We start from the raw sequence: 125,643 nt of genomic DNA on the forward strand, positions 1-125,643 counted from the left end.
TGTAACTCTTCATGCCAATTTGGGTTTGGGGTGTTGAAGACAACATGTGTTGTTGTGGATACAGGGCCACAGGACATCCTGACATATCCATCTCCATTATTATTGCCCGGGTCAGGTCGAATACCTCTGGCATACACATTGTACACCCTCAGGCCACACTGGGCGACATTCAGACCGCACAAGATCAGCAGGAGGAGACAAAGTCTGGAGGCCATGACTTCATAGAAGGCTGTGGAAGAAGAAAAACAACTAGCTTAGTATTTTTATTGTTTTTAAAATTTATTATTTTATTTGTTTTTTAAACATTTCTTTTATTATATAGAAAGTGATTAAGTAGATAATGACGTCTATATCCTCTCAGACCACTGTTGAGATACATCTCTGTGATTCTGTCTGCAGCCAGACAGAATAAGTGACAGCAAGAGTATCTATAGCAGTAGCTCTACAAGTAGTACTTGTTATTGATACTGCTAGCTATGTTATTACACCGCGTTCCAAATTATTATGCAATTGCTGTTTTTCTCTGATTTTCCTAAATAATTGATGCAAATGACAGTCATCAACCATTGGAGTATAATTCAAATGTTACTCAACAAAACTGCCAATGAAAACAGTATGTTTTTCAAAAATAAAAACCTTAAAATGCACTGTTCCAAATTATCAATCACACAGAGTTTCAAAACATTTTATAGGTTGTAGAGAATTGAAAATGGTCATTTGTTGAATTTGCAGCATTACTAGATCAATTTTACTAAATATCAAAAGCTGTTTCAATCAAAAACATCTTAACAGATCAAGTTACATGTTAACATAGGACCCCTTATTTGATAGCAGTTTTTCAATTCTTGCATCCATGGAACTTGTGAGTTTTTGAAAAGTTTCTACTTGAATGTCTTTGCAGGATGTCAGAATAGCCTCCCAGAGCTGCTGTTTGGATGTGAACTGAACTTTCTCTCCTGGGGTGGCTGTAGCTCAGGTGGCAGAGCAGGACAGCCACTAATCAGAAGGTCGGTGGTTCGATCCCAGGCTGCCTCCTGGCTGCATGTGTGGCACTGTGTTAAAGGCAGAGACATGAAAATAGTATCCCCCCATTTTATTTGATGCTCAGAGACATTTTCTTTTAGTAAGGCCACTGCAATGTAAGTTTTACTGTTGCATAAGTTCCGCCAGCAGAGGGCGCTCGGTCCTGTACGCATCGGTAGCTGACGCTACACTAGAAGAAGTAGTGTCAGTGGCGAAGAGGCAGCGTACGGCCTGCGCGCCAAAGAGAACTGATTGTCTTATTTTTCTGTTTTTACAGCTTTCTGTAAAAATAAATATGTTGCACGGGAGATGAGTTGGCCCATCATTTCAGCAGTGTAACACATGCCAAATATCCTTGGGCAAGATACTAACCCCATGTTTGCCTACTGGTGGTGGTCAGAGGGCCCGGTGGCGCCAGTGTCCGGCAGCCTCGCCTCTGTCAGTGCGCCCCAGGGCAGCTGTGGCTACAATGTAGCTTGCCATCGCCAGTGTGTGAATGTGTGTGTGAATGACTGAATGTAGTGTGAAGCGCTTTGGGGTCCTTAGGGACTAGAAAAAGCGCTATACAAATGCAGGCCATTTTATGCCGATAGCAGCCAATGATGCAGAGGTGTTCCTTGTAGCATAAGATGGTGCATTGTCTTGCATGAAGGTGGGTTTTGTTGCAGAAGGCACAGTTCTTCTCTTTCTACCATGGAAGAGAGTGGTCAGTCAGAAACTCCACATACTTTGCAGAGGTCATTTTCACACCTTCATGGAGCCTAAAGGGGCTGACCAGGTCTCTCCCTGTGATTCTAGCTCAAAACATGACACCACCACCTTCTTCCTGACAACGCAGCCTTGCTGGGACATGGTGGCTGTCCACCAACCAACCACTGCATATCTGTTTGTTGCTTTGTAATGGCCTTTTAGCAGCTGCTCTCTTAATCTGGTGTATTTGTCTGGCAGAAACCTTCATCATTGTGCCTTTATCTGCACGAACCCATGTGTGCTCTGACTCAGCCACAAATCTCTTAATATTATGGATTGATTTCAGTGATCCAAAGAGCCCTGAGACACAATTCCATCCATGGGTTTAAATGACAAACAACTTATTTAATATTTATGACACTTAAACACAATTTGCATAATAATTTGGAACGCGGTGTGGTAGCAAAAATGCTGTAAAAATGCAAATTCAGCAGTAATCTGAGAACAAGATCGATTTAAAGAAACGAAAAATGTTCAAAGCTAGATGTGAAGGCTTACCTGTTTCTAGACACCTTGCTTCTGCACTGCTTGTCTCACGTTCCTTGTTTTTATAGACCAGCGGAGCACTTATCAGATGGATAAATAAATAAATTAAATATTTGCTGACATATGGCTTGCTCAGCCTCATCCTTAAACAATCGACAGATAAGGTTTGACCTTCAAAAAATGTAGTAACCTTGTATAAAAAAACAAATTATTGCCTATTGTCACTGATTTCCAGGAACATATAAATTCATATACAAAGAAACAGACACAGCTGCAGAGCACTCAGGCATTATACATCATAACTTCATAAACACAGACATAATCAAAAAGCTACAGGCCAAGGTCCAGCTGCATGGGCGTAAGAATAGAAATTCAGGTGTTGTGCGTAAAAAACAAAAGTTTACGGTCACTTTTATTTTAATTACAGTCTTCAGAGGCAATAAAACTAAGCCATTATATCAATAAACTCAAATTTATACCTGCACAGGCCCAATTATTGGTTCTTGGCTCTATTTCTGCCAGCACAAATAACAGGTCAGATCTGTTAGTGCCACGTAGACACTTTGGTATGACTGAGTAATTATTTATCTACAGGTCACCTCAGGTTGCTGAAAGTAATTTTGACTCTTAAATACTTATAGTACTGCAGGTCAGAAAATGGATATCAGTATGGTATCGGTCAGTGTCACCCGACACATTGATTCATAGGCGAATATCAGCCTCAGACTTGTCTGGTGATCCATCAGATGATGTGCTGGTGTTAGCTGGTGAAAAGACGTTATTAAATTATTCAGAAACACATCATCGTGTCACTCTGTACAGCATGCGAACAAGAAGAGCTATGGTTTCATAATAGACCTTGTTGGAGTCTGTTTCTGTTTCTGACCCCCTCCCCAGCCTGTTGAATGGTCGGGGAGGCTGTAGTGTTTTATTATAAGGACAAATCCTATGTGAGGGTTCTGTTTTCTTGTTTAGTAAACTTCCTGCCTTTCTGACCCTTTTGGTGAGCAGGAGGTCACACAAACGCACCCCCAAACACAAATACACATACTCACGTGCACCTACACACACACACACACACACACACACACACACACACACACACTCTCGCACATGCATATGCACACATACAGTACCTGACACAATAGGGGGGGGGGGGGGGGGGGGGGGGGTTTACAGTGGGTGTTTGTGTAAACTGTGTGTCATGGGAATAAAAGGCTGCAGGGGAAGCTGGTTCTTTGGACTCGTTTGACACCGAGGGCAGAGGACTGCTGTCGTCCGGCTCCCCTTGCTAGCAAGTAAAATCGATTGATTGCTGTTCGTCTTGCTTCGTTAACGGAAATCGTCCGTGACGCCTGATGAAAGCCCCGGTACTTAATTTGTGGCCAGGCCGGTGAGTTAGCGTCTGACCTCTCCTCGGGTTGGATGGCGATTGACGGGATCCAGAGACCTCCCTGTGAATGAGAAGCAACAGTAAGTAAAGAGAGAGGGCCTTATTCGTCACAGTGACCGCGCAGTTAAACGCAGGTACGGGAGCTACCTGGTTCTCCACCAGTTTTTTAAGGAGGTCTGGTTTTTCCGCCAGTTTTTCAAGGTTGCCTGGTTTCACCGCCAGTTTTCAAAGAGGTCTGGTTTCCTCGCCAGGTTTTCAAGGAGGTCTGGTTTTCTCGCCAGGTTTTCAAGGAGGTCTGGTTTCCTCGCCAGTTTTTCAAGGTCATCTCGTTTCTTCGCCAGTTTTCAAAGAGGTCTCTTTTCCCGCCAGTTTTTTAAGGAGGGGTTCTCCGCCATTAGGTACGTTGAGTTTTGAAGGATGGTTTTATCCACCAAAATTAGTTTTTTTTTCTTCACCGCTGAGGGCGTTGAGTGTTTGGTTTCTCCACCAATATGTAAGGAGGATAGAGCTCTCGTTGGTTACTCCGCTGTAAGGGAGATCATAGGCTGATTTTCTGTGTGTGTGGGCGCGTGTGAGTGAGTGCGAACCAGACGTGGTGTGTGTGGCTGAAAGTTGTCTTGTAATGGGGAATAAACTGGGTAAGTCTGCCTTGAAAGGGGATGGAATACATTGCAAAGTATTCACCGTGCAGCACGTAGTATGTAGATCACTGCAGGTCACCAACTACCCCAGTGGACACAAAAAAAAGAAAATAGTTGTGTTGTTGACAAAATGCAATGATAATATGAAGAGTGTTTGGTGTTTCTCAGCCTAAAACAACTACAAAAAACTACCTTCTGTTTTTAAGAAAGGAGAGTTCAAAAACCAGAGAGAGGAGATGTGCGTTGTTTAAGTAGTGATGAGAATGATGAAAATGTCACTTGCAGGTGAAGAGCAGACTTGGATCAATTTTCCACATGCAGCAGTTGGAGGAAAATTATAGGTTAAACATCATTAGGAAACACTCAGGCCGAGTTTTGGCTGAATTAACTTCCATGTGTTTGTCACCCTGAGAAAACAAGCTCCAAGAATCTCTCCCTGAACACAAGGAGTGCAGTTCCAGAACAACGACAATGATATCAAGAGCTCACGACAGGTCAAGAGACAGCAGTATCCTGAGCAGTCAGAGGTCCACCAGCAGCAGGAGCAGTTGTGCAAAACAGCATCAGCATGGAGAAAACACCATCATCGTGGATGGATGGATGAAAGGATGGATGGAGGGAGATATGCGTTTCCAACGAGCTGCAACTTCACTGTGTGTGAACGGAACTTTGAAAAGACTGCCTGAGTGGGGCATTTGCCACTTTTTTTGCCAGAGGGGCAAGCCGCACCTAGACCCAGGACATGTACAGTAACCCTTCTCTCTGGGGTGGAGGCAAGCGGACCACCTCCTTATCTGCAGTAGCAGGGAGGCCCCGCATCCCAGACCCCAGTCTGACGGCCAGCACCTCCTCCCAGCCCCCCAGCCCTGACGGCTAACAGAACCGGGGTGAGTGAAGACCTCAAACCTCCCTACGCCCGCTCATATGTAGTGTTGCTGTGTGCTGTTCTAAAGTGCATTTAAAACTCAGGAGAGCATGGTACTAGCTTCCTCTCAGAGAGCAGCACGGCTCTTCCCGAAAACACTTAGTGTCTAAATGCATTTAAAATTTAAAATTGAGGGTAGGGCACCAGCGCCAGAGGTGGGTTGGAGTACACCGACCATCCTCTGGATGCTGTAAAAAGTGCCCACCCCCAAGGCCCTATATGTATGTGTTATGTGAGAGTGTGAGTAATGTGGATGTCTAGGTTGCAGAATAAAATTGAGGCACAGGCGGCCAGAAGGGGACAGAGGGGAGTGCCTCCCCTGCACCCTGGTGACATACCTGCACCCCAAGCCCTGTGTGTATGGGTGGGTGTGGTAGAGCGGGAATAGGGAGGCAGCTGAGGATGGGGAGGGAAGAAAGGGAGGGGCAAGTGGCCAATTCCCTGGGGCCAGCTCCCCCGCTGACCCCAGTAGGCACCCCCACACTCTGGAACCCACCAGGGCAAGGGGGCCCAGGCCCATCCGGACCGGGGCCCGCAGCAGCAGCACCGCCCAGCCCCACAGAGTCCGGGGCAGCCCACCCGACTCCATCCCAGAGAAAACTGCACCCACCCCATCATCCAATCATCTCCCAAACTACAAAAAACAACTGTCTTGCATGGAGAATTGAAAAGTTTCTGGAGCACCGCAAAGAGGAAAGGTACACAAAATCACATACAAACTGAAAATGAATTAACCCTACATAGACACATAATGAAGCTCATGAAGACCAGATAGCATCTTAAGCATGTGATTCTGTTTGTCATCTTGTCCAAGTCACTTAGTAAGATGAAAAGTGATACATAGACTAGTGACTAATATCATAGTAGGAAAGATGATTGCATTATAGTGCGGGAAAACAGAATGCTGAGGATGGGTCTTGAATGAGTGAGCTGAGTGAGCTGACAAATTATTGAGTTTTTGTTTCTGAGGTGTGTGGAAGAAGTTTTAACATGGCACATATTTGATTACATGGGAAGAAACTGATTATGTGACAAGGCATCAGGGTTATGTTGTGCGTTGTTGTGTGTAGACTTGTAGTCAAGACCGCCTAAACCGAGACCAAGACAAGACCAAGACCAAGACAAGACCAAGCCGAGACAAAAAAGTCTTTAAACTGCAGCCAGATGCTGCTTCGTTTACGGGTGTCAGGCATGTTTATGTGCTTTTGCTTTCGCACAGCTCTCCTCACCCGTCTACTGTCTCACTCACGTACTGAGAGGACAGACGCACGCTCCACTTGACTGTCGCATCCATCACCCTCTCTGTTTTTCACATAATGATATTATCCTATATCCTCGCATGTGATTGGCCACAATATGGAGGGATTGGAGCATAGCCATAGCTGGACTGGCCATCGGGCATACCGGTCATTTGCCCGGTGGGCCAACTGTGGTTTTTTGTTTTTATGGGACGATGTTTTTTGTTTTGTTTTGTTTTGTTTTTCCGTAACGGTATAAACACTGAAAAGTGGTGGATTGGCCAGATGCTGGGAGATGTGTAAAAATAACTCAATTGTTTGGTGGTGGCTATGGCGGAGCTTCCACAGATTCAGTAACATTAGCAAGTGGTGGAGGCCAGCAGATGCAACACGCTGGCAGGTGGATGACAGAAAGGCAGGAGGAGCAGAGACCCGAGGCGGTGAACTGAACTTCAGGTAAGAAGTTATGACCTGCAGTCTATCTGGGTCAGATATAAACCAAGTTTAGGTGGAGTTTATTTTCGTTATGCTGACTTTTTACAGTCAGTTACAATAACCCGTACTGTGTACTAGCTAGCATGACAGAGTTTATATACTGCTGGGTGGGTGCTATGATGTTATTGATGTTGAACTTGTTTTATCTTATTTTATTTATAAGGTTAGTTATTAGAGTTTCCAACCGTCCCGTAAAAAACGGAATGGTCTCGTATTGGGGTGAAAAAGAACAGTTTGTCCCGTACTTCAGCTACAATGAAAAAGACACAAAGCTGGATATATATTCTGTGTCTTTGCTGCACAGCTGCCTCTTCTTCTCTCATTCTCTCTCCTCTCTCTCCTGTTTCTACTTCAATCATGAAACTGATCAATGATCAGCTGATCGGCTTTTCTCTCTTGTTTGTTTATCGCCCACTTTGCGCCAGAAACAGGAAACCAGCGGATGTCGTGCTAAACAACAGCAGCACGTTTAAGCTTGATCAGCTGTTGTTAGAATTTATTTAATATTAATTTCTAGCATCAGCTGAGGTTTGCTGGAGCCACAGCTGTAAAGCTGCTGGTCATGATATCGGTTTGGTTATCTGGTGAGAGGGAAACATGCAGATGAAACCAGGAGATGTCCTTACTGAATCATCAGAGCTGAACAGGTGATGGAGAAACAGGTTTACCTTTTCGGTGACATAAATGAGTTAAAGGGAAGTTATGAACTGTTTCTGAGAGACAAAACACCAGGATCCTTTTTTTATGTATCTGACAGCTGGTAACTGTGCAGGGGCGGGTCTAGCAAAGTTTTTAACAAATAATTATCTGAACCTTACAACAAACATTTTCATCTAATGTAAATTGTATAGAAATCCATTATTGTACATAGTAATTTTTTATAGGGTCCCATCATAATTTCTTCAGAAGTAGCTAAGTACTGTATATGATGCCAGTATTTTCCCACATTTTCTAGATACTGTACCAGTACTGTGTGTAAAATGCCATCAAAAAGTCAATTAAGTTTTATTCTTTCTCACCTGTATTTCTGTCTCCCTTCACTTTTTAAAGGTTGCCATGTTAGAAAAAATATTTTGCCCTGCCATGCTGTTTATTGATGTGGCAAATGAATGGTTTATGAATATATATATATAAATCTCATCAGTAATCAGTAATGATCATGTCTCACCTCTAGTCTTCTCTGTCTTAATTTCAGGTTTTCACCATGTGTTGTAGATAGTTCAGGAGGTTAACTCGACCAAGCAGTCTACTTTCGGGTACTGTTTAGAATACCAGAATAGGGAGGATGGTGTAGGTTTAAGTTTATTAGACTGATACATATATACCAAGAAGACAGTGTACATCACTGTGACAACAGCGTTTGTTTACATTTAAAGGCTTTATGATTTTTCCTGTAATACCTGGTGGGCTGGTCTCTAGTCAAAATGAAAAGATTTTTTGTTACAGTCCAGCCCTGAGCATAGCTGAGCCACAGTGTGAGAGCTGAGCAGCAAAAGGAAATTAATTGAGGGTAGAATTGACTGAAACATTAATAGGCTCTATTTTGAGTTTTGTTCAAAAAAGAATGATGTTACGCAGTGAGGGGCGGTGAGGGAAACATCAGACTTCACTCTATCTTAATTAAAGTAATTGTTTTATTATCTCTTGCCAACATCATACACATGCAGACAGCAACTTTTCAAAAATGGCCCCCAATCCATTTCCTGCTCCCTTTAAATACTCTAAAGACACACCTTCTTAATACAGACTGGCCTATAAAAGAGCTGCAATTGAGGCAGGCTTCCTCTTTACTGGGAAAACAAGATGGCCACCACAAAGGTAACCTGCAACACTTTGTTACTTAAATGCTTCCCCACATTTGACTTCATATAGGAAAAAAATATATATCACATATGCAGGACACCTTAAACTAGTTTTTTAATTAAGCAGTCAGGCAGAACAAAGTCGGGGCTGTATCAAACCACAGGGACTAAACCCCAATTCAACCAGACCCAGAACTGATCTGGAATTAAAACAGGACTACAACAGTTCAAAATCAGGACTACCGAGACCGGTCTTGAGACCAAGACCGGTCTTGAGACATCCAACTCTAGTTGTGTGGTGTGTGGCTGATGGATGAATGTTTGAGATGAAACTGGCTGATGATTTGTCTTTCGTTACAAAGTTAAACCTGCCAATTAGGTTTGGTATGATTTACCCTCCTGAGATGAAGAGCATGCTTCATGACTTAACTAGGCCTTCTTTATTCCTTTTTATTTTGTTACTTTCACAGTGCACTGAAAATTTTGTTTGTGTTGAAAACACGCAGTTCTTTGAATCTTTGGGCTGAAGGAAGGACAATACTCGGTGTATCAATGCTCAATCAACAATCATTTATTTCCATACAATTCAACAATAAGAGCATTACAACGTCCGGACGGGAGAGATGCTACCAGAGGGTCAGGCACATGTCTCAAAATGGTGACGGGTTGCTCAGCTTTTTATAGTCTCTAGTGGCCCCCAGCTAGTCGTAAAAGCCAAAACATCACATTTTTTCTCTGTTACAGCGCCTAAGTTATGACCTCGGCAGTTGTTTCTCTGCTTTCTGTAAGGTGGGGGTGTGGAATGTGGTCTGTCTATCTCCCCTGTCTTTAGACACAGAGTCTCCTGCTTACAACCTTCTCTTCATGATTCAACACTTAAGCATGTCAAGAAAGCAGTGTCACACATTCCCAGCAGATCAAGGATACAGAGTGATGCACATTTATCTAATGAACTAATATGTGAATATGTTCTGTTAACTCAAAAGTATAATGAGAACTAAACTACATACAGCTCACACACTCTATATTAAAGGGTATAATGTGATCTACAGCAGTATTCTAATTTAACTACTTTGATTACATATATAAGGTAACATATAATAACAGAATAATATCACAATACCCTCTTTTGATCTCTCATTAAAGAGATCACTAATAACAAGCACTTCAGCGTTGCAAGGTCCAGGTTTTCTTGATCCTGAGGCCCTCTGTCCCCCTTTAACGGGTGGACCATATGGGGGATGACCTCTGTGTTCACGCAGTTCAGATGCAAGCAAAGTTAGATTTACAACCATAACAGCAGTTACAGATGACACTCCCATCACTCCCCATTTTCCCACAGCTTTATTTTGGTGCTCCAGTTTTCCACTCCCATTTTAATGCCCCCTTATACCTTTCAAATGTACTTAGACTAGAACCTCTGTCTAAGGAGCTTTTAACCTTTATTTTTATTGCTGCAGCTACCAGTGTCTTCCAGTTGGGTGATTCTCAGCTTCTTTCTTCGACCTCCGGGGTTAGACCACCCTTTAGTCATTGCACAGTTCTGGGGATTATTCTGCCCTGATTTCAAACAAAGATCTGTGTATTTTGGGTTCACCGGCGTGTCCCCCTTTTTGCCAAGAGCCTCTCGAACCTCGTTGGTCTGGTGTTCCTGGTTTTCGCCAACCCCTTCATGGTTATTGCTGTGTCTGTGGGATCCATCTTCTCCAGGAGCCCAAAACGTCATGACACTTGACCCCCGTTGCTGTCTCGGCTGTCCCTACATCTGTCTCTGCTGTGAAGGGTCCTCACATCTCCGTGTCCCCGTCTGGTGTCTCTTCCTTTCTCTGCAAGAGACAGAAAACCAAAACACCTCTCTCCCTAGCCTTGATAATCTAATATTGTTATCCATTGTTCTTCTAATGATTCAAATTTGGTTTAAAATATTATGTTCAGGACTTATTCTAATCATAATCTATGTGTGTGTAAAAGAAATCAAAAATTAGTGAACCCTTTCTAAGTCTAACACATTATACGCTTAAGTTTTACCATAGCTAAATTATTAAACACAGAAATAACGTCATAAGATGTTCATAACACCATTGTTTGATGTTCGGACTCAACTCCCCCTTTTTGACACACTCCCATGTGTCAATTCATTGGAGCTAGACACTTAAAAGAGAAGGTTAGTGACATCATATCTGGTAACTGGTCCATCCAGAGCTGTAACATTTTGAAATGTACATACAACAAGCCAAACCACACCTTGGTCACACCAACCCTTTTCTGCCCCGAAGATGTCCAATGCCATCCTAGTATGGACTGTCAAAAGTGGCTTTAACGCTGACTATCCTGACAATCCATTTTATAACGTTTCCTGGTCAGATTTGCCAATCTCTGCACCAGGGTTTTAAACTTTTCGCCATTTCCATTAGTTGTTATTTTTATTTAGTTTCGACTCCAGATTTTAAATTTTTACCAGTTGTAATTAGTTTTTACCAATTCTTTGCTAGTTTAGTGTAGTTTTTATTTTCTGAAAATCCTTAGTTTCAATTTAGTTTTATTTGTGTTTTGCAAAAGTTAAGTGTAACAAAATCCCAGTTCCATCATATCAGTCATGCTCTTCTGGTTATCCTTGGGTGTTGAGACTAATAACTATTAACTCTTGCCGCACCGTGTGGTCCTAATTTTGGTTGGAGTGAATTGATAACCTTTTGAAGGCGATTGTTTCACACCTTTATTTAGATGTCCCAGTCCTGTTGTCTCGGGATGCATCACGCTGCCTTATCTGGGGTTAGCTGTTTTCTGGGGATGCGGGTTGAGTGGGTGAGCTCTTCAAGGAGGGGGAGTGTGCTCCCCCTGATGAGGTCTTCTAGGTAAGCTAGGTTAACCTTCTTGTGTGAGCTTTTCAAGTGCACTTTAAGGTTAGTGGGACTTTTAGTTTTATAAATGTCCCTCATGACCCCCTGATGACCCAGTATTTCATTTTTGCACACTGTAGTACACATTTTAGTTTTTGCTTGTAGCTCGCATACTCTACTTGCCACTCCTCTAAGTCCTGATGTTTCTTAGAGAGGGCAACAGTACCTTTAAAATTATATCACACGTGTGGGGGTGTGGCCTTGCCAATTGTTTTGCCCACCTTTTCAAAATGGCTGGCGTGCCCACAAGCACATTTCATGGAAAAAGAAAGGTAAGCTTGATATTTACATTTGAAATGTTTTGTTAAACTCAGATTTTTATTTTATTCTTTTTGCAAGTACCCCTCCTCGGTGGCGAGAAACTGTTGGTGTGGTCAAGTGGGTGCTCTGGAAACAAACGCTCAGGACAGAACAGTTATCAGTCATGTACTTCCTACAAATTTTGCATATGTTTTATTCCATATTGATCCTCTGAGTGTAATGGTACATTTTAATTTGAATTTATCCAAACTAAACACAATATTTTCTTTATTTACTTTGCTCTTGTTCTTTTTCAGTACCACATCCTATCAAATGTCCCTGTCGATTATATTCTACATTTAATAACTTACTATTTCAAGTGAGAACCTAAATCATGTGGACCAATGTTTATTATTGCATATCTCTATTCTGAATGTGGCCAGTCATTCATAGGTATTGTTCAATTTTGGCGATTTTCCTCTATAAAATTTAATTGACTTTTTACAGTGGCCTGCTATGGTTAATAATAACATATTCCAGTCATGAGTGGTATCAATAGTTATCTCCACTGTAGCATTTGGCATTCCCAATAATATAACATGATACCTTAATCAAAACACAGCTAATATAGCACAGTTTTCTTAATGCAAACATCAGTAACTCAAAATCAGCAACCACAGTGTTAAGTCTGCAGTTCATACTTATGTGAAGCTAGAGTCTCCTCCTCCAGTCTCTCTTATCCTCCTGCTCCTGAAAAAACAAAACAAAGCGAAGCATCCACCCTTCTCTTGTCGGCTGGGTGAATTGTTTATGAATTGTTTATTGGCATTTACTAATCCTAAAGTGGGTGCAGTCATTGTCTCAGTATCAAGTCAGTCAAAACTTTTAGTCGACAGTCCATCACAGTCCATTCGCATGCATACCTCCATACACATTCATACCAGATGTTGCTGATAATGGAGTCTCCCGCGCAACCTATTCGAGCCTCCATCACCAGCAAGATGACGTCATCATTTTAAAGGAAAACAATTCCTTGTTGTTTTTTGGGCCGGATTGACTCGGTGCAATCCTTTTAGATCAGTGTTCCCTATAAGTGAATTTCTCCCAAGCCAATTACAATCATGGAGAAGCACACTTTGCAACTGTTTACAGTAATAATATTTTATAGCGCTTTAAATTTCAATCTTTCAGGCCTGGTTCAAAGAGCTGATTGTTAAATCATAAACTCACAAAATATCAACATATCACCACCGGTGGATCACACCTCTCAGATGTTTTTTTCTCCAGTGCACTGTAACAAAAACGAAAACAGACATAACCAACAAAATACTACTAAAATAACACAAACTAGGGCCCGTTGCAGACATGTCCAAGCATAAAACTATCCCTCTCTCGCTTACGAGAAAGAACTCAAGCCAAAGCTCACTGATAAAATCAAGCTAGCGCTAAACAAAACCAAACAATCAACCAGAAATTCACAGGAACATTTTGCTTCCTGCCGGGACAATATTGTGTGGGAATGAGAACCTCAGGTGCCGTAACACCTTTTGTTCCTCCTTGAATTAAAACTCAATCACAGAAAATGCCGTACTCCGACCTAAAACTTACACTATTAATTCATCATTTTCACTCTGTGCCACTGTTCCTCATCAGGGCTGTGTGAAGCACAGCAAAGAATTCAGTCAAGGCCTTGAGCCATAAACAGACATCACGCACAGACATTGTTTTCATAACCAAACCATTTTAGAGCTTATTCCTAAAATCTACATAAATGCCTTCTAGGTGACATATAACACATTCTAAGTAATCAATGGCTCCTCATAAAAATTATGCATTGGGATGTTTGTGTGCAGCATTTTGCATATCAGCATAAGCAAAGCATTCTTCATTGCATCAGCGTGTGTGTGTGTGTGTATGTGGATCACTTCTCAGTGAATCAGCATTCCAATGTGTGTGTGTGTGTATATGTGTGTGTGTGTCATTTCTCACTCACTCAACGAGTGCACGTGTTCATGTGTGTATTTCACTTCATTCTGAATCTGTGTGTTTGGAGACGTGTGTGTGTGTGTGTGTGTGTGTGTGTGTGTGTGTGTGTGTGTGTGTGTGTGTGTGTGTGTGTGTGTGTGTGTGTGTGTGTGTGTGTTTGTTTCTCTTCATTCTGAGTCAGTGCATGTAGATGTGTGTGTTTGTGTGGGTGTTTGTGTTCATCACTTTCCTGTTCTGGTGTTCTGGGTAAACCACTGCCTGAAGCATGGCCTGGGGTCCTGCCCCCCCCTCCTTTTTCAGTTTGTTTGCGACCATTGCTGCTGCTGCTGCTCAAAATTCAGTCCGTCCTGGTTCTGACCCCAATTGGGGCAGTCCTTTCTCCAGTGTCGATGTTCACCGCAGGTGAAACCTGCATCTTCTTCTGTGTTTTTGTCCATTCTGAGGTGCCTTCTGTCCTCAGTTACTCCTCTTGTCTCGGTCACGCCCTTTTTCGCCACCCGATCATCCGTGTTGGTCCATCACTGTCCTGCACAGTGTGAATGCAAAGTTATCAAGGTCAGCATTCTTTCGCTCGGCCTTACTTGTCATTCGGGCTTGGCGGGCGTCTCGTCACAGCTCTGTCAGCTGACGCAGTCTGGGAATTTTCCCCCGTGTAGTGAAACGGGCCTTAGGTTTAGTGCTCTCCGTCTCGGCTGCATGAGATCACATTCCTGCAGGTCTGTTGACATTCTCAGGTCGTTGTTGTGGGTCCAGCTGTTGCAGCATTTGGTCAGTGTCACGTATGGGGGAGAGCAGGAGTCCAGTCAGCCTCGGCTTTCAGGGCCGGCAAAGCAGCCTGTAATTAAATATATATAGAAAAAACAAAAACAAAACAAAACAAAAACAAACGAAAAACAAAAACAAACGAACAGGAAAATGATGTTGTGTTGGCTGTGTTATTCAGAGGGGAGACAATGGGGCCAGGCCCTGTGTCAGCCTTCTCTCCCCCTTTTTTTGTTTTTTCTCTCCCGATATAATCAACTCCTAACCCACCAAGTTGACAGGACAACACCGGTATATGTTAAAATTCTTAAGATCATGTTTAAAAGCCCAAAAAAGGAACTTTCTTTCATTCAGTAATCACTTTTATTAATCAATCAACAGAAAACATGTCACAATTTGAATCTTTTAACCACTAAATTTGTTGTGTCTTGCCTGGTTGGTTAGACCAGTGTTCCTTTTTTTTTTTTCTTTTTTAGTTAAATTGTTGTCCTGCAACCCAGAGGGTTTCTTTGTCAGTAATGTATAGACTTCATCATTTAAGTATGTTAATTTTTCTTTAACCTTGCTGGAAAATCTTCACGTGTTCATGAGTGTAAGCTGTTTCTTCATTGCGTGTATGTGCATTTGTATAAAAGCAGGTTAATTTTATCTTTTCTCAAACTAGGCGTTACCTTAAAAGGAGCCTTTCTCTCAGATTTCTCTGCTTGTGTGTGTTTTTGTTTCACCTTTTTGTTGTGATGCTCCGGACGCCTTCCCAACCTCCACAAGTCCGTTGGCCCCAATTTTATGTGTTAAAACTTCTCTTAATTTCTCCTCTAATTCTCTCCTCGCTGCTGTCTTTTTCACAGCTGCTGATTCGTGCTGGGTGTGGTTCCCATTACCTATAATTTTGCTTCGGCCGCTGTGCTTGTGGGGGCAGTTGGTCCAGGTCCGCAGCTTCCTGTATTAACACACTAAGAGATTTATTTAATTTCATTTTCATCACTGTTAAACAGATAAGCAGGCAACCCGCCTACCTTGACAGCGTAAACTGTACGCCAGTCTCCCAACACATTCCTCTCTGTACTCCTCCATAATTCTCCACTGCACACCTCTTACTATCTCTCCTTTTTATTTTTATTACACCACAGAGTAATACACCCAATTATGCCCGTCTATCTCTATGTGGCTCCAAATTCCCTCTTTATTTTAATTTCACACTCGTCAGGGGACAGGCACACAACAATTTCAACCACTGAAACGAGGAATTCAACCTTTTTATATTTCTTTACTAATCTAGACTCAACGTTTGTTCGCAAAATGTGTCTTGTTCTAGTCCGGAATAAATGTGAACCCGTGATTACACGGCCGTTCCAGTGTTATATCCGTAGCTATGCGGGGGCCCTCACCTCCCCAAGTCACCACCTCGGCACCCGGACGCCGCCGGTCCTGGCCACGCGTCCACGGACAGGAGGGTCGCCACTCCTAGGGCAAATGTTCCACAGGTACACTAGGCATCAACCTTTGATCCTAAAATGTGTATTTGCTCTAATGTCCTCCTAATCAAACACATTAACCGTCACTGTCACTGTGTTCACGCTTCACACTCCACACAAAACACACTCAGAGCGCGCCTCACTCACACTCTCACTCAGTGCGCGCTTCACCCACAAGACAGCACCCAGAGCGCGCCTCGCAGCTTCACACACACTCTCTCACCCAGAGCGCGCTTTGACACTCACACACAACACTTTTCCTCAGCGGGAATTTTACACAGAAACCTCTGAGCTCAACTATTAGATCTTCTTAAAGCACACTGCACCATAGACCAAAATACCCTTTTCTCTGCGCTTATGACCGCCACAACGGAGCAAAGTCGCATCATAAAAGTGATGCTTGCATCCCCGAAGTTATACCTGACATCATAAACCAGGTGTTGCTATTTACTTAAATTTTTACTTTGTATTATGGCCGCAGCCCTTTATACTCGACTGACGCCACAAACCACCGTCAAAACCTCTATCAAATGTACTAAAATTAGCACCAACCACTACTGCACTTCACGGCCGCACCACCGGAACACGCCGTATCATAAACCAAACCTACGGACGTGTTTCGCTCTCGCGTTGCCAGCGTCCAACTGCACCGTGAAGCCAGCATCTGCTTGTCCTTAAATCAACTTCTATTTCATAGCCGGCAAAAGCCAGGACATCACTGACACCATAAACAAAATAAACAAACCTCGACTTCAATGTACTGAACTAATGGCCGTGTCTTCAGAAGAAATTCTAACGTATTATTGCTACAGAAGCCAGTATTAGACAAAATTAAATGTGGAAGGTAAAGTGGCTGCAACTAGCTCAACGTAGTATCTTATTAGTTTCTCGGTAGAAGCAGTTTACTGCAACTAGCTCAACGTAGTGTCTTATTAGTTTCTCGGTAGAAGCAGTTTATTTAACACACTGGAATTCAGCCTCAACTTATGTTGTTAGTATCTTGCGCCAAAAACCAGACACCGACAAATTTACTGTGAAAATACATGTGACTCAGTGAACAGATTAATTTGGAAAGCCCAATATGCACATTTGGTATTTATAATACAACAGGCTGTGCTTACCTTTTTATTTTTGGACCGGTCCTCTGTTCACCTCGCCTCACGATCTCACCAAAGGTCAAATCTACACCTCCTCAGCACACCAAAGATCCGGGTCACGGCACCAAGTTGTTGAAAACACGCAGTTCTTTGAATCTTTGGGCTGAAGGAAGGACAATACTCGGTGTATCAATGCTCAATCAACAATCATTTATTTCCATACAATTCAACAATAAGAGCATTACAACGTCCGGACGGGAGAGATGCTACCAGAGGGTCAGGCACATGTCTCAAAATGGTGACGGGTTGCTCAGCTTTTTATAGTCTCTAGTGGCCCCCAGCTAGTCGTAAAAGCCAAAACATCACATTTTTTCTCTGTTACAGCGCCTAAGTTATGACCTCGGCAGTTGTTTCTCTGCTTTCTGTAAGGTGGGGGTGTGGAATGTGGTCTATCTATCTCCCCTGTCTTTAGACACAGTCTCCTGCTTACAACCTTCTCTTCATGATTCAACACTTAAGCATGTCAAGAAAGCAGTGTCACACATTCCCAGCAGATCAAGGATACAGAGTGATGCACATTTATCTAATGAACTAATATGTGAATATGTTCTGTTAACTCAAAAGTATAATGAGAACTAAACTACATACAGCTCACACACTCTATATTAAAGGGTATAATGTGATCTACAGCAGTATTCTAATTTAACTACTTTGATTACATATATAAGGTAACATATAATAACAGAATAATATCACATTTGATAATCTCTGTCATTTATGCAGATCTGAACAATTTGAACCAGAAGAGCTACACAACGTGTTGTCAGGAACAATCGCAAAGTGAGTTTCTCCAAAATTATAATGGGCTCGGGAGAAAGTCACTTATTTGGGACAATCAGATAGCGAGTCCCTGTCTAAAAGGATTCATCGAGGTAATTCGATCTAAATTCTTTTTCTTATTGAAATACGTCATATTGCTGAGGGTGGAAACGAAATGCAACGATAGATTCCACTATCAGCAATGAATGAATGAATGAATGAATGAATGAATAAGCAATGAGTGAAAGAATAGGGAACTGACTGGACTGGTAAAAGCTGACAAGAGTTGACTGACTTGACTGATTTGACACCACTATGCAAGGTTAACCCCCACCCAGATGTGACAAAGGGGTGGATGTATGGATGTGTGTGTGTCTTTCGTTGCAGGAGCAGCAGGAGACCAGAGGAGGAAACTTTGGGTCACATGACAGAGTGTGAACTCTGCAAATTTAACCTTTTAGCTGTAATTTTTCTGGGTGTCTGTGAATTTACCAACAGTGTGTTATTCATGACCGAGGATTGCTCACAGCAAAAGTGTGTATACACCTGCGCAGCGCTAACATTTTACATAACAGAGGGTTAATCATGTGATCTATAGAGGACACACAATTGGTTAATATTTTTTTTTATACAGGATTTCTGGGTTTTTGTGTGACGGAAACTGTGTTTACAGGTTGTGTGTTGATTATGCTATAACACTCTGTTGTTGAAAAAATGGTGGATATTACAGGGGGAAATGTGAATACAGTGTGAGACATACTGCCTTTGAAACCAGTGTTACGTCTTTTTGCAGCAGATTGTTAACTTTATGGCCTTTTTACAGCACCTCTGAATTCTGGTGACCTAGGCCTGACCTCCAGGACGCTACTGCTAATATTTGTTTCTTTTTAAGAGTGCTTGTAAAGGATTCAGCACAAACAGACAAGTAACAATTGAACAGATGTGCAGTGATTACACAGTAGAATAGTTTAATATGGGTCTAGGTGCCGTTTCCCCCTCCAGGGGCGAGGGTACCTGGACCCGGGGTATAGAGTTTGTTTGGGGAGTGTGATTGTGTGTACAGTGTCCATGTATGTCTATCCCTACGTTGGGTCAGTGCTGAGTATTTATATATGTGTACATGAGGGTGGGAATGCATTTTTGTGTCTGTGTGTGCCTGTTTGTCTGTGTTTATATGTCAGGTCGGGTCTTACGCTCCACCTCTCTGGGAACTCCCAGGCCCTCCAAAGGCCTATCTCCCCTCACCACACTCCCTGCCGGTAACTGATGCCCTCAGGGGTCAGTGCGTTGGTGGTTCTTGGTGTCCGGGGCTGGGCGCTTAGATATGTACCAGCTCACTCCCGGTGACTACTTGGCGGGGCCTGGTGCCTGTTGCTCGGTCAGGCCTCTTCCGGGGAAAAGGGGGCCCTCGGGCCTCTGGGCCTGCGGCTCGGTTCACTCTAGCACAGCCTCTCTACATCCTCTATCAGACCATTAAATGGGGAAACCTTTTGAATACAAGCGCGCTGATCCACACAGGTGTGCACACGGGTGTTCACTGTCCATAAACATAAACTACACCTTTCTTGGCTGCTATTTCCAAGCACATTGTGCGCTGTCGGTCCTGCTTGCTACACAACAACATTCAATATTTAGTATTTACTGCTGTTTACACTTAGCTGGATTAACGTGATGGTGTTGTGTTTAGTATGTTGCTCTGTTTTTTTTGCTTGTTTTCTCTTCTTTTTCTCTCAACAGGTGATGCAGGAGATTTTTTTTCTCTTCTTTCTCTTTTTAAGTGCCCTTTCTCACTGTCCCTCTTCCCTTCTGTTTTTCTTTTCCTTCATCTTTCTTTCTCCCTTTCCTATCCCTCAGTCATGTCTGTCCCGTCTATAACAACTGAAAATAAAATAAAATAAATAATAACAACAAAGGTAGATCAAATAGACCAATACGTCAAGGCCGTGATGATCTATTTGGCAAAGTAAATCCATTGGGTATCCTTGTTGGTCTTCAGACAACAATTCTGATGGCTAAAGAACCACATGGGACAGGCAAAAAAAAAAAAAAAAATTTTGAATAGTTTAATATGGGGTCATTATCTGACCACTATTGAGCTCATAGTGCTGAAATGAGTAAGTGACAAACTTAAGGAAAGTCACTGATTATAATGTGGAATAAATTGGATGATTCATGATTTGGAGCAAATTATGGCAAAAAGTAGTGGGTTTAATGATTTAGAATAAACCTGCACATGATACTTGTCTCTGTGATGCTGAATACTTTATTGCTCTTATGAGCTACAGTTGTTTGCAAATGTGAAGTTTGTTTCAACTTACAGGTTTTGTCCTACAGGCAAGGAAACAGGCTCCAGGTGGAGCTGGGAGTTAAACAAGCTTAACATTTAACCACTGGCTAATGTTTTTCTTTGACACAGGGTTACAGGTTTGGAGTAGAGTTACGCCAAGGGAGAAACCCTGGGGAATTTTTCAGAGACAATGTGCAACATTCTTGTGCATGTCTAGTTGTGTGGAGTTGACACATGGCAAGGGCCATGTGGCAAAAGAGGGGTGTCAATTTTTAAATTGCAGGTACCATGAGAAGGAGTGACTGAAGAAGATCATCCACAAGATGAAAGCTGAGGTCAGGGGCCCGTTCTTCGTACCTCGCTAAGTAGGTTAGCTGGATTTGATTGTTGACGATTTCGCGTGATCTTGGATCGTTCGGTTCCCCGAAGCTCATCCGGGACTTGCTGTCATAGCAACAGAGCCGTAAGCGTAAACCTGCTGGGGAGCAGGTTTACTTTATGTAAACAGGATTAGATCGCGGCCACGCAGGTATGTCCGCTTCATTTATACGAAAGCAACAGCGATATTCCACCACTGTTTCACCATAAAGAAATAACATCAATGTAACTAAAGATAATGCAGTACTTGATCCTTTTATTGATTTCACACAGATACATACAGGTCATTTCCTAAAAAAGGGAAATGTACTATTAATATTCTATTACATGAATGTGATTATTACAGATGTAATTCATATTTCAGAGTAGTAATTGGAAATTACTTCGTGTAATCAAGATGGGAGACCACGGCTATAAAAGCGAAGGTGGATTTGGGAAGTCTGTCGCAGTCATATCCTGTCCGTATACGCGAGCAACCCATTGCGGAAGGTGCAAGATTGATAAGGAGAGTTTTCAGAATTCAGCGTATATTGCGGGACAGACAGGATCCTTTAGCTCAGCGCGACAGTGTGCTCATTGAGAGATATCGATTTTCCCGTGAGGGTATTATTCACTTAACCAACTTGTTGACGAGGGGGTGCAGGACCACCACCTGTCTTTTTTTTGCTCTTCCCTTTTCTTGGTTGCTGTTATAAACAAACAGATTATTTCACGGTCTCTTTCCAAGAGACGAAAAGCAATATAAGTGATAAATATTACCATTCTGTAGGATATTCTTATATTTCACTTTTACCTGTTCCCATGTTCTAGTGGGTCCTGTTGTGGCTCTAATGTGTAAGGGGATATAATATAACATAATATAATATAATGTAATATAACATAATATAACATAATGTAATATAATGTAATATAATATAATGTAATATAATATTGGATAATATAATGTAATATAATAAATTTTCCCTACCGCCTACTGGTGTTGGCCAGAGGGGCCGATGGAGCGATATGGCAGCCTGGCTTCTGTCAGTCTGCCCCAGGGCAGCTGTGGCTACAACTGTAGCTGCCTCCACCAGTGTGTGAATGTGAGAGTGACTGAATAGTGGCATTGTCATGCGCTTTGGGTGCCTTGGAAAGCGCTATATCAATCCACTCCATTATTATTGTTATTATTGAATTACTTACGAGTTAAATTTGTCAGCAACTTTCTGCCAGCCCTCTCTCCTTGCTTTTGCAGCCTTTGCAGTGTTCCCTTGCGTTCTGATTAAACTCTGAAACTCCTGAAATCCCTCACTCAAGAGTTCTTGCTCTGCTGCCGAAAAATACCGAGCGCGCTCCTTCGACATTTTCGCCGACCAATCAGAGGGTTGCCGATCAATGTTTTTACTATCGATGCGTAGCCCCTTTTACGACACCCAGTGATCTCACATTACTTCATCCAGCTGTACTAATCGTCAACAGCAGGTGTGTTCGGGGAACCGGATTAGCGAGCTCACGGTTAGCACGATGATTTGGTCTTGGATGTGTCATTTGATCTTGGATGTAGTAAGCGACGTACGAAGAATGGGCCCCAGGAGAGAGGCTTCAGGAGGATCAGTGAGGAGCAGAGATCATCTTCAGCACAGCAGACATCCCACAGAGACCTGTGCTACTGGGCTTCCAGAAGATCGTCATGAGGAGACTTTGAACAGCAAACAACCAGAAGTAGTGAAAGAGATTCGACGTTGAGGAAGCCAACTAGGGTGTACAACTTGCTCTACCCTAAATCTTCAGCGGTGTTGGAACAGGGAAGCAGAAGGATGAAGGGAGCATGCCAAGCTTCATTTGACGGCCCAAAAAGGAAGTTCAGCGAAGGAATTGTTGAATGGAATGGAACTCTGTGAACAGAACAGATGCCAGGAGACTGGGAAATTACTGACAGCACTTTCCCATGAAGATCACCTAAAGTGTGTCACTTTGCCATGCAGACTTTGATACTGTGCAGAGAGGGGCTTTTGTTTACATTTGCATCATGTACACTTTTTTAAACTGGCTGAAGTTTTGAGCCATGGGCGTGGACATGACTCAAAAAGGGGGAAGAAAATCATAAACAACTTGATCAAATTTCCTTTAAAAAAAATTCTGCAGTGACAACAGGGCATTAGAGGAGTCATAAATGCAGATAATCCACCAGTTGACTCTATCCCCCCACAGGAAGAATGCCTGCAGTGAGAAGATTTGGGGGTTTCACAGAGGCCATAAAAAGGAGTGTTGACCAGGCTAAAGCTTTGAAGATAGCTGGAAGCCTCATAGGCAAACAACACAACCAACTGGTGTGTTTGAATGTCTATTCTCCAGACATTTGGACTCTGATCATATGGACAATGATGCACTGAGAAATGCACCACAAAGCTGGAATTCGTTTGAAAATGTTGATTAGTGTTTTGACTGTTAAACTGGAGGTCACAAGGTCATTGCCAGCCCTTTGACTTGTGAGTTCTTTTCATGTACAAGTTCGTTTATGAAGGTCTTCAAATGATAAATCTTCAACACTTGTACCACCTGTTAACACTTGTGAAGCCACAGGGGACACATCCGGATTTAGGTTCTAAGCTACATCTTTAAGTTGCTTGAAGACGTTTCACCTCTCATCCGAGAAGCTTCTTCAGTTCTAGGGTTAAATGGTGGAGAGTCCCAGATTTAAACCCTGTGGGAGTACAGGGCGATCGTGGCTCAAGAGTTGGGAGTTTGCCTTGTAATTGGAAGGTTGCTGGTTCGAGCCCCGGCTTGGACAGTCTCGGTCGTTGTGTCCTTGGGCAAGACACTTCACCCGTTGCCTACTGGTAGTGGTCAGAGGTGGCGCCAGTGTCCGGCAGCCTCGCCTTTGTCAGTGCGCCCCAGGGTGGCTGTGGCTACAATGTAGCTTGCCATCACGTGTGTGTGTGTGTGTGTGTGTGTGTGTGTGTGTGTGTGTGTGTGTGTGTGTGTATGAATGGTTTACCATTTATCCCTCCAAAGAGGTACAAAAGGACCACCTGATGATCCTCTACCTAATCACATGAGCCAAGGCGTGAAAACTGGTGTGGGTCACAATCAGACAAGGTTTCGGGTGAGCTCACCCTATCGCCCCACCCTATCATGTGATTTCCTGAGGTCAGATGGCCCAGGATGTGAGTGTCTGTGCTGAATCCTTTACAAGCACTCTTAAAGAGAAACAAATATTAGCAGTAGCATCCTGGAGGTCAGGCCTATAGGTCACCAGATTCCAGAGGTGCTGTAAAAAGGCCATAAAGTTAACAATCTGCTGCTGTAATAGCATAATCAACACACAACCTGTAAACACACTTTCCATCACACAAAAACCCAGAAAAATTACAGTCAAAGGTTAAATCTGCAGAGTCTGATGGATGAATGTCTCAAAACATTCATCCATCAGCCACACACCACACCATACAACACACAACATAACCCTGTTGTCTTATCACATAATGAGTTTCTTCCCATGTAACCAAATGCGTGCCATGTTAAAACTTCTTCACACACCTCAGAAACTCAGCTCACTCATTCAAGACCCCTCATCAGCATTCTGTTTTCCCCCCATCTATAATGCAATCATCTTTCCTACTATAATATTAGTCCACTAGTCTATGTATCACTTTTCATCTTACTAAGTGACTTTGACAAGATGACAAACAGAATCACTTTTTTAACATCAGAAACACCTGCTGCTATTATACCGAAGAACAATTCAATAAAACTGTCAAGGCTGACTGCAAAATGTCCATAATCCACTTTAATAGTAGAAGTTTATATGCCAATTTTCACAAAATAAGAGAATATTTAAGCAAATTTGCACATCCATTGAGTGTGATTGCAGTATCTGAGACGTGGATTAATATGGAGAAAGGAGTGGACTTTGAAATAGACGGATATGAATTAAATTTTATGAACAGAAAGAATAAGAATGGTGGAGGTGTGGCTTTGTTTGTGGACAAAAATTTAAAATACAGGGTGGTGGAAAAAATGACGGTGGTGGTAGATAACATATTAGAGTGTGTAACAATAGAAGTTAGTATGGAAAAAAAGAAAAATGTCATTGTAAGTTGTATATATAGAACACCAGGTTCTAATATTGAAATATTTAAGGAGTGGGCAGATAAAACATTTATTAGGACAAATCAAAAAGTTATGTTCATTTGTGGGGATTTCAACATAGACCTATTAAATCCAAACAAACATAGCATGACAGATGAGTTTATTAATACAATGTATAGCATGGGACTCTGTCCAGTGATCACTAAACCCAGCAGGATTACAGCACAGTCGGCAACCTTAATAGACAATATATTTACTAATGAAATAGAAAACAGATCTATAAGTGGTCTCCTAATTAATGACATCAGTGATCATCTACCTGTTTTTGTAGTGTATAACAGCAATTACAGGAAGGTCAAACAGGAAAATACAACAAAATACAAACGAGTGAGAACAGAGGAGTCCATAAATGCATTTAAAAGTGATTTACTTAAGCAATCATGGGAGATGCTGTATAAGGAAAAAAATATTGATAAAGCTTATGAGATTTTTTTAGGAAAATTTAAACTGTTATATGATAGCCGTTGCCCAGTAAAGAAATATAGTAAAAAACAAAAATATGCAGCGTGCCCATGGATCACAAAAGGATTACAAAATGCATGTAAAAAGAAAAATACGTTATATAGAGAATTTATAACAAACAGAAGTACAGAAGCTGAAAATAAATACAAGAAATATAAAAATAAATTAACTAGTATTTTGAGGTCATGTAAAAAGGAATATTATGAGAAATTATTAAATATGAATAAAAATAATATTAATTACCGCCACCAAGGAGGCCGTGTTTTTGGTGGCGTTTGCATGCGTGCGTGTCCTTCTGTCTGTAAACACGATAACTGAAAATGTTTTGAATGAAGCAACAGAACACTGAACTTTACTCACTGTTGTCAGGCCTTAATTACAACATGAAATTTAACCTAGTTGTGTGATGCCACTGTGTTTGTGTTGGCAGTACATCTTACTCGCCCATCTCCAGGAGACCATCCCACCATAGAAACCATCCTTGAGAAAAAATAGCATAGTAACAGTAATAGAACAACACTGAAAAACTGTTCCTAATCGAAACATAACAAATCTGATCTGAAGTCACAGATTTTCACTTTAATAGAAAGCAATTTATTAATGTGGAAATCATTTCCATGATCATTTTAAGTTGATTTAAAGAATAATATTTATGGAGTGTTCAACAAAGTATTGAGTCTGGTTAACATAAAAGTTTAATGGATTCATAACAAGTTTCACATACTTGTCATCCTCTTATCTTCATCAGGGTGGGGGATCGTATCCCAGGTGTCACAGGGCCAGAGGCAGGCTACACCCTGGACACGTGGTCGCCAGTCTGTTGCAGGGCTAACATAGAGAGACAGACAAGCATTCATACATATGGGTAGAATTACCAAGTAAGCTATAGCTGCATGTCTCTAGATTTGAACTCCGGACCTTCATGCTGTGAGGTAACAGTGCTAACCGCAGCACCACCACGTCACATCAATCCATGCTTCAAAAAAGCAGGAAAGCTTTGATAACAAAGCTTGATACAGAATTCTTTTGATATTTTTGTCCTTGACAGGTTAACCACAATAAATAACAATAGCATACATGTGGTGTGTGTGTATGCTTTTCTGCCTCTTATAACCCCAGTGATTTTCCTGTGGTTTGAAAGCTCGTGTGGTCTTGGGAATTTGGTGAGTCCAGGCAACTAACCACTCTTGCTAGATTGAATCAGGTCATGTCAACAAGATTAAATTAATTTGTTGAATTTCATACAAGATTTAATTCACCATGGATCCATGAAATTATTTTGTTCAAATTACAAGTTAGACTCTAGTAAATGTAACAACCACCCAATTTCATTTTTTGAGTGCAGGTAAATGCACCATGCGTTTGTGTGTATAGAAAAACGTACATATTAACAGAACTCAAACCCTACACAGGTCACTAATCACCTGTTTTTTATTACCGGGTTCATTTCCAAAAGGGCCTTGAACACACCTCTGTATTTCTTATCTCCAGTAGAAAAGCATTATCCAAAATCATTAACCATTATCTCTTTAATCACTCTAGAGATATTTCAGCCATTACTTCCTGCTCTCCAAGACCATATATCTTCTCTGGAGCAGTGTTTCTGAAGCAAGCATCTGTAAAGTGCAGCCATCAGTTAGAGGCAGAGAGTCAGTGAGTGAGTGAGTGGGAGTGAACACAACTAATGGATTAAATGAGCAGTTGTGGGACGATCTAAAGATTCTACATGTCTTTAAAATGTTAAAATGATTATCTATGGATACATTCTCCAGGACTGTTAACAGGAATAGAGAATGTATGATTCACATGTGTGATTTGCTGTTTTTACAATTATTTATTTTTCTGATTTCCTGGTAGTCTGGAGAGGTTCAATCAATCTGGAGTAAAACGCTCTCTCACTGCCTTTTAACAATGCTACAGACATTACGAGCATGTGACTGTAAAAGCGCCTGACACTCATCTAAAGTTGTTAACCACTGTTCAAAATCTGCTTAATGTAGTAGTACAGAGCAATGTATTCTAGAGCAGGGGTGTCAAAACATAAGGCCCGGGGGGCCAAAATCGGCCTGCCAATGACTCCAATCTGGTTCACTGGATGGCTTTGGAAAAAATCAAGGAAGAGATACATATTGGACTTTTGACTGTGTTTGTTTTGTTTCTTCCTGATATAAACCTCCCTCATGGTCATTAATACTACACCAAAGTAATAAAGTAACAGATAGGCAGGTAAAATCTTCTTCTTTTTTTTATTTTTCACAACCTTAAAAAACAAAACAAAATCCCGTCTTTAAATTAAAAAAAAAAAACTTGCTCCTTTATAATCACCGGGCAGTCTGGGTACTTGGAGCTGCCAGAAGTTATTCTGTGATTTTACACATGTATTTCTTCTAGTTTAAGCCCAAAGAGTCGTGCTGACAGGTTTCTTTCATTTACGACAGCAGCATTTGTTTATCATGTAGTAAAACTGAGAGTTCCTGTTGAAGTTGTGCTTCGTTTTTTTGTACTGAGGGATTAAATGTGCAGTGAAACCTCTTTACACTGAGTGAAATTATTTCCTCACTCTTTAGTTTTTTGCCTCTTTGCTACCACCTGCTGGAATATTTGTGACTCATCCCATAAGGTGAAGCGTCACTAAGTTGAATCACTGAACTGCCTCAGCTTCTGCTACTTTGAAGTAAGATATCCTTGTTCATACCTCAAACCTACCTAAGCTGCTGTGTCAGAAAGGATTTGCTGGATCTCAGCACCAAACACAATAAACCTCAGCTTAAATAGTTTCTTCTTTATATCAAATATTTTTTTACCGTAAAACGTGTCACCTCAGTCTGTTTTAAAACTTCTAATTGTTAAAAACAGTGGATGGATGCTGTCAGGGTGAAGTGTTTCCTCACAGTCTACATTTTTGTCCCTTTTGTTCCGCCTACTGGAGTATTTGTCCAATGACAGGTTCTGTGAATGCAGCATGGAACCACAGTACAAGAACAAATCGGTTCAGTCTGGACTAACCCACAGAGAGCTTGTTGATGGCTTCTTCATTAAAACTGACCACAACCGTGATGTGTTCAAAGTCATTTAAATCATCTTACTTCCTTATTCTGATGCTCAGGCTGAACTTTAGCAGGTCGTCTACAGGCCTAAATGCACTGGGCTGTTTCTATGTGATTAGCTGATTAGGTATTCGTGTTTGGACAGCTGTAACTAATGAATGTTCGATGAGCCTATAAATCACTGAACACTGCAGTGATACTTGTTGACTGATCACGTGTGCAGGGAGACAGCACGGCCAGTAGGGCGCAGTAAAGGTCTGTGTTGTGGTGATGGGCGTCTACTTCAGTTAATCAGAGACTATACAAGATAAACATCCTTCTCCAGATAGTCCAGACTAAAAGCAAATCAAAGGCCCACAAATAGTCATTAATAGGAAACAACCTATATGCAACGGACAACCCTAATACTGCAAAAAGTACACAAGTGTGCATTAATTTTGTGAATGTCACTGATATAATACCCGGGCAGATCCACTTTTTCCTCTTTTTCCTTTTCTATGTATTAAACAGGCATTCAGCTGACCACCGAATGGCTTACTCATGAACAGTGACCATATAGGCACCTATTTCTATAGATTCAGGGTCAGAGTCACATTTTAAGAAGATTTTATGTTAAATATAAAATTCAGCCCGAAACCAGGGCTGAAGTGTGAAAAGGTCGCCAAAAGTTCGTGAGATATTTTCATGGCTAAGCTTCTGTGTACAAGCATGTAAAGCAGTTCTTATTTATTAGGGTGATTTTAATCATTATTTATTTCATTAGTCTTTAACATAACTTAAAATTCTGGTGTGTTTTGATGTAAAGAATGTTTGTATTTTACAAGAATAAAATGGGCAAGATGTGATGAGTGTTGTTTTGGATCGCTCTTTAAGTACTTTTTTTGTTCATATTCAGGACAATATGGAGAATGATCTTGTTCATCTATCTTATTCCCAGCCTGCAAAGCAAATTATGTCTTTAAGACCTTGCTAAACTCCTTTGTCCTCCCTTAGTTATGCCGTGAAAGGCCCAGGCTACTGGGGGCTTCCCATGATGCACTGTGTTGCTTTTTCACTCACTATGTGTTCATACACCACTCCCCTCACCCGAGCCGGTCATGGCAGATGGCCACCCATCCCTGAGCCTGGTTCTACTGGAGATTTCTTCATTTAAAAGGGAGTTTTGTCTTCTCACTGTCACCACGTGCTTGCTCATAGGGGGTCTTGTGATTGTTGGGGTTTCTCTCCATTATTGTGGGGCATATACCTCATAATATAAAGTGCCTTGAGGTGTTGTTGTGATGAAGTGCTTTTTAATTAAAATTGAATTCAATATTGCAAAGTGAATCCAAGAGAAAGTACGTGCAACTTCTTCACGCACCACTGCAGAGGATTATTTTATCTGATCTCTTTTCATCGCTGAGCTGACCACCAGGCCTCACTGTGTTTCTTTTAGCAGAGGAGGGGAAGTATTGGATGATGTCACTGCTACCTGTCTGAGTGAGTGAGTGATTAATCACCAGGGGGCTCACAGTGGGTGGAGAGGGCGAGGGGGATCGGATTGGAATGAGAGAGGGAGGGGCGCGAGACTGATCAATCTCCATGATTGGCAGGCGTGATCTGAGGACCTGCCTCCCCGGAGGATACTACATCAACCAAAGTCAGGCGGGAGGCATAAACATGCAAACAGGGGCACACACTTGGGAACCTCGCATAGACATAAGCGAACAGTTACACACAGCCAGCACGCGCTGACTTAAAAACATGCAAAAGTGCACACAAAGAGACTCAGGCACATACAAGCAAACTGCTGTAATCTCACAGACCCACCCATGATTATCATTTCTACCTCCAACTCCTCGCTGAGAAAGTGTCAAGGCTGTAAAAAATATTCCCAGGTACAGGCTGGATGATAACAACCTGACCGTGGGTGGATTTACTGCCATCACACACACACACACACACACACACACACACACACACACACACACACACACACACACACACACACACACTTTATGTCAGCAACACAGTCTGACTGTAGTTGCTCCATGTAGGTAGAAGGGAGTGGAATTGCTAAAGAGAACTCAAGGGAAACCATGTAAACTGCAATGCTGGATTTACCATCACCACATCTAAACACGTGCGCGGATAAAAATGATAGCCTCACACGTTTTTTAAATTTTATTTTAGAAAAGATACATTAAAATTTGCAACAACAATGACCCTCCCCCCTACACACTTTTCATCTCTCCTTCCTGTTGTAAACGCCCCTCCTCCTGCTGTTACAGTATCGCCTGATGTTTAGTGGCTTTAGTTTTCCTGTTTCAGAGACAGAGAGCAGCATCTGTCACTAGCTAGGACTGACACATGGAATCCCACCCAGAGCCCCGAGGCGAGAGCCTGCCACCTGAGAGCCCACCATCAGAGAGCCTCTCCCTGGGGGCCTGATGACCCCTTCCCCCGTTAGTCACTTTATCCAAACTCAGCACTTTTGATCCATCCTTGTCTCCTTTTTTCCGAGCTTGCTGAATTTCTTTATTGCCGCCTTTTCACTTGTTTCTGCTCATCAGTCACATTTTCACAGATATATATATATATTTGGCCAGAAACTTTAGAATTTTTCTGTTTTTCCAGTTAAGATGTAACACATGCCTCCCACTTAATTAAACCTGATGAGTTTAATAAAAAGCATGCTTACAGAGGCTCGCACAGTCTCCACGCTTTCCACCGCTCGAGCTCAACAAAGTCAAGGCTGCTTTTTATGTTTTAGCCAGTAGATTTGAGCTAATGTTGTATTTATTAAAGCAAATTTCTGTGCATCTCTACGCCTATTGCAGCACATCATAGAACACATGATGCTTTATGTTAGCAAATAAAGAAAGCATCATGCAAAAATGTAATCACCTGATGTGTAATATGGTTGTGTCATGCACACACCTAAATGCTAGTTCCACCATAAGATAACAATTATTTTAACTTTCTTTCCCCCCATAAACACGACATTTGACGACCTCACTGCTACACTTAACAACAAATTCTGACACCTCAATAAAGACGTAGTTTGACAACCGTTAGTACACGTTCCTGGTTTTTCCAAAGGAGACCACTCTCAGTAACTTCTGATACAAAGCCAATCATTTTTCTCTATAGGCCGGTCTAAAACATGACAGGTTTTCAATGGGTAAAGAGTTAAACTCGTTGAATTGTGCAAAGATAAAGCTGGTGGTGTGGATAAAATTGTTGCCTCACATCAAGAAGGCTCCTGTTTGAGTCAGCTGGAGCCTGGAAACTCGGGCTATCTTGCGAAGACATGCGTGTTAGATTAATTGGTACTTCTCAACTGGCCGTGAATGTGAGGTAGATAAAGTGCCTGAAGTGTATAGAATAAAGTGAAGTATGAATGTATGGTTAGAAAATGTGACTTGCAGTTAAAAGCACCTTGAGTCATCAGCAGAAACCGGAAATGCAGCAAATAAAAGTGAGCACCATACATGTCCTTTTAAGCACTATTACCACGAAGCTGGCTCACAATAAATTCTACTAACGAAAGAAAATAAACATAAAACAGGGCCAAGTATAAAGTATCAGAAAATGGAAATAGCCTGTGTCTATGAGCTGTACTCAAAGCTGCAATGATTCAATTACTGGATGTAATTATCTAGATTATATTCTAACTTTAGGGTTTCCCACAGCCTGAGAGCATATTTCAGATTGACTTATATTTCATGTGTTTGTTTTGAATTTTAGTCATATTTAATCAGCCTCAGTGTCGCTCCTCTTATGTGTGATATTTCCAGTTTCCCGTGGTTGAGCTGCACAGATGTTAGATGGTACACATAGTGTAGCATTTCCAGCTGTTTTCTCATTTTACTGGAGAAAAAAACAAAGCTAAAAGAAGAGTGAAAACTGGGCAAGCATCATGACCCTAAACACTTCTGTAATCCAAGAGATTGAGGCTAACATGGCTAAAATCTGAGTGCATCAAACAATCCAAAAAGATCCCATCTGAATGAATGCCCTTGTGTGCCTGCGCTTTCAAGTACGGGCACTTTAAATTTGTTAAGGGAAAAAAGAAAAAAAGGAAGATTCCCAGAATGATTTGAATTCCTTTTAGGCACTGACCTTCTGCCTGTGATGTCAGAAGGCCATATGCTCCCCACACACAATGAGCCAAGGATACAAACACATTCACGCACAGACAAAGTGGCTGCCTGGTTACATTGTAGCAGGAGCTGCCTGAAGGAGGTATTGTTAATGTTAACTATTGTGTCTTCCTCAGCAGGGATAACGGGGGTGTGTGTGTGTGTGTGTAGGGGGGAGGAGGGGACAATTGCTACTTCTGGGGTTGCTTCTGGGGGAGTGGAGGAGGATTTGGGGGGGTTGAAGGATGAGCAGGCAAGTAAAGAGCCAAACAGATTAAATGAATATAAACAGAAGACTGAACAGTGTGTCATTCAGAAGATGCTTTAAGGCAAATTTTGGACAATGAAGAAAATCTCCCCAAATATAAGACTTTTTATCAAGAGTGGTATATTTTTTAAAAAGCATCACAAATATTACAGTATATACTGTTGCGTATATGCTACTGTTTCAACTACACGATGTTCTCGCCCTCAGCACACCTTCTCTGACTGACTGTGGGGACTACCATCACACTCACGCCACGGTTTTGTTGGCGAGAAGAGGAAGTAAAAAGGATTCTCCTCTCAATGATCAGCTGCCATTACTGAAAGAGAAAATTGGATTTTCCTCAGGCTGCTTGCTGAAAGAGATTGGAATTTTTTGATTTGAGCTGGCCTCTAGTCTTCCAGCGTATGAAAACGGGAACTCCGTCTGCTCTGTAGTACTACCTCATATGCATACTTGAGTTATCATGGACTCCGAGCAAATCATACAAAATAATAGACCTCTTTTCTGGGTAGTATTATGTTTTAGAAAAGTGCACCGGAGTTTTCTTGGTTTTTGGACCGTCTTTATGAAACCACTGAAGCAAGAAACGCAGGATTTTAAACTATTTTAAATACGTATTTTAATCCGATTAAAGGCTGTACCTAAAAGATGGCTATAGCTAGCGTGACATCACACATAGAAACTTCCAGTCAATAGGCAAAACTTTTTATTCCACAACTAGTTTGCAAGTGGTGCACCACAAACGTCCAAGACGCTGACCTGTCTGCAAACACTTATTAACTAACCACATAATGGCAGTGAAACTTGAAAACGTGCAACCTTCGAGTGAAAGTTTTCCTCACGGCTCAAACCAACATACTTAAACAGGAGCAAACTTTTACTTTGAAGGGGAACTCTCTCCATTTCCGGTCTGTGTCATAGTCCGCACAGTTTCATTAGTACTCAACGAGCAGTTAAGCAACTCACTGTCTTTCATACAAACTACTAGTAATCGCAACAGCCTGATATTTACCAGAGCAATCCCAGGGAGCACCACATACCTGTTTTCAGCCAATTTCACCTAGCAACAGCAGCCAACCTCTCACAACCACTTGTCAATTAGTTGGAGAATATTTTCCAACTGACTAATGGCTACAAGGGATCACTGATTGGTCTGTAGGCCAGTATAATCCAGGTTTTTAGCAGCTGATTTCACAGCAGCTGCCAGCCACCTACAGCAGCGACCCCCAACCTTTTTTGTGCCACAGACTGTTTTATGCCCGACAATATTTTCAGAGGCAGGCCTTTAAGGTGTCGCAGATAAATACAACCAAATAAAACCAGTACCGGTACCAAAAAAAAAGAAGATTTATTCATAACACATGGGAAAAGACCCAGGGAAACAATTAAAAAATAACGCTAACGACCGATAAAAACCCTTACAAACATGAAATTCACACCCGAGCCGCAACTCTTGCCGCCCGGTACCAAACGAGTCACGGATGTGTACCGGTCCGTGGCCTAGGGGTTGGGGACCACTGACCTGCAGCAAGCACTCACAACCAGTCTCTGTGTGAGTGGGGACTTAAAATAAAGACAGTGTAAACTTCATGTGAGTAAAAATTGCAGTTATGAGACCTAGCAGAGAGCAGTTAGCCCCAAAGATTGCTGCTTGATCCCAGTGAGTACAATTCATACTTCAAAGAGGGCCATCCAAACTCATATAATCTGGAATGACCTTTCAGACTAATAAAATGATCCTGATGATGTTGTCAGGGTTAAAGCCAAGTTATTGAAGCCTGCAGATCTGCCAGTTCAGTGAGCAAACAGTTGCTCTATTCATCCAGCAGACACAGAGAAAAGTCTGCATGCATCTGAATCATTTATGTGAGCCTACAGCGTCTGTAGGCTCACATAAATGCATCGGTCAAAAGCATATGGGGAAAAGCCTATATTGTTTAGCTACATCTAGTAGTCCCTGACTTAATTTCCCTGCATTTGATTAAGAATGTACATTAGCTTTTTTGCTTTTAAGAAAAAGCAGGGACATCTGTAAAGGAGGTAACTGAAAGAGTAAAGGTGTGGCAGCTGCAGCGCTGTACAGCTAAGCTTTTAAGACTCAAGCAGTATCCACTGGTAATATACAAATATTGATTATTAAATAAAACATTTGTGCCACTTGGTTGCTGCTTACCTTACATCTGTAAATATGCTTCCATTGAACGACTGCTAAAAAAAGACTTGCAGAGCTCAAATAAATTAGGCGGAGAAGTACGAGAAAACACGGAGGAGATTGGTGTTGACAGTCGTGTTTTATTTGGAATCATCGCTGTGTGGGAAAACACAGCTGCAGGGCAAATAGGCATCACCATTCCTCTCCAAAATGCAATTAGTCCTAATTAGAAATGATTACGAGGAGTGGTTCCTTTCTTCTCTGCCCATCTTCCTCTGCTGTGTAGCCAGCTCTGGTTATAGTTTCTGACATAACCTGTGGAAAAATCTCACTTGATCTGGTGATCTAGAAAATGAGATTTCAAGTGTTGCTACACTGCTGTTTAGAAGAAAAAAAACACGACGTTTACTGCTTCCAGTTAATTGAAAAAGCAGTGAAGAAGGTATTTTTTTATCCATCCATCCATCCATCTTCATCCGCTTTATCCGGGGCCGGGTCGCGGGGGCAGCAGCCTAAGCAAAGAGGCCCAGACCTCCCTCTCCCCAGCCACCTCCTCCAGCTTATCCGGGGGAATACCAAGGCGTTCCCAGGCCAGCCGAGAGATATAATCTCTCCAGCGTGTCCTGGGTCTGCCCCAGGGCCTCCTCCCGGTGGGACATGCCTGGAACACCTCACCCAGGAGGCGCCCAGGGGGCATCCTTGTCAGACGCCTTCTCCCATCACTCGCGAACAAGACCCCGAGATACTTGAACTCCTCCACTTGGGGCAGGAACTCATCCCCGACCTGGAGTGGGCACTCCACCCTTTTCCGGCTGAGAACCATGGCCTCAGATTTGGAGGTGCTGATCCTCATTCCCGCTGCTTCACACTCGGCTGCGAACCGTTCCAGTGCGAGCTGGAGGCCCTCACCCGATGAAGCCAACAGAACCACATCATCTGCAAAAATCAGAGATGAGATTCTGAGGCCACCAAAGCGAAAGCCCTCCGCCACTTGGCTGCGCCTAGAAATCCTGTCCATAAAAATTATGAACAGAACCGGAGACAAAGGGCAGCCCTGGCGGAGCCCATCACCCACCGGGAACGAGTCCGACTTATTGCCGGCAATGCGAACCAAGCTCTTGCAACGGTTGTATAAGGATCGAATGGCCCGTAGCAATGGGCCAGACACCCCATATTCCCGCAACACCTCCCACAGGACACCCCGAGGGACACGGTCGAATGCCTTCTCCAAGTCCACAAAACACATGTAGACTGGTTGGGCAAACTCCCATGCACCCTCAAGTATCCTCGAGAGGATAAAGAGCTGGTCCAGTGTTCCGCGACCAGGACGAAAACCGCATTGTTCCTCCTGTATCCGAGGTTCGACTAGCGTAGGAACTCTCCTTTCCAGCACCCTGGCATAGACTTTCCCAGGGAGGCTGAGGAGTGTGATCCCCCTGTAGTTGGAACACACCCTCCGGTCCCCCTTCTTAAAAATGGGGACCACCACCCCGGTCTGCCAGTCCACAGGTACTGCCCCTGATCTCCACGCAACATTGCAGAGGCGTGTCAACCAGGACAGCCCTACAACGTCCAGAGCCTTCAGGAACTCGGGGCGGACCTCATCAACAACCAGGGGCTCTGCCACCAAGGAGTTGTTTAACTGCCTCAGTGACCTCGCCCCCGGAAATTGGCGGGTCATTCCCCTCATCCCCAGACTCTGCTTCCTCCTCGGAAGACGTGTCAGTGGGATTAAGGAGGTCCTCGAAGTATTCCTTCCACCGCCTGACAATTTTCTCAGTCGACGTCAGCAGCGCTCCGCCAGCACTATACACAGTGCAGGTAGAGCACCGCTTTCCCCTCCTGAGACGTCTCACGGTTTGCCAGAATCTCTTCGAGGTAGTCCGAAAGTCTTTTTCCATGGCCTCTCCGACATCCTCCCACACCCGAGTTTTTGCTTCAGCCACTGCCCGAGCCGCATTCCGCTTGGCCTGTCGATACCTGTCGGCTGCCTCCGGAGTCCCACAGGCTAACCAAGCCCGATAGGACTCCTTCTTCAGCCTGGTGGCTCCCTTCACCTCTGGTGTCCACCATTTGGTTCGGGGATTACCACCACGGCAGGCACCAACCACCTTGCGGCCGCAGCTCAATGCAGCAGCTTCGGCAATGTAGACGCTGAACATGGTCCATTCGGACTCAATGTCCCCAGTCTCCCTCGGAATGCTGTTGAAGCTCTGCCGGAGGTGTGCGTTGAAGATCTCGCGGACTGGGGCCTCTGCTAGACGTTCCCAGCACACCCTCACTACGCGTTTAGGTGCACCAGGTTTGTCCAGCGTCCTCCCCCGCCACCTGATCCAACTCACCACCAGGTGGTGATCAGTTGACAGCTCAGCCCCTCTCTTTACCCGAGTGTCCAGAACATATGGTCGCAGGTCTAGTGATACGATTACAAAATCGATCATCGACCTACGGTCTAGAGCGTCCTGGTGCCACGTGCACTTATGGACACTCTTATGTTCGAACAGGGTGTTCGTTATGGCCAAACTGTGATTAGCACAGAAGTCCAATAACAAAGCACCGCTTGGATTCCTCCCAATCACGCCCCTCCAGGTCTCGCTGTCGTTACCCACGTGAGCATTGAAGTCTCCCAGCAGGACAACAGAGTCTCCAGGTGGAGCACCCTCCAGCACCCACCCCCCCAGGGATTCTAAGGAGGCTGGGTACTCTGAACTGCCACTCGGCGCATATGCGCAGATGACAGTCAGGACCCGTTCCCCGACCCTAAGGCGCAGGGAACAAACCCTCTCGTCCACCGGGAAAAACCCCAACGTACCGGCAGCAAGCCGAGGGGATATTAGGATACCCACCCCAGCCCGCCGCCTCTCACCAGGGGCAACTCCAGACTGAGACAGAGTCCAGCCCCTCTCCAGGAGACTGGTTCCAGAGCCCAAGCCATGCGTAGAGGTGAGCCCGACTATATCTAGCCGGTACCTCTCAACTATGTGGTATTTTTTTATATTCGACAGATATTTTTGTTTGTTTTTTGTCCTGGCTTTTGTTTTGACAGCTCCTTATCAGGTTGTCAAGGTTACATCTTCCATTGTGTTCAAAAGCCAGATGAAGTGCTTGTCCCCGTCAGTGAGCGGAGCGCAGGTTCAGCTTCAGTTTTCAGGCTTTTCTCTGTAAGTTCTTCAATAAAATTGTACTTGTGTTGCAGTGTGCGTAGGCTAATTCAATAGTTAAAACTGTGTTTTCTTTAGCCTTGACAGCAGCTGAATGCATTGGGAAGGGGGGGACATGTAGGCTAAACAGAATTGCTGTCTCTCTGCATTTTCAACTTCAAGGCCAGTGATCCAGTCAGGTAGTCACGAGTCAGAACATCAGTTCTCACCACAAGATGTCTGAGTGCTGAAAACTATGTGGTGAGTCGCTGCAGAGAGGAAACAAACCAAAGGACACATACAAAAAGCTGCAGTGGCACAGAAATGATATATATGACGTGTCTAAGTTTAACATGAACTCATTTTACCCATTTACTGTACTCTGCAAAAGTCTCGATCCACCCTTCGTTTCTTTATGTTTTGTTAGAGAAATGGAAATGAGGGCATACAGAAGATGATTTGTGTGTTACCACAAAGCTGACAGAAAAGTTGGTTGAAAACAGCTGATAGAGCATTTAGCAGAAAAACATTATTGTGACCGTGATTCTAGGTCAGGAAAAACCACGTGTAGAAATAAATGAAAGAAATAAAAACAGCTGCTTTGCCGGAGTTGACATACACACACACTTGAGTCTCATTCTGAGTCTGAGGATCTCCAGCTGCTAGCTTTATGTTAGCATTATGAACTGTGTACAAGTCTGGCATATTGTGTTCACTGTAGCTTTTAGTTTTTCTATAATGTTCATAGTGACTGTTTACTCTTTGCCAACACTTGTGATTACTTTGGAATGCATTACAACCCTGGTCACAGTAGACTGTATGTAAAAGATGGACATAACCAACAAAGTGACATCAGCCATTCATTCTTAGATGATGGATTTTCAAGCCTCAGTATTAGTATTTAGGCTGGCACCATGTTCGTTTTTTTGAATCAGTATTTATGTTTACTTGTCTGCAGAGAAATGAAAGATTATTCAGCTTCTGTGTTGCCTGAAGCTCTAGAGGTTGCCACTTGATTGCAGTGCACTTGTATTATTGACATAAGCAACTGACACTGAGCATTTCTGCATCTTAAAACTGATCTATCTGGTATGGTATATTAAAACAAGGTTGAGTTACTAAAGTAACTGTACAAGTTTTAGTTTGATATCTCTTTATCTTTCCTCTGCCTTTCTACTCTTTCTTTTTTTCGCTGTACGCAAATTCAAATTTTTGTTTCAAATTTGCATTAACCAGCTGTTATTTGAGAAAACCAGGCATTCATGTGATGAACGGGCAAAACCGTGATGGGCATCGGAGCAGAAGGCCAGAAACGTTCAAAACAATCAGCTGTGTTGATTAGAACACAGAAAGAACTTCACACTCACACACATTGACAAATTCCTGACAACAGTTACGTAGCACAGACACAAAAACAGAAGGTGATTTATCAGCAAAAACACTCGCAGGCTATTAGCGTGTATTTGTTTACTTCACTTTGTGTGCATCTATGCGATATAATCTGTCCTCTTGTATTGACTGACTGGGTGTGCAAGATCGTGCGCATGCCAGTGTTTGTGGTTGTGTGTGTAGTTGTGAGTGTGAGCAACGTTTCAAGAATGCTCAGAATCACAGCCCTGCCAAATCAGTTATGCAATTGCATTGTTTTCTCTTCCTGTGAACTGCTATCACATCGCATCCCTGATTTCTCATTTTCTCTCCCCTCTCTCCCTTTCCTCGCTCGCTTGATGGATAATAATTTTTTTACCCGATCGCTCATTTCACCCAGTCCTGTCTACATTCCTCCCACCCTCCTGCTAACTCTTTATTTTGCACAGCATCTTCCCCCTCCATCCCCCCACTCCTTTTATACTCTTCTCCTGCAGACCCTTGTTCATTCCCTTGCTTTCTGGCACATCCCGTATACCCCACTCTCTTTGTAACACTCATGCCTTCTCGCGTTTTTTCTGTGTGCGTATCTTTCCCGGGGTACAGTCTGTGCTGACAGGCTGTTCCTCCAGAATTGATTTTGACCAAGAATGCAATAAAAGTCACTGAAGAAAGAAGAGGAGCAGCTGAGTAACAACTGCTTGTCAATCAGTGCGGATGGCTTGCAGGGAACAGACGAATGTAAGGAGCAGAGTTCATTTATCTGTCCACGCGTTACACCTGAGAGTACCTTTGGTATTTGTATTATAGCCTCACAAGGTTGTATGGATTTGCTGTCACCTCCATACCTTTTCTGTAACTGATAATCATTAGCTGTGCTGCCATGTGATTAAAATCAATTTCTCATTTGTTTACGCAAAGTTGCTGTTTTTTTACACACTGCTGTGGTTATATGGTGACGGGCATGAGACACAAACAAGATGTTGTGTAATTTACTCTGTCAGTTAGTGAAAATATGATGCTTCGATTTTCTAGTTGAAAGGAATTCATTCTCGCAATCACTGCTGGAAAGTCCACAAATACACAGGCCATGTGAGTGTACCAAATCCTCGTTCAATGTAACTGTAGGTATTCACAACTGAATGAGCAACCTAAAAATAAAGGTCATAAAATAAAATCTTAATGGGCCTTTATGGAGTTTAACACTCAGAAACTATTCAAGATGAATGTGGTGGTAGATTGATAAGGAATGATAGACACATTGAGCAGTGTGAACAGGCAGCCCTGGAATTATAATCAGATTTTGATCTAGCAGCTAAAATAGTCCCATAACCTGATGCAGAAATGCTAAAACTGCAAAAAGTGACTCAAGACTCACACACTCCCATAGCGTTAAAAATATTTCTATAACTCAGCCATTCATTCAAACTGCATTAATAAGGCTTAAGTTATCTATGATTAAAGCTGTGGCTGCACTGGCCAACCAATGATTGTGTATTTATATGTTTATGGCCCTAACACAAGCAGCTGGTGCTGCTAGCTGTCTGCTTTGAGTCTTTCAGCAGAGCCATTTCAAGCGTGTTTGTGGCATCCGTCTCTTCTGCAATGTTTTTAAATACATATTTTTCAAATAAATAAAACTGACTGCTGCGATATAAATTGCACTAAAGAAGTCTGTGAAATGCTTGCATAGCTTTAGTTCTATGTTAGAATCATCTGTATGTGCAATGTGCTTATGGATGCTAATTGCTAACCAGGCCAAGAAGTGTTAGTTGGCAAGTTAGCACCTTACCAAGTACAGTCAGAACTACATGAAAAAAATAGTGCTGTCAATGTTAATTTCGTTAAAATGACGTTAATGCCATAACTGGATTAATGCGGCAAATCTCCATTAGCGAGTTAGCTCGGATCGCCCCGTGCATGGGACTGCACGGCGTCAACGTGTTAGCGCGGTTAGCTCGTTAACTCTGACAACACTAAAAAGAAATTTAAAAATTAAAAAAAAAAAAAAGGCTAAAAAGTTAAACACGGAAATCTGGTTGTTCAGTCTGACGTCACTAGCCGTGTCTGGGTCTAAACTCCGCTGCAGGTCCATATATCAAACGATCACTATGGGATTACTGAGAGTTGAAAAACTGTCTAGAGTCTTTCATCTTTAATAAAATGATCAGCGTTCTGCTCTACCAGGTGTAACAATTGAGTTTAACATCCAGGCATCCATGAAAACGGAATTTATGACAATTAACGGAGTTAGAAGTTAGCAGGAAGTTAGCTCGCTAGCTTCTATCTAAATACAATATAGCATGTCCTGACTGCGGGGTTTTGGAAACAAATGAAAACGTACAGCTCTGTTATCACTTCCAACATAAATGAAGACAGAAAACTAAACAGCAGTGACGTTTGTAGGGTTACTGAAGTTTGGCTAGCTAGTATATAATGATGTGCTACGTGACCGCTAGCGACACAGCTATGTTAGCATAATATAAACAAGCTAACTTTTTTTCCACTCGATAAAAGTTAAAGTGAGTGTTCTCAGTGGTCAGGAACAAATGTAATCGCATGGCAGGATGCTGTAAAAGGACCAAACTTCAGCCAGGAGAACAACTGAGATAATCCATCCACAATACGAGGTTAGTCATTCATATACTGCTGCATGGGCTGGGCTGTAGTTACAGCCTAAGGTTTTAAAAAGTTTAAATAAATGATTAGCGGTAATAAAAGCCGAGGGAGGTCAACAGTGATCACTGACTGTTTTAGGAGCTTTTTGAGATTAAATAGAAGAAAATACATAACATTAAACATGTTAACAACACAAAAGCCATATTAAACGCAGACTACTTTAGGCCCAGAAGTAGGATTTGTCACGTCATCACTTAACGACCGGATAGGAAATCTGCACAATGCCAAAAGGGCTGCTTCTCCCTTTAGCAGTCTGTAGCCCACTTTAGCATTCACACTTAGCCACCTGGCTTACAGTTAGGCCAGTTGAGCAAACAGACTTTCATCAGATATGAAAAGCCAATTTAAATATTGCATCATTACTTTTATTATTATCATTATTATTATTATTACATAACCATGCCAGAATATTGTTTGATCTGTAGTTTTAGTTAGATTGTTGCTAGCCACAGTGACTTCATAATATATCAAGCATAAAATATTTCTAGGTGCTTAAAAATTACATGTCGCAAAACTGAACTGACAACATGCTTTTGTAAAGTGTTACACATTAGATAAACTGCAAATGAGTAATTTTAGCTCATTGGTAGGTGGTTGCTGGACACATATAGTAAATAAGAACCTTCAGTGGTCTAAGATGTATCTGCATGCCAGGTTTGGTTCCTCAGCTCCTCATCCTCCTCCTGTAGGAGGAGTTCACAGACAATCAGAAAAATTGTGCATTAAAGTATTAACCCTGGAGAACCCATGGGGTCAGATCCAACACCATTGGTTTACTAGGGAAACCATGGGGTCAAATTTGACCCAATGGGTTCTCCAGGGTTAAAGATTTGAGAAGATTTTCTGTATATACACTTTATGGACATATGTCTCTGTAGTTCAATGTAATGAGCATCTGGACCAAAAGGCAATCCACTCACTCTGTATTGTGTGTGTTTCAGCAGGAGGTCAACACCATCCAGTGGGTAGCAGCTGTCACTTTTCCTCTCCTGTCTCACAGATTACATGAAGTGAATTTGCGGACGCCACAGACACACTGATGGTTGGAATCCAGACTAGGTGCTCACTGATCAGTCTGGAAAGAGTCGAGTGCAGTGGGGGTGGTTACAGAAATGACGGGAAGGGTGACCCAAGAAAGGGGGGTGGTGGTGACTTGTTTTCCCGTCTCTATGCTCACATTCCTGGCCATCATTCGCTATCCAACTCCATTTCATTTTTTTCACTTGGGTGTTTTTCTTTTACTTTTCTTTCTGCGATACAATAAATCCTTCCACTGACATAATTATCTGTTCCATAAATAATCGTATTCATGACAGAAGATGACTTGATTGGTGTATTTAGTAAAGAACCCAAACCAATGTGTTATTTTCTGATACATCATTGCCAACTGCTAGGAAACTGAGTATATTGCAGCAAACGTATCCATGTGTAAATCTAATAAGTTCAAATAACACAAGTTTATTTAAGGTAGCCTACGCTGATTTATTCACATCCCACTAATATTCTACTAAAGAAATTTTCTCGCTCTCTTTGCATATTAAGTGTCATCGTTTTAATAATCTGCATATTCTGTATGATAAACTCATATCGTTTGCTGCTGCTCCAGCAACCCCATGGGGATCGTTGCGGCTTTATTTAATCCAATTTAATCTAATGATTAGATACAACCAAATCACATTGAAATAATACCCTGTTCTATGCACAGTATGCCATAACAAAAGCTGCAGGGAGCGTTTGAAGAAAAAGAATCAGATGTATATGCACTAGTTATGTGCATGAAGACTTACGGGAGGCGATGCAATGGGTAACTTCACTATTCTTTATGAGTCCACAGTACATAGATGTAATACTTCATTAGAAGTCAATGCAGAAGGCCCGCCCACCTGTTGTTTAAATTTATGAGTGCAAGGGGAAGCCAGAAAGATGGCTTTAGGGGGGAGAGGCTAAAATGACGTTTTTAGGTGGTGGGTACTCGATAACAGTGGAAGTTTCCTCATTGTTTACTTTAATGTTTAATAACCTGATTTTATTTTCTTCAGGAACTGTCTTAAAAAAAACACTGTTTTTGAGCACTTTCCAAAGCTGTTAATACAATAATTCTCCAACACAAATTACTCCAAAGTGTAGATTTGTCTCTTCCCTGCTGACGCAAGCCATAGGCACTGATCCCGAATCAGTGGCCGTGCAGGCTTTAGATAGCTTTGGGCTCAAAAACAGCTTGGTTATGCACAAGAAAACATGCTGTTTTATATTAATATGTAAAGTGCATCGCAACACTATGAGTGTCCCTATTTTGGGAGAAGATAGCACTTAATTGGGACCTCGTGAGTAATAACATTTCAGTAATCCTATGAGACTGTCTATATGTATCAGTAAGATCAGTGCGCATCACAAACTACCCCTCCTATTTTCATGCAAAAAGCTTCACAGATCCATAGGGGAACTGGTGCAAATGAGTGTTTTCCCACTGAGCCTCACCACAACACATCCATGTAGGGATCTGCCTTTTCCCCAAATCAAATTTACATACTGCGATTAAATGTTGTCTTTGAATAAGACAATTTCTTGTACATGTAAATGATGAGAACCACAGGGACTCCTTAAACTCACTTACTTATTTTATCTAAAAAGACATTTCTTTGTACACTTTAAGGAGCGGGTTCTTGCTCTTATTCACGTTTGATGATTAATTCAAAGAGGGGAGGCAGATTAAACATTTCAAAGTAGGAAACAAGGCAGAGGGCAGAGAGGAATGAGATGAAAGCGGCAAGAGAAGGAGATATCAGGGCTAAGAGAGAGAGAGAGAAAGTGATGCAGATGGGGAAAACTGAGAGATTGCGGCCTCTGTTTCTCCAGTCTGTTAGTACTGCGTCTTTGTAGGGAATCTTCTGGGAAAACGGAGATATAACCCTCTAAAGTCTCCCGGCTTCATGTAGGGTCAAAATCTTTTGATCAGAGGTGACTGGGAATAAAAGGATGAAGGAGGTCATAGTGAAAAGTAGGCAGGAAGAACTGAAGACAGATAAATAGAGGATGAGTGACGGAAGATGGGGTTTGAGATAAAAAAAAAAAAGAAAAATGAGGAGGGTGGTGTCTGCTGTGTTTGATGGGATGATGAGGTGGACAGACTTGGATTTCACGCTGTCTGCTTCAAGCTGGAGGGGCAGCTGAAGAGGGGCAGTTATGGGAAGGATGTTCTTCAGTCATCGTGCTAAAGAGAGAGTGTGCGGGATGGTTTACTCCAAAATGGCACTAGCGAGTTGGTTTCATATGGCAAGAAAAACAAGTGTCAGCAGTTGTCCGTGTGTGTGTGTGTGTGTGACGCTCTCAGAGGGGGGGCTTTACATCATAAGCTTGATATTGATTACACAGACTGTCAGATGCATGGTCGACACCAGATACTGCAGCCATATGTCCACATGAAGGAAGTGCACACTCAGACGCACACACACACACACACACACACACACACACACACACACACACACACACACACACACACACACACACACATCAATAACTGCTTGCCCTTCACTGTTGCTGAACTTGCCCATCCATATTATAGCCCTTTATTTTTTTAACCAGTGGATCTTTTTTACATCCCAACACATGAATCAAGATTTCATACAGCCATACGATCTTACGTTGTGATTCACACGGTGTCGTGATCTCACATAGCAGCTGTACAGCATCTGCTCTGGCACAGTGCACTGACAGGCCGGTTGGTAACCAAGTCAAAGCCAGAAGTAAAAAAGGAGAAGGAGAGTTTTTCTCAAAAAGTCTGAAAGCCAAGGAAGCTGTGACTTTAAAAGTGTTCTGTTACTTTAACCATACTGTAAAATTGGACAAACAGCTTTTGCCTCGAAAACAGTAACATCAAAATTGGAGAGCAAAATTATGCTAGCTTTTTTGTTTTTCCACAGTACCAAAGTAATGAAAATACTTAATTTAAAGTTAAATTCAGAGCAGCTGGTTGTGCGACCAACAGGAAGTTGCAGAGTGCCCTCTGGTGGACAAACTATGCAGCTTCAACACTCATAACACTGAAGGGTGTTTCCTTTCTCTCTTCTGTACTATTTACATTTTCATTTATTAGCAAGACTGAATTGGATGGATGGATGGATGGATGGATGGATGGATGGATGGATGTGTTTACTTGGTTTAAATCTGACCCCCAGAATTTAGAACAAATGCATAAATACACAACAACAAAAAACATTTAGAACCAGAGGTATTAGTTAGGGGGGTAAAAAAAACAACCCAAAGCTGCTGTGACATTATTCAGTGAGGCAACAAAACCACCGACAGTGACTCCCAAAATATGATGATGAATTATGAGTTGATACACCACTGAATGATTTGTGGTTCACGAAAGTAAACACGCACAGTATCTCCTTCACCCCTCAGTTCTATAACCATGGAGAAGAGAAGAGATGGAAAAGGGTTATCACAAAGTGCCTTGTGAGCCAAATCTTTCAAGCAGTGTTGTTGCTAATTTGTTGTCAGTCATAGGAAGTGTTACTGACCGTCAGGTTTTCAGTCAGACATGAAAAGAACACTGAAATATACATGAGTCCTTGAAATCATCACAGATTTCAACGTGCAGAAAGCTTTGAACATAAGCTCAGTGAAACACTAAGAGCTGGGGGGTTACAAATCCACCCCCCATCCAACAGCTGGAGCCTATCCCAGCTGCCATATAGGGCAAAAGGTGGGGAACACCCTGGCCAAACAAACAATTACACAGCTGTTTATTAACTGCAATAAACCACACGATCAGCTGCCACCTGTTACTTCCAAAGAGAAACAGACACCTTAGCAAAGGACCGTCAACCTGTTCGACTCCAACTTCCATGAGCCAAGCAAACAAACAAAAGAGGAGGAAACAGCAGCCTAAATCGTGCTTGTGTGTGTTTACGTGTGTGTGTTCACTCAGCAGGCAATAGCATTTAAAAATTCTAAAGCTATGCAAAATGCCTGAGAGCCTCACTGCACTACACTCCAGCATATGGTGTTTTCTCTGTTTTCTTTTACACATGATGCAGAAAATCAACCCTTAAAGCTCTCCTTCCCACGCACATGCAAATGCTTGTGCATGTGCACGGACACAAATAAACACGCTCTTATTACGTGTGCGTAATTATTGCAAAAGCAGCGCGCTGTCACCTTACGAAATCTGTGTCATAACACTCAGCTCGCACTCTCGCTTTTGCGCTCCGGGCTGTTATTTTTCAGTGTGCTGCACCTTTAAACGGCGGGCGTGGCTCTCCTACTACGACCCGCCTCTTATGCAGAATAGCCAAGAGTCCTTCCCCCGGATCATATAGTGCAGCAGTCTGCAAAGAAAGTGACCACAGCCGAAGCCTATCCAGCCCTCTGAGCGGTGGGACCGCGACCAAACGGACTCGTTCACCCTCGGTGACTGTTTACCACCTGAGAGAGACACCGAGCGCAGCAGCAGAGGGAGGGAGGGACGCTCAATTTGGGAGCAGATTGCTTGTAAAGGAATCACTGTGGCTGCTTTTTCTGTGTTTTTTTTTTTCTTAGTGGTGTAATTACGCACAGCGGATCCATGAAGACGCAGACAGGTTTTTCACTTTGGGCACCAGGTAAAAAAAAACTCCTCACAGCTGACACCCAAACGCACACGTGGATGGTTTAGATAATAAGTGAACCGCTTAAAGTTATTTTAATTTTATTCGGAGAGGGGTGTGTACTGGGGGTTTGACGAATGGAAAAGCCGCATCTCCAGCGCGCCCGCTGCTTAATTAACTGATCGGCTTTTTAGACGCAGCTGAATTCCTTGAGCTTGATAAGGAGTCGAGCCGAGGAGGAGCCAAATAAAGTGCTTTACGCGCGGCTCTCCGGTCTGAGCAGCCTCACCGGGAGTACCGGGGCTGCTACCTGCTGCCTGTCTGTCCAATTAATCTATTTTCAGTCCCATTTTAATCGCCTTGTTTTCTGCTGAGCAGTCAGCGGAACACCCCCGCCCCCTCCCTTCAGTATCCTACTACTAAAACAGTGTTATGTAATGAGACAGTTGTGAAACTTTGAACTTCTCAACAGCTGCAGCAAGACTGGTGTTCTGGTTTTGGTTTGTTTTTGTTGTTTAAACCTTGCGGCATGTGAGCGGAGAATCTTTATGCCTGAAAGTCAGTGTCTTCACCTCCACTACCACTCTCTCCAAATACTGTCTTATGAAGTCTTTACCGATTTGCAAACAAGGTTCTAGTGATTTAAGTCATCTGTTACACCTTCTTTTTTTTTAAGGTGGTGGTTTATTTCCTCAAAGGCAGGTCGCTGTTTACGAGGATAAACTGCATCATTATCTAACAGGCAGCGATGCATGAAAATAGATGCATTATGCATTTACCACAGGGTCGGACCCCCCGCCCCCCCAATAAATAAACAAATGATTAAAAACAAAATACGCACAGCGGTGTTATTATTTCTGATGCGAATGAGGCTCAGTTCTGATCCAGCTGTCGGCTCTGTGTGTGTGTCTCAGCAGACAGCGGGAACAGGGAGTGATTCACCCCGCTGCCTCCAGCCACCCATGCCGGGCATTAGCTCCACCGCGCCTCGTTATGAAAACTGGGACATGGACCACCTCGACCACTACCAACATTATTTCTACGACGACCACGACCCGGACGAGGATTTCTTCAAGTCCACTGCGCCCAGCGAGGACATATGGAAGAAATTCGAGCTTGTGCCGACCCCGCCCATGTCCCCTATCCGGGCGGTGGAAGGGTCGGGCAGGGTCGGACTGCTCTACCCGTCTCTCGGAGACAAGCTGGAGTGGGTGTCCCAGTTCTTGGGGCAGGAGGATGAGCAGCAGCATCAGCAGGATGTGCCGTGCAAGCTGGCTACGACCGGCGACTCGTTCGGGAACCTAAACTCTATCATAATCCAGGACTGCATGTGGAGCGGCTTCTCGGCCGGACAGCAGCTGGAGAGAGTTGTAGGGGAGCGGTACTCTGCCTGTCCCGGGACCGGAGTGGCCGCTAAAGTCGCAGCCGGGTCCGCTGTCACCTCCCCCGGGAGGGTGCAGAGTGGCCCCGGTGACACTGTTGCCCTCGGCGGCTTGGCTGCGGACTGCGTGGACCCCACCGCGGTTCTCACGTTCCCGATAACAGGCGGATGCAAGAAACAAGTGTCTTCTGGTTCCGAATCACAGAGCGACTCTTCAGGTCAGTAACAGGTGAAGCGCACTGATGTACAGCGTGAATGGTAGCTCTTTCTCTGTGCAGTTGTGTGTCACAGTGACGTTGAACAGGTAGTTCAGTGGCCATAGTTACTTGTTCTGTTTCCACCACATCCCTGTCACGCACACACACACACACACACACACACACACACACACACACACACACACACACACACACACACACACACAGTACTTAACACACTGGAACTTCCAGACCCGCCCAGTCATGTTTTATTTAAGTCTCCTTCATTTGTTTGCTTGGATCAGTGACTTTTAGGTATTTTGTTTTTGAACTTAGTCATTTTTATTACATTTTTATTGCTTTGGTCAGCCATCTTGGCAGTAATGGCTGGCATGGCACATGATGGTGACTGCATTGCGTTACCTTTGGTGCATGCAACACATGCTTGAAGCCCAGAGAGCGACACACCCATCCAAACATCTGCTGCTTGGCAGGGATCCAGCAGACCAGCTGCTACTTCTCCCTGCTCCTCTCCTCCAGTCTGACTTATGATAACAATATCCTCTCTGCCGGCTCTCCCTGACCTCAAATTTGACATGAATTCAATAAAGAACACTTATTATTGGAACTTTATGTAACTGGGAGGGATTGAGAAGCCCCCCCCCCCCCCACACACACACACACACACACACACACCTTAGTTATTCTGTCTCGCCTAAATTTTCCCTGAGACAAGACCTACTTTTTCCCAATTTTGTATATTTTTTTTTTTTCCCCACTCCCCCGAACCCATATGATCGAGTCTGGTATGTGGGCTGCCATGTGATGTCGAGCTCGGAGCGTGTGTGGAATGCCACAAAGGGAACTTGTTGCTGCATTCCTCCGCTCAACAGGCTCCGGCGCCAATTGTGTTGGGGGGTGTATTTGGGCCGAGCCAGCCCGGGCTGTGAATAGGAGCAGTGGGGGATTAGCCCGTTCAGGAGGGTTCAGGCTGGGCCTGCACAGTCCTTTTTTTTTTTTTTTTTTTTTTTTTTTTTTTTTTGACAGTGTTGAGCATTTCATGGAGAGACAGGAGCTCTGAGAGGAGGAGAATGAGCCAGCCCGGGAAACAGATGTGTGTTTAAGCTTCAGTAAAGAGCTATTATAGGGTTACTCTGGAGAGTCCGTCCTGTATGCTTTTGTAATATGAGACTTGAGACTTGCTTTTCACATGAGTGCTGCTGAGGATAATAGCTGGGGTCGCCTTACTCCCAGCTTTGTGTCTGTCCCCTCTTCTTGCTGTGATCTTAGTTACTTAAGAGTGTGTTTTAATCTATAAGAGTGCTGAAAGTCTCCTGGGAGTCTACGTTGGGGCAGGGATAGCTCAGTAGGTAAAGTGGTCGCCCCATGATCGGAAGGTCGGCGGTTCGAATCCACTTAACGGCTACCCTGAGGTACCCCTGAGCAAGGTACCGTCCCTACACACTGCTCCCCGGGCGCCTGCTTAGTGGGCTGCCCACTGCTTCACTGAGTGAATGGGTCAAATGCAGACAAAAACAAGTAATTTCCCCATGGGGATCAATAAAGTATCCATTATTATTATTATTATTATTATTATTATTACTCGATTTGCGGGAATGGAGTCAAAATTTTTATTTTATTTTATTTATTTATTTCTTTTAAACCCTGTTTCCACTCTAGTAAATAGAGGAACAAATGGGTTTCGCAGCGCTGGATATTAGTCGGCTCATTTTAACAAGTTGAAGAAGCACCTGAGTGCTTCACAGCCTAACCTGTCTCTCCCTCTCATGCTCACTCTGTGCACATGAATGAAGAGGGGGAATTTCCACTCAGGGAGCTGAACTAATGCAGTGATGATTCAGAGCCTTGGTGAGAGTGTGTGAGTGAGGGAGATCATGCAGGTTTCGCGAGGCTCTGTGAATATCTTTTTCGCAGAAGCATTTAATTGGCCTGAGGAGGCGGGAGGCTAGAGCGAGCGTGTCAGTCAGGCTGCTCACCTCAGCTGGCATTTTAAGTCTTAAACGCTTCACTCTGTGTCTTTCTTCTCTTTGGACACACATTTATCTAGTTTCTTACCTTTTTATTTTCCCCTTCAGATGATGATGATGACAAAGATGAGGATGAAGAGGAGATTGATGTGGTCACGGTGGAGCACAAGCAGCAGCGTAAACCTCGCCGACTGGTCAACACCCGCAAGCCAGTGACCATCACAGTACGAGCTGACCCCTTCGACCCCGGCATGAAGCGTTTCCACATCTCAATCCACCAACAGCAGCACAACTACGCCGCTCCCTCCCCGGACACTCTGCCGACAGCACCCGAGCCGCCGCGGAAGAGGGTTCGGCAGGAGAACGCATCGGCTCAGGTGACGCCGCCGCCTCCCCAGAACTCTAGTTCCCACCAGCCCCGGCCCGGCCACGCACCAGTGAATTTGGACAGCAGAAACCCTCACATGACCGTGGCCAGGTCGGAGTCACCTAACCTCAGCGCCTCCTCTCCTACCTCCTCCGCCTCGCCGTCATCTCCTTCATCCTCCTCATCTCACCCCCAGAGATCCCCTTCAAAGCCCCCCTCCTTCTTGCACCTCTCCAGCCCGCAGTCGTCCGACTGCGAGGACACCGACAAGCGCAAGGCGCACAACTTTCTCGAGCGCAAGCGGCGGAACGACCTGCGCTCACGTTTTCTGTCGTTGCGGGACGAGATCCCGGGCTTGGCGGACTGCCCCAAGACTCCCAAGGTGGCCATCCTGACCCGAGCCACTGAGTACCTGCAGCAGCTGCACGCCAGCGACCGGCAGAAGGCTCAGGAGAGGAAGCAGCTGAAAGCCCGGCAGCTGCAGCTGCTGCAGAGGCTGGCGCAGCTTAAGCGCTCCTGAATCTGACCCGGCACCTCACACGTACACTCACAGGACTGAATGGGACTCTGTGAGGATGAAAAAACACTAATGTTCACTTGGAATAGTGCGGGTGGATTTCATTTTTTTTTTTCCTTTTCTTTTGTTTGTTTTGTGGTTTGCACATTAGCTTCTGAGTGACTGACGAGGCCACAAGCAGTCATGACAGCAAGCTTAGGGACTGGTGATCACACGGGGGTATCCGTGGATTGGTGTATGCGTGGGCTTTCAGTTTTAGGTTTGTCCAGCCCCCCCCCCCCCCCCCCCCCCCCCCCCCCCCAGCCCACACTGTCGCTTGTTACGGCCTGCCGCGTTTGTTTGACGAAACTGCCGCGACTGTGTCGTTAACTGCTGCACCACCTCCTCGATTATGACAAACTCTTGTTGCGCTTGCACAGCTGCGACATCCCCCCCTGAAATGTCTTTGTGTACTTTCCATCACATGGCCTCCAAGTTCTTGATATCCAACATGTTGACCCTTTGCTTTTCTTTTTATCTGTCATTGTCCTCAAATCTCTTTCCCTTTCTTGTTTTCTTCACACTACTTCTAACCTCTGGCCAGCCAGAGACGCGGAGCAGTGTTATCATGTCCGTCTCGAGCAGATGAAGTCCCGACTCCTCTGCCTGCAGGTTCCAGATTGCAGCTTTCGGTGTCTTACCCCTCAATCGTCAGACGTTTCAAAAGCATCGGCTTTGCCCTTCTGTTTCGTTGCGTTATTTGGAGAAGATACAAATTTAGCAAAAATCCCAAGAATGTTCCCGCCTGTCTTTTCGTATTGTGCCATGGAGACCAGCCAGAAGATGAATGTCAGCATCCCTTAGTTAACTAAGAGAATCTTTTAGGACCTGATTTGAAATCTTTGTCCCCCCCCCTCAAAAAATGCCTGTAGATGAAGCCCACTGAGGTTCAGCTGTATGTTTTTTCATCTTGCTGTCTCATGAAGTCTTTTTTTTTTTTTCCTGTTTTTTGCATTGATGTAATGCCTTTAGAAGCCTTTCAGTGTATGTAGACTGTCCAGTTGGATGTTATGTATATAGTACACTTCCTGTACAGTCCCTTCCAAACCAAAACCAGAGCTGTCTACTATACTCGCCCTAGTTGGTTTTTTGTTTTTTGGCTCAAGCTTGCTGGCTTTTCAGAGACAACTCAAAGCTTCTATTTTTGTTAATAAAATGATTATTAAAAGGAAAAAAAAGTAAAAATAAAACACTTTGAACGTTGATCACACTAGTCACTTTGTCACAATGTTTTTCATTTGTTACTGTTTTCAGAGCCTCCTTGTTTTCATACTTGTGTGTTTCTGGGGTTTCTTCATTTGTTTAAATAATAAATCAGACCAGTCAGAAGTTTTTATACTATATTTTCCTACCAAGTTGTGTTTCAGTGTGAGCTAATGACTGTTTTTTGGTTAATCGCAGTGGACTGGGCTTTATTGGTGGTTTATGTGCTGAAAGTTGTGTATCTTGATTGGATACCCCACCACAAACAATTCAATCACTATAGCTGTAACGCTCTTAGATCTAGTGCAGGTGTTATGGATGGTGTGTGGACTTAAGAGGATCTACTGATGAAACTTTCGGCTGTGTGTAGCCTTGATGTCGATGCTTTCTGCTTTTTCTTTTTCTTTTTTGTGCAAGCCTGGTGGTGCCTGTTGTCCTGTAAGCCATGCAATAGGACACTGTAGCCCCGGATCGAGTACTGTAAACGATGAGTTTCATTTCCAGCTTCACTCGCTCTCAGGAAAATCCATGTAGACTGCAGCTTTCGTATCATGGCTGTAGACTGTGCTTTTGGAAGGGGGGGTAACCTGTTATTATGCTGTTTGTAACAACCTCAGGAGCCACCACAGATGGGAGAAAGTGAGCTTTAAGAGCAGGAGATGAATGGATTTGGTTGAAGAATTGTGTGCTTTCCCCCCCCGCTTCCTCCTTAATGCTCATTAATTCAGCACAAACCACCAGTAAACCCAGTCAGGTTTTTCCCCCAGCAGGGTACACCCATGACAGTGGTTTACATAGTAGTAGTTGTTGTTGTTGTTTTTGTTTCGTTTGTTTGTTTGTTTGCTTGTCTCCCCCCCCCCCCTTGTGTGATGGTCACTGGTTTCTGCTGTAGCACAGTCATAGTAGCAGTGAATTCGTTTTTTTTTTTTGTTTGTTTTTTTTTTTGGTTTTTTTTTGGGACCTTGTCTCAGCACTTTTCTTTTTCCTGTACCTCATAAGCCTCAGTGTATGAAGAGTAAGTCAGAAAAGTAAATAAATTCCATGGTTTGACTTCATAAATCAATCATTTGTCTCTCTTTCTTGAGTATATCACAGAAATCAGACAATCAACAGCAGAAACGGGAAACCTATTTGCCAGTCAGTGTTGTTGCACTGACGTATGCGCACGCAGTAGCGCTTCACAACATAGTCAGCTGGGAAAAAAAAAAACCTGAATGGCCATGGGGAGGTCTTATCAGCAGGAAAAGCTGCAAAATTTGAGAAAAATAGAATTAAAAGTCCAAAATTTATGACATCCTTCACATTTTCCAAAGCTGTCTAGTGGGCCAATTCTGGCCCTCAGGCCTTGTATTTGACACCCTTTCTTTAAAGTTTTATTCTGGGGGTAAAGCTGTAAAATTTTTGAAAAGCTTTTCCTTTTGTGAGGTACAAACAGCATTGCAGTTTTCATAATTTTGGACTTCTACACCACCACAACAGGCTTAAAATGAAACAAGGATTCAATTAAAGTGCAGATTTGCACTTAAGCAGAGATAAAAGATCCTAGGGTAATTTGTGAACCCACAATATGAGCTCGACATGTGCAGCATCCAATTCTATTACACACAGACACTGTGAATGAGTGAACACAATCCCCCCACTCCTCATCCAGTGTTTCTTCTATGCGGTCTCCAGGGTAACTCTTGGTAGCATCTTCACCATGGCAATAAACATCTTTGCTCACTACTGCAGAGCGCTGGCAGTTTCCATAGAAACAGTGCCAACTATGCGGTTAAATGTATCTGCAAAAAGCATCGCACGGGTACCCTGAATGTAGCAACGAGCGATCTGATTGGTGCAAAAATACAGCATCAAAGCCATCTACCGTTATGATAACTTGGTTGCTGGTTAATTCGGAACTGGACGGAACCGGTTACTGTCAGTAAAACCGTTTAATCCAGTCAATTTAATTTATACCAGCGACAAGACTGAACCAGTATAGTAGTAGTAATAATAATAATAATAATAATGTTACAGCAGTAACGGCTCCCCGTTGCTCGGCAACAGAACCCTCCTCCTGTCTCCTGTGCTCACAGCGCATGCGCGCGGTCGTCAGCTGGGCGCCGATGACGCAGCATCATGGCGGCTTCCACTCTGAGCGTGCAGGGTGCTCTGCGGAGAGCAATGGTCCCGTCTTTAGTAGTGATTTTGGGAGCTACCGGCACCGGCAAGTCTAAGCTAGCGATCGAGATCGGAAAACGGCTTCAGGGGGAAATAATCAGCGCCGACTCCATGCAGGTAGGAACACGAGGGAATGCGCAGGGAGTCCTTGACATGGCAGCCATTATGCTTTACATGACCCTCCGGTTGTTGAAATATTTGGAGAAAGGGAGAGCAAAACGTGAAAATAAATAAATAAATAAGGTAGATCCGAATTCAGAGAAGCAGCACGTCATGTAAGGTGGTGCTGACTAATAGAGAAGACGTAGAAGGCCAGATCAGTGCGCCAGATAGCAGACAATAGGAAAATAAAACGTCAAGACGTAAAATATGAAACTTCGTCAGACGGTCATTATAGCATAGTCTAACAGATGTAACGCTTACCTTAGAGGTCTTCGAGCAGCGGAGGGGTAAGTGTTTCAAAATTTGTCTGATCTGCTTTAGCTTTGGTTTGTAGCACCCACAGACTGTATATAAAAGATGGACGCAACCACCTTGATGTTGGTTTCTGGTTGCATTTTAAAACATCAGTGTTGGTACTTTGGCCCTTTTTGGAGGCAAACTTGACCGTATTTATTCTTCTATGGCTGAAGTGCACTGTCATCAGCTAAAGCTAGCAAGCGTAGTTAGCATAAACTGTGCAGGTGCAAACACAAAAACCTGCTAATTCAAGCTTATTAGCAGGCATTTCACCAAAGCTAGGTGCAAATCTGTCAGTTCTTTTCTGCCTCACATACCTCCTCTGAAGTTGCTCTGAAAGTTGAGATTGTCTACAGAGAAACCAAAAGTTTCTTCATAGCCACTGTCACAATTTTGTAGCTGAATTTGAGAATGAGTTGGTTTTGGAGCCAACTTTAGATCATTAGAGGAGCTGTAGTTTTCTGAGGTTAGCTCTTGGTTGTTGGATGGTATTATTCAGTAACATAAAATACATATACATATGGATCTCTGTATTATCAAGCATGAAAAATACATATAGGAAGTGCTTAATAGATGTCAGGACTTCACTCAACTATCACCATTTTTAGTGAGGTGTTCATTTTTACTCATTTATTTGCAATAAATAAGTAAAAATAAAAATCATACTTGTGTAGCAGTGAAGACTATGGTAGAGAAAGACTTGTCAGAGTGATATCTTTGGTTGGAACCTGTGCAGTGTTGCACAGCGTAAGCATGAATATAGATGAGTCACACCTGCAAGCCAAATCTGGCCAAATTTCTGACCAGGCACCAGAAAGTTTTGTCCCTCCTTGCTGCAGCAGCAACTTTACTGCACCTTCAAGCTAACAAGCTAGCTATCAGAGGATAACATCAAAAATGAAAAATGCTAATGGAGGCAGTCAACCTTAAGAGAGTTGGGAGACAGAGTAGTTTGTTTCATCATTTGGAATACACACCAGCACCCATAAAAAGTTATTGGTGTAGCTAAGGAGTGAGGAGTTTAAAGCGGAACTTGTACAAAGTGTGTCATTTGAAGTGGAGACGATAGGTTAAGGTAACACTTAAATATCATCTGGTTATTTACTGAATTCATTTTAATCTGATGTGACCTCAATATAGACTAATCAATGTTACGTCATTATAACTAAAAAAAGTAAAAACAAATATTATTTATAAGAGCAGAGCTACAGATTAAAAATGTCCAAGGCGAAGCGGTCAAAAGTCTGGCTGTACTTCACAGCAAAATATGCAAACTCAGCAGCCTGCAACAAGTGCTTTAAGCTGATACTGTGATACTGTCAAAGGAGGTAACACCTCAAATCTGATGAGACACCTGGCTACGCATAGCGTTTTTTTTAAAAGCCGAGAAATGCACCATATTTGATAGCTTGCTGTGAGACCTCACACCAAGCACATCTACTGCGGGTGTGGTCCCTGTTATCGGACCCAGAGTTAGCAACATCCCCCAAGAACCCGAAGAGTACAGTCCTGGCCCCTAGTCCTGCTAGTGTAGCAGAAATGATGACGGATGATGATGGCAGCAGCAGCCGTTCTTCTCTGCGTGAGTAGCTTAATGTTGTTCGTGTGTAATTTACGTTGAGTAGGCTAACCACGTTATTACATTAACGCATGTAAGGTGAACTAGCAAACACCGTCGTAGTTACATGCGGCTGTCTTCTTGTTTGATGGCAGATACTCCCTTCACCCTGGCCAAAAAGGCTAAAATGACCAAAGAAAAAGTGGAAAACAGTTAAACATGAGCGGTTTTTGGACAAAGTTTGTGTTTTTTCCATTGTTTAAGCACTGCTTCCAGCCAAGAGTGATGCCATATATGCCCCATAGCTGCAGAAAAGGCTAACATTGTTATCTTTTTACAAAAAACAGCTGAACATGAGAGGTTTTTGGACCAATTTTGTGTTCTCCATTCTTTAAGCACCGGTTTGAGCACCGTTTAAGCACCGGCACCGTTTCAAAAGTACCGGTTTGGCACCGGTATCAGATAAAACCTAAACGATACTAGAGATGGCACGATACCACTTTTTTATGTCCGATACCGATACCGATATCATAAATTTGGATATCTGCCGATACCGATATGAATCCGATATAGTGTTTTTTAATCAACAAAACTGTTTTTTAAATATCTTGCTGCATTTTGTATAAGTTCATACTCAAGTTTAAAACAACTACACTAAAGCTATTCTGTTATACCTGTATGCAAAAAAAAAAATTTTCATAGTTCAGCAATACTGATCAATCTAATAAACTTAAACCTACACCATCCTCCCTATTCAGGTATTTTAAAGAGTACTTAGCATAAATATTAAGCAACCTAACTAATAGGGTTCCAACTCCCAGCAACAACAAAAATAAATAAATAAAAAATAGGGAACCACCCCTCACGCTCCACCTCATGATGCTTAATCGACGTAATCAACCTTAATTTGATGCAGTGTGAAAAAAAATGCACAGAAATCAATTATTTTTCAAGAAATATTAAATAGATTCAACATCTTTCTTCAACAAAATTGCAGACTGCACAGATGGTACCTTCCCAAAGGAAAAAGTACTATAGCTTACTAGGGTATATATATTAGACTTAATAGTTACTATATACAGTAATTGACTTCTATTCATTTTACATCAAATTAAAACTTTGGGTGTCAGATAATTATTTATTAAAAGCTAGACATTTTAAATGAGAATAAGAAAGAAAAGTATATCTTTGTGCCCCCTTTTCCCTGTTAATGCCCTATCGGCCCCCCTGGCTAAACTTTGCTAGATCCGCCCCTGCACAGTTACCAGCGTCAGCTACGTAGAAAACGATCCTCGAGTAGAAAGTAATAATAAATAAATTCTAACAACAGCTTATCAAGCTTAAATGTGCTGCTGTTGTTCAGCCGCTGGTTTCCTCTTTCTGGTGCAAAGTGGGCCAAAAGCAAACTAGAGACACGGACTCGCGACAGAAAAGCCGATCAGCTGATCGTTAAGCAGTTTCACCATTGAAGTAGCAGCAGGAGAGGCAGTCGCTTGTTAAGCTTAACGCAGGAATGCTTTACAAACATTCAGAGATGGACTTACACACTTGCTTTACTTCTCTCGGGATAACTTTGTCGGAGATGAAATGCCGGGTTGCTAGCGAAGCTCCACATGCTATCCAGACCACCGACAGGTCCCGCATGCCACAGCCGCTCTATCACGTGATGCATACTGCTCCGACGTGCTAACGTTCTGAGGTGAGTTACGGCGTGTTGCAAGTTTTGTGAGGTGCTTTCGTTATATTTAATGGATCGGATTACATTTTTTTTATTTTTCTCCGATATCCGATCCAGTAATTTAGGTCAGTATCGGACCGATACCGATACGTAATATCGGATCGGTCCATCTCTAAACGATACCCAGCCCTACATAACAGTCAGATAAGTCAAAATTTACTCAGCTCATTCTTCTTGCTTCCTCCACTTCCGTACCATTGATTCATTAATGTTGAATTCTCTCGCAGCTGCTCTATTCCCGTGTGGTTGCAGTATGTTAATAACTAACCTTGTAATGTGGATGGATTACAGTGGGGCAAAAAAGTATTTAGTCAGCCACCGATTGTGCAAGTTCCCCCACCTAAAATGATGACAGAGGTCAGTAATTTGCACCAGAGGTACACTTCAACTGTGAGAGACAGAATGTGAAAAAAAAAATCCATGAATCCACATGGTAGGATTTGTGAAGAATTTATTCGTAAATCAGGGTGGAAAATAAGTATTTGGTCAATAACAAAAATACAACTCAATACTTTGCAACATAACCTTTGTTGGCAATAACAGAGGTCAAACGTTTACTATAGGTCTTTACCAGGTTTGCACACACAGTAGCTGGTATTTTGGCCCATTCCTCCATGCAGATCTTCTCGAGAGCAGTGATGTTTTGGGGCTGTCGCCGAGCAACACGGACTTTCAACTCCCGCCACAGATTTTCTATGGGGTTGAGGTCTGGAGACTGGCTAGGCCACTCCAGTACTTTCAAATGCTTCTTACGGAGCCACTCCTTTGTTGCCCGGGCGGTGTGTTTTGGATCATTGTCATGTTGGAAGACCCAGCCTCGTTTCATCTTCAAAGTTCTCACTGATGGAAGGAGGTTTTGGCTCAAAATCTCACGATACATGGCCCCATTCATTCTGTCCTTAACACGGATCAGTCGTCCTGTCCCCTTGGCAGAAAAACAGCCCCATAGCATGATGTTTCCACCCCCATGCTTCACAGTAGGTATGGTGTTCTTGGGATGCAACTCAGTATTCTTCTTCCTCCAAACACGACGAGTTGAGTTTATACCAAAAAGTTCTACTTTGGTTTCATCTGACCACATGACATTCTCCCAATCCTCTGCCAGAGAGCACATGGATGATACAGCAAACTTCAGACGGGCCTGGACATGCACTGGCTTCAGCAGCGGAACACGTCTGGCACTGCGGGATTTGATTCCCTGCCGTTGTAGTGTGTTACTGATGGTGACCTTTGTTACTTTGGTCCCAGCTCTCTGCAGGTCATTCACCAGGTCCCCCCGTGTGGTTCTGGGATCTTTGCTCACCGTTCTCATGATCATTTTGACCCCATGGGATGAGATCTTGCGTGGAGCCCCAGATCGAGGGAGATTATCAGTGGTCTTGTATGTCTTCCATTTTCTGATGATTGCTCCCACAGTTGATTTTTTCACACCAAGCTGCTTGCCTATTGTAGATTCACTCTTCCCAGTCTGGTGCAGGTCTACAATACTTTTCCTGGTGTCCTTCGAAAGCTCTTTGGTCTTGGCCATGGCGGAGTTTGGAGTCTGACTGTTTGAGGCTGTGGACAGGTGTCTTTTATACAGATGATGAGTTCAAACAGGTGCCATTCATACAGGTAACGAGTGGGGGACAGAAAAGCTTCTTACAGAAGACGTTACAGGTCTGTGAGAGCCAGAGATTTTCCTTGTTTGAGGTGACCAAATACTTATTTTCCACCCTAATTTACGAATAAATTCTTTACAAATCCTACCATGTGGATTCATGGATTTTTTTTTCACATTCTGTCTCTCACAATTGAAGTGTACCTCTGGTGCAAACTACTGACCTCTGTCATCATTTTAAGTGGGGGAACTTGCACAATCGGTGGCTGACTAAATACTTTTTTGCCCCACTGTATCTCAGTTGTTCTCCTGACTGAAGTTTGGGCCATTTACAGCATCCTGCCATGCGATTGCATTTGTCCATAACCCTCGGGAACCGTCACGGTACAGCTTCCTAGCTTACCCAAGTTCTACTAAAACATTTTTTGACAGATTTTTGAGCGCCGTGTACCACATAAAATCGGTTTGAGGTCAGTAAGTACAACCAGAATGCGAATTTGCCTTATAATCTAGTGCACCAGATTATAAGGCGCACTGTTGATTTTTGAGAAAATTAAAGGGTGATATTGCAAGTTTATTATTTTCTAGTGATTTTGAAGTTTGTTTAATCTTAAGGTTGAATGGAGATTTGTAGAAATGAGTGCAAGGACACAATTAAAGAGTGACTGTTATTCTTTTACATCAGGAAATGCTCCACACACACTATGAGTGGCTGTCGTGTTCAGGCTTATATGTCCAGGTGGCAGCCTACTTGCAGAACTGTAATCGCATTGCATGCATTTTATTGACTTGGTGGCGTCGTGGAAAAGCAGCTGTTTTTGCTGACTGCTTTAACCTTTATGTGGACTGCATTGTACGTGAGTAGACTGAGCCGGATTTGCATTTTCAGGAAAATTGAAGCGTGTCAGAAAGTTGTTTTATGCCAACCTCTGATTCAGTTAGTCATCCATCCATTTTCTTAATTGCTTATCAGGGTCGTAGGGAAGGAGGGGACTGGACCCTATCCCAGCTGTCATAGGGCGAGAGGCGAGGCACTCCCTGGAAAGGTCACCAGTCTGTTGCAGTGCTGGTGTGAGTCTCATGAGTTTGCCAGCCTTTCTCCAACGTGGCTTTAAGACTGTTGTTCTGTTGGTGTCTTTCATGGTTAATACAGTCAGTATCACAGCATTGTATACTACACAGATATACCTGTTCACTCGAGTTGTTAAACTTCAAGCAGAGTAAAGGTTTGGTGGAGGTAGGGGTCAGGTAGAGGTTACAGGCTGTGTCAGTTTTAGGGAAATGAATGTAAATGAGTGCAATGTTCTCTGCAGCGATGGAGGCACACCTCTTTGTGCGTGTCTCTGTGTCAAAGCAGTGACATTTAAAATCTCTCACACTTGTGTCATCCCCTCACCTCTCTCTCAGCCCCACCCTGCCGTTTGGTTCCCAGGCTCTGTTACCACAGCAACCAGAAAGGCACATTCACTTCTCACAGAGAAAGCTGGGTGCTGGTTTGAGTCTGGTTCATGTTATAGAACAGAAATGCACAGAGGGGGGAAAAAAAATCCAGCTATCCACAGATGCCGGTGTCCTGCGGGGCTTTCTCTTATTTGGTAACTAATCACATCTTCCATCACCTTCCTTCCCCAACCCCCGTCTACCTGCTTCTTGATGTGCATTGTCCTTGAGAGCGTCTGTCCCTGTGGGGAGTTGCCTCTTCCAGCAGTCACCTGGTATTGGGCAAACTGGGTTACACTAATAACATTTCAGCCCAGAATATCTCGGCAACCAGCGGCCCTGGTTGGAGAGAAATTGTGGCCTAGTTACAGCACGGCAGCCCCGTCCGCAGCCTCCTTACAGTATCTGGCCTTGTTGCCTCCTGTCAGTGTGTGTGACAGCGAGAGAAAGCCGGAGAGACACGCAGACACGGAGCGAGTGAGAAAGTGGCTGCTTATGTGAGAATGGGGCTGTGTATAGGCTAGAGCTGGCCTGTGTTGTCTTTGGGATAGGAAACAGTCTGGGCTTGTTTGGGAGAAAGCAGCATTGTGCTGAGCTGGTGCATATTCAGCGCCGTGCTACGCCGGGCCCGGCAGCTGAGAGTGAATGGGCACGCTGTGGCCACTGGGAAGTGCCTATTGTCCCGTGGAGAATCGGTTCCCACACTCCCTAACACTCCTATTGTGTTCCTTCACCCCCCCTCTCCTTCCCTCCCGACCACAGCCCCGGCCCCCAGCCCACAGTTCATTGGACATGCAGGGGGATATTATTCACTCATTAAACGAACATGCTATCCATGGCAAACGCACAAGTGGCTCGCTGTACTGTCACTGAATGAGGCTCTGACGAGCAGCGTAAACCCTCGGTTCCCAAAGTGGGGTCCAGGGACCAGCAGAGGTCCTTCAGTAAGAGCATTTGGAATTGGAACAACTGATTTTAAGTTTCACAGCCTTCATTGTTCCTGTCATCGCACCGGGTGTCTGCAAGTCTGAGCTGTGTTAAATAGGCAGTTATTTAAAGCTCCTGATGGTGCACAGAGAGAGAACCTCAGGTGCACATGTTCACTATTAGATTATTCCGGAACTGGGTTAGTAGTTGCATTACAGCATATCTTTAGCTAAATTTAACTGGACTTGATGCCCTTTTGCGTTTAATTTTCTGTAATTCCTTTTCTTGTACTGGTTGCAGAGATTATATTGTACCATTTTTCTCCTTTTCCTTTTCTCTCCAATTTACAGGTTTCATTGACCTTTGATTCAAGTAAAGGTTCAATTAAAAAGGTCTTTGGGGGGGACTTAAGTTTGGCTGTTTTAATTTGATCATTGATCCACTGTGGCAAGGGGATGTGTATGTGTGCACACATGGTTTCCTAAATTAAATTTGAAAAAAAAAAAAAGCTCTTTATAACAGAACCTTTATCTGCAAATTCTTTATTTATCAGGTAATTTGTGATAAATAAATGGTGATGCAGTGCTGGCTGGTAGTCTTTATTCTTCTCTGCAGTGCCAGGTGAGCTTTTGTTCAGCCACACATGAACCAGTTCCCCAGGTGATGTTATGTCTGGTTCCACTTGCATGTCCTCCAGTTGGAGCAAGTCTCCAGAACTGAAGTCGTCAGTAGCTGCAGTACAAAGCAGTGGAGCTGGAGCTCGTCCCACATTGAGACGATACACTCTCAATACAGCGGATTGTTCACTAGTAAATTTGTCACGAATGGCGTCCTTCTCTCTGACTGGGGGAAAATGGAAAATAAAAATGCATAAATGAGCAGCCAGAGTGACAGATCCACTCAGGCTGCTGTTACTGGTGACACAAACGGCAAATCTTTGATCAGTTGTACATTCTCGGGAGGCTGCTGAAGGATGCGACTTAACGGAGGTGGTCATGGGGGAAAACTGTCACACAAAGATTCTCTTTGAGGGAGGGATGACTCCCAAATAAATCCGAAGCACCGTTTGACCAGATTTAAGTCCTGAACTCAGATTTCATTGAGAATTTTTGGACTCAGCTGGCATCAGTTTGAGTTGAAAAAGGCAGCCTGCAGTTTGATGTTTTGTCAAGGTTTTTCGAATCTCATTGTTTTGTGTGTTCTCATTGTTCTGTGATTTGTGGATGTTTGTGTGTACAGCTGTTTAAGGGGATTGAACCGAAGGCCTTTGTTCCTTTGTGGGGTTGACTGGTTCCAACTTAACAGCAGCCTCCTTGTAAATAGTGGCGTCCACAGATGGTTGAGTAGCAGATTGTCGCCAACTGCCCTTGATTCCTTCGAATACACATCCAGGCAGCGTCGTGCTCCGAGTAAGAGTTTAGGTAATAATGTTGCTCTAGTCTTCGGTGTATGAATGAGATTGTGAAAAGGCAGACTGTGCAGACGTTTCCCTCTAGAGAGGAGAGATGTGTTCACGCACTGCCGCCGCGCTGATTGGACATGATGCAGAATTTGGTTGGCTCAGACGAGCTTTTGATGAGCTGCGACAGACGGACATTTGTTAATCAAGCATCACCTTGAGAGAGAGGATGATTTGTCAGGGCATCGCTTACTTACTGACAGTGCTTTGCAAGACATTATTGTTAATAACAAACTGTTGAAAGGTACTCTGTGGATCCCTCACTTTATTTGCCACTGCCCATATTTTCAGTTGTGATTCAGGTTTGTGATATCTGATAGTTTGGGCTTCTTGTACAACAAACACATGGGATATTTTGTTTTCCCAAGAAAATTTCAGGACATCAGCAAATTTTAAGAGACATCTGAGACATAAGTGGAAAATTGTGGATGAGCGTGTCTGTAAAGACCCAACAAGGATCCAAACTAAGAAACGTATGAGCCTGTTGTGTTGTTTTTGCAGACACATGCAGATAGTAGGGAAACAGGTCAAGACAGTTTCAAAAGACTGGTGGCAGGTAGAGCAGCTCGTTGTTGTCATAAAGCTGTAGTTAAGTGCTGTCTTTGTTGGGTATTAAGAGTTGTCCACTCAGGAAGCAGAAGTCCGGATGGATGCAGTGAATGAGGGCATGCGGATGGTTGTTGTTCCAAAAGAAGATGGTAGGGTTAGGGCGCGATGGAGGCAGATGATCTGCTGTAGCAGCCCCTGAAGCTAGTAGCTGACAGAAGTATTGGTAGTAGTAGAAGAAGACCACCTAAGTACAAACATGCAAAACCAGCAATACAGTTTTGTTAATACTTCAAATTCAAAGTTTGTGCACATCTTGCGATATTTTCTCATGCTTTTGTTTATTTCCCACTTTTTTGTGCCAAGGAGACCAAGAACTCCACTCAATTAAAAAAAAAAAAAAAACGAAACAAAAGTTATAATGACCGACCTGTTTGAAAGGCTTTCGGCTCTTCGTCACACGCTAGCAAAATGGAACAGATGACGCAATAGTTAAATGCCAAGCCCTGCACACGGGTAAATATGAAGATCAGTCAGCAGCGGTTGCATCCGCTCAGATTAGATCAGATTGTTTTTTGTTTGTGTGAACAGATTTTTCTCGCTTACTCACAGTCGCACGTTGAATGGATTTACTAACAACATATTCATCTCCAGGAACAGCGTAAAAGCACAGCGCTGGACTGTGTGAAAGGCGTGCCTCGCAGGGGTGGGGATGGGGTCGATTTACAACAGGTCGTGCACATGCGCGCCGTATATCTTGTGACCCTTCGCTTTATTCGCGTCTGAAAGAAGGTGCCGCTGTGTTTCTCTTAAGGACTGCATGAGCGGCGAATGGGTGGATGATTTGTCAGGCTTACTCATCTGCTGCCGAATGCGAAAAATGGGCCCGAGCAGCGGGAAAGCTGCCTTGTGTCATCGTGGCTCTTATACTCCTATGAAAGTGGAGGAGGAGAGGGGGGGGGGGTCTTTTGTAGTGAAAAACACCAAAGGGCTTATTTGCCTTTTTAAGTTGTAAATTTAGAACGTGATGGTTGTGTCGCTGTGATTTCACTCCTGTGAGGCAGCTTGCTCGTTCACAGGCTATGCTTATTACCGGCCAGAGCTTGTTACACTCACACACACGCTACACATGCATGCTACGCACAGAGGCATGGTGCTTGTCTACACATCAGACACATCCTACACTCTTATATCCCTCTAATTCTCAAGCAGTCATCCCTTCCTCCCCCTCCTTCGCTCTCATTGTGCGTGTCTCTCTCTGTGTGTCTGCCGAGCCTGTGACCTGTCTGGGCTTTGACAGATCGGTGTGCATTGGAACTTAGGCAATGCTTCCTCCCACATCCAGTTTATTATGTACCTTTAGAAGTAATCTAAGCCAGTGTAGCAGAGCTCTAGAAAAACAACACAAAACTGACAAACTCCTATTTTGTGTGTCTCTGTGTGTGTGTAAGTGAATTGCAGTCTGCGGGTGTGGTGATGCGGTCAGGCACAGTCAGGCAGCATGGGAGAGGAGGATAGCAGGATGGAGGAAGAGGAAGAGAGGGGGCGGTGGGGCTACGCCATGAATGATTTATTAGTCTGGCATTACTGGGCCATTCCCCACAGAGAGACAGAGGAGAGGAAGATGGAGGGATAAATTGTTGAAGGATGGTGCCTTGAGGGGAAGGAAGGAATGAAGGGGTAGAAAGAGAATGGGCAGTATTCATTTGTGAGCGTAACCGAGGAAAGGATTCCTGGAGACAGAGCTTACAGTCTATGTGCCGGAGCATGTGCCGCGGCCTCGGGGAGGCTGAACCGTGCCATTATCGACAGCTTCCCTCTGACCACGCTGTTGGTTTTTGATCAAAGCTTTCGGTATTTTAGTATTAAATGTTTAGCACGCTGTCGCTTTGCTGTTTGAGCGCTGCAGTGTGATTTAAATCATCATCGTGGGCTCGCTGAAATCGGAGCTCATGAAATACAAACTGCAGCACAAACACAGATTAGATCTGCGTTTGATTTGCAAAAACACTCGTGTGTTACTAAATAACATGTGTTGATCAGACGGTGTCCAATAGAGCAGGGCGATATGGCCAAAAATATTTATCACGATATATATTTGAAAATTTGCGATAACGATATAACTGACGATATAATTGATGCGAGACAAAATACAACTCCACAACATTACTAGCGCAAAAAGACAACCTTCCATTTATTTTCACGTAAACAAGAAGCTGGTTTTTATGTACATTAAAGCTTTATAAAAATGTAACAGTGCAAATGCAAATTCCTTGCTGAAAGTTTAACCCAAAGGCATTTCCAGTAGAAATGGGCTGACATATCCTGAGCATAACCATGTATAATATCCACTGAAGTTAAAAAGAGGTGCTTTGCAACATTAAACTGCAGTGTGCAGTACGCATTTTTCGGACCATAAGGTACACGGGATTGTAAGGCACATTAAGCGAAACAAAGCAGTCAGATAAATCAAACTTTATTAAACTCATTCTTCTTGCTTCCTCCACTTCTGTACCATTGATTAATTAATGTTGAATTCTCTGGCAGCTGAGCTATTCCCATGTTGTTGCAGTATATTAATGACTAACCTCGTATTGTGGATGGATTATCTCAGTTGTTCTCCTGACTGAAGTTTGGTCCGTTTACAGCATCCTGCCATGCGATTGCATTTGTCTCTAACCATGAGGAACCTTCACGTTAACTTTTATAAGTGGAAAAGTGTTACGGTGTGTTCACACCGAACGCGATGGACGCGAATAAAACGCCCCAAACGCCCCTAATTTGACGCGTGTACATTCGCGTCTCAACGCGTGTCCAAGAAAAATCCATCGCGCGTCAAAATATGATATTTTGACGCGCGTGAACCGGAAATGTGGGAGGAATGTGGGAGGGAGTTGTGCCAGACCTGGTTTTGCAAGATGGCAGCTATCGAGCTAGCGCTTGAAGAGAGAGTCTCCCTTCTCTATGTACTGTGGAGAGCAGAGCAGCAGCGTAAAAGACGTTCTCGCCATACCTGGGTCCATCAGGTCCTCCAGAGGCATGAGCAGTTTGGTGAGTTTCACCACTTGCTCCAGGAGCTGCGCCTGGATGACGGCCGATTCCAGCGCTATCACCGTCGGCCAGTTTGAGGACCTGCTTTCCCTCGTCGGTCCCAGCATTGCCCGCCTAGACACCAACTACAGACGCTCAATCCCACCTGCAGAGCGCCTGTCCGTCTGCCTGAGGTTAGTAAAACTATTTAATACGGTAGTCCTTTATTGATATCTGTGCTAATATGCTAATCCATCCAGTTATACACTGCTAACATGGATGTGCTATGCTAACAGTGAATGCTGTCGGTGTTTACTGAAAGCAAACTGTGGTACAAAGACGACTCTTTATAATATTTCTAGTGATACTCAGAAGGTCTCATCAAGTCCCGATTTAATTCGATTTATGCTGTTATCAGTGTTTGAATGATAGCATGGCTGTGGTGTCACATCAATGTATGCGCTCGGTGTTTGCTGATATCAAACTGTAGCATTAGGACCACTGAGTTAACCTTTGTAGTGATACTCACTCCTTTTTATTTAGACCTGGTTTAATTCTGGGATAGTTGAATATTTGTATATAATCCCTGCAGCTGTCAGACTCTATAGCAGGGGTCACAGCCTTTATTAAAACAGAGTTAGATAAAACTGTGAACAGTTTGGTTCATCTCTAGTTACATGGTTCTATCTTGATAAGCTGTCTTATCACAGATTAATTTTTCAAAAATATTAATGATTTAAGCAAGGAAAGGGCTACATGTCAACACACAACTCTTTATTTCTATTAATGTTTTACTTCATTCCTACCTGATTGACATGTTTAGGAATTATGAGTGATTGGCTCACTGTAGTTGTGAAAGTTGCTACCAATCAAATTATGATATGTTAAAGTTAAAACAAAACACAGCTGTTTTAGATATGATCTAATATACATTTTGTAATTATCCTTATAATTACAAAAGGTTTTATGTAAGATTCATGTTTTGTGATTTAAATCTGACATCACAAAAGTATTTTGGAATTTGAATAATGTATTTTGTAACTGCAGCACACATAATACTAATTTTGAACAATTTTGTCCAGGTTCCTTGTCACCGGGGACTCCTTCAGGACCATCGCGTTCAGTTTCAGAGTCGGTGTGTCCACGGTGAGCCAGATCACCCCCCAGGCAGCGACGTCCATCTGGGACTGTCTAGTGGACGACTTCATGGCTGTGCCTTCACCTGGAGACTGGCGCTCCATCACAGAGGGATTCCAGGAGCGCTGGAACTTTCCTCTGTGCTGTGCAGCTCTGGATGGGAAGCACATCCAGACAAAGGCACCCCATATATCATATAGGAGACACACACATTGATATACACTAAATATTCATTTCATTTCTTTTTTGTGGTGCCCAAATTGATGCACCTGCTTGATTTTGTTTAAACAATTATTGCACACTTTCTGTAAATCCAGTAAACTTCTTTTCACTTCTCAAATATCACTGTGTGTGTCTCCTGTATGATATTTAACTGACATTTTTTATTGTAACAACCAACGATTTATACAGGAAAATAATGTCTATTAACAAGGTTGCCCAAACTTCTGCATCCCACTGTATCAGTATATTTTGTCATTAGTATAATATGAAATAAATTCTACATGTGTCAAGTTGTGTGCCAACATTTGCTGTGTAGAACTGAGACATTAGTCATTATAAACATTTATTTAAAATAATATTAAAAGTCTCAAACAGAAAAACATTAAACATAAATATATAAAATATAAGAATTTACAGAGAGACAGGAATAAAAAGGACCAGCTGCTCTCCAGAGCAGGAACAAGGCTGAGGAGGAAATGCTCCATTGGAGACTGGTGTGGCCTCTTCAGGGACTCCAGGATGGCCAGCTCCACCGCCGATGGACCGTCCTGGGACCCGTCCCTCATCTGCCTCGGAGCCGTCCTCCTCTGTGGGCCTGTAAAACAGCACAAAACACAAAGAAATGAGAAGGCTGCTACTAGATTTTAATTTCAACATTGAAAAAAAAAAAACAATAACAGGATATAATCAGATTGGTTGTAGATATTTAGTAAAGGTGATCACAAGGGAATCCCACCGACTAAAAAGGTATCAGTGCTTGCTGTACATATCTGTGGGTGCAGCAGCAGGAGCTCAGGGACTGGGGATGCTCTGCTGCAGAATCAGTTGGTTCTATCAATACAGTATTAAATGTTAACAGGTTGGATATAATAATCGTAGAGTAGACAGTGGTCCCTCATTTATTGCAGGGGTTCTCAGAATAACTAGCCCCTGGTCACAGTTCTCACAATTGATTCTCAAAGTGCAAACCTTTGTAGATTGCAAAACGTAAAAGTATTATTATGCCGCGGTTTGTCTTCATCTGCCCGCCACTTTCGTGCGCCTTTTTCCCTCACGGTGCAGGTGTGTATTTCCGAATGAGGCTCATAGTTATGGGTGTTTTTGTGCTGTTTTTTCTATTGGACGCGATGGTTATCAAAACCAAACGTGATAAATTTGGCAAGCGCAGGAGATTTGTCAATCAGGCTGCAGAATGCAATGCTGTACTGTGCAATAAAAAAATCAGCGAAAAAGCAAAGCAGTGACGGATGAACAGCGGGACCACTGTGTGCTGTTTATTAATAAACAATAAAATATATTCCTAAATGATAACATGCATAAAAGCAGAACGGTATTTGTACGTCAGTGGGAAAATAGCGGTGGCTTGCTAGCTTTTGTGCGGCTTCCCCGGGTCAGTGAAAACTTTCAAAAGAGAAATGAATGAACTTACCAGGTTGCCCGATCTCTTCACATATCTTCCTCCAAGCTCGGTCCTTTTTATTCCTGTCTCGGTACTGAAAGCAGCTGGTGTTGTACAGCTCCGAGTTGTTTGCTACCGCATTGATTAGCCTTCCCCTCCATTGAAGTATGAAAGGCTTTGGCTGGATCTGCCCCTTTGACCTAGGTAACAGCCACGTCACCAGGCTCCTGATTGGTTGTCGCGGCGCGATTTGACGCTGGAGTTCAGATTTTTCCAACTCGAGCGGTAGACGCGAAACGCGCGTATGCACAAAGTGCAACACAAAAACTCACGCGCGTGGTTTTATTCGCGCGTCAAACGCGCCAGACGCGCTACACTGACGCGCGTTTCACGCGTTTTGGCGTTTTCGCGACGCAAATCTGCTTCCGAATTTTCGCGGGACCCGCAATCGCGCGTCATCGCGCCTTTCCATTGACTTTACATGTAAACCTGACGCTCTATTCGCGTCCATCGCGTTCGGTGTGAACACACCGTAAGTGTTCGTCCTCCAGCTTCACTGTTTATGTTATGCTAACATAGCTGTGTCGCTAGCGATCACGTAGCACATCATTATATACCAGCTAGCCCAACTTCAGTAACCCTACAAACGTCACTGCTGTTTAGTTTCCTGTCTTCATTTATGTTGGAAGTGATAGCAGAGCTGTACGTTTGAATTTTTTCAGAAATCTCTCAGTCAGAACATGCTATATCATGCTTAGGTAACTAGCGAAACTAGCGAGCTAACTTCCGCTAGCTTCCTGCTAACTTCTAACTCCGTTAAATGTAATAACTTTTGTTTTCATGGATGCCTGGAAGTTAAACTTTATAGTTACACCTGGTAAAGCAGCAATGCTGATCGTTTTATTAAAGATCAAAGAATTTAGACAGTTTTCAACTCTCAGTGATGCTGCAGTGTTGTTTGACCTGAAGTCAAATATACGGAGTTTGGGACCCAGATTACTCCCAGATTTAAGAGCATCTTAGTCCGACAAACACGACAATAACAACGGCCGCTTGCATGTTCTGCAAAAAAATGTGCTTTGTTGTGTATCTGACAGACAAACACCAAACCAGTTCCACATCATGGAAGTTGCACCATTTTTACAAACCAACAATCGGCCATGTGCGTATGAAAACAAAGGCACTGCGCATGCGCGTTTTACTCCCATTCTATCACGATATTTCATTTTCCTATCGTTGCCTAACATTATACCGGTATTACCGTGAACGGTATAATATGGCCCAGCCCTAGTGTCCAATAGTTTTTTGTTTTTTTTTTTAAGCAACATATGGTATTGATGTGACGAGTTATCATTTTCTTTTTTTGTAAAATGTAACATTTATAAGCCTCTCACTGGGACTATGAGCATGAACGTGCATCACTTAAATGTCATTTAGACTTTTGCGAACTTTAATTATAGCCTAAGGATTATGAGATTACACCAATCAGCCACAACATTAAAATCCACGCCTACCTTGCACAGTAGTGCAGGTCCCCTTAATGTGCCTAGAAGAGATCTGGACTCATGGTAGTACCCTGTGGGTTGTGGGGTGGGGCATGTTGGTCATATTCTTTCAGCCGTTCTTGGACATGTTTTTTTTTTGACTGGACTTTACTTTGTTTTGGAGCCAGGTGCAGAATAAAATACATCTTCTATTACTTAAAACTTCTGTTTAATTGAAAACGGGATGAAAATAACAGATTAAAAGTTTAAACTGAGAAGTTTGACTGCTGTTTGAAAAATATGTGCTTGCTTTGAATTCAGTGGTAGCAACATAGTTCAGAAAATTTGGAACCGGGCAGCAAATTGTTGCAGAAACAGTGCAATGGTTAAAAACTGCTTGTGTCATCTCACAACTAGGATTGGATATGAAAACATACAAATTGCATTATTGGTGTCTTTCAGGCAGTTTGGTAGTTTAGTTGTGACACACACATATGGCGCTGTCAATTAACAGCATTTACCATAAATCCAAAGCACATCCATACAGGGGATGATGATGATTTGAGTGACGAGCTCTTTGCCCTCTACTGCGTCAGGCTTTTGAATTTTATGGTCTGTTATCTCTGGTATGTCTGGCTTTTAAAGGATTTTTTTACATTGAGACTACATCCGGGAAATTTTAAGCAGCGCGTTGTATGGAACAGCTGTGATTGGCACATCATCAGATAGTAATTTAAGGTGCGATTCATATGCTTTTGCTTTGTGGAGTATACAGTTTCTGTATCTGTGGCTCGCATTCACCAGATAAAAGCCGCGGGCCTCTCAACTTGCGCAGCTCCAGTCATTGTTAGTGGGAGATGGACATGCCTTTATAACAGAGACAGCTACAGCATCCTATAAGCAAAAAGTAAGCGTAGCTTTCAGCAACAAATCAGATTGTGGCCACAAGAAGGAAAGGAGAGAGACCGATTTACTTTGGTACATTAACTTATGTCTGTATTTAGCTTCTCCTGATGGAATGCCACAGGTCAAGCCTAACATTAACTGGCATAATGTTAGCTTATGATCCTCTGCTCTTGTTGTTTATTCAGCGCTTGTCTGTTGTTAGGAGACGGGAGGGTCACATGTTTAATGTGCTGACAATATGTAAGTGCAACATTATCTTGATGTTCATGCCCATTTGTTAGAGCCTTAACTTCATTTCAGGAGATGAGGTTTGAGATGAGGAGGAAGAGGATGACGTTTTATCCAGATGCTGGTTGTGCTCTCTCAGGTTTTCACTTCTTTGGTGAAAGATGATAAAACATAGCTATTATCTTTCATATCCAGAATGTGAAGCTGCAGATACAAATTTGTACTATGGTGGTACATAGTGTGTCATACATAGTATGTCATGCCTTTGTGACATACTTTGTATGTGGCCACTCTCTACATAAAACATGATTGGTGGAACAGTGATGTTCATCTCGGCCACTGTATTCAATACAGCAGGCAACATGACAGCTTCCACAAACTGGGGCTCAATCCTGAGTATTTAAATGGATCAATTCTTTATATTTATGAGTAATTACAGAAGCAGGGTTTGATGTCCAGTGCGGCACATTGCTTTTTGATTGCTCTCACTCGCCAGTCAGCAGTCTGGAGTGTTTTCATGTAAGCTTTTTTAGTATTGTTTTATGCTTGCCTCAAACTTTAAGTGAGGTGCTTCCAAAAAAAAGAGAAAAAGAGTGAGCGGAGTCGGGCCATGCTGCACAGTGAAAATTAGACTTGTAACTACCAAGATGAGCTTTATCCATCATTTGCTCCTAAATGGACTCATCTAATTTAGATTAATTCCTGCCACAGAAACAAATTCAGTGGATCCGAGTTGTGCGTTCCCGGGAAATTTGGAAAATGTCTGTATTTTCATTTTTCCGGCAGCTATCATTACAGAGTGAAATTCTGAGAGCACATTATTGAAATGCCAATACTTTACAGTCATTACATCGGTCCAACAGTAGTTTGAAAGGTCTGTTTCATTTCCCTTCACCCTTTTCTTGCTCTTTGTGTGTCTTATTTTGTGTCTCACCGAGTGATTGTGTGTGTTTCTTTATTCTTTCCTCACCCTTCTCTGTTTTCTTTTTGCCCTCTTTCATTTGCCCGTGCGCCTCCCCTTTGCCTTTATGTGGCAGAGGAACAGCTGTCTCGTGCAGGGCATAAGGTTGGCCAGGCAGTCCGGCTGCAGGCTCCGCAGAGCTCGAACACTGAGCTCATTGTCTCACATACAAGCTCGCACACACACTCCCCTGTCCTACTCACACACAAGCCACATGCTCACATCCATTTAAAAGCGAGGCAGGAAGGAGTAGGCAGCTGAACCCACATTAGCTGGGTTTCCATTGAAGTGCATCAGCGTGAATTATGACATCTGAAATTGGAAAAAGCTGAAAGTGAGGAGTGCAATATGTGAAACATTTCATCAGCAACTTCTCAGAAAATGCCCTTTACAGTGTGTGCGGGGTGATCTAACACTGGGATGGTTTGGAGTAAAAATCACAGTGATCTCTTTATAAGTAGCTGTAAAGTGTGCATGTGGTCGTTTCTATGAAGATGCTGGACTTCAGTTTAAAACTCCAAAGAGGATTTTCTGGTGTGGTCTTCAGCTGGTGTGAGATGTGACCAGCATTAGCTGCAGGCAAACAATTTGCTCACCTCAAATCTATCCTTTACCTTTTGTCAGCCTTTTGTTTCTCTAACAGCGGCCTCTTCTTTTCTCTCTCCAAGCCAGCTGAGAAAGGAATTTTTTTTCTCCCCACATCATTTCAGATGCTTTCTTAAAGAAGGCGCCCGATTGTGCTAGTCACCCAATCTCAATTTTATTGTGACATCTTCTTCCAGTTTCCTCCAGAAGACGTGTAAACACGATTAGGCGTGTTGATTTTTATCTTTGATTCCTTTATGACTCTGAGCTTGAGCATCGCTCCAATTTGTAGTTCATTTCCACCGCCTCGACTGGAAGTCTTAATTTATTTCTGATTTTATTTCCTCTCATTTGCAGATCCCCCTCAAATTGTTTTTCCTTCTGTTCATATCTTCCATTCAAGCAGTTCTTTTCTCTTTTTTCTTGTTTACACTTCTACACGTCTGCCAGCTCTTGCTCTCTGGGTGTCTTTGTCCTCTTTAAGGCGAAATTAGAATCATCACCTGCTTTTGAATGAATGAATGGCACAAACTCACTTCATACATACATATATATTCATTCATATATATCTATATATATATATATATATATATTAGGGGTGCAACGATACACAAAATTCACGGTTTGGTTCGGTTCGATACTTTGGTGTCACAGCTCGATATTTTTTCGATACAAAAAATGTTCATGCTTTTTTAATTTGTCATTTATTAAAATTATAAATATATATTTTAACTCAAAAGTACAGTTTTTAAATTTAGTGTTGCTGAAACAAAGTAATAAAAAAATAAATCTATCTGATCGAGAAATCACTCATCTTTGGAAAAGAGAGTTTATTACAGAGAAATGGCTCTTTCCAAAATAAAAGCTATACTATACGCTTCTTCTGGGCTATATTCTCAGCAGCATATTAAACATATCAGGTCCCCATAAGGAGAATCATGTGCTAACGGCTGTCTAAATGACTCGGGTAAAGTTTGTAGCATGCATGCTTGTTGTTTTTGTCTGCTTCCACTTGTCTTTGCACTAGGATGATGTTGGCAATGTGCAGCCATATTCATTTTGTTCCCACTAGTGCTGTCAGCGTTAATCTGAAATGACGTTAACGCCACAACACGGCAAATCTCCGTTAACGAGCTACCGCCGATCGCCCCGTGCGTGGGGCTGGACGGCCAACACGTTAACGAGCTAACTGCGCTAACGCAGTAGTTCCCACCCATGTAATTGAGCATTGCGTGGCACATCCAACATACTGTTTTACCTTTGTCCATGACGCGCTTACCTTCAGGGTCATACTTCACATGAAGACCAAAATAGTTCCAAAGGCCAGATCTGAATGAGGGTGGGGGAGGTTCAATTTGCCATGTTGCAACGAGCTTAACTTCTGTCTTGCTAGCTTGGGCTGCGCTCAGTGGATCTGCACTCACAGTGCAGCCTAGGCGGAGTAGTCGAACGCAGATCCACTGAGCGCTCAACACAGACAGCATCGTCAGAATAAAAGTTGATAAAATAAATTAAACTTTGTATTGTATTGTGATGTTAGTTAAAGCAGGGGGGGATGCTAAATTGACCATACAGAGCTGTTTCAAAGTTGTCTTTGGTTTTTTCACCATGTGACTAACAAAGTTGTGTTAATATGCTAGGTGGGGTGGCTCAAAATGAGACACACAGCCATCCCTGTATGTCTTTCTCTATAATTCTATCTACTATACACACAGAGAAATACCAGCTGTCTCTCTGAGCATCTATCAGTCTTTCTTTCACCATTCATGCTGCCATCCTTCTAACCATCATCCTGTCTCCTCTCGGTACAATCTGTGTGAGAGTGTCTGTCAGAGACAGAGCAGGAAGGCTGCTGGTAGATAATGTGTGCAAATTTGTGAGGGAGCATCCTGTTCTCTGTAACAAGTACACAGCGCTGTTCTGTCTCCTCTTCTGCCCGTTCATCTCCTTTCATCTCTCTAAAGCTGTTGTCCTTCCAAAAAAAGAGAAACCCCTTTAAATCTTCATCCTCCTTGATTTGCTCTTCATATCCTTCATCCATCTATCCATCCATCCTTCCATCCGTTCTTGCATCCAACTCTCGCTTGGCTGAGGGTGGTGTCGTGCAGAGAAGCCGTAAATAATTTATCTGCCTTGGTTGTTCTGCCCTGCACTGCTCCCCTCTTTTGGATGAAGAACATTTTGAGAGGTACACGCAATCCACACAGGCTCTGACAGAGGATTTGATCAATAGCCTGCACAGCTCTATTGATTAACACGTGTAGTGTATGTCAAATTATAAACAGTTGTATTTTGTTGCTGACTTTGAATGCTACAGGAATACAAAAAGATGCTTAGTAGCAATGTCAGGCAGGTTTCAAGAGGATGTGGGCAAGGCGTGCACCACAAAATACTTCCTAAAAAGAAAAACAACTTTGAGATATTACAAAACAGCAATCTTTGGTTTGTGCTGACTTAATCATTCTGAGCTTAATCTGACTGGGTGAAAATCACAATATAAGACGAGTAGATTTGGAATATTTTACCCCAAATTAATGCAGAACGATTGGAAGCAGCATCATGCAATAAGCTAGTTATTGAGACACGCTCATGAATACAGCTTACAGATGCAGTTAAATGGAAACAGAAACAGCCCCAAAACTCTAAAAATTGCAAAGGTAAGGAAGTTAGAATGTAGTTGTTTCACTTCTTTATTTCTACCTTATTTAATGAGTGTGTCCAGTTACAAGAACTCGAGAACATTTGTAATGTGTAGGGTTTTTTGTTTTTTTTAACTTGTTTACACTTTGCCTGATTCTTGCTTGGTTCCCTCTGGTGGGCAAACTGTGGCGTGCCAACACTCAAAACTTGGATTGGGGGTGTTTCTCCCATCTCTTCTTTACTTTTTAAATTTTGGTTTATCGGTTGTTATAAATCCAGACACTGATACATCGGAAAACGGCTAATATGTATTTGGGGCGACCGTGGCTCAGGGGGGGTTGGGAATCGCATCTGTAACCGGAAGGTCGCCGGTTCGATCCCTGGGCTCTCTGTCCTGGTCGTCGTACTGGTGTTGGCCAGAGGGGCCGATGGCGCGATATGGCAGCCTCGCTTCTGTCAGTCTGCCCCAGGGCAGCTGTGGCTACAACTGTAGCTGCCTCCACCAGTGTGTGATTGTGAGAGTGAATGAATAGTGGTATTGTAAAGCGCTTTGGGTGCCTTGAAAAGCGCTATATAAATCCAATCCATTATTATTATTATTATTATTATTATTATTATTATTATTATTATTATTATTATTATTATTATTATCATTATTATAATATTGTCTCACCAATAAATCGGTGTGGTTATCAGGAAGGAATAGCTTTGGGGAAAAATGGTATTCCGACCCTATAGCAGATTTCCAAAGACTTTAAGATGTGGTTGCCTAACACACATTGGAGATGTTCAGATACTCAGAGTTGGCTTTGCCTTTACGTTGCCACACGTTGGTATACCAGTAGTGGTGTATATGTCTGCTGATGATGAACAGTACATATATGGCAAACAAGCTTTCACGTAAGACAGAGGCAGTGGTGGCTAATATCATTCCTCCCACACGCCATCACCACTTTATCATATAAATACAGCCCTGAGGCCACGTTCTGCACAGCATCTGTGTGTAGTCTACTGTCATCTATTCAGAGTATGTGATTGTAGCTCAGAAAGTGAATCCCCCTGAAGATGCCAGGAAAACTTTGTGAAACCCTTTCAAGTCAAAAATTACCAGTGGACCTAAATCCTGTCCACATAAAACCAGAAGGCTGAGTTCAAAAAATATATATATAAATAAAATCTTGGTGAAACACACTATTATTCAGTATTTCAGCATAGGAAAATGCAGCCTTTAATCAAAGCAGACAGCCAGCTATTAAGACTAAAGCACCCTCCCAAATGGACACACAAGTGTTATTTGTTTAGCATGAATGGACAAATGGATAAAGTCACTCTTTACGTTCACTTGGGAGCAGTTTTTTCCTGCCGTGAAAAATGATGAACGTTACAAAACCAAAGATTCGCTGTTGAACGAGTCGGAGTAGTAAGAAAAAGAGAAAAGAGAAGAAAAGATGAGACAGCTCAGAAGTATAGGAAACTTATGTGAAAAGTCAATGTATCTTTCAAGAGTTCATCAATCATCCATACACCAGCCTATGCATTCTTTATTCCTTTTTCTTCTCTTTCCCCTCTGCTTTAGAGGGAATATCTGCCCTGATCACCCCAAGTTTACCTTCCAGTGGCAGTCAAGGAGTACTCTTTGTCCCACCAAGCACTCCTGAATGCAATTTGTGGTCCATCTGCGTTCAGGTTTTTGTTGGGACAGCGTGCAGAAAGGGGGTTTTCACCCTCCACAAACGTGCTACCGTGTAGTCGTCCAAAATTCCAACCACATGTTGTTGGATGCAGATGGCCTATGCATTGGTTGAATGCTGGTTGTGTGATAAGTAGGTCGTAATAAAGAAGGGGCGTGCCAGCGGCATTCATCGGGGACCAGAGAAGCATTAAAAAAATCATCAAATATCAAAAATGAAAAGCAAAAACAGTGGCCGCAGTAGACGCTTTATTGTTTTTGACATTCGGTTTAACTTTAGCTGTTTGTAAGCTAGACCGGTTGTCAGATGTTTTTGCCACTGCCCCAATCTGACAACAAATACTCGCTGCAGGTAGATGCCGAATGCCTTCCCCGTAATTCTACTCAAGCGTAAAGGAGGTCATGTACGCCCACTGTGAATGACCATCATTCAACAGAGATTGTCGAGCACCAGCTATCACCCACCTATAGCGCAGTCTTGAGATTCCTTTCCAGGTGCATGAAGATAATGGTGGGGTGTGTGATGGTGAGGTTGGGCAGCGTTAGCGTTTAACACCTTGGCCCCCAGGACGACCTCCAAGGAGACAACCACACTAGGGGTTAAGTACCTGGGACTTCAGGTTCCATCAGTTGTTTTGGAGCTCAAGAAACTCCTTGGATAATAAGAGGTTAAACATCTTCTCTAACCTGAAGGTTGCTCTTTTCAAGGACTCAGACTACCATGACCTAGATGACTGAGAACCTAAATGGACATTAGCTCAATTGAAAACCCATTAAAATGACATTTTTAACTGTGTCTGGGCTTGCAGCACAGTCAGCCAGGACAGGACAAATTTCCTTCACTTAAAGTAATTCCCCAAGAAAACTTTAAAATGTTAAATACTATTAGACCTGACAACTCTCTAACGAACAGCAAACCAAACTGCATCATTCAGGAGCTCCAACTCTGCTGAACGATAAATATCATGAGTTACTTTTCTTTCAGGGCATTTTATGACTTGATCCGGTTGTAATGATCTCTTGATCTTTTGTCTCTTTTTTGTGTCTGATTATTACCGAGCTTAATGATACACTCCAATTTCCCTCCCACTTGTGCAATGGATGAATTCAAGTTTCTTTGTTTCCTTATTCTGTGATCCAGAAAATATTAGATATTATGTCATCAAATGACTTCTGTAACTGAACTGTAATTGCAAATGGGGGGAAATAATTGGTTTGTACAAACACATGTGAAGGTGAACATATTCAGTGCAAATTAAAAACATCTCAGTTCATGTAAAAAGTAACTGCAGATGGAGTGCACATGAACACCGAAAGGGAGCGCATCAGCTTTTGATGTGTGTGATCATCTCAGACATTTTAATGCTGGAGAAAACGACTTTGAAGTTTAAAAGGCTGAACACAGCTTCTAACAAGAGAAGCCTAGCAAGAAATGTGCTCTGTATCCCAAGATATCCCTTTCTAAAACTCTCAACTCTGTTCGAGTGTGAAAATCATGACGGACAACTGTGTGACACCCAGCTGTCACATTCCAAGAGGGAGCTCCATCGCTGGGTGATGTAAAGCTGACGGGAGATGCGTGTCATAATTTGCAGGGATGGCCAGAGCAATTTGACATGGAAGACGGACAGCACTCATCCTTCCTTTCCCTTAATAGCTCTGTGACCAGCTTCTGACATTGAAAGACACACGCACAGTCTCATACTAGCCCAGATTTCAATCCCCGACCCTATTTGTTTTATAGAAGCTATTTTTGCTGTGTTGCCCTGGGTTTTATAATTTCTCAGATTGAGAACATTCAATAAACATGCGGTCTTACAGCACATAATATAGCCTGAAATACTGTTTTCAGCATGCTCTATGTAACTTTTACATAACACACCCTTTTATTGTAAATGTCTGACTAGATTGTAAAGTAACTTTAAAAAAAAGAGAAACCTTTCCAGACTCTCACTGTGACTTCTGACACCCTGTGGACTAATTTCTGTGGGAGAGACTTTGGCTGTGGTGATGTGGTGCTTTTCAGTGCTTTGCCTCATTGCCTTTCTCCTGCTCCTTAAGTCAGCTGTGACCAATGCTAGCAAATGTTAGCTTTGAAATGGAGTCCACTAATTACCAACTGGTACCCAATGCAGACCATAACACAAACTCCAAATTAGGAGAAGACCCCCCCCACCAAACACTTATGCGTCATGTACTATTTTGCTAATTATGTTAGCGGGCAAGCAGGCTAAAGTTAGCCAGCTAGTTGCTGCATTGGTTATCAAGCAATTTCTTAGCATTAGGAGTTATTACCTAGGGTTTTTAAACATAATACTACTCTGTAATTACGTGAAACTATTCGACCATATTCAAAAATAGTCTTTCACCCCAAGCTACCCTCAAATGTCTTTTTTGCACTAGGTCAGATATAAAATCAGAGTTACATTTATTGCTCAACAAGGATGCTGTCAGCTGGCTAGCTGTAACTTAGCTAGACAGCAAGTATCTGAAATGGGTACCTTCATGAAGAACAAAAGTATGTTTTCTATCTAATGAATGTAGAAAAGTTTGTCTTTTTATAGAGTCGTTGTCTCCAACAATGAAAGCAAACTTGGTAGCAAAGTGGTTTACAGCAGCGGTCCCCAACCTTTTTTTGCACCACGGACCAGTTTATGTCCAACAATATTTTCACAGACCGGCCTTTAGGGTGTCGCTGATAAATACAACAAAATAAAACCAGTACCGGTACCCAAAAAAAGAAGCTTTATTCATAGGGGCAATCGTGGCTCAAGAGTTGGGAGTTCGCCTTGTAATCGGAAGGTTGCCAGTTCGAGCCCTGGCTTGGACAGTCTCGGTCGTTGTGTCCTTGGGCAAGACACTTCACCCGTTGCCTACTGGTGGTGGTCAGAGGGCCCGGTGGCGCCAGTGTCCGGCAGCCTCGCCTCTGTCAGTGCGCCCCAGGGTGGCTGTGGCTACAATGTAGCTTGCCATCACCAGTGTGTGAATGTGTGTGTGAATGGGTGGATGACTGGATGTGTAAAGCGCTTTGGGGTCCTTAGGCACTAGTAAAGCACTATATAAATACAGGCCATTTACCATTTACCATAACGCACGAAAAGACCCAGAGAAACAGAGTTAACGATAAAAACAATAAAAAATAATGATATAAACAGATAAAACCCCGTAAACCCTACATTTCACACCCGAGCCTCAACTCTCGTGGCCCAGTACCAAATGACTCATTGACTGGTACCGGTCCATGGCCCGGGGGTTGGGGACTGCTGGTATACAGTGCTTTGTTTTGGTCGCAGGCAGATTACCCTATTTGATCGTAGTTTCCATGGGGGATTACTTGTCTGCAAACGGAGACTGTTCCCTTCAGAGTACAAGGTTGTTCCTTTTGAATGACTTTGGCTGCATTCTCAGTTTCCAGTTTGTGTTGCACTTTTTCAAGCTTTACTGAGGGTAGGTTAGTAGTCAGTGTTTGTGGAGATGTTGGTGTCTTACATGCAAACTGCAGGTGATCGCAGCAGTCTGATAGTAACTAAAGCTATCGCAAGGAGGTTTTTGGTACAACCTATTTCACCTAAGAACCTCCAGCAACCACCAGCCAACTGGTCAGGGAACACACATTTTTCCCTCAAGACCGGTGGTTGTATGTGCATGAGCAATGTGCACATGACGCTAAACAAGAAACCTCAATCATGCTAATTATGTTGCAGAACTAATTATCTTCCAGGAATTTTAACTTCCCCTTTTGAATTATCCTGTAATAGCTCCTGTAATGGTTTTTGTAATGGCTAATTATTTATATTTTTATTTTATGTGGTAGTTTTTCCTGCCTGTTGATTCCTTTCTTTGTGTGCCTTCAGGTGTACCAGGGCCTGGACATTGTCACTAATAAGGTGACAGCTGAGGAGCGCAACCAATGCACACATCACATGATCGGCTTTGTGGACCCATTAGTGAGCACCTACACGGTGGTAGACTTCAGGAACAAAGCGGTGGCACTGATATCCTTTTTGGAGCCATGTGAAAGCATGGGAGCAGTGTTTTCCATAACACCTCTTACCGCATGTTACAACAATGCCCCACCCCAATTATCAAGTACCGGTAGTAACTGCAGAGAAAGAACTGATTTCACTCTTAGTAATTGATTTTTGTAAGTGTGCACGCATCCTTGTTTTGTCATTGTGTCTTGCTGCAGATGTTGCAGTGAAGATGAAAAGCGAGAGATCTCTAGAGACTGTATTTATAGAGGAGTCTCTGTGGTAAATCTACACACGGTCTGGGCAGTCACACCCTCCTGCAGACACTGGCCGTCACACAGATGTGGAGAGAGGAGGCGATAACTAGAGAGAGGGTATTAATAGATCAGGATGGGGTGCACGCACACACACAGACACTCGCTTTTCTCTCTCTCACCCTCACCAGCGCAGCGAGGGGATGCGGTAGCTCCAAGAATAGGCTCAGTGCACCGCGAGCCTGCTGGTGGGAAAGAGGGAGAAACGGGAAGAGATGAATACAGATTAGTAGAGCTGGAGGATTTTAACTGAAAATCAGGAAAAAGAGGAAGGAGTGTGCAAGATGGTTAAGACGCCTAATGGGTGTAATGACTCTTCATCAGCCATCAAGCCTTCTCTCTACATGCCGTTCACATAAACTCTCTCCTTCTGGACCTCCTCCTCTGTGGCTCTGTTTGCTCAGTTTTCCATCCCTCTTTCTGTTTTCTCCTCCCTTAATTTTCCTCGCTGTTTGCCGGCAGTCGCCCTCACTCCTCTGCAAGTGATGAGTGACGATGGCTGATGGGCCTTTATCTTGTTTGGTCGGGTATTTATTTAATCATCCCAGAGTGGAGAAAGTAGGCGACCAGAGGGAGGGAGGAGGGGAGAGAAGGCAAGGTGCAAGATGAGAGAAGATGCGACAGAAAAAGAGGGAGAAGGAATAAGGTGTGGCACACAGGCTCTGTCTGTGTGACCTGCAGGTTTTTTTGAAAGGGGACCTGTTATGCTTTTCTATTTTACAATTACAATTACAAAAGAGGTGGGACGAATTTAAATAAAAACAGAATGCAATGATCCTCTTCGCCTCAGTCCATTTTAAACAAGCTTTGCCCCAAAGAAGATGATGATGGTGCAGGATCATGTTCACATGCGGTTTCTTCTTTGCACGATGGAGCTTTAACCTGCAGTTGTGGATAGCACAGTGAGCTGTGTTCACAGTGACAGTGAGTCACTGAGCCTATGCAGTGATTTCCAGGACAGATTCATGCCGATTTTTTTTTACGCAGCATCACCTGAAGGCCTGCAGATCACAGGCATCCAATGTATTTATTTATTTAGTTAGTTTGGCCTTGACCCTTGCTCACAGAGACTTCTCCAGATTCTCATAATGTTTTGATGATTTTGTGCAAGGTAAATGAGATATACAATGTCACAATTTTACATTGAGGATTATTATTCTGAAATTATTCCACAATTTGTAAATAATCTTGTTACTTCTGCCTCTCTAAAACAGTCATTTTACACCCAATCATGTTACGGACCTGTTGCCAATTAACCTCTTACGTTCCAAAGTATTCCTCCAGCCTTTTGTTGCCCAAGTGGTGGAAATTAAAGGAGACACTATAATTCTGATTAAGCTGAACTAAATTGCTAATATTAAGTTTACACCTCTGACATTTGTTTCAAAGCTGTCTACTTTTTGGTCTTTCAAAAGTTTCAGGTTGCCCAGGTGGAAGCATTTCTATTGCTTATATTTTCTCCACAACAGTCTGAAATACATTCGGCAGACCATAAATAGTCTTAAGCCGGGGGTCAGGAGGTGTAATGGGTCATGACATGAGAGGCCTACTGGGGTAAGAAAGACCAGAATCAAAGTTCTGCAACACAGATTTTAAATTCTTTCCGAGACATAACCATATTTTTTGCTTTTTTTTTTTTCCTTATTGGAAAGCTCCACATCTTTAGGCTGAGGACATTTATTCAAATGACACAGTACAAGAAGTTTAAAGCTGACATAGCCAGATTTCACACTCCAGATGTCAGGAGAATCGTCCAGGCCTGGAGCGTGCAGGAGACAGGAAACCTGAGCCCAGTTGCTTTCTCTGAATTTACTGGACTATTACCTGCACTGTTCCTTCATGGGGGCAATTGGACATCAAATTGGGCACGACCTTTGTACTCAGGAGCTGGCTGATTTAAGAGTATTTTGTGTTGAGCTAAGACACCAGATTGTTTGATTCTCACATAAACCTCCTCTGAATAATGGCTACAAATGTTCAGAGTCAAAATAGCAACATAGATACAAGTCAGGTTTTTATTCAGATTTGTTGTCAATATTAACCATAAAAATCAGTGCTGTCAATAGATTAAAAAAAATTAACTACTATCGCACAATTTTCTGTAATTAATCGCAATTATTTGATCAATAGCCTGACTGCAATTACATTTTTTCAACTTTATATTTAAGCTTGTAACTGACATTTATGCAATATAATGAAGTAAATGCAGAAACAACACAGAGGATGTATGCTTAAATTCAAAGAGAATTTCAATAGTTTTCTTCAGTCTTTTAGCACAGGTTCTCTCCTCTGAAATACAACTTTTTAGAAAGTTTAAGTATTCACTAATATATAATATATATTAGTGCTCTCAAACAATTAAAATGTTTAATCAAATTCATCACAGGGTTACTGTGGATTAATTTTGATTAATCACGATTAAATATCATTCATTTTTATTCTACATTAATCATTTTGCATGAGCAAACAGACTGGAGAAAAAAGGGAAAATATACGCACTTAACATGAATGTTCAAGATTTTCAATAAACATGTTAACAAAAAACTCTGTAGACATTTATCCTCTCTCTCCGTCACTCTTGGAGAGGCACTTCATGTCCTTGAAACAAGGAACCAAATCTATGTAAAGCTCGTGTTCTCAACTACATTAACAGGTCTGCAGTTTGGTGCAATCCACTTGGTAACTGTGTCAGTCAATATGTCCGAGGTAGACTAATGAGCCCCCGAAGCTCCGTGAGTGGTTTGTCGCAAGCTGGGTGACACGTTAGCCAAAGTGCTAGCAGCATCCCCGACTAACGTGTGCTTCGCGTTAATGTGATATTTTAAGCTGGAAGTGTTCGGTAAAAAGAAAATTCCTTCTTGCACAATGTGCATAATACTTTATGTCGGTCGACTGTTCCGTCTTGTTAGTCTGTTAATACTCAAATTTCCCATCGAGGGGGCCAGTGTGCGTTTATCATCTACCAGACCCTGTGCACGAGAAAATGCTAATTTCCTGGTTTGAGACCGGATGTGGGGTTGTGCATTTCCGGTAGCTTTACTTTGCAGTCAATCGCTACTGCGAAGATTTACTCCAAAATCATGTCCAAAACTCGAAAACAGAAAGATTGCGTTAAGTTACAAAGAGCAGAAGGTGGGAACACTCACTGCTGTTGTGTCATGAAAAAAATCTAATGATCAATTTTGACGTTTAAAGAGTTTAGATCGATCAGTTGATTACGTCACTCAACACAAGCAGAACTGCATTACTGCAGCAGAAGACACATCGTCCACATTCAGAAGCACATCTCTGTATAGTGACTGGTCTTATGATTTAAACAGGCAAATGTTCAGCATTCAAACTACAGGTGAAGAATAGTCAAACCAGATGTTTCCCGTTAAGTCGATATCAGCTAGTCAAGTACACACCTACACAACATGTTAACAAACCGTGAAAAAAAGCCACACAAAAAATGAATCATTGCTGGTAAGGGTTTCTATACATTAGTATTTACGAAGGGTATGTTGTGACTTACCTTCAAAATTACAGTGGTCCCTCGCTATAATGCGGTTCACCTTTCACCTCGCTGTTTCGCGTTTTTTTTTTAGTGCAAGTTTGCATGCTTATTTTTTTTTTATGTCACATTGTGTCCTGTGTCCTGATCGCTGCAGACAATCTCCTCCGTGACGTCTCTCCTGTACAGTACAGAATCGCTGCATCGATCGCTAGCAGTGTGACTCTGAAGTGCAGTGCTGTATGTCCACGATGTCCACGAAACGTTTTGCACCGTCAAAAAATAAAATTGGCTACTTGATTTCACCTATCGCTGGTTATTTTTAGAACATAACACCCACAATAAACGAGGGACAGCTGTTTACAGATACTGAGAAATATAACATTTGAATCCCTTTTCTCTTTTGCTCGGAGGTGCGGGGGAAAAAATATCGACAAGTCGATGAACATCATTTACAGATATATTGGGTAAATGCCCAAGACATCTATAGAAATGTAAATCGCCGCTTGATTCATTCATTTGCTAAACTTGTTTTGGACCGTAAACCAGGCGCGAATAGGACACCGGAAACAAAGCTCCCCACAGGAGTTTCCGCACCGGAAGTAGCATATGCTAACGTGCACATAGTCTATTGAGCTGACTTTTTTTTTTTTTTTTTTTATTAGTAAAATTAACATACAGACAAAATGCACCATATATTACACATTTAGAGAATAAACATTCCTTACATATTAGCAACTTTCATACATAGTGAAAAGAAAATATAAAGATGGGGTCACTTAATTTAACAGAATATTAACTCACTAAATCAAAATCTTCCACAAAGAAAACAAAAAAAGCAGCCTTTTTCTTTTTAACTAAAGTCAGAGATTTAACCAACAGGTTTAAGTCGTTTTTCCAGTACGCTAGCGTTGGTTTGGTCTTAAAAAAACGACATTTATTTATAAATTGCTTGCACAAGATTAATAACACATTAACACCATAATTAGCTTTCTTTTCTTTCAAAAACACTCCAAACATTATCATATTTAAGGTAAATGGGGTAATTTGAATCCCACTGGAATAAAGCCAGGTATGAAAATCCAACCAAAATATTTGTATGAAATTGCACAAAAAGAATAGATGGTCCAAATCCTCCTCTTCTGTTTCACAAAATACACAATTACCAGTTTCTATTTTGAATCTATCACCAAGGAGTCTATTTGTCGGGTAAATTTTATTCAAAATTTTAAATTGGACTTCTTTCCCTTTAGAAGGGATAGGGAAGGTGATATAATCAGTTCTTATTTTTTCAATTTCTTCCCTTTGGAAATCTTTTAATATGTAATTACGTCTACTATTGAGCTGACTGGTTCAGCTGCCCGTCACTACCAGATCAACTGCTCATTTGCGCATGTTCGAAGGTAACTCTACTTGGACAAACTGCCCGAAATGCGTTGACGGAAACATTTCAGGGATTTTGAGCCATTCTGCACTCCAGATGCGTTAATTGTGTTATTATTATTATTTTTTAAAATCACGTTAATCGTGATGATGGCGTAATCTGTGATAACGCGTTAATATTTGGCAGCACAAATAAAAATACAAACAAATTTCATGTATCCATCCATTAAGTCCAATAATATTTGAGTGTTTTGAAATACTACTGATGCTGTTAACTTCAACAGTAGCATAAAGGGAAAACCCAGAATTCCTGAAATACTGGTTCATAAAGTTTTCATTAGGAATATGATGTATTCACTCTTTCTACCTCAATTAAACAATAATGATATTTTTAATTACTTTAGATTGTACATGAATGCACAACAATGTCCTGGAATTGTTAAGCCATGCAAAATACGCTGGGATAAACTTCTTCCTTGACACATTCCAACATAGATGACATGCACAAGAGGAACAAACTGCCAATCATTGTTGGAGGAACAAACTATTACATTGAGTCTCTGCTGTGGAAAGTCCTGTTGGACACTGGCGTAAGTGTCATAGATGCTCAACTTGAATACACCGCTCTCTGTCCTTTCTGTCTTTTGTACTGTTAATCTCTTAAATGTATAAATGTCTTATTATCTTTACCCATTTTACTTTTGATAACAACATTAAGCCAGAGTGCTTAAGCTTTCGCAGCTTGAAGATAATGTAATATTTCACTTTAGTTTCATTTCTTCATGCTGCATAGTCATTTACTGTTAATAAAACTGCCACGGGTGCTTTTTCTCATCTTAATCTCTGTTTTCATTGCACATTACTTCTGACTCTAGGCACCGCTCTAAACGGACCTTGTAATGTGTTAAAGATTTGGAAGCAGGAGCTTAATGGCAGTGTTCGAGGGCAGGTTTTGCAAATACAACTTGTCTCGCAGCAGGAGAACGAGGAGCCGGGGGACGGAGGGGATGGGTCTCCGAACAGGAAGCTCGAGCTCGAGAAACTGGGAGGAGCTGAGTTGCATAAACGACTGGCCGAGGTGGACCCCGATATGGCTGCCATGTTGCACCCAAATGACAAGCGCAAGATAGCCAGGTGATACAGCTGGTGAAGGGTAATCTGTCAGTTTTAGTGATGTGGATGTTGTGTTGGGGCATGTGTTGTGCTCCATGATGTGTAGCATGCACTCTGGCCTCAGGTTAAGTTACCCAGTTCTTTAATATGAGCTGGTAAGGATGATCTTTTCCTCTTAACCTGAGCACACAGCCACAAGTTTGGTTTCGATTTAAATCTCAACAGGTCGAGAGTTTTGGTGTGTTGGTTTTTGAAGCTCACTTTGAAAGTATCCTGGTGAGAAAAGGATTGAGAGATTGTTTGTTCTTCATAATTATTTGTATTTTTTCTTGTTTTATGTCTTCATTTTTCTGAAGGATATGCCCCTGGTGCAGCAATAATGAACATTCTCACCACTTTTAAATTGTATTCTTCATTTGACCGGATTGTTATGTAATTTCAGTTTACCCTCCCAGGCCTTATAAACAAGGAGTTCAATAAAACTTCATAGTACATGTGGATTTCAAGTGTTTGATTTGAACTTAAAACTTACACAGGAGTCTGCAAATCCACAAAGAGACGGGGATTCCACATAGCCGCTTGCTGGAGGAGCAGAGGGGGCAGGAAGGCGGTGATGGTCTTGGGGGGCCGCTAAGGTACAAAGACCCCTGCATCTTCTGGCTGCATGCTGACATGGAGGGTAAGGAGGGAGACTTGTAGATGTGCTCTTTGTGTGGGGGAATAAAACAAGCTTTGAAATGTGGAAAGTGTCTTTATTTCCATGCTACATTTGTCATATCTACTTCTTTCTGTCCTTCAGCTCTAGACAAGCGGCTGGATGCTCGTGTAGAAGATATGTTGTCTGCAGGAGTGATACAGGAGCTTAGAGACTTCCACATCCGATACAATCGACAGAAAATCCAGGACAACAGGTAAGGAAATAAGGTGAGGTGTCCGCTCACCTGAATGAACGCAACCAACCAGATCCTGTTCATCCTGATGGTTTTTTAGGTTATTTGTTTGTTTTTTTCTCCTGTCAAAGAAATATGCTGTTCTAGATAAAGCCCACAGTGTTTAGACTTTGTTCTTGTGGGACTAATATTATTCTAGAATGTCCAGTAATTATTAATAATAAGGGATAAGCCTATTTATGTCTGACGCTACCAGGGGAGTCTAGTATTTTCTGCTAATTATTTTAGTGCCTCCAAGAATTTTAATTCCATGCTGAAGATAACTCTATAATTGTATTCTTGGATTGTACTAGAAGAATTTTTATGATTAACAGCTCAAAATAATCCTTTTTTTATACAAGCTTTGGATTGGTTCCTTTCTCACTTGCCCCCTTTTCCCCTTTTGTGATTGGCTACCTCTCACAAACAGAAAGTTATAGATTGGTGGGGCTTCTGTTCCCACAGCTAGTGCTACAGATGTCCATAATCCTGAGATGACTATATTAATGATATGTGCTCTCATTGACATCATAATTCAATAACCATCTTCAATAAGTTAAACTCAACTGGCCCTATACAAAAATATGTTTTCTTGAAATTAGGTTAAAACAACATTCTCTGTCAGAAACAATGCCATCTGATAAACAAAAATTAATGTGGAGTAGAGTGTAGAATTCTCGAGCGATCTGTTAATATTAGCGCAGGTTAGCTAGGTTTCAGTGTAAGCTCATTTGATGCTAACTTTAGCTGAGGCTTGTTAAGAGGTAGAAAACAAAATATGTTACCATATTTGGAAAAGATGGTAAAATGGTAGTGCATGGGAGTCAACACTACAAGGGGTTGCTAGTTTACAGTATACTGTAAATTAAAAGTTAGCTTGCAGCTAGCACTGTTAAATCAATTGAGATGTTAATTTTGGGAGGGGAAAAAGGAAATTAAATTATGAAACTGAAAATTAAGAGTTTTCATTTTTTTAAGCCTTTCATAGTTTTCACCATTTTGTTTAGTACAGCTTGTGCATCATTAGCTAACACTAGTATTAGCTAGGTAGCTCATGGCTTGCTCCAGGCTAGCTCCGGGCTATAAGTCAGAGCTGATAGAAAATTAGCATACTAGTTGGCCAAGTTATAAAAACATCAGATTCTAAGGACAGCAGTTTTTGACATTTGGCTTTATTTTTTTCTTTGGAGTTGTGCTTCTGTTTTTTTTTTTGTTTCTTTTTTGGGGGGGATTGCCTTGCAGTGTTCTCAGGTAAAAGCACTAACCTTGCTTAATTGACAAGACAGATTCTTCAGGGTTTATTTTTATGTTCAGCAACACTTTCTTTGGCAGCAACTATTCCCCACTATCTCTACCAGGACATTTTTAGATTTAGCTCTAGCAGCTACCTACTCACCATATGCTGCAATACACAAGATAACCTGCATTTTATTTATTGTATTCAGTTTCCATATGGTATTCGGATTTTTTATATATTGTTTCCAAGTAGGCAGGTAAAAAACGATTCATGCTATTCTGAGATTTAACATTCGTTGTCTTTATTTTGTATCTACATCACTACATTACATTTTTGTTAACTTTGTCTTTCCATGTCCTGTGTGTGACATGAAATGTGAAGACCAAAAAGAAAGAGAGATGTGAACACTGCTGTGTGTCTCTGTTGGCAGTCGATATTGATAGTGTATGATGGGGTGTGGCTGCAGGGAGTTGATGCACTGGTGGAACGTTGCCCAGGAACCTTCCGGTTCCCCTCCCTTTCGTTTATTTCATCACCCTATCTCACCTCCCTCGTCCTCCTCCCTGTCCCTCCATCTCTGCCTCTATTGCCCTCTGAGCAATCTGATCATCCATGCACTTTACCCCCCCCCCCCCCTCTCTCTCTCTTTCTGTCTGTCTTTCTCTGCTTTGCCCTCATGTCTCCATCCCCAGCTGGCTGCTGTGGCCAGACATCAAGGTCAGATCTCCACCCCCTTCCCTGCCTCCCTCTCTTCCTCTGTCTTTCTTTTCCTCCCTCCATTGACTCTACATTTCCTGTGCTCAGACGCTATTCTCAAATTTCTGTCTCTGCCTGTCTAGCCAGATTTATTTTTGTTATTTCCTCTTGTTGTTTCTCTTACAAGCCTAGAAATTAGGGACCTGAAATAATCCTTTTTATTCTAATATTTGCTGTGCAGTGTATTTGAGGAAGAGAATTAGATAAAAGCAATTTTGTGTGTGTGTGTGTGTGTGTGTGTGTGTGTGTGTGTGTGTGTGTGTTTTATTATAAAGATATCTTATTTGCATTTCAATGTAGAAACCTTACCTGCAAATAACAAGTAAAAGGACACAAAGTGCAAAATGTTATTATTCAGTTATTAGTTCTGATATCTGGTACAAATATGGGTGGATACTCAGTTAAGCACTTCTTACATCTTCAGACATCAGCTAGTGAAGGTGAAAATTCCCATAACAGGTAGTCGCCAAAGTAGGATGCTCTTTCGCTATGTGGATTTGCTAGAATCTAAGCCCAGACTGCACATATGGAGCATTTCTAAGCAATAATCAGACATTTGTTTCATACTTGGCAACTCCGTCATCACTTCGTATCAAGAATTTGTCCTGCAGTGAAGAATAAAGCTCCACTCCACTTGTTTGCACTTCTTGATTATGTATTGAAGCTGGAGGGATGTCTCAGGGAATGTTTTCTATTTTCTATAGGATTTCTGATTAGGGCTGCTCAATTAATCGAATTTTAATCACGATTACGATCTGGGCTTTCAACGATCATTAAAAATGACTGAGCCGATTATTAGCCCCTCCCTAATTTATCCGCGACACCTTAAAGGCCGGTCCGTGAAAATATTGTCGGGCATAAACCGGTCCGTGGCGCAAAAAAGGTTGGAGACCGCTGATTAAGAGGACCCGAGGGAAGCTCGGAAAGCTAAGCAGAAGTTATTTGGAGAGTGACTGCCGTTGGTTGAAAAGAGAGTTTAAAAAAAAAAAACTTCAGTGGTGTTGCACACTATTTTATATTATTTTTTTAAAGTCATTGTTAACCCTTTAAAGCCGGTCAGAGCTGCATGCTCCGTTTTGCGTAACTATTGTTAAATCCCTGTAGAACCTGAACCGTGTAAGCTAGCGCAATAATTTGTTTTGCATATGAAACCGGAGGAGTTGTACTTACATCTTATGCCATCAGCTTGTCCTCGGTCACGGTTTCGTTCCACATATAGCTTTGCAAAAATTGCATAAAAAGCGCTTGCAGGAACAAAAACATAATATTCCAGAAACACGCTTTGCCGTTCCTATCAGCTGTTCGTAACACTTCCCACAGTGAAATGATGCACATGCTGTTTTCTTTGCAAATCTGCATCATAGGATTGTTTTTTGTTTTTCCTGCAGTATATAAAAATTGCTGTATCTCCAAAATAAAACTATGAAGACACTCAAAATAAATTTCCTGTTGTTGTAAACTATTTTTTGCAACTTTATTGTATTTAAAGTTTTGAGGGATAAGCCTCTTAAATTTCTCCAAGTAGAAATATATGTAAACAAAACAAAAGCGATTTTCAATTTTTTTTGTAGTTTATTGCACTTTTTTGCAATTTATGTAATTACTATGGACTTAATGCATACATATTATTAAAATATGGGCTATAACAGTTGTATTGATGTATAGCAACTTGAAATGCTCCCACAAATGGCACTACAGCATGTAAAAAAATAATATAAGCTCTGGTGGACTTGGTTCTATGGTAGGTCTTAAAGGGTTAAATAAATATCGTCAAATAATCGTGATCTCAATTTCAGTGAAAATAATCGTGATTATCATTTTTGCCATAATCGAGCAGCCCTATTTCTGATTATCACAAAAACAAGGTCATAAAAGTTTGACACGTCACTGTTTTGTTCAGACAGGCACAAATTCATCCCCTCACACTTGGCGATGGTGGGAATGAAGAACGCCCTTTTAACAGGAATCGGTCTCACAGAGGAACGATTTTTAGTGCTGACTGCAGTCACAAGAAGTAAGATTGTAGCGTTACAAACGCTACAATCGGCGGCCTATTTTGTACTGCTTTACAAAAGCTAAAGTATTTCCGGTCAGTTTCAGGCTGCCTTGTCTAAATAAAGGAAAACTGGAAAATAATCAGATGAGAATGTATTTTACAGATATTGTCACAGCAGTTATTCTGCTACTGCTAGCACCTGGAAAAGCCTGATTTAGCCTTGAACTGGCTGCAGTGCTCAAATTGGGGTGGTGTGCTCTGACATTTACTAAAATGCTCCGTCTGGCAAGTTCACCAGAGGATTCTGCCCCAGCCTTGTGTCAGCCCTGGTCACCATACTGGATTTTTAGTAGCCATGGGTCCCTCCGTCTGCTCGTGTCATTCTGTCACTTTCTCTCTTGAAGGGCTTCACATCTGTTCGCTAAGAGTTTAGGAAGCGACAGAGAGATGGAGGAGGAAAGGATGAAATGAGTCACCAGCGAGTGTATAAATATCAAGTTGAAGGCCGAAAGCTTTTATGTTGATGGATAATGTTTCCTCCTCTCCTCTCCTCTCAGTCAAGACTATCAACATGGGATTTTCCAGTCGATCGGTTTTAAGGAGTTTCACGACTACCTGACGGCTCCGGAAAGCAGCACCCAGCAGGAGAAAGACTCTCTACGAGACAAAGGTTAGAGAAACACCTGATCAAAGTCACTCAGATGGAGTTGGATGCACTGGCTGGTGGACTGCTGATCAACCACAACAATCAGGTTTTGTTTTTTGTTTGTTTTTTTTGTCCTCCCTTCATTTTGTGCTTCATCTAACGACCAGCTTGTTTTCCACTCACTCAGGTATAGAAGCTTTGAAGATAGCTACAAGGCGTTACGCCCGCAAACAGAATAAATGGGTCCGCAACCGCTTCCTCAGACGTGAGTACCATTCACCCATGCAGTGAGTGTGTGAGTCGGGTGTGGGGGGTGTATTGGTGCTGCAGACAGATCCTTAGCAATCAGCACTCTGTAACAAGATGAGATTCGTGCACTCTATTAGAGACACAATAAGCCTCTCAGCCCACTGTACTGTGTTCCTGGGTACAGAGATAGCGTGTGCGTGCGCCACCTTTTTAAAGCTTTTGTTTCAGTTATTGTTATTGCCCCTTCCAGGCAAACAGAGACATGTTTGCGACCTGTTTTAAAGTCTTTCGGCTCCTCATCATACAGTTTTTGAACGTTTAGTAAGCTGAAAATTTATGCGACACAGCAGAGAAACCTGAGTGAACGTTAATTAATTCCACCTCAGTTGCCATTGTTGCCTGATCGGGATATTCGACTGATATGCTGGTATATTCATAACAATTTTAATGCAAAAAGGCAAAATTAATGTTAATGTTCATCACAGTTCATCACAGTCTTCCCTCCCCAAGGAGCTGTTTTGTGGTTCCTTTCAAACAGCTGTAGAAAGGCTGACACCACTCTGACGTGTTTCACAAATAAATCACATGTAAGCACAATCAACTCATTGATTTCTGTTTTAAAAAACAAAAGCCTCGATGGAAACCATAAACTGTGGCTTCAGTTTCCTTATTTGGTGAACATCTAAATCCAAGTTTTATTTTTGCAAAATGATTTTACGGTTTGAAAACATCCCGTGTAGCTCAGCAGGGAAAACCACAGCATTCATTTAATCACTGGGACAAAGTTAGATTTGATTTTATACAGCATGTGCGCACTACTGTGACGTAGTGATTGGATAATGTTTCAAGATCCATCCCCAGCGCACACCTGCAGCTAAGACCTGTGAAAGCTTCAACCCCCTGTGCTTCCAAATGCATAGAAATGAACTTCAGTGTTTGGTTACCTGCCAGAGCAGCTGCCACTGCAGAACGGACAAGACTGCCCACCGCAGCCAAAATCAACCTGAGATTGGAAAGTGGTGATTTGCCACCGTGAGTCAGTTTAAAGTGTAGAGAGTGCGTAAGAGCAGAGTGTGTAGTGCGTCTCTCTTCCCTTGAAAAGGAAACCTGGTCCCACCGGCAGCATGCCCTGCAGTAACCCTGCCTCCTAATCCTGTTAGGCCCAAGTGGCTTAAGGCCACGCCAGGCCCTAAACCTCAATACCCCTCTTTCTGACCGCCTGCCTACCCGCTGCACACGCCATATGGACTACATCACATGTGTGCACGCGTCTGTCTGTGTTGCAGCTATAATCATAGAAACATGCAGTAATCTGTCTAAGATTGTCTACTTGTGTTCACGTGTGTGCTTTTAAGTGTGTCCTGCCTTTAGACAATCCATATAACACTGCCCCCCTCTTACACACACACACACACACACACACACACACACACACACACACACACACACACACACACACAGACCCTGCTTAGACTGTGCTCTGTCTGCTGCATCAGGCCTGAAAATGCAGGTGGCAGCAGAGGAGATTAGCTCTCCTCAAAGACCTCAACCTCCCATCCAATGAAGTCTCAGAGGAAATACTTTTGCTTTGTTAAATTTGTGGATGTTATGATCAGAACTTTGTTGGTATTTTTTTTTTTTTTAATTTATGGACCATGATCGTTTTTATTCACTGGATTAGAGAAATATAAACCAGAGCAAGAACAGCGTCAATCAGGCAAACATCTCTTTGAGTCAGACCAAGAGTAGCTATAAAAAGTAGTCCCTTGGAAATATGTGCAGCAGTAGTCTACTGTAGCATTTACTGAGGACTGCATTTTTGCTTGCTTTATTTATTTATTCTTTTTGTTTCAAAGAGTTGAGTGTACAAGTTACAGCAGATAACAAGAACTTTCTAAAGTTTTTAAAGTATAAAGATATTGGTCTCAATTTTAAGGGTGACTAGACAAACGGATATACTAAGAAAGTATCTTTGTTGTGAAGATAAACCATCCCTGGCGTCGTGTTTCTTCTGGTAATACACACAAATTTACCAGGAAGTCCATTTGAAGAAACACATCAGTCATTTGAAGGATTTTTGCTGCGAATACCAAAACACTGCACAGTTAAGTTATCACAAGGAAGAATTTGAAGGACAGCCTTTTTGACAGGCACCAGATAAATGGCTTGAAGAAGGCCTTCGTGTTACTAGATAAGAATGTACAAGCTCATATTTAATTACCCAATGCACCAGCCTTGTAGGGTGGCTTTGCTGCAAAAGCTGAGTCATGAGGGACTGTGTTGCCGGATGACCTTCTCTGTTTGTGTGGTTCTGGAAACATGTTGTTCTTGCTGTTGACTCCATTGACGTTGTTTTTGTCGGTGTCTGTGCAGAGATGGTAAAGTGTTTCATTGTTACAGATCAGGACAGAATTATTTGGCGAGATTTACAGTTCCACACGCACTGAAGCGTCCTCACTGCATAATACTTCCAGCACCGTGTTTCACTAAGGGGGGTGGTGTTCTTTGGGTTGATTGCCTTCTTTCTGTAAACATAAGCAGCGTCTAGTTCTAGTTTCGTCTCATCTGACCAAAGGATGTGCAATATTCCAGTATTGCATAATCTTTCTCCAGGCTGCCTTAGCTATTTCAGTCTGGCTTGAAGGTGTCGCTTCTGAGAAGGGAAGTTTTTCTTCTTCTGTAGCCTCACAGTCCATTCCTGTGCTGGCTTCTAGTGACTGTCTTTTTTGAGACTACAATTCCCAGCTAGATTAAGTCATTCACTTGTGTTTGGCATTGGTTCTGGAGTCTTTAGGCATATCTCTCACTAGTTTCCTTTCCAGATTCTTTGAAATCTTTCACTTCCTGCCTCTCCTAGGCTTGTTCTGTCCTGTGTGGCTCACTTTGAATTTCTTGATGATACTTTGACTCCTGTTCCTGACACGTGGAAACGCTGTAATAATGTTTTGTATATGTCCTACTTTTTGAGCATCACTTCTTCTTTTTCTAAAGCCCAAAAATGCCAAAAAGTCTATTTTTGGCACGATGCTTTCCCAAGTGACAGTTCAAAGACATGCTGAAGTTTTTAGACTGTTTAAATTGTAAAATAACTCTTAGTTTTAACTTGATTTTACACACTTTGAGCATTACAAAGGTAACGCGCATCAGCTTTTGTTTACAGCTGGAGTTTTTGTATCATTGGGATCCAGTCAATTCTCAGTGTCAGTAACTAGCAGAATACTGTTGGCTGTAGGGCAGCGGGGCGTTTATTGTAAAATCTGACCCAGTTCCTTTGAAAATAAATCAATCTACAGGCTGTTGGAGCCAACCAAGAGAGTTGGGGAAGGTCTGAGTTAGTCACATCTGCTCAGATAGTAAAAACACACATATTAGATTAATTAAAGATTTGCCCAAGGACAGCCCTGTAATGCTACCCCTGGTTGGGGGATGCCCCTAACCAAAGTTTTGCTCTCATCCACCTTTCTGTTCTGCATCATCTCCGTTGACCTCTCTGTCTTGCTCTGACTGCTGACCTCCTTTTCTGTTTCGCCCGAGTCCCACACATGCCCGCACAGATGCCGGCAGGCCTCAGCTGAGCAGGCTAATCTCTTGAAGCGTTACAGAGCTGCTGGGAATGTGCCCCGACCACACAAACACGGGCAACAGGGTCGCTGGGGTCTGCGCAGACCAACCCAGGCATGCAGAAACTAGTGGGTCAAAGGGAAAGACAAATTGAAAACGACAGAGCCTCAGTCAGGCTAACAATGAAGTAGATTAAAGAAGCTAGAACATAATCTGAATGCTGACTTTATATGTAGGCTGAATCACATGCCTCGAAGGCACAAGTTTAACCCAGTTTTACGGTTCACGTTTAGTAGCAAATGTCAGAGCGAGAGTTCGTGGGCGTTCAGTGCTTTAAATACTTCTCAGCAGGATACGTGGTTGTTGATGGACTCAGCTCTGGTTGCTGTGAGGATTTAAGCACCAGGTCAGCCAGCTTAGAAGAAATCAAGCTTAATTTGACTTGCCTTTATTTGGGGCTGTGTGTGGGTGTACACCTATAGTGTGTGCGTGGCGAGGGGGGTGGAGTTAATTAGTTGATTTAATTACCCTTAAACTACATAGTAATCTGAGGTTATATTCCTTTTATCAGGTGCTGAATCTAATGCAGATGAGGCAGCTCCCTCTGTTTAGTAAAACTCCCACAAGGCAGGCATACAAGTGCAAACAGCACCTTGTAACCAGGTTACGCAGGTGTAGTTTGACCAAGGCCTCGTGAGCGTTAAGTAACAGGGGGATAGGTGTCTTTCAGTCCCAGGAGTAAATGAGCGAGTGAAGGATGGATGGAGGGCGACTGAGAGGAATGGCACATGGACGGCTGGGTTGGTTAAAGAAGGGAGAGTAATTTGATCCAGCTGAGGCAACAGGTGTGGGGTGAGTTTACACCCTTGTCCACTAGCAAGTGTGAAACCTTCATGAACTCTTTCTCTCTCTCTCACACACACACGCGCGCACACACACACACACACACACACAAATAAATAAATGCAATCTCATACCATGGATAAAAACAAGACTGTGTTGTTGTTGCCAAAGAGACCTCTCTGTGACCTCCGCTCAGCAGACAGGCAAGATATGTTTAGGTGGAAACGTCAAACGCTGACGAGAAATCTAAAATCTTATTTTGCTGAGGTGAGGTGGGGAAGAGATGGTGTAATAAGAAAAAGACTCGTCTCTACTCCTCAGAACAAATATAACTGGCTTGTCATAGAGGATTCAACCGCTACGCCGCAGTGGCTCATACAAATGCCACAGGGTACATGTGAATCAGGAGAGACAGTCATTCATTACAAAACACATCTGCCATTGTGAAAAACATAGAGTGACTTATAGTTGTGTCTGTAAGTATTTGGACATTGCCAGGTTTTTGGGGTTTTTTTTGTAATTTTGCCTCCTTTATGGGGTTTAATGGTTTATGAATTCCATCCATTTGTATTCACAGTCCCATTGTCTGAGCCTCAAAACTATCTGGGCAGTTCACTGTCTATGTCAGGGGTGTCCAGCTCCAGGCCTCAAGGGCCGGTGTCCTGCAGGTTTTAGATGTGTCCTTGATCCAACACAGCTGGTTTAAATGGCTAAGTGACCTCCTCAACATGTCCTGAAGTTCTCCAGAGGCCTGGTAATGAACTGATCATTTGATTCAGGTGTGCTGACCCAGGGTGATATCGAAAACCTGCAGGTAACCAGCCCTTGAGGCTTGGACTTCCCCACTCCTGGTCTATGAACTGTGAGAGCAGTAATGCTGACCCAAAATAGTTTGCCCATTTAAAAAAAAAAAAAAAAAAGTAGGTGAAGGATGCTAAAGTCTTCCGTATAAACAATTGGTGCCACTTGTTGTTTTTTTCCACTTACGAGAAGTTGATCTCTTGTTTATGCAAAGTCCAGGAACTGCTAGCCTGCACTCTTAGCTTATCTTCACACTTCACCGCTAATTAAAGCAAAGCGACTTCCGCTGCACTTTTCGGTTAATGCGGCAGCTTCTCTCGCACACTTTAATTTCTGTGGAGTGTGAGGCTGCTGTTTGCTGTTGAGCGATGTGTCAAAGAACTTTTAGGAAGATCCAACTGCATTTACAGATTTGCTTGCCACGCTTCTCCTCTCTTCTCTTTGAAACGCACTACTGTACTTTGCACTTGGACTCTGAGGTGTGTCCAGTGTTGGTGAACGGCCTGAATGATTCGGTGTAGTTTGATGATCAGTTTCAGCTTTGTGAATCTACATGACGTGTTCATCCTGCTGCAGGCTTTAATTCTTATGATAGTTACAGCCAGAATATCAACCAGAAATCTGGGGAAAAAAACACATTACGTAAAAGTTATAAATTAATTTGCGTGTCACTGAGTGGAAAAAAACCCCAAGCAAAACACGACTCAGTATTTGGTGTTTTTGGTGCTGTGGTCCCAACTGCCTGCAGGTCATTAACAAGGTTCTCCCGTGTAGTGTTGGGCTGATCCACCATGTTTCTCATGATCATTTGTAACCGATTGATCAATATGATTGTAGTCAGTCTGTGGTAGCCAGAAATGTGGGGACCTAATACTTCTTTAGAGAATGTTTATCTCTTTAAGAGTGTGCAAATAAGCTGCATTAATCACCAGTATACTGCGCTCTCATTGGTAGCGGTTTCAACTGCTCACCTTGAGGCTGAGATAAAGTTTTTCTCAAAATCTGCTTACTTCTCATCACTAATAGATTATGTTCTGCTCCTACTTTCTGTGATCTGAGGTTACCATGTCACTGTGAATGCTTCCTGTGTGAGGATGCAGCTTAATGTATAAAGAGCTTAGATTTTAGATTCCCTCATTCCACAAAAAATCCCCAGAAATAAAGTCCACTCTTTACAGATCCCTACCTCCCAAAGGAAACTTGAACCAGCCGTACTCAACCTGCTTCAGAAATTCGATCACAAACAACAGTTAAACGACGGAGCTGAGTGAGACGAGAAGTGGAAGAGGAACTTTAGGAAAGGGGAAGGAGGCTGTTGAGTCAATAGCGGCAGCTGCGGTGTTCCAGTGTGGGTGGCAGCCAAAGAAGCACAGCTGGGCCAGGGGACATCGCGCTGAGGCTGGTAGCGGAGCTTTTATAGCAAAGCACACACAGCCGCACATCCTCACTCAGCAAACACAAGGATAACACAGCAAATGACTTCTCGCCCGCTTGTTGCAACAGGTGGACGACTGTTTCAACACGCGCGCACACACCCGGCGCTGGCAGGCAGCTGCCCAGCGACAGATTCTGCTCCTTATTGTTGGCAAGGCCATCTCCCCTGTGCACTCGAAAGGCAGCGCTCACGCTTTGTGTTTTCTCCAAGTGTGCGTGCGCGCGCCCACACCGACCACCCCGCCCTTTGTCCCTTCGGCATTTCTTATCAACTCTCATTCGAGATGTTGCGGATTAGCGGGGTTAAATTTCACCAGATCCCAAATGAGAATCATTGTGGAGCATCTGGCAGCCCACCGTACAGTATCTCCCCTTTTATTTACCACCGCTCCACTCTGCCCAGGGGGGAGGTTAGCGACTGCAGAAGGGAATTGTAGGAGGGTGCTGAGAGAGATAAAAACACAAAGTAAGGAAACAGATAGTGTCAACAGGAGGGCGCAGAATGCCCACTGCTGAGGTGAAGTAAATATTAGAGAACCTGAAGGCGAGATCGCCAACTCTGCATCTGGTGCAGGTACGCCAGGTGACACTTGCTGCCGCCGCCACCTGCCTGGTATTGTGCCGCCAACACAAAAGACTTACCTCCACACTCACATGCAGGAACCATGCAAATAGAATCAGAGGCTTTGATTAACAGTAACTGCTGTTTGACAACACACAGACAAGCCCAACTGAGTTGAGGACAAAGTTTTGAGGATAAGTGGTGCACACAGATAAGAGGAGGGGAAAAAACACATGCTGTGAAGCCAAATGATGCAGGTGCAGGGTGAGATTCTGCTATTAAGGAGCCTTTTGTTTGTTTTTGCATTTGAACCTTGTGTCAGATTAATTTAAGCACAGCTGGTCTCAGCATGAAAGAATAAAATATGTCACGTGTTTAAATCGCTGACTGCAGATTAAGCCTACAATATGCAAATTTCACCCAGTGGCAGTTGAACTGCAGTTTGTACCAAGAGTGAATTGTAAGTGTAGAGCTGCCGGGTGTGGCTGTATGGGGACTCATTGTTCCCACACACACACACACACACACACACACACACACACACACACACACACACACACACACACACACACACACACACACACACACACACACACACACACACACACACACACACACAGCGCCACAGTCAGTCCTCTGACAAAGTCAACACTGTTAGTCATACAGTCAGGACTCTGTGTCTCTCTGTGATAATGGAGGCCCAGACGGCTCCCAGTGGAGTTCAGTCTATAGGATGTCTGCTGCCCTCAAGTCCACAGTTGACTTTGTGTAGAAAGGATTAAGACATAATTGAGTTGGCAAACAGCGCTTTATAGGTTAATGGGATTCGCTTACCTGAGAGTGTGAGCTTAACACACATATATTCTAATCAGACTTTGAGTTACCAAAGTTGGAAAACCAGAACAACCCCAGATTCACGCGTTCTGTAGATTGTCCAGTTTGCCTAATTTAGAATGAGTTTTTCTAACCTCTAACTAACTGGGGACATAATGGAGTGGCTACAGAGATGATGTGTTATATATTATTCCTTTGTGTTTAAGGTGTCGACAGTCTAACGTTTATTTTTTTTAAATTGCATTCAATGTAAAAATTATATGCATTGCATGCAGAAGTATGCAATGTGGTTTTGTTGTGTTTTGATGGAAAAAAGGGAAACGGCTGCAGTGACTGTGACCTGCAAACATGCAGGGTAATGCAGTATATGAGGCAAAATCAGAGGTTGCCAGTGGTTGAGGTGAAAAGCAAACATTGTCCAAAGAAGTGTTGAGAGAGAGCTCCAGAAAGCCTGGAGAACCATTTCCTCGAAACCACTTTAAACAATTACACGAATGTCTGGCTCCTTGGAAGCAGATTTTTTTTATTTATTTATTTTTAATGGAAGGATTTTGCACAGTACTGTACATTTGACCCATTCATTAACATTTACCGCCATCCACCATGTTTTTCTGTAAGCTTGGCAACTTATAGACAAAAATGTTCTCCGGCTTTCCGACTTGTCGTTCCGGGCATTTTCGCAAATTTTCCCTCTCAGCCAACCGAACCGAACATGAAGGCGCAAAAGCACAACCAAATCCCCGAGCTGTAAGCTGTCGAGTTGTATTCTGGGTAATGTAGGCTCCAGTTTTTAGCATGAAGAAGGTTTGAAATAAGGTTCTGCTGCACCTGCACGTTTGTTCAGTCATGGTTGCTGCTGTCTCATCTGGAGTCAGGTTGGTTTCTTTTCGCTGCGTCGTGTCTGAGTACAGCCTCAGAGTTTGCGCTTCTCTCGTGCATTCAGACCGCAGTCGTAACCTTGATTCCTTGAAAAGATAACCATCTAGCTAGCTTTGAATGTCATTTAAAACCCTGTCTGTTTGTATTTTCTAACCATCTGGAGGAAAAACTCTTTAGTACAATAAAAGGAAAAAGTGAAGACAACTTGTGTGACAATGTGTCGTAGTGTGCACTGAAAGAGTCAAAAAATGGAGCTCAGACTCTTTTTCTTTTTTTCTGTTTTCCTGCTCATTTATTTAATCATTAAAAAGTTGCATCTGTTAGAAGTCACTCTCTGCAAGTTGCACCGATCTAAATTTCCACGGTACGCCTTGAAGGGCAGCGGCTCTGGATGCAGGCGAGCGCTGGGATAGACAGAGACAGGAGCGGGGCAAGGTCTGGTGCTGCCGTTGCGTTCCCGAGGCCTGGCCCGGAGACTGCTGACTGATGCAAAATAGAAACACGGGGGTGGAAGAGTTTGAGGGTGAGACAGTGAGTGAAAGCTGAAGCGAGACTGATGGCGGGAGAGAAAGAGAGACGGCGCACAAGACACGAGGGTGGGAGGAAGGAGGGGGGAGACATTATCGAGCCAGTGTGAGTCAGCAGGTTGATGGAGCTTCAGGGTGCGGCTCCAGCACATCGCCGCTCCTGTGCGTTACCCAGTTTGAACTGGCCTGTCTCAGCCGTTGTAGTTTGCAGACAGACCCTCCGGAGCTTCATTGTTTTATTTATATATTTATTTATTTATTTATTTGTGTACAATGAGCACTGTCACTGTCAGAGGTCTGAAAGTTTTTTTGTCAAGGCTTTTTTTCCCCTCCACCTGTTTATTAAAAATAAATCGTTGGAAACACTGAATCCAATATCAAATCAAGTCCTCGTTGTCCTTGTCAAATGTATAAGTGTGTGTTTTTGACCTTTCTGTGTGTATGTGTGTACAGGACCAGGGGACAACATCCCTGCAGTGTATGGCCTGGATGTGACGGACGTGTCACGGTGGGAGGAGACTGTGCTGGACCCTGCACTGCAGATACTGGACAGCCTCAGTAAGGTGGGGCCTCAGCAGTCTAAAGTGGCAGCTTCCTGTTGGCTGCTTTCATCTGGTGCTGTGGAATCTTTCTCTTTTACTTCAGTTCCTTTCACTACTCTTTATCATTCTTTATCTTTTCATTGCGTACTTTGTGGTTTTACATTTCCTTCCTTTCATCCTTTTGCCATTAGTGTGTTCCTCTCCTTGTTTGCTCTTATTTATTCCTCCTTTTGAGCATATGCCCTTCTTCCTTGGATTTGCCTTATTTGGGCTTTTTTTGTCCCATTTTTATTAATTTTTCCTTTCTGCGATTTCCTAATTCTTTTTTGTCCTTCAGTTGTCAAAGGGCGATGGCGTGTTGTTGCCACACCGCCAGGCGGGTGGTGTGGACACCCGAGTTTGTGAATAATATAATTTGAGAACGAGGCAACGTAGAATTTTAAAATTGACATCACGGATGAAACTATTAAAAATGTTTGAATCTCAGTGACCTTTTTTGTTCCCTAAAAGTTTGTTTTAGCACATCATAAATATTTTTTTCAGATTTAAAACCTTAAAAAAACCAGACTTTTTTCGCTCCACTTCTCAGCATGAGGAGCCAGCTATTGCACCAGTCAGAGCGCAGGGGGCGGAGCAGAGAAACAAGCGGAGCCACCACACGTGTGACCTGTGTGACAAAGTGATCATCGGTGACCTGGAGTGGACAGGTGAGGCATAAGCATGTGGGGGGGGAAAAAAGCTGAATGTGAATATAGACGTTTGCTAACGATACTAACATGTTCATCAAAGCACCGAGGACAAGCAAACTGAGAAGTACTAAAGAAGTCGTACCATGTTATGTATTTGACTGTTTAGCGCTGCCTTAAGATTCTGTGGAGATTCATGCCCAGTGCCAAAAACAGATTTCTTTTCTCTACATGCTCACCTGATCACCTCTGGGCCCTGTTGCACCAAGTCTTGTGACTTGGCCTCTTGGTGACTTGGTCTGTTTCTCTGTCTGTCTTGCTAAATATATCCAAGGCGTGTCGTTTATCCTCTGTACCCGCAGCTCACCTGAAATCCAAGAAGCATCACTATCATGTGAGGAAGAAGAGGAAGTGCGATCCATCCTGTGACCAGTCGCAGAGGACCAGCGCACCTTCCGACTCTGCAGCAGAGACTCTTTTAAAAGACTCTTGTGATACTGTTGCTCCGGGCAGCGGTGATCAGGACTCTTCTGGGACGACACATGAGGAAGTACCAGTGACTCTTTAAAAAGCCTGCACTGACTCTGATCCACATCCATCTTCACTCAGGTCTCCATCCAGTACTTATATGATTAATTCCTGGTTTCCATAGGATCGAATTTATTTATTAATTCCTGAATTCCAACAAAAAATCCCTCCTTCATAGATGCTGAAGCCCTCGAGCTTCAGGTTCTTGCAGCATTTTTTTTTCTTTTTCTTTCCAGTAGCAACACAGACCGAAGTGAATGAAGTACGTGATTTATGGCGTGTGCAGGCAAAGAATAAAAAAAACAAATCATAATTTATTTTTTAACACTGCCTGAAAATCTAATGTAAATTTTAAGAGAGGTTTATTTTTCTATTTTTTAAGACTGTGCTGTATATACCACTGCTATGGACTCTCTAGTTTGTCAGCATTTCAGGCTTCAGGACAGATTGTTAGTATTAGGCCTGGTCACCTTTATTTCAAATAAACTCCCAAAGTTTTCTCAGCTCATGCTCCGAACCTGTAATCTTGTGACATAAAATATTTTATTATTAAACATATTTTTATTAAACTGGAAAACAAAAGTCTCTTTTTGGAATTTCCCAAAACTTTATAGAGAATTCAAATGAAATGAGCACTCAGAGCGCGCACTAACAATGAAGGTCAAGGTCAAATGCTTAGCCAACATAGATACTGTTGTCTGCTGAGGCCTAGTGTATTGTTGTGAAGTTGGTAAATGATCCATAAAAAAGATTGTGGGTAATATGAAGTTTTTGCTGATTTACTGAACAGCTCGTGCTGGTTTTGGGGTCTACCATCACGCAAAACTTGAAGATGATATCTTGAAAACTGTGGATGCTACACCGTTACAGACAAACAGAACTAATTACATACACATTTAGGGGGCGAAATCGGGGGGACATGGACTTAACGCTATAGCATTGACAGTAAAGACAGCTGTGGACCTCCAGCCTCCACCCACTGTGGAAGACAGAGCCAAGCTGCAGCAGACTCGGGTCTTTTAGGAGACTGCAGCCATGCAGAGACCCTGATGGACTGCCAACCAACTCACACGTCACCCCATGTGGTCAGGTGAGAGACCCTCGATGACATAACGAGTCCTTCCCCAGGTTTACCTGACGATAACTTCTTTAGGTGATCGGACGCTCTCCTTCTCTCATCTTGGCTCGAGTTTGGACTTTTGGGAAAGAAGCATTTGGATCCCAATTATGTTGTTTTCATAATCCTAGGAAGTCTAAATTGTATTTATCCAAGTGACGGTGCTTTTATGCCACTCAAACGAGAAGTAGAAAGCACAAAATTGGATTTCAGGGGTCTCTCGATGTGACAGCAGCAGTTTAACCTTGGTCTCATTGAGCTCTCATTGGCCTGCTGACACAGCACTGAGCTTGGTCCTTTGTTTGCCGGCTGCCACCTCATTTTACACTCATGAAATATGTTGTTTCTGGTCTTTTGTTCACTAGTCACCTGATTGGCGTGGTTTATCTCCTGAGTGGAGCCCAGCCGAGCTCATTTCAGCCCTGACGACTGTGTAAACCACCAGCAGGTCAGGCTGTGAGAGGAGTGTGTTTTCACAGCGGTGATTGCAGGTCTTTGTTTATCCGGCAGCGTGCCGTACCGCTTTCAACCCGAGGCGTGTCTTCCCCCCGCTGTAAAGCCACAATACCTGGCATCGCTCCAGAGGCTTTCTTTGGCAGTGCTTTTCCGTCTCCTCACCTTGCTCCTGCGTTAACGCTCTCTGTCTTTAAGTTTTCAGTTGCGGTCTTACAGTCTGAGGAATTACAGAGTTTAGTTCACAGGCTCCCAGAAGTTGACCTCATCCACATGGCTAAAAATATTTCCAGCAGCATAATAGCTGGAAGTGTGCGTCTGTCTGCGTGAGTTGTGTTCCACATTCTCTCTCTTTCCAAACTGGGTCAGGCCTCCAGCTTACTGGGGTATTACCATACAGTACGGGAGTCACAGTGATAGCAAAGGTCACTGTACGGCTCGTGTCTGGTTTTTATAACCACTCCTCTGTTTGGATGGTTTGTTTTTCTTTCCTTCTGTTGTCCATTTCGAATCAGCTACGGCTCTATTTTTTTCCACTGCAGTACTTTTTTCATCTTGGTGATCTCTGTAATGACAAAAACCAACGAGAGGGATCTTTGAATGAGGAAAAAGCGTTACTGTCAGGCATCCAACGTGCTGTTGAATGCCTCGCATTTTCTTTAGTAATTTTACACATGGTGTGTAGTTATCTTGAGTGGCTCAGCGAGTCTGGCTTGGCACCTCCAAGCACCACTGAATCACCTCACATTTAAGAGCCAAGCTTGCGCAATTCGGTGACATAAAGCACCTTGACTGGAATGCCAGTATCCACAGTCACAAGGCTAATTAGCGATGTGCACACTGTGAAGCAACGTGTCATCGATGCACGCACTGAATGAATAAAGCTTTGAAACAGGCTGGGGTGGTGTACTGCAGCTGCAGCTGCCACCCTTCTTCTAAATCTACCCTATGTATGTGCATGTGCATGTGTTTGCATGCATAGCTGCATCAGTTAGTGAGCCATACAATGATTCTCCCAGTTTCAGCACTTTTCTGCTTCTCCCTCTCTCTGTCCAGTCCTCACCATAGCCAGTCAGTATTTTTAAATGCTCTGAGCACATACCGCCCCATACATGAGGCCCAGTATAGGGGAACTGTACATGCGGTAGCCTAAAGATGTCCATTGGTCTGGCCTGTTCACCTTGGGGCCTTGGCCTTTAGTACTCCATATACTGCCTCCTGCGTGGGCTGTAAATCAACAGTATAAACCAGACTTCACACAACCTCACGCATTGGTAGCCTGACTCTCCAGAGCAGAGCTGATATTAGCCTGCCTGACAGCTCAACAGAAAGAGATTCTAAACAGTTTACCAAAGGTGGAGGCTAAGTATGTTTCCATGCTAGTTGTTCATAAGCACCTGCAATTGGCCACCTCGAATAATACCCATGAAAACATTTTGATTGGTCTACTTTTCTTTCAAGCAGTAAGTGCATTTTTACCGCTGAGGTACTGTTAATTTCAGTTTCTAGACCAACCAAACTCTTCGATTAAGGTGCACTCCATCTGTACTGTTAAGACACTGAAAGGAGGCTGCTGACCATTTAAAGGAGGGAAAGACAAGGCTAGGAAACTTTAAATACAATGTTTGGGTTTCTTCAAGGCCTCTCTCCACTAATTGGAGTCATTTAAGTCATTGAACTGGACTTCTCAACCGTGTTTTTGCTGCTAGTGCCTTTTAGAGCATTATTACTGGAATTATCTGACAAATAACCCGGCTTTATCAGCGCTACAGGCAGAAGGATTCTGCTTCAGATTTGATGACTGAAAATGTTGTACTTCATTAGGCTGTTAGCAGTAATGAGCAGGTAGGGCTGCTCGATTATGGCAAAAATGATAATCACGATTATTTTCACTGAAATTGAGATCTCGATTATTTGACAATATTTATTTAACAATAACAATGTATTGAATAATGGCTTTAAAGATTGTCAAAAATAATATAAAATAGTGTGCAAATACTGATAACAGTGCAAATGTTTGCAATATAAAAAATAAATGAAAAATGTAAACATCTATGTTTAGTGAACTTTTCAGTGTAGCTCTGTGGTGCAGCTACGACACCGTAGCAACGTTTACACACTATGTCTACGGTACTTGATCCACGTCTGACTCCGCGAACCCATAATGTTTCCACACCACTGAAGGTTTTTTTTTTTTTTAACCTCTCTTTTCAACCAACGACAGTCACTCTCTCATCTCCAAATAACTTCTGCTTAGCTTTCCGAGCTTCCCTCGGGTCCTCTTAATTGTTGTGACGTGTGTTCGAAACGCAGAGAGGTGCGCTCGATTTGCTACAGGAGCAGTGCGAGAGTAAAGCACGAGGGAGGTGCTAATAATCGGCTCAGTCATTTTTAATGATCGTTGAAAGCCCAGATCGTAATTTAGATTAAAATTCAATTAATTGAGCAGCCCTATGAGTAGGTGTCTGTGTTTTGCAGTACTTTCTGGATGCAGATGTTAATCAAGTTTGCTAGCATTAGCCGATAATTTAGCACTGGTCCTCACGTCAAAATATAGCTCTACAAAACCAACATGGTGGTAGATGAACTGCTAACATCAAGGCCTCACTTGCGCAAGCCTTGAGACTAGTCACGACCCCCTGGCAACCTCCAGTCACAAGGTAAAAATGAGTATTCTCCAACTGGTTTAAGAGTGGTCGCTGGTTGTTGCTAGGCGAAATTGGGCATTAGGCTAATTAGGTACCTTAGCTAAAAGCTTTTAGAGGTAAAAGCTTTTATCTAAGGTACCTAATTAGCCTAATGCCCAGTGCTTAGGACCAACAGTGGGTCAACTGGAGTTAGATTGGTTTCCCAGCTCATTCCTGCGGCACTTTCTGTTGGTGCTTTTCACCTATAAATAGAAGCGGCCTGTTTTCAGTCTTTATGCTAAGATTAGCTGAGGCAGTAGCTGTTTAATTAGCATAGCATAGAGATAGCTATGTGACTATTCTCAAGGAACTTCCTAATAAAAGAAATTGAGTAAACTTTCCTTTGATGATTTCTTGTAAAGTAACTGTGATACTGTCTTTTTAACCAGTCAGACCTTTATTTTTAATCATTCTCCTCATTAATTTCTCTAGTTTGTCCTCTAATTGAGCTCAATGGACGTCTGTATTTGAGCTTTGTGGGCTTCTCAGAGCTCTGCTTGTAGTAGTGTGTCACCCAGTGACTGTGCATCTAGGTAATTTGAAGTCCACCTAATCCTAATCTCTAATCCCGTTTGACTAAACATTCTCTGCCATCTGGCTCTGGCGAGACGAAAAAAAATGCTTGCACGTATCTACACAGGCAGACATGCAAGCATCTAATCAGATAGGTGGTAGCCAAAGTCACTGTTGAAATGAAGAGAAATATCAGTTCTGCTTGTGCGGAGAATTCTTGGAGATACCAGAGAAGGCCGAGTCTTTGCCGGGGGGGCAAAATAATAGATACCACACAGCCTTTTTAATCTCGTTTTGTGGCGTGTGAAGGACTTGTCTGAGAATGTGTATCTCTTTTGTTGACACTATAGGCGCAGACGGTTAAAACCAGCAAAAGGTCAACTATCAGGCGGTGAGCCGCTCAGTGTGCGAGCAGAGAAGATGCTAGGAGCTCACATTTGTAGCCTTTGACATCTTTTTTCTCAATAAAGATCAGTATGTGTGTGTTTGTGAATCCCTGCTTGCGAGCTGGGGCCACACTGTTTCCATGCATATAAGGATGAGGACAAAGGGAGTTTCACAAACCTGTGAGAAACACAACACTGCAAGGTGTGACTCGATAAGATAAAAGCGTATTGTGTTGTTCTGTGTGTGTGCGTGCGTGCACGAATGTGTTAGTCTTGTTTTCTATTACAAGTACCACAACAAAATGCAAGGCGGTCGCTTCTTACCTGTGGCTACTGCATGTGTTTGTAGCTCCTGCAGTATAGGTGTAATAATTGCGTGTTTGCACCTGTATGCATTATGAATTGCACACACATGGCCAGAGCTACTCAGTGAGGGATGAGTGTTGTTGCAGCCTAATCCTGAGATGCTGTTTTATAACATTTCAATGTGATGTATGCATCCAGAGCCAAGTGCAGACATCATTTATTTATATGTGTGTGTGTGTGTGTGTGTGTGTGTGTGTGTGTGTGTGTGTGTGTGTGTGTGTCTCTATAGGGAGGAACTAGGTTCACTGAGTTCATGCAGCTCTCTCTCTCTCCTCTCTCTCCGTCTCTGTGTCACACTGTCTGGTTCCTGTAGTGGTCGCAGTACACGAAAGAGAGACAGAAGGAAAGGGAGAGGAGGAGATGTGATAAGATGTGAAAAGCCTTTAAGGAAAGTGTCATAGGTGCAGCTTATGCATGGCTCCCTATAGTCTCTCTGTCTGTCCTCTCTCGCTCTCTGCTGCATATTTCCTGCCTTGGTTATGTAATGCGGGGGCTGCTCTGTACTTTTTTCCTTCTCCTTTTTCTTCTACCCTCCCCAGTGCAGAGCATGACATGCCTTCCTGTTTTTCCAGCAACCCAGTGAACTCTTTTCTTTTTTTCCCAGGGCAGTGCTTGCCCATTTTCTATTGTTACGTATTGTATGCATGGTGCTCTTATTTTTAGATAAAGCTGTTTGCACTTGATGTATTGTGTCTGGCTGGACTCATAAATGTCTCCGTCCTCACACTTCTTGGGTCTGTGTGTGTGTCTCTCTCACTCTTCTCCACACTGCTGTCCATCTTTCCTCTCTTTTGTGTGTCTGTCCACTTACTTTTCACCTTTGCTCTTAGGCAGGAAATGGGTGTGCTGGCTCATAAAGGACTATCAAAGCAGCCTAATTCTCAGTTATGTGTAAGCATGCGTGTTTGTGTGCTTATTTTCATTGGACGTATCTGTGCACTGGGAGCAATGTACTCTCTGCAGTGTACAGAGTGTGAGACAAAGGGTGTGTGTGTGTGCGCACATTGCCATTGTCAGTGAGTTAAGCGCTGTAGCCGGCTTTTTCCCGCCAGTGCGGTGTTTTGTGGGAGGGGTTTTGGCTGCGCTCAGCAGCAACAAAGAGCGTCCGCTTCCCGCCTGATATGCAAATAGATGTGAGGTGGGCGGAGCTGGGAGCCTCCCCTAATGCAGAGCTTAACGCTTTCACTGCCAGGGTGAAGGTCAGTCGGTGCATTGTATTAAATCGTCCTTATTCTGCTCACCAGGACTCTGTGACAGCATAGGGCTGCACCTACTATCTTAAATGAACAGTCTTTACTTTTAGTCTGAATACTATGCAACAAGTTATTTAACCCATTGTGATCAAAGGTCTCTGTGCTGGAATATTGTCTGGCTTTATATATACACTCAACTTTCCCCTTTATTGGACTTGTGGACTTTCCTGGTTGTTCATTAGGAGGACATAAACACAGCATTAATTGTACAACTGCAACCATGCACAGCTTGACCATCAATGAGCAGACAAGCAGTGTAGTCGAAGCTTTTGGGGATTCAAGGCCAATTGTTCTCTCTTCCAAAGAGGAGCATCAGCTAAAGCTTGTTGATCTTAGAGTTTGGAAAGTCTAATCTCTGATTTTGCAACTTTATTTAAAGATTTGTGTTCTGTGTTCATTTGTAAATATGATTTAATTTACTCAACTTACTCCTGTGTGAATCCTTTTTTATTTTGATTTTACTGACATCGCCACGCTTTCGGATTTACCAGTGAAGTGGTCAGAGTGGTGAGATCATATTCACTCATGGCCACAAAGATAAACATATAGCTATTGATCTGAAATTGGTGCAAATTTAAAATACAAATAATAATATATAAACTTTTAAACCTGCGCTATTTATAAGTTAAAGAGTTGGAACTCTAGTATTAATTTACAAATGTTGTAAAACTGTGCTATTGTATGTCTGTGTGTGCGTGTGTGTAACAGCACATGGCTCTTTTATGTAAGTGTGTTATAAAACCCAGTGTAACATTAGATGGCGTGTATGCCAATAACAGCTGTTGTACACGTACACACACACACACGTGCGCTCCTTCACACGCCACTTCATGCAGTTCCTATCAAAGCGCCTTATTATATGAAGACATTAAGCATATTAAGCACAACACACACATACTTCACAACTCCAAAATATTTTGTTTCAGTACATTGAAATATAAGTTTCTGCATTACAACCTGTATCAATAAGCAGATATTCTAATACCTCTACTAACTTTAATGAGAGCCATAATTTGCAAAATGATCTTCTTAGCACGATACAAATCACTGGGACTTGAATCTAGTTTTTTTTTTTTTTTTTTTTTACATCATAAAGTCATCGAGTCAGTGTTTACAGGGGGCACGAAGCAGAGGGGTCTTTTACCCATAGAGTTCTCTAGATTCCCCCTACTGCCTGTTAGACAGAGTTGAGCATTAATGCAACTCAACATTGACTTCTTTTACATCCCACCATGTAGGGCTGCCACAATTAGTCGACTAGTCACGATTATGTCGACTATTTAAAATCGTCGACGACTAATTTAATAGTCGACGCATCGTTTGAAGCTTTGTAAGATCACAAAAGACGCAGGAATAAGTAGTAGGATTTAAGGGTGTAATAACGGACTGAAACAGAAGATGGCAGCACTGCATGTACAAGGATGCCAGCTGCCGTTAAACCCCGAAGAAGAAGAAGCTGTGTCCCAGAATTCATAGCGCAGCCCAGCGCAGTTGTCAACAATGGCAGCAGCTAGTTAGTTTTAATATTACTCTTATTATTCTTTCTGGGTCACAAAATAAACGTTTAACATATTTTCAGGCGAGAATGTAGCTGTGTAAACCTCAAATATCTGCTCAGTTTATCAAGACACCACATATTTTCAAAAGCTCTCCGACGTTTTCGGAGACGTCTGTTACCCACTAGCTCGTTAGCTAGGCGCGGGGGCAAGGCTAACTAGAGCCGTGAGAACACCGGACTCCCGGCAAATCGTTTTCAAACCCACCACTGTCTTTCGCTACTCAGGTTAAACATGATATATAAGTCACTTAGATAACTTAAAATGTTATTGTTTGGCTTTCTTTAGTATTTTATTTGTTCCTGAGTAAATCGGTTTGGCTAAGATTAAAGTTATAGTTTTTGCACAGCTAAATAAACTTCAAGCAGACAGCTGATCATCAGAAGTTTGAGACACTGGATAATATACTCCGGTGTCCTGTTATATTTTAGAAAGCAAGGAGTTTATTAAACTTCACCGAAACAATCTGCAAATTTCATTAAAAATTAATAAATGAAATTTATTAATTTCATTTTTTAGTTAGCACAAACACTTCAAGCTGTAAGCTAATGATAGTTATATAAGACCAGATGCTGCTGGTGCAATAAGCTGCTGGTGCAATAAGCTGTACGCTGTACGTCCAATGGATGATGATCTGATTAGTCGACTAATCGCAAAAATAATCGGTGACTAGTCGACTATCAAAATAATCGTTTGTGGCAGCCCTACCACCATGTGTAACTCGTATATACAGCCTGTAGTCGGACCTTACTAGGACTACAGGCACTGGCCATGCACAGTCGCCCTGACTGTGCATGGCCAGCGCAGCTTAAAAATGTCTCCTGGCATTGATTGTCCGAGTTTCAGGATGTCTCTTGGCAGGATGAAACATCCGTCTAGGAATACAATGAACGTAGCTGCATTGCATTCTGGTCCTGATGCAGTCACTGCAGCTGCTTTTGGTTCCACCAAATGCACCACGGCGCATTTTTATAAGCATCCCTGGAAGGTGTGCTTTGCACAGAGCAGGCGGGAAGGGTGGAAAATCAGACACGAGGGCAGCATTTTCAAAATAAAAGACCCTGTGCAGATTCAGCATACTGCTTCTGAGTTGCTCTTGGTGCGATTCAGCACAAAGACGTGCATGTTTTCCAGAGGTCAGTCTCCTAAAGATTTTCTCTGATTCTAGGTTTTTGATGACAGTGGTGGAGAGCACTGACTTACACATTGGTCCAAAATCTCCTATCTGGGTCAAAGTTTGCACACTCTACATTTAGATGGGGACAGTGTTATCCTGACAGACATCAGTCCCCTCAGGAGATGAGTCCTTCATTAAAGGATAAAGGTGATGACTTGAAGCACCTCTGTATTGGTTTCTAGTGACCTTTTCCTCCAGTGGACATACCAAGGCACAAATATTTAGATTTTTGTTTTTTGTTTTGTTCTTCCCATTAGACTTTGATATTGGTGTTGTGCAATTTGTCAGCCTGTTGCTTGAGAAATATTTGTGTACTCGGAGGACAGTAGACACAGTAATGTGTGATATTTGATCCAAGGAAGATAAGTTGTGCAGTGTGCCCTGCTGATTATAAACAAGTACAGTTGTGCATTAGTTTTTGTACCTCACGGATTCAGTTACAACGTTTTCTATGTGCCAGGTGTATAAATTTTGAATGCATGTTTCTGTTTTACAACAATCAGGTGAGTTTGAGGTGTTGAGGCCAAGTCAACACTTCAAACACGTTGTGGTGCTCCTCAAACCTTCCCTAAATCATGTTTACTTTGTAGGAGGACGTGCTATCCTGCTGAAAGAGGCCCAAGCATTCAGGCAATACTGTTTCCATGAAAAGGTGTACTTGGTCTGCAATACTGTTTAGGGTAGGTGGTACATGTCAAAGTAACATCCACATGGATGGCAGAACCCAAGATCCTAGCAGAATATTGTCCAAACCATCACGCTGCCTCTGATGGCCATAAAAACAATGTAAAAGAAAACACTGATTCATCAAAGCAGGCCACCTTCTTCCTTTGCTCCAAGGTCCAGTTCTGATGCTCACGTGCCCATTGTTGGTGCTTTTAACCGTTTCAGCAGGGATCAGAATGGGCACCCTGACAGCTATGCAGGCCCATTTGCAACTAACTGTGATGCTCTGTGTATTCTGACATCTTTCTATCAGAACCAGCATAAATGTCTTTTTTTAAAATTTCAGCTACAGTTGAAAATGTTGGATTGGACCACCGCTGCCAGCCTTTGCTCCCCTTGTGCATCAGGGATCCTCGACAGCCCGTTACCCTGTCGCTGGATCGAAATGACATCTCGGTCAATTTGGAACACTGTTGGGTTGTTTCTTCTGCAGTATAAGATTTTCACGTGGTTTCATACTCGGTGCTCAAATGTCTTTTAATAACGTGAGCATTGTTAGCTATAGACACGCATTTGTGTCGATACAGACCAGATGATGGCGATACTGCAGCTCAGCTCCACACATGCACAGCAGTGAGCTCTGTCACAGCTGTTTTCTTTAAAAAGGCTATTAAACTTTTCCTTATTTAGATCTTATATTTGGTACACTGGTGCAATTGTTCAGTGCAAATAATGATGTCAGTGAATGTAAAAGTAATCTACAAAAAAGCAGACCGCTTTAATCACTTCATTTAGTTTTTTTTCAAGTGTTGGTTCCGTATGACATCAGTGAGAGTGGATATCCCAAATATAGTCATTTTAGGTACATAGCCCCTCCCACTTTGTATTTACAAGGGACAGCCAATCAGAACAAAGTAAAGTGGTGTCAAGTAATGCTTTTTTACTTTTACTGAGCGTTTTTTACAAAGCTGGCTTGAGGAGAGATGGAAGAGCGCTTAAATGGGTTGTTTCAGACAGAAGGCCACGTATAAGATTCATTAGTAGTACAAGTAGTAGTAGTAATTTTGAATAACGCAAAGCTACTCTTACAGATTGCGCTAAGATCACAAGCTTAAACATGTACAGTGAAGTTTGAAAGGAGTTTTAACTTCCTCTTCAAAAGGATATTGTGTGACTATAGGCTGCCATGTGCAGGGCAAACATTGTGTTAAATGTATTTGTCCTGCTTTACTAAAAGCTGCAAATTTGAAGTATGAATGCATTAAATTATCGCTGAATCTTTTATGTTAAGTTGCCACAGAACGGTTGTCCTCATGTCGCGCTTGCACATTCAGGCATGTACGGGCTTGTTAAAGAGCAGAGAGAACTGTTGCTCAGCACAGTTGGTCAGCACATTTGTACAACAGAGCAGTTGCTAACCACTCCGACGCCGCTCAGGCTGATTTACATTGTGGCCCGCGAGGACAATGACTGTCTGCTGATATGAAGTAAGCCATGCCAGGACTAGTTAGAGAGGGAACGACAGAGTGGGCGGGAAAAATGCTTACTGGTGTGTGTGTGTGTGTGTGTGCGTGTGTGAGTCCAAGTTCAGTGAAAGGCCGCGTGTGAACCCAGAGGAGGGAAACCACTGTTGAACGTGTATCGCGCTCATTTATGCTGATAAGGTGCTCTCGCCTTGAGGACAGTTAACGGTTAGTACTTGATCTGTCGGGGGCCGGGCCGTCGTGCGGAAGGGAAGAGAGCAAAACAACAAAGTAATAGGGGAATTTGCAAAACATTTCAGGGGAACTTTTTGAGTTATCTGAGATAACTTTGTTTAAAGAATCTAACAGAAAAGGACATTTCCATATCTGAGATGACTCTGTAAGCTCTGCTGGTTTATGTCAAACGGAGACATCGTTTAAATAAATAAGCAAAAATCCCAGAAAAGTATTTATTTACATGTTTTAATAATTTGTGTTATTATAAATTGTGTTATCAAAGATGTCTTTATGGATGAATCCAGTGTATCCCAGACTACTAACAGCAATTAATTAACATACAACTACAGTTTGGTGCTCACTCAAGTATCTGATGTGACTTTCTCTTAAATTGTTGTTATTTGCATGGTCTGTTGAAAGACAGTAAGTAGCTGCGAAGGATTCATTAACCTCTAAATTTGAATACATTTGACATTAGGGAAGTAAACTGAGACACTGGTTCTTTATTTATTACATGGCAGTTAGGGCACGAAGCCAAAGCCAGACCCATGGATAGAAGTACGTACGTACACACACACACACACACACACACACACACACACACACACACACACAGCATTTCTCTTCAAACTGTGTGGTTTGAAGAGAAATGCTATAGATTTCAGGGTAGAAGAAGAGCAATGTTTTTCCCAGTACTGTGTTTTGGGTTTTTTTCTAGATTTTTGGTTGATATTCTGTTGCTCTCCATTGACATCCAAAAAAATGAGAGACTGTTCAATTTCTTAGTAAGTGAGCAAACTTGTGAATTCAGGAGGGGATCAGAAATGTATTTCCCCTACTATGAAAGAAGCAAAGGGTTTAACTTTTTGGGAACTACCAGTATATTTGGTTCCTGGTTTTTGTGTTTTGATATTTCCATCGTATAGCAGAAAAGTACATTTACCAGAAATAAAGAAAACTTTGTATCTGACGTTTAATAATTTCTTCCTAGAATTTGCCGAATTTACTCAGGGAAATGCATGGCTATGCATGAGACACATTTCCATCATTTTGTCTGTATTTCTTAAGCAGCAGCTGCCAGAGCTGAAAAATTAAACAAACTGTAATTCTGCAGTTCCTGAAATGTCCACTTGAGGCTGACTCCACGAGCATACATGCCAACCCTCCCAATTTTTCCATGCCCCTCCCGAAAATCTCCCGGAGCCACCATTCTCCCGGATTTCTCTCGAATTTCTCCCGATTTTCCACCCGGATAACAAAATTGAAAAACCATATCCCAGATTGGCCCATCCAATTCCAGTTTCCAACAATGGCTACTACTACTGCAGCTACTTAGTTTTAATATTACTCTTATTACTCTTTCTGGGTTGCAAAATAAACTTTTAACATACACTCAACAAAAATATAAACGCAACACCTTTGTTACTGCTCCCATTCCCCATGGGATGGACGTAGAGACCTAAAATTCATTCCAGATACACAATATAACCATCCCTCCCAAACAGTGGTCACAAATCAGTCCAAATGTGTGGTAGTGGGCACATCTGCTATATTGAGATAATCCATCCCACCTCACAGGTGTGCCACATCAGGATGCTGATCTGACATCATGAGTAGTGCACAGGTGTACCTCAGACTGCCCACAACAAAAGGCCACCCTGGAATGTGCAGTTTTGTCTCACAGCAAAATGCCACAGATGCCACAAGCAATGAGGGAGCGTGCAACTGGCATGCTGACAGCAGGAATGTCAACCAGATCTGTCGCCCGTGCATTGAATGTTCATTTCTCAACCATAAGCCGTCTCCACAGGCGTTTCAGAGAATATGGCAGCACATCCAACCGGCCTCACAACCGCAGACCTCTTGTAACCACACCAGCCCAGGACCTCCACATCCAGCAGGTTCACCTCCAAGATCGTCTCTGACCAGCCACCCAGACAGCTGCTGGAACAATTGGTTTGCACAACCAAACAATTTCTGCACAAACTGTCAGAAACCGTCTCAGGGACGCTCAACTGCATGCCCGTTGTCTTCATCGGGGTCTTGACCTGACTCCAGCTCGTCGCCGTAACAGACTTGTGTGGGCAAATGCTCACATTCGATGGCGTCTGGCACGTTGGAGAGGTGTGCGCTTCACGGATGAATCATGGTTCACATTGTTCAGGGCAGATGGCAGCTGAGAATGTCCCAGTTCTTGCATGGCCAGCATACTCACCGGACATGTCACCCATTGAGCATGTTCGGGATGTGCTTGACCGGCGTATACGACAGCGTGTACCAGTTCCCACGAATATCCAACAACCTCGCACAGCCATTGAAGTGGAGTGGACCAACATTCCACAGGCCACAATTGACAATCTGATAGACTCCATGCGACGATGTGTTGCACTGCATGAGGCAAATGGTGGTCACACCAGATACTGACCGGTTCTGGGTCCCCAGACCCCCAATAGCGCAAAAAACTGCACATTCCAGGGTGGCCTTTTGTTGTGGGCAGTCTGAGGTACACCTGTGCACTACTCATGATGTCAGATCAGCATCCTGATGCGGCACACCTGTGAGGTGGGATGGATTATCTCAATATGGCAGATGTGCCCACTACCACACATTTGGACTGATTTGTGACCACTGTTTGGGAGGGATGGTTATATTGTGTATCTGGAATGAATTTTAGGTCTCTACGTCCATCCCATGGGGAATGGGAGCAGTAACAAAGGTGTTGCGTTTATATTTTTGTTGAGTGTATTTTCAGGCGAGAATGTAGCTGCGTAAACTTCAAATATCTGAGCCGACGGAACAGCAAACTCCTGGCACATCGTTTTCAAACCCCCGCGGTCTTTCGCTACTCAGGTTAAACATGATATATATAAGTCACTTAAAGGCAAGGTCCTCAGGTGGACACAGCTTCTGAATGTGGACACCCCCGCTGTTTCCGGCCAGACAATAATAACTGCGACATTTAACTTATTTTAGCCGATAAAAACAACATTGTAAAATTCAAGTTTTTTGTATATATATGTATATGTATATGTATACAACCCCTCCCCCACAGCCCTTTTGAATGTCTCTGTAATTCTGAGGTCTCAAGGTTGGCAAGTATGCTCCACGACTGAGTAAATCTTTGCAGACTCCTGTGATAAAGTGCTCAACTTCAGCCATGAAATAATCACGTTTACAGTTCAGTACACAAAGTGGGTTTTGGTCTTTGTGGAGTTTTTCTTATAACTCAGTCGACTCACGCCGAGGCTTCAAAAGGTGCGATCTAGAAAACAGTAGGATGAGCTGATAAGCCCACTTTGATATTTACAGCCTATAATATTTTCTTAGAGCCGCTTTCTTTTCTGTTCAAGCTGTTGTTGAATTTGATCCCATAACATGGTTCAGTGTCTGCAGCCCGCTGCTCTCATTTCCATATAACTTCTGACAAGCTCTCCTATCTCCTGCCCTACTTTACACCCTCCAACAATCACACCTTACAGCACAGCTCAGTCAGACTGACCTCTCAGCTGAATGTTCCTGCAGCTTATTCATCATAACAGGTGCCGCACCATACCTGAAGTTTAATTGCTCAACAGCACTGCTTATTTGGAGCACCGCATGAATTACCTCGTGAACTGTTTGATGTTCATCACGCTGCCAAAGTGAGTGTTGGTAGGGCTCTTGTGCTGAGGTGAATTACATTTCTGCCGTTTTGATGGGAACAAGCAGAGAAGGCGCAGTTTGAGTTGGTTTGTAGTCTTTCATAAAGACGTTTGCTGCCCCCTTGTGGTGAGTGACTGGAATACATCCTGCAGTAGCTCTCGGTGGGGAGACTGATATGCTACAACACAGTAATGTTCATTAATGAATACTTAATACAAATCATTAATTCAGGACTCAGGTGTGTCTCCTTCTGACAAGCTGACCGTGGCTAAAGCAAAACTAAAAATTCATGTGCCGATTGAAGATTTTGCATTTGCAACATTACATCAGATACCTTCTTGCTTGGCATTGAGTTATGTTGGGCTAAGTGTATGAATTGAGTCTAAATGTTACATTTCAGCCTCCATTACTTTGCCTTGTTTGTTTTTTTGTTTTTTTCAAATTCAGGATGCACCGTGGTTTGGTCAGCATATCGAGTAAATTATATTTTATTTTTATTTGAAGTTCATTAAAGTTTAAAACTTTAGATTTTTCCATTTGTATTCTTGCAGCCTGCAACAGTGGATTGTTTTAGTCATGAAAATAAAATTTTTATTGGTTTATTTAAAATGTTTAAATCCAATTTTAACATTTTTATATTTTTTATGCAGTGGATTGTGTTCTTTATCAGTCCATCCAGTTTCTGCTCTTCCAGGGAGACATCGAGGCTTTTCCAAGCCAACCAAGAGATGTAACCTCCAGCGTGTCCTGGGTCTGGCGCAGGGCCTCCTCGGCGTAGGACATGCCTGAAACGCCTCACCCAACTCCTTTCAACTGGGAGGAGCAGTAGCTTGACTCTGAGAGTTTTTTTAACAGATTTATGGGGATTGATGGCAAATAATTCTAGTTAAAAAAAAAAAAAAAGTTTTACATTCTTGTGCAAAATTTGGAGTTTACATCCTGCAGTTACAGACCAATTCCTGCACCATTAAAGTCACCTGCCCTCCCACTGTGGGTACTATTGCAAAACCACTGTGACCTACGCAATATTACACACTGTGAAACTGTTTCTTTACATTAAACACTCACACATGTAACTAGGTGTCTTCATTGGACTGAGTTAAACCAAAGGAAACACTGAAAAGTAACTAACACTTTATGATTTATTCCAAATTTGTAATGACTTTGAATATAATCATTTAATTGCTTTCCAGTCAAATATTTCCTGTAATTTAAAGCCGCAGACTACACCACTGTTACTGAGAGTTTACCTTAGAGCGGGGACGTCACGTTTATTTTACATTGTGTGCAGAGTACAGGCTGCTATGATCTTAAGTGGGCTGGAGCAGTGAAGCTTCTCTTCCTGTCAGTGTGAAGAAGTCTAACTACACATTTTTAATATAAAAAAGAAGTGCAATTTCAGCAACATATCTCAGTTTTTCTACATGCGAAAGACATGCTGCTTTGGGATTAAATTGTAAGAAAAAGATGTTTAAAATGACAGAAAAAGTTCTGTTAATTCATCATACAGGATGTACCTAAATTATAAATTGAACATTTGTTTTGTTAATTGACATGATGTCCTCTTATTCTTTTGTTTGTTTTTACAGCAAGCTCGTGATAAAAATCCTACATTTCTATAGTGGTGAAAAAACAGGAACTTTCTGTCATTTCATTGTTTATCTTTTACTTATTTAGTTTGGTGTGATGCAGTACGACTAGCCAAGGGGGAAGTGGAAAATACGTAAAACTTAAAAACATAGTAAAAATTTTCGAATTTACATCCTTCTTTACATTTTCCAATCTTCTGTTTAATGGGTCAGATTGGAGCTTTTGCCGGACTGATTCTGGTCCGCGGGCCTTATGTTTGACAGCCCTGTTATAGAAAAATGTGATTTTCACTTGCAGTTTTTGACATCACACCCCCAGCACCATTACTCCTACACATGACTGAACAGACACAGGACGGCTGTTGTTGAATGTAATAAATGACAAGTTTATTGTTGCACAAAATATACAAAATAACAAGCAAATGGACAGCCCCGGCCCCCTCCCCACTTGGCGTCCCTCCCCTCCCTCCGGTTCATTCGCCATTAATGAAGCTGAATTTCTGAAACCTATGACTACGGCAAGTCCGATGGTCCAAGCCAAACGCATGGTAATTCTGAGAGACAACACATACCCAATTTCAGCATCACTGAACGATTAAAAATGAATAAAAACACCTTATTTACACATTTCTGTCAGAACTTTTGCAACATGCCATCTATGTATTTATACAGAATATGCTCGCGCACATACCCCTGTATAGAAAATATATTATAAGGTCAAATTAAATAAGTAACTAAGGGCTCTAGACATTACAGCACTTCTTTTGAATCTCCTTTTGGATCATTTTTAGTTTCATTTTTATTTCCCACTTATTGATGGACTTTTTAAACCTCACTCTAAAAGAAAGCACTCGAGTTTTTATGTGTGAGTTTGTGATGGTGGTTTTTTCATATTCCCCGACGGGGAACATGTGGATGCCCGCTGTGAAAAGCTTCACGTATTTACACCGGAACACTCAGATCGCCCTTAAAATGTATGTAAAGCGGACCACCTTCCCACTTGTTTTTCACGTGTGTCTCGGCTTTTTAATCCTCTTTTACAAAAAGAAAAGAAAGATGAGTGATATAATAATACCATCAAACCCTCAAGCCTGACTCACGTGCGATGTAATAACAGAATAAGCTTTGGCACTGGGTGAAGAACTAAAAGTGTGCTGCGGTTTCCCTAAAAACGCCCTCTCAGATTTGACCCCCTTTTTTTACGCACTGAGATGCTGAAGGCTCACTCGCCATCGTGGCTAACTTGTGCACAAAAGAAGAGGATGACAAAATCACTGTATGTCCCACATCACAGCCAAACGATATCAGATAAGAAGCTGCGATAAACCACATTAGCACCATGGAGAGAGTGAAGGACGTAGTTCAAGTAAAGCCAGACAGCTGGCAAGATGGTTTTTGTGTGCAGGAACATAAACGGCATTGGGGCACACGACACGGGCGGCTCTTTATTTATTTATTTCTTTTTTACATTTTTGTTGGTGATGAGGAGAAATTTAAAGGAAAAAAAAGCATATACTTGATAGATGGATGATGAGGAAGAAATCGGGGCAAAAACAGAGGCGTCCCGTCTCCGCCTGCCTGCTTTCCTCCAGCTGCACCAGAAAGAAAGTGAAACGGGTAAAAGCAAATCTCCGGAGTGTATCCATCACATTGCTTTATGATTCACCCGTCGGTGGAGACCAGTGCAGCTGAAGGAGAGCCCCTCCAGTTCAAGCAATGGGAACCAGTTTG

General features: G+C 42.6%; 3 protein-coding genes and 3 long non-coding RNA genes across 10 annotated transcripts; 3 read left to right on the forward strand and 3 right to left on the reverse strand.

Moving 5' to 3' along the window:
* Window positions 1-13,951: 13,951 nt before the first annotated feature.
* Window positions 13,952-17,958, reverse strand: LOC146644151 (uncharacterized). Its single transcript, XR_014909237.1, has 2 exons — window positions 17,238-17,958; window positions 13,952-14,714 (listed from the first exon to the last, which is right to left on the reverse strand). It is a non-coding gene; the product is annotated as an uncharacterized LOC146644151 (long non-coding RNA).
* A 5,505-nt stretch (window positions 17,959-23,463) lies between these two features.
* Window positions 23,464-43,122, reverse strand: LOC146644152 (uncharacterized). 2 transcript variants are annotated; one of them, XR_014909312.1, is made up of 4 exons: window positions 42,989-43,122; window positions 42,691-42,751; window positions 26,015-26,118; window positions 23,464-25,770 (listed from the first exon to the last, which is right to left on the reverse strand). It is a non-coding gene; the product is annotated as an uncharacterized LOC146644152 (long non-coding RNA). The 2 variants fall into 2 exon arrangements; XR_014909311.1 differs by having other exon boundaries at window positions 23,464-26,118.
* A 4,281-nt stretch (window positions 43,123-47,403) lies between these two features.
* Window positions 47,404-53,356, forward strand: myclb (MYCL proto-oncogene, bHLH transcription factor b). 2 transcript variants are annotated; one of them, XM_085396223.1, is made up of 3 exons: window positions 47,404-47,677; window positions 48,577-49,261; window positions 51,337-53,356. In XM_085396223.1, exons 2-3 carry the CDS (start codon window positions 48,625-48,627, stop codon window positions 52,113-52,115), a joined length of 1,416 nt encoding a protein of 471 aa, XP_085252349.1. In that variant the 5' UTR covers window positions 47,404-47,677; window positions 48,577-48,624; the 3' UTR covers window positions 52,116-53,356. The 2 variants fall into 2 exon arrangements, with proteins under 2 accessions (XP_085252349.1, XP_085252350.1); XM_085396224.1 differs by having other exon boundaries at window positions 48,580-49,261.
* A 2,096-nt stretch (window positions 53,357-55,452) lies between these two features.
* Window positions 55,453-107,398, forward strand: trit1 (tRNA isopentenyltransferase 1). Of its 3 annotated transcripts, none has more exons than XM_085395359.1 (11): window positions 55,453-55,631; window positions 83,378-83,518; window positions 89,176-89,274; window positions 89,661-89,818; window positions 90,334-90,476; window positions 90,597-90,708; window positions 95,273-95,385; window positions 95,549-95,626; window positions 105,505-105,614; window positions 106,183-106,300; window positions 106,642-107,396. In XM_085395359.1, exons 1-11 carry the CDS (start codon window positions 55,473-55,475, stop codon window positions 106,845-106,847), a joined length of 1,437 nt encoding a protein of 478 aa, XP_085251485.1. In that variant the 5' UTR covers window positions 55,453-55,472; the 3' UTR covers window positions 106,848-107,396. The 3 variants fall into 3 exon arrangements, with proteins under 3 accessions (XP_085251485.1, XP_085251488.1, XP_085251487.1); XM_085395361.1 differs by lacking the exon at window positions 55,453-55,631 and adding an exon at window positions 55,690-55,963; XM_085395362.1 differs by lacking the exons at window positions 83,378-83,518; window positions 89,176-89,274 and having other exon boundaries at window positions 106,642-107,398.
* On the forward strand, window positions 67,986-69,920 carry LOC146644155 (uncharacterized). Its single transcript, XM_085396728.1, has 2 exons — window positions 67,986-68,465; window positions 69,354-69,920. The coding sequence occupies exons 1-2, from the start codon at window positions 68,206-68,208 to the stop codon at window positions 69,622-69,624; spliced, it is 531 nt and encodes a 176-aa protein (XP_085252854.1). The 5' UTR covers window positions 67,986-68,205; the 3' UTR covers window positions 69,625-69,920.
* LOC146644156 (uncharacterized) lies at window positions 69,961-71,566 on the reverse strand. Its single transcript, XR_014909369.1, has 2 exons — window positions 71,060-71,566; window positions 69,961-70,225 (listed from the first exon to the last, which is right to left on the reverse strand). It is a non-coding gene; the product is annotated as an uncharacterized LOC146644156 (long non-coding RNA).
* Window positions 107,399-125,643: the final 18,245 nt, after the last annotated feature.

This window comes from Rhamphochromis longiceps, linkage group LG22, assembly GCF_057381845.1.
Source record: "Rhamphochromis longiceps isolate RC_006_pf linkage group LG22, R_longiceps_female_GT1.1, whole genome shotgun sequence".
Lineage (NCBI taxonomy): Eukaryota > Metazoa > Chordata > Actinopteri > Cichliformes > Cichlidae > Rhamphochromis > Rhamphochromis longiceps.

Coding starts and splice junctions, on each gene's coding strand:
- myclb (XM_085396223.1), top strand. CDS start 48,625: ATGCCGGGCATTAGCTCCACCGCGCCTCGTTATGAAAACTGGGACATG. Junction 49,262..51,336: donor ATCACAGAGCGACTCTTCAG/GTCAGTAACAGG, acceptor TTTCCCCTTCAG/ATGATGATGATGACAAAGAT.
- LOC146644155 (XM_085396728.1), top strand. CDS start 68,206: ATGTACTGTGGAGAGCAGAGCAGCAGCGTAAAAGACGTTCTCGCCATA. Junction 68,466..69,353: donor CGCCTGTCCGTCTGCCTGAG/GTTAGTAAAACT, acceptor AATTTTGTCCAG/GTTCCTTGTCACCGGGGACT.
- trit1 (XM_085395359.1), top strand. CDS start 55,473: ATGGCGGCTTCCACTCTGAGCGTGCAGGGTGCTCTGCGGAGAGCAATG. Junction 89,819..90,333: donor GACAAGCGCAAGATAGCCAG/GTGATACAGCTG, acceptor AAACTTACACAG/GAGTCTGCAAATCCACAAAG. Junction 90,709..95,272: donor CAGAAAATCCAGGACAACAG/GTAAGGAAATAA, acceptor CTCTCCTCTCAG/TCAAGACTATCAACATGGGA.